Source organism: Eutrigla gurnardus, assembly GCF_963514095.1.
Source record: "Eutrigla gurnardus genome assembly, chromosome: 17".
Lineage (NCBI taxonomy): Eukaryota > Metazoa > Chordata > Actinopteri > Perciformes > Triglidae > Eutrigla > Eutrigla gurnardus.
Window position 1 is genome coordinate 5,975,336 of NC_139928.1, and position 144,179 is coordinate 6,119,514.

The 144,179-nt window shown below is 41.8% G+C and overlaps 7 protein-coding genes across 8 annotated transcripts; 5 read left to right on the forward strand and 2 right to left on the reverse strand.

Moving 5' to 3' along the window:
* Window positions 1-24,537: 24,537 nt before the first annotated feature.
* Window positions 24,538-27,107, forward strand: tbxta (T-box transcription factor Ta; the record flags this gene model as incomplete). The annotated part of the gene is made up of 8 exons (XM_084032164.1): window positions 24,538-24,742; window positions 25,078-25,342; window positions 25,650-25,784; window positions 25,880-25,941; window positions 26,030-26,091; window positions 26,181-26,354; window positions 26,445-26,568; window positions 26,849-27,107. Exons 1-8 carry the CDS (start codon window positions 24,558-24,560, stop codon window positions 27,105-27,107), a joined length of 1,266 nt encoding a protein of 421 aa, XP_083888290.1. The 5' UTR covers window positions 24,538-24,557.
* Window positions 27,108-34,484: 7,377 nt separating this feature from the next.
* Window positions 34,485-39,378, reverse strand: nudc (nudC nuclear distribution protein). Its single transcript, XM_084032322.1, has 9 exons — window positions 39,216-39,378; window positions 38,618-38,695; window positions 38,301-38,510; window positions 38,139-38,219; window positions 37,952-38,065; window positions 37,408-37,602; window positions 35,964-36,047; window positions 35,765-35,883; window positions 34,485-34,758 (listed from the first exon to the last, which is right to left on the reverse strand). The coding sequence occupies exons 1-9, from the start codon at window positions 39,288-39,290 to the stop codon at window positions 34,707-34,709; spliced, it is 1,008 nt and encodes a 335-aa protein (XP_083888448.1). The 5' UTR covers window positions 39,291-39,378; the 3' UTR covers window positions 34,485-34,706.
* Window positions 39,379-40,557: 1,179 nt separating this feature from the next.
* On the forward strand, window positions 40,558-41,618 carry LOC311027855 (nuclear receptor subfamily 0 group B member 2-like). Its single transcript, XM_084032030.1, has 2 exons — window positions 40,558-41,189; window positions 41,291-41,618. Exons 1-2 carry the CDS (start codon window positions 40,655-40,657, stop codon window positions 41,530-41,532), a joined length of 777 nt encoding a protein of 258 aa, XP_083888156.1. The 5' UTR covers window positions 40,558-40,654; the 3' UTR covers window positions 41,533-41,618.
* A 115-nt stretch (window positions 41,619-41,733) lies between these two features.
* Window positions 41,734-47,371, reverse strand: kdf1b (keratinocyte differentiation factor 1b). Of its 2 annotated transcripts, none has more exons than XM_084032529.1 (4): window positions 47,356-47,371; window positions 45,365-46,314; window positions 45,187-45,273; window positions 41,734-43,515 (listed from the first exon to the last, which is right to left on the reverse strand). In XM_084032529.1, exons 2-4 carry the CDS (start codon window positions 46,293-46,295, stop codon window positions 43,436-43,438), a joined length of 1,098 nt encoding a protein of 365 aa, XP_083888655.1. In that variant the 5' UTR covers window positions 46,296-46,314; window positions 47,356-47,371; the 3' UTR covers window positions 41,734-43,435. The 2 variants fall into 2 exon arrangements, with proteins under 2 accessions (XP_083888655.1, XP_083888654.1); XM_084032528.1 differs by lacking the exon at window positions 47,356-47,371 and adding an exon at window positions 47,199-47,346.
* A 1,554-nt stretch (window positions 47,372-48,925) lies between these two features.
* zdhhc18b (zDHHC palmitoyltransferase 18b) lies at window positions 48,926-60,505 on the forward strand. The gene is made up of 9 exons (XM_084031816.1): window positions 48,926-49,742; window positions 50,402-50,562; window positions 53,244-53,393; window positions 53,573-53,710; window positions 54,606-54,657; window positions 54,762-54,864; window positions 55,179-55,288; window positions 55,595-55,697; window positions 59,354-60,505. The coding sequence occupies exons 1-9, from the start codon at window positions 49,492-49,494 to the stop codon at window positions 59,708-59,710; spliced, it is 1,425 nt and encodes a 474-aa protein (XP_083887942.1). The 5' UTR covers window positions 48,926-49,491; the 3' UTR covers window positions 59,711-60,505.
* A 30,017-nt stretch (window positions 60,506-90,522) lies between these two features.
* Window positions 90,523-98,834, forward strand: tent5bb (terminal nucleotidyltransferase 5Bb). Its single transcript, XM_084031814.1, has 2 exons — window positions 90,523-90,919; window positions 97,155-98,834. Exons 1-2 carry the CDS (start codon window positions 90,764-90,766, stop codon window positions 98,175-98,177), a joined length of 1,179 nt encoding a protein of 392 aa, XP_083887940.1. The 5' UTR covers window positions 90,523-90,763; the 3' UTR covers window positions 98,178-98,834.
* Window positions 98,835-111,601: 12,767 nt separating this feature from the next.
* On the forward strand, window positions 111,602-131,852 carry LOC311027460 (uncharacterized protein; the record flags this gene model as incomplete). The annotated part of the gene is made up of 6 exons (XM_084031484.1): window positions 111,602-111,644; window positions 111,755-111,826; window positions 114,512-114,632; window positions 123,818-123,868; window positions 128,808-128,913; window positions 131,713-131,852. 6 exons carry the CDS (start codon window positions 111,602-111,604, stop codon window positions 131,752-131,754), a joined length of 435 nt encoding a protein of 144 aa, XP_083887610.1. The 3' UTR covers window positions 131,755-131,852.
* Window positions 131,853-144,179: the final 12,327 nt, after the last annotated feature.

Genomic DNA, 144,179 nt, shown 5'->3' on the forward strand with positions numbered 1-144,179 from the left:
TAGGCATCTGTTGTTGGGTCTATTCACGTTTATGCTTAATAGCCTTAAAGTTCAGGCTGCAAAGACGCTAACGTCATCCTAACTTTTCCCACATGACAACATGTCTGCCTGGCTGGTGCAGAGGTTGTGGGAATGGTTCATTCAGACCTGAAGAAAAAAAATAAAAAACCTCCCATTTGATTTCTGTGGGATGTTTTTGTGGACCCCTAACTGGCTAATCTTTACACAATGATGTCCCAGTTTACCGGCCAGTATCACCAGTTCCACTGTGTGTAGCTGGTGTCTGGGCTCTCACAGTTGAGACAGAGATTGTCGAGTCTAGATAGAGGTCATAGTACAGCAACCGCTCCCTCTGAAAACACAGCACTTCATTAGAGCGCACTCAGGCTGAAAACTGTCAAATGTATGAAAGTATGAGAGATTTTACCAACACAATGTGGTATAAAACAGTTTTCAAATGGAGTGAAAACACTGATGCACTTTCCTCTTTTATTTTTCCACTTTTAAAATGGGTTTTTGCCTGAGATTAAAATCAGACTCCATGCCGGGTTTTCCACGCAGCCCGAGCCTCAATTTACTGTGTGTGCTTTCAGCGCCGCACCACTCACTGGCAACCTTAAGGATCCCTCCGCGGCTCACTTGTGTGTGCGTGTATGTGACTCTTGTTTTACAGCTCAAAACGACACGTAACGCAACACGTAACGTCGCGTAAAATAAGCAATTATATTTAATTCTGGCCGTATTTTCACCGGCTAGTAGATATAATGCATCTCGACACCCGCAGGCCAGGTTTGGGGAACTTGGTGCACTATTTTGCCCCAGCTGTCCTGTCTTTCTAACGCATACAATACATTCCTGTGTTGCTCCGCGGTGTGACAAGGCCCTGCCTGCCTGCTGTTCCTGTAAACTCCCGCCTTGACTCGATGAGCGAGAGAGGCAGCGAGACATAGAGGCAGAGCCGAGAGAGAGAGTGGAAAAGCCCTATAAAACAAGCAGCAAGGCCCACAGCAGCACCCACACTGGAGTTCATATTATCCATTTTAGAGCACGCATCAAGTTTGCTGGGCATAATCAACACAGTAATCGCATAATAATACAATGACTCACACAATGTATCACAGGGGAGAAATATCCATTCACGCCACAAAGCTGCCTACATAACAAGTTATTCGGTACTCAACGTCCACCACATTAAGTTCTAACGGACAACAACAGAGTACCTGCTGCATATTCAAGCGTGTATAAACAAAACGCCTCTTTATTAGCAGGGAAATGTAACTTATCATGGCCACGTGAGGATAAAATATGATGTAATACAGCGGAAATCGAACAGAATATTATTCCAATTTCCATTTTTACAATGTCGACATGTCCTTCAACTGACATTTAAACCTAAACTGTTGCCATTTGGTGTTCAAATAATTTCATGACGGATTTGTTTGATCAATTTCACCTTTCGGCAACTATGCCCTGAATATAGTGGGTAACCTATTAAAAATAAGGCCCTCTAATAAAAAATACACTCCATTATATTCCCCATATTCCTGTAGGGCCTTTAAACTACATCTGTGCCACTCAAATGTGGGCGAGTGTCTTTGTTTTATATTTTATCACTTAAATATTCCCATAACATTGGGTTTTATAGCGAGTTTTGCCGTAATGTGAATTTGTTACGGTTTCTTCTTGGCAGCTAAAAGCAGCAGCTCCTTAAAGGCCTCGCATCTTAACCATCAATTAATTTCTGACCAGGTCTGTGAGTAGTAGCGTGATGCGGTTGCATGATGATGACCGATGCTTTCGCAGTCAAAACCAGATTCCACTGCCCCTAAGTGACAGTTTATGGTCTTTGATTTGGTTTGGCTGGAGATTGCCAGGCAACAAAACTACCCTGAGTCCTGAATGAAACAGCCATCTGTTCCATAGCCCGGTAAAACTGAATTAATTTGACACAGGGGCTAATCCTGGAATTTAGCTGTAGATTGATTTTTAGAACAGAATGACCAACCCCCCCCCCAAAATAAAACAAGGTTGCATCAGAGCATGGTGACCAGGCTGAGAGCTGATATGAATGCAGGCTGAGAGTGCTTGGTCACATCTTCACTGTACTTGTGTGTTGCAAAACAAAACACAGACTGGGAATGAAGGAAACTTTGAGATGTGGAATGAAAAACAAAAGGAGAAGCTGTTGTTTGTGGTGTAAAAGCAGGTCATAGCATACTAATCCCCTTGTCTGTGCTGAATGCTGGCCTTTCCTTGCTATTCATATAGACGTGCCTATTCAGAACCAGAAGACTCCACAAAACAATGGATTACCACACACTCAGAGGACTAATTACAGGCAAGGCTAAAAACCACACATGTGATCTATAGCTCCGGACTTGATTCAGGTGAGCAGGCTTCATGCTCCTGTCTACATATCGGTGACCTTTTTCCCCTGCAGATTTCCCCGCTGCCCTTGACCCGCAGCGCACCGAGGGCATGGCCCTTTGGCTCATTGGACGTCCCCTTCCAGTGTCCCCCCCCACCCAGCTTTATCCGTCCTGCTTCATGCCTATTAGACCTATACGGATTGTTTTACCCTCAGATCCACGGGGCCACACAATACCCATTGAGAGGGAGAGGTCAGAGGCTCACCGCTGCGACCCGAGCGCGGGGGCTTTTCTATGGAGCGGCGCTTGTATCCCATTCTCCACCCCGGCTCAAAACATGTAGCCGAGCACAAGACACACTTCTGGACTCACACTAAATCAGCTCCATAAAAGGGTGCAACGACAAAGGGGACAGAGCTGATCATCTGGCTACTGTTGTTTCCCTTCCCACGCAGTTGTAGGGTTAACTTGGATGGATCACACTTTTCCACCCCCAACCCCCTCATGATATTAAGCCCATGCTGTGGGAGCGGGGCTGACACTGACAAATCTACCAATACTGCCATGGTGTCAGACACACTTCCAGGCTATCTCTCTGTCACAGCTGGTGAAAGTGTCTGATAACCTACATGCTCCCTTTCGTCTCAGATGTTGTCAGGTGCTCACGCAGGTCACAAGGAGCAGCAGCGGCGGCCCGGTGATTATGACACCTTTGGTTTACCTGCAAAATGAAAGACAAGGACGGAGGAGGCGTCCTCGTCGTGGAGTGGGAACTACGAGTTGATCAAGCTGTTGCATTCAAATGGGGAAAACCAGCAGAGAGTGTGTTTGATTTCCTCATTTTTTCCTTTTCATTCTTCATAATAAGAACACCCTGAAGGAAAAAGTAAGAGGAAGAGGAAAGGTGCAGCTGCTGTTTTCATTGTTTACTGTAATAAGCTCCATTTTTAAATGATTAAAACGGCTATTCTTTATTTGGGCATCGGCTAAACAAGAGTGTCTGTCTCCATCAGAGGACTGGTGACGGTCCATGTTGAGCGAACAGAACAAACAGCTCCCTCTTTCAAGCCAGTAATTAAACCAGCAGTGGGTGGAAGAGTGTGGGAAAGAAGCGGAGAGGGTTGTCAGAGGCCTGGTTCAGGATTGCCACCTAGTGGTGTGCCAAGCACAATGCAGGCTAAGGCATGCAGAGTGCCCCCCCCCCTCCCACCCCCCTTTAAGTAGGAGTGTATGCTCTGAGTCGGGTGGTGCACTGATATTGTGCATGGTTGAGAGAGAGAGAGCTCCCTTTCACCTTTCCTGAACCTGACTCTCACACTTCTCTCGTATGTGGAAGCACCCGCCTGGCAGGATCTCAGGATCTATCACCTCCCCTTTACAGCACGAATGACAAAAAAGAAAATAATTGAAAAAGGATGACCCCACACTTGGCAGCTGAAGTGGAGGATGAATTCTGATCCCTGTAATAAGTCGGGCTCCACAAGCGCTGCAGGAAGCCCCGGCTCGGCTGCAGCAGGAGAATGACTGGGTCAGATTAAGGTTGAGGAGTTTAATTATGGGCAAGGAAATGAAGTTCTCCAAATCTCTGGCTCATGGGATAATTTTAGCGAGGAGACGGCTGCGGGTGTCTTGGGTCTGTCTTCTCGCTGTCTGCGCACTATAGCTGAAGCATCTTCTGCCACTTCACAATCAGGAGGCTCGAGGGATGAAAAAAGGGGGTGGGATGAGGGAGGGTGGAGGGAGGGGTGTAGAAGAAGGAGACAGGGATGAAGTGCCACTTAGGATATTGCTTCAAGGACTGCTCTCCTTGTTAAACTCATTGCTGTGGGCATAAATATAGCCAGGCGTCAGATGATTTATTGACACGCGCTCCCTCTCCTCCTCCTTCCTGCCTAACAAGCCTGTGGACAAATGAATTGTCGAACTGGAGGAATTTTGCCTTGATTTACACTCGGTTCCCAGTGCCTGTGGGACATTGTAAGGGAAGGGGCTGAGTGTCTACGTGTGTGTGTGTGTGTGTATGTGTGTGTGTGAGAGAAAGAAAGCGTGTAGCTATTTTGTTCACCACAAGCCAGATATACAAAACTTCTTAGTGTTCCCTTCTGTCAAAACTTTATACTTAAAAAAGAACTGCTTCACACGTCTTTTAGTTGTCGTGATGAGTGCTACTCGGTTGGATAATGTCCTCTCTGCCTCTGGAGGATCTTTGTCAAGCCTGAGAAAATATGTCATTAATCCAACTTGGGCATAAAGACTGCACATTGATAACAGAAAGCTCACGCAATGAACTGGGAGCGTTTATTGCGGGGGTCTTGTGAGTCCCCCAACTGTTCAGTTTGCTCATCATGTGAAGTCTTGTGACTGAATATGTGAGTGATGTGAAAAGTGTCACTTCGGGTGATGAACCCACAGAGCATTTAAGCCTCTTTAGCTCATTATGTTGACTTTTAGACGGACAAACTGCACATAAGTCCATTTGCAGAGGCTGGGTCGGCACCCACAGGTGGGTCGCACAACATCTCTACTAGGGTCGCTGGAACTAATTTAACATTTATACCTGCAGTACATCTTGGAGCCACATGAGGGAGCCTGGATGTTCGTATTGTTCTGACAATTGTAATCCACCAATAACATTAGTTATATATATGAAAGTCTCTGTTTTACTTATGAGGGTGCAAAAAACAATTAAATCTTATAAATCACAATTATCACAATTAATACATTAGGCCTATTTAGGTTTTTTATATATGTATTTATTTGGTCTAATATAAATAGTAGTTTCTTTTAAAGTTTCCACATGTGCAAATGTTTTCAATGATGCACATGAAACAAATGTAATGGCTGGTTAACTATTCAATAATACCAAAATGGCAGTAAAAATGGTCAGGAACGTTCACAAGTTCATCTTATTCATAATTAATACATAAGGCCTATTGTGAATTTGGTCCCGATTGTTTGTAATTTTTCAAAAAGTGGGACCACTCTAATAACAGCATGGCTGACATTTAGCAGCTAAATAGCCAGATCATTTTGGTGGGAGTCTAAAACAGAACTCAAAGGAGCGTGAATATGGACTTACATTTGGTAGGTGATTAAAACAGGATTCTGGGTGAACCCTTTTACTGAAAAAGCTGACACTATTCTGACTGTAGCCCATTTTTTCACAGAAATCACTTAAAAACACATTAAATGCAACCTATAGAGAATATGCTCAATTAAAGCTGCACTGGTGAACATGTTTATAAATCATCATGTGAAAAGGTGTCACTCCACAGAGACTTAACTTCCAACTCGACCATTCCCTGAGCTATACGAAGCTCTTTTGCATCTTTGAGCAAATTGTTTTGGTTTTCAGGCTCTGAAAATGTCTTTTCTAGGCTCTGCATTGTTTCTAAATTCAACCCGATGGTTTAAAATACTTGACCTTGTTTGCAGTTGGAGTTTTTTCTCATGGTGGTCTATGGCGAAAATGCTTTTCGGGCTGGGGGGGATTTTTTCGTTGCAGTATCACAAATGGCCACTGGAACAAATTATCAAGCTCTCTTTGTGCATACACCAGATATATAACTCAAGTTAGCTACTTTTATTGTATTATGTATTTGCAACAGATTGTTAACCAATTAAACCATGACACACAAAGTGTATAGCCCTATTTAAGTTAGCGATAATACCAGTAGTCTGGAGGTTGAAGTAGTTCTCTGAACGATATAACATAAGGTTATGAGGGGTCCGATGTTATAAGTTAGCCTCAAGTGGCCAAAAAATAATAAAAAAAACAAACAAACAATAAATGCTGCATTTAAGCAAAGATTTTAGATCATGCTGATAAAGTTACCGGAAAATGTTCTAGGTTTTAGCTTCCCTTTTTGCTGTGAAAAAATAGACCCTAAACATGCAAGTCTATGGGTCGCAGTCAAAGAGGGAAGTCCCCTCTTGTATACATTGTATTGGCACGGCGTTTGAGAAATTCCTCTGTGAGAAACAAAGAGAGGTCTGTACGAGAAGAGACTAATCTTGAGCAAATATTGGGGAACTGTGCTGAAAAGCGTCTGTAATGTCTGCTTGTCCAGGTATGCTGCTGTGAATCTGAACGCTGCAGCAGGCAGCAGACAACGCAAATGAACACAGACGAGGAGGAATTATTTCCTTGCCTCGACGCTGTGCTTCAACAGCTGAAGATAATAATTGTACATCTCATAAGCTGTCAGCCAGGAGCACACATGTAATTTCTTTGTCTCTCTTACTCCTCCCTCCCTCCCTTGCTCCTTCTCCTTCTTCATCCTTCCTGCCTTCCTCACAGTGACACTCCCCACCACGGCTTTGAGGGTGACACATTAGGACTGATTCGCTCTGACAATGAGCTACTCACACTAATTTACTCATTTATGGTAATATGATTGACATTTCATTTCAGCACCCTCCCCTCCCCTGCCACTGATAGCGTTGGCCGAGGCAGCCAGTAATCACTGACAGGTCCATTAAAGGGAGATTGCATGCAATTATCTCGCTAATTCAGAGGGTTCTTTTAATTTGGCAGCATAAAATTGTCAATCTTGGAAGTGTAATCGGCCCCGTTTCCCCATTTGAGGCCAGGACTAAAAATAAATAAGAGCGGGGTATGTTTCTCTTTTCTGTGGTCCAAAGACAAAAGAGATGCAGAGGCAGCCAATGAAAAGGATAGAGACCCTCATCTGTTGTTCATTTAGGCTGACAGGCATCAGAAGTGCAGGAAATTAATATTGTTTTTATTGTCATGTCCCTTTCCTCGCTGTGAGGCTGTCTAGAAAAAAAAAAGACTTCAATCATTTCATTTTGCATTGTATGTTGACACATCCATGTGCGGTATACGACCCCTGTGTTACATAAGATGACATTCAACTTAATGATCACTCAGGGAAACTGGGACGTTGCCGGGTATTGCAAAGAAAAGTAGAATATCAATCACAGCCAATTTAATCATGAACAAAAAATTAACATGTATGACCAAAAGTATGTGGACATCTGAACAGTGGGACAACCGGGGGCATGAATCTGTTGGACGGACAGCCATGGAACCTGGGTGCAGGTCTGGCTGCAGGTCTGCAGGTCTGGCTGCAGGTCTGGCTGCAGGTCTGCAGGTCTGGCTGCAGGTCTGGCTGCAGGTCTGCAGGTCTGGCTGCAGGTCTGCAGGTCTGGCTGCATGTCTGCAGGTCTGGCTGCAGGTCTGGCTCACATTCGGTGTTCCAGCTCAGCACAAAGGTGCTGGATGGGTTGAGGGTCTATATATTTGAAACTGCTCAGAGTGATATTTTGGACTTAAAGCTGGGATAGGCAGAATATTTTTGGCGCCATCGGTCAGAAATGCCAGAATAACCTTTCTGTGTATTGCAATTTAAGTGCTCTTAGAGAAAACTCCACTCCTGCCCCTCCTCTTGGCTCCGTTTTCAGCCTTTAAAGAACGGGAGACTGGCCAATCACAGGTCATTTCAGAGAGAAGGCGTTCCTTCTGGCTGTTGCGCGTACACATCCCTTCAGATGGCAAAGCCTGATTCAACAGCAGAATATCCTACAGGACATGTTGCTACGTTGGCAACAACCGCAAGGCAACACAAAAAGGACGTCAGACTTGAAAATGTTGCTCCTGCTAACCGCTAACAGCTGCAGCTAGCAGAAGGCTAAACTATTAGCATCATTTTCTCTCCATCTCTGAAACGATTCACCGATATTGTGGCTCGCAAACGGCTTCGAATCAAAGTACGTCAAACGGCTTTACGGACATACACGTCTGCAAAGAACACTGAAATGAATTGCTGCTATATAACGGCAGTGGGATGTTTGAAAATGATTGACTAGCACTCGTACAGGTTGATGATGTTTACAAATGAATGACTAGTACTTGTGCTTTTATACCATTTCTATTTGATTTGAACATCTGATTTGATGTAGATCTGAATCGCTAGCAGGGGAAATAAAGTATAAATTACATATTTTCAGGATCAGCGTGTCCTTGTCTCTGGGCTCTTCCTGCTGTGGGGAAACACGTGATTGATCATGCACTCACTTGAAAGTTGCTTGTAAGTATTATGCTTTTGCTGTAAGATGGATTCCCTGCAGGATAACCTCTTTGACATTTCTTCTTCCCCAAACCTGTGACCACTAATTTGAAAGCCCACTATATTATTTAATGTCGGTAAATGTTGTAACACGAAGCTTTGGAACTAATGCGCCCATGTAAAACAGCTTCAGATTGGAAGAGATGCGTGTCTACATACTTTTTGGCCATATACTATATGCAAATTTCAAACACAAAATATGAGCAAAGCAATATGAGAATATGATGTCTGCAAAGACAAAACATGCAAATCGGCAAAACATGAAATAGCAAGAATGAAGTGTGAAAAATGATTTCAATGTATCAAAATGTCAATGAATAACACATTAGTTGCGGCCCACAGTGAACACACGCTAGAAAAAAGTGTATTATATTCACATTAACATACAAACGCGTCTGGGCCTGTAGCTGTGTGTGTGTGTGTGTGTGTGTGTGTGTGTGTGTGTGTGTGTGTGTGTGTGTGTGTGTGTGTGTGTATGTAGCCGTTCACCTCGTCAGAAAATTAGTTAGCAACTGCAGATAACAACTTCAATCTCACCTCCACACCAATGCATTTCTCACCTCCACATTGTACAGCAGACTGTAGACTGTACCCCCCCCCCCCCCCCCACACCAATGCATTTCTCACCTCCACATTGTACAGCAGACTGTAGACTGTACACCCCCCCCTCCCTCTTCTCCGACGTTCTCAGGGTTGAGATTGGTAATTTCCCCATCAGAGGAAAGGGCCCCGAACGCAAACCCCATTCAACAGCCATCAAGCGATCTGGAGAAACAGTGGAGTGGTTGGGAAAGGCTGCAAGAAGTGGACTCTCCATGAATGAGACCAAACCCTTGGCATTCATGCGCTTGAAAATGGCTTTTCATGCCACACTCTTGCAGAAGCCAATTTGGCTGTAATGCGTAGCACGTCCCCTCTCTCTCCCTCACTGCAGGCGATTCAATTACCTCGCATGGAAATTGGCTGCTTTCATTTCTAGGAGGCAACCCTGGTAACTCATAAGGCAGCTCATTGGTAATCTGAGCAATTAGGGAGCTAATGCATCTGTTTGTCGTGGTTTTGAAGAGAGCGACAGATTCAAATTCAAAGAAGGGAAAAGGGGTCCAATGTGAACGCAGGCTCACTTCCATGAAGCCTGATGAGATGCGTTCAAAAATGTTCCTCTGAAGTCCAAATCTTCAAAGTGGGGGGTATTTTTGACTGCTGCCACTGACACCAGATTTCAAATTACATTCAGACTAATTTATACATTTTCACGCGATAACGCTAAGAACAAACGACTACACAACAATCTAATGTGTTTCCTGTTCTCGTGAATCCATTGTTCCTGTCGGCGTTCACGTTTCAGCCCAGATTTTATTGTTTATTTAACCGCTCATGAATAAAACATCCCGTAGTCATTTTTACTGCATGCTGTTGCATTGTATCAATCACTCACAAAGCCGGCGCCTGTAATTTGATTCTCAGTCTAATATTCATGGCAGCAAAAGCAGGGCTGGAAAAGTGAAACTGTGGAGACGTGCGTTTTTGTCACCTATTCTATATGATTTGTGGCTCATTCGTCGCCCATCTCGTGCATGTTGGATAAAAAAAACAACACATTGTTTGGGGTTCACATTCGGAGAAGATTAAATTATTTTATCCAACAGTTCTATGGCAGGCAGGAGAATACAACCACTGCTAGTGGTAACTATTGTGGCCACCAGAGGGTGACCATGCATTATTTAAAGACTGGCCGATATGTATGGGAAGGCAAAAAGTCAGTAGGCAGACTGATTGCAAATTAGTATTATGTCAGGAAGCAGCAACCACCAGAACATCATGTGACCTGATATATCATGCAAAACTCCCTTTAGAGTATTTTTTTGAACAAAAACACTTGCTGTGCACACCTTCGTCAGCTATGTCTCCAAGCAGACTTCCTATCCACGCCCTTCATTTGTACAGATGTTTTCCTCCTCTGCAATAAACACCAGGGGGCCATTTAGCTGGAGATCACTGCGAGGATCAATGAAAATGTCACCAAACGTCGAAAGAGTGTCGGAAGCTGGGTCTTTTAAAAAGCAGCGGAGGAGCGACAGGGGAATAGGCAACATTTATAATCGATATGATCAATATTAAACAGCTGGTTCATCCCAATGCCATCGCTTGTCTTGACCCGCCGTTTCACTGTAGCGGTTTCATCTTTTGGGTTTTGGTCACAGTCAAAATGTCGTTTTTTAAAACCCTATAATACTTCCATTGGATGTAACAGGGCGTCCTGTTTTCATGTAGAAAACAGGACATTTTCGTTTTTGTTTTTTGAAACAGTGAAAGCATGTCGGAAAGGAAGAGATGCAGGATCTAAAAATGCTAAGCTAACTAGCTTTAAGTTGTTTTCATTTTCAATAAATCTCTGACTAATAATTCCTTTTAAACACTCAATTCATTGAATATGAAACTTCATCCTTGACCTTGAAATAGTTGGAACAAAAAAATAAAAAAAACACTTTACCTTTATCTACACTTGGATGAAGTTTTCAACACTAAAGCCTCATACAGTATTTATAACATTCTAAAATTATATTTATTTATTTGCAATATATTTCGACATACTTATTGTCTGTTGAACAGTTGAACTTTATCTCAGGTTGTTGTAGATTCAGTTGTGTCTTAGATTATATTAACTGATAAAGTAAACAATCCATAAATAGATAATAACAGACATTATAAACATACGGGTGTTATGTCAACATAATGTATGCTGCTGAAATACAGACTGTAAGAAATGAATTACACATGAATATACATTGCTCATAAATGTCGTAGCTCGATTGTGTCTCGATTACATAAGAAGACGTGTGTGCCTCATGTATAATCATAACTGTAATTGTTGTGTGTGTGATGGAACGGTGGTCTTTACCAGCTCCGGAGCCTGTTAGGTGTGTGTGTCACCCACGGCGCCTCCGCTGACAACCATTACTGGCCGACTGGTAAAAAACGATTACAGTGCAATATATCATCCCGGGAACCTGCTGCCTTCAGTGTCACCTGGGATAAAACAATCTCCAAAGCAAATAAACAGGAGGCCTGCTGTGGTGATGGGAGCAGCGACTGAGCCCGCAGCCCACTCCCAGCCTCGCTGGCTCCCCCTTCAACAAAAGAGCAGACGGTGATTCCGACCTGGCTCTTTTGTCGGGGGTCCACATGGGGCCATGATTAAAACAGTTCAACGCACCGAGGGGGTCCAGTGGCCCTCCCCTTCCCTCGACAGCAGCGCTACCTGCAGCCTTCTCATGGAGGGCCTCAGGAAACCCAGGAGACGCAGTGTTTCTGCTTGAATTTTCTTCTTATCAGGTTGGAAAACATCTAAAGCCATTGACACCCACTCAAATGGTCTAGAAATCCATGTCTTACCTCCACAACGCGAACCTTTCAACAGTGTTTCAGTGGCAGCCCGCTGTGGAGGGATCAGTGGGATCCAGGTGTCCTACCAAGCCTGCGTGTGAAACAACATGTTTGACTTTGGTTGTTTGCATGTATCCGAGCTGCTCCTGATGGGATTACAGACACACGGAGGCTGTTGATCGTTCTCTCCGCATAGATGCATTCTGTTGTCGCTGCATTTAGCTTTCGTCACCTCGGAAGTTCAAAGTGAGGCGAGGAAGGCCTGTGATGAGGCACAGCGTGAAAGTGAGAGAGAGTGTGTATCCTGGCCCCCTTTACCCTCAAGTGTTGATTCCAGACATTTGTTTTATTCTTATTCATAGTCTATTTTTCTTGGCTGAACTATTCGCTGCAGTGATCCATTTACCCTAGGACATCTGGATGTTTCTTTTTGAAGACCAAATCAAGTCCACACGTTATATTTCCATTTGATGATAGTACAATCGCATAGAAAACATGGCATTTTGAATTTTTATATCAGTTACTCTGCGGGAAACGTTGACGTGTCCTCACACAGTTTAATGTGTTAAAATGAGTCCTCTGCATTTTACTGGATAGTTTACAGATTTCTCAAAATCAAAAATCATGAGCAGGAATCCATGCATTCACTCTGCAGACAAAACTGCAAAAGGAGAAGAAAATACATTTCTATTAATCAGTGTTCAAAGAAAACCACGTATCTCCAAATCTAGTGACTTAAAATGTGTTTTCCTCCAGATAAACTAAAGGATTACATGCTACTTTACAGTTTGAGAACATCTCCAACTTCTTACATAGATAGAGAGATAAACCAGATAAGCCAGTTTGTTGGTTTAGCTGGAAATTACATTGCCACAAAGCTGAAAACAAAGCTTATTATACCAACCAGTAAAAACACTGATATTTTGGAGATACATGGTTTGGAATAGCGTAAAATACAGCATGGGATTATTTCCATTAGCACACATATATACGTATAAAATGTATTCAGTAGCAGTATAGCATATACGTGTAAAAATGGGCTCATTCAAATGGCATCAGAGGAATTAAATCACACAAGAGCATCTGTGGCAACGGTGTGCATGAACCTCAAATAACAGCTTTACATCATAGAAACAACACAATGAATGCAGAAGGTTTAAAAATATAAAAACATCAGCATACATAAAAATATAAACATTCACATGATGAACTTGATCTTTTTCTTCTTGTAGTATTTTTCCAAGTTACCCAGGATGGCCGTAATACTCTGCATTGATCAGTCAGTTGGCCAAGCAGACATGTTCTCTATCTAAGGTCAGGTCAAAGGTCGGGAGAGTCTCAGGACCTCCAGTGCAAACACTGATCTGATGCTTTGGACCTTTTGGGTACTTTTGAAACTCAGTGTGACATTCGGACTTCTATTAGCGTACACAGGAATTCATTTACACAATTTCCTTCCATTTAAAAATGTACTTTAAAAAGTCCCGAAAGGAGTGTTTAAGGAACACAAAAATCCACGGTAAAATAATCTACATGCAGTCCCTGCTTCTAAATGATAAAGTGAATCAAATCTCTTTTCCAGACGGACTTCTCCGAGCCGGAGGAAAGATAGGTAGAGAGGGATTGAGTCCGAAGAAAATGGAAGGGGGGTTAAAAAAAGAAAGACGAAACACTCCAAGATGAAGGGACAGCAGAAGAAAAGGGGCAATTACTGTTCCTTTCTTATGGAAATGGTAATGAAGTGGGACATGGGGCTCGGGACAATAGAGGGCCACAGGCAGGTTGAGCGTCACCGTGTAAACTGCTTCCTGTTAGGGAGCCATTTAGCCCTCACTTTTACTGACTAACAAGCCATCTCCAGGCCAACTACAAAGAAGCTTCCCCATCAAAGCTGGAGGCTGCTGCTGTCTGTGGAGTCCAGATAGGCTTTTCCCAGGCCAGCTCACATCTAATGACGCAGCGTAGGCCTTTAAGGGTGCTGCTTTTAAAATGTGTGTGTGTGTGTGTTGCTTTCCTTTTTTTGAGTCCTGACGTCTTCTGACTGGTGCAGAAATGCTTGTGCAAATGATCCCCAGCAACTTCAGGGACCCGATTTAAATTTCAAAGTTTACATCAGAGACACTCGGTGATGTCGGCGATGTGAGGATGGGGAAGCATTAGGGGAGTTGCAGCGAGTTGCAGCGAGTTGCAGCGAGTTGCAGCGAGTTGCAGCGACCCGCTGCTCAGAGAGGAATCCTGATAAAGACTCTATTACAACTTAACTCCATACATCATTACCATAACCTGCATGTCTGTCAGACCTCTGCACTGACAGCTGGAAATGCTACTCAACTTTTACCATTGCTTTTAGATGTTTGTGCTGTATGTAGTCTAGTCATATGTCATATATATAAGGACTTGTGAAATGAGCAGCACACTATTTTACCTCAATAATTCAACTTAAACAAACATAATGCTGGATGCCTTAAATGGTAAAAAATTACCATTCAGGGACAGTTCACCCCAAAATACATATTTCCCCTCTAGAGCTGTTTATCACTCTGGATGGTTTTGGTGAGAGTTGCCCAGAGCTGTAGAGATGTCTGCCTTCTATCAGCCTTCCTGCTTGAAACAACTCACAATGAGGTCTGTGGATTATCTGGAGTAACCAGGTCATGATTTCTGCTGTTTTTTAAATGATTTTTTTTACCCTTTTGCTGCTCTGAGCACCAAAAGCTGAGTGCCATATAGTCCCATTATATTCAAGAGAAGATACGTCCAAAACTAGGTTAACTCACACCGAATTAAGGTTGATAAACAGCACAAGCCAGAGGAAAACATATGGTTTTGGGGTGAACTGTCCCTTTAAGTATTGTAGTGTGGTTGGTATAATGATACAGTAAGCTCAGATTTAATGTATAGGTCATATGTGGGCTAAACATATAAAAACACTCGTATAGCTTTAAAAGACAACATACTTTCTCTAAAAAAATATGTAACAATTGTACATTTGTTGGGGACTATTTTCACCAGCGGATTATTAGCACAACGGTGTTTGTTGGAGTCAGAACGAACGAGTGTTTGTGTTCATGGTAATAAAGAAACATTGAGTGATTATAAAAGAGGACACAACATCACCTTTGAGGTACATATAGAAATAAGCATTGTAACCAAGCATATGACCCGGACCCATTATATCTGGATTAGGGTGTTGATGGGTTCATGAGATGAACTTGATAATGGTCCTTATAATTCCCACTTCAACAGAACTAAACCTTGAGCAATAATAAACAACAACAATCTATTAATACACATTCTCTTCTTCCTTTTTTAAATTTGCAGTGACATTAATTTCACACACACATGAACATGAACATGTCTCCTGTCTGTTTATTTCTATTTATTTGTTATTTTATTGGTTTATTTGACAGGGACCATGCATATTTATGAACAAAGTATAAAAAAAACACCATGTGAATATGCCAGAATTAGTAAAAAACTACTTTTCATCTGCAGTCCCTAAGCAGGTGACATAGGACAAAACATATAGACAGCCAGCAGTCATACATACAAGATAGGAATTAAACACATACTGGTGACATATACAGTACACTGACAGAATAGACATACAAAAACAAAACAGAAATACATCATGACAAGGACAACATTCAACCACCTCTATTCAGTTCAACAGTTGTGTTTGATGAAATGTGTGGCAGTTAAAAATGGGTGCATGTCTGGTTGTCTAAAAACCACTGTTTTAAGTGGGTTTTAAAAGTGTTGAATGTAGGACACTCTCTTATTAGAAGGGTCAGGCTATTCCAAAATGTACCTCCTATTACTGACAGTACATTTTGTCCAGAAGTGGTTCGTCTGTAAGGTATCACACAGTCCCCTTTTACAGAGGCAGTGGAGGGGGGGCAAGCTTATGTAACACTTTGTATACCAAACAAGCATACTTGAAATATTTAAAATTCTCAAAACTTAAAAATGTGTGTCTGTCTAAGATATCACAATATTATGTAGTTGCCATGACGGGTCTGGAGCCTGGATGGAGCTGTGATCCTCCCCGTCCTCACCACCACACTGGGCAGTAGGGGGCAGTGTGCTGCTCAGGGGGGGATGCAGTTCAGCTTGGGGAGGGGAGATGAGGAGGAGGGCTGCATCTATTGTCTTTTAATGAGAGCCTTTGATGTGGCCCCACTGTTTGCTGTTTGTACACCTGGGTCACTGCGCCTGCATTCAGATTGGCTGTCTGCTTGTGGAGGGGCCGCCTCGGCATATTCCAGGTAACACTTTCCAGTCAGCTGCTGCTGCTGCCTGGCGTGGGAAGGCAGTAAAAGCTGCCCGGCCCCCTTTGTTTACCCCCCTCCAGTTTACGGTGCAGCAGGGGCCCCCCTCCTTCCCTATAGTCCTGCCTGGCCTCCAGACTCTGCAGGCAGACGCTGGCTGCCTCTCTGGGGCCCCCGGACACCCATAGAGGAAAGGCTGCATGCCGAGGCTCACGGGCAACGATTCATCCTTCCAGTAGAACAGGAAACGAGCGTTACCTTGCAACTGCTGGTAAACAGGCATGAGAGAGCAGCAAGGCATCAACAGATACAGAGGGAAGCAAGAAAGTCATACTTTTTTGTGGTTCGGGTGAACTGGTCCTTTAAAAAAAACTCCATTATGATCCGTCTATTTATTCAACCAGGCAGGCACGCTTTGTTTAAGTCACTAGGAATAAACAGAAAGAATAACCAATATACAGTATATGGACAAATACACAGAAATTACAAATACACAGCAACAGACAACAATAGACAATAGTTAAAGTTCCCCTCCACTCAAATAATAGGTTTTGCTTATTGGCTCTTCACTGTTCACAGTGATGTGTGCGTGTGTTCACATTCATCCCCTGAAGGAGGAAAGTTGATCTGCGTCTCACAATCGGATTTTAACAGGTGTCAGTGAACTTGTTAGGAGGCCAATCACGGTCCAGCATGCAACTTGCTGTCTTTGTCTAATTGATAGACATGCATGTATTACCTAACAGTTTTAAGTTACCATTGAGAGCATTGTGTTTCTGCTATTATTCCATCAACCAGCCTACAGGTGGAAAATAGCAATTTGCTACAACCTAGCATAATGCATCTTTTCTTGTTGTACAATCTTTTATTGCGCATTGTTCCTGTCTTGAAATAAATAAATTACATTGTTAGAGAGAATTTTTCTATTTTATTTTATACTGTTGCTAAATGTTTTATCGACAACATAAAATACTTTTTTAAATGCCATTTGCAACTTGATGAGTTCAAATGTCATCATAATTACTTCTATCTAAAGGTTTGAAGCCTGAACATATAATATAAGGCAGTGATTCACAGTTTTCTGTCCTATTCTGTTAATCATCTCATGATCCCTTGCACCCATGTGGGGATCCAACCCTTAGGTGGACAACCACAGGCTCAGATAGATGCACTTTGTTCCGTCATTGTAGCCACACTCCACAAATTCACACATCTAACACTGGCACCTGTAGTGAATGGCAAGTAAGTAACTTCAAGTGTTTATTCTTTTATCACCGACATTTCCAGGTTTCCCACGTACTGTCTATAAAGTGCTATTATTAGTCGTCCATATCATTGCTGGGTAATGTGATAAGCAAATGAGATGCTGAAAGCTCATTGGTCATGCGTCTGAAGGTGACACGGTGTTGTGTGAACATCTCATTTTAATTGTGCATTTATAGAGAGAGGAAGTGCCGCCAGAGGAAGAGGGTGATGAGCTCTGAAGTCACACGTCCTCTGACTCTGGGTAAATAATGTTCCTGGCTGCACCTATCATTAATCCTCTGTCTTTAACACTTACTGTTTGTCAGTGGAAACTGGCCTGGCTCCTTTTGATCTCCCCCCGCCTGCCCATTCAACCCTCCCACCAAGAAACTCACCCACCCAGGTCAAGGCAGAGAGAGAGCGAGAGAGAGAGAGAGAGAGAGACTGATACAAAGCAGCCAGCGGGGTCAGGTTATGATGATCCCCCCTAAAGTCATGATTAATATCTGCCAATATTTGCTCATGTCTTTTGCTGCTTCCCAGCACAGTCAAAGTCGATCCCTCTTCACGTCAGGAGGAGATAGGCTCAAGTGTGATCTCACTCGACAGGGTCTACTGTTAATACGTGTGTGTGTGTGTGTGTGTGTGTGTGTGTGGGTGGGTGGGTGGGTGGGTGCATGTGCACACAGCTGGGGCCTGCAGCACGGAGGTTTAACTGTGTTTTCTCACACACTGGTGTCTGCTGACCTCGGCTGCTCATATTTACATCAGGCAGCAACACTGATCACTGTGGAAAAAAAAAAGAGGAAACAGGCGAAAACAAACCTGAAAGGAAGAAAATGTGTGTGAAATAAAACTTTGCTATGGTGGAAAATCATAAATCAGTGGAGATATTTTTGCTTGTATGTCTGTATATAGTATAGAATGGCTGATAATCGATATGAAGTAAAATGAATAATCACTGCTTCCCTGGATATGTTCATTAATTAAAGCTACAAGGACACCCTTAGTGCAATATTGGAGCAAACCAACGTCTGTCAAAGATAAATCAGAAAAATCAAGAAAATAAATACCTATTACTTAATTTATGACTTAATTACAAAACCAGAAGACATATTTAAACGATTTTTTGTTAAATATAATATATAGTATTAAATGTGACATTCTATAATGGAGACTTGTGATTTATCATCATCATCAAAATCCACAAGAAAATGGAAAAACTTTGAGTAACAAACTAATAAATAATATTACAACAATACATTTGCAAAAAACAGCAAATGGTAATGAAAGGGTGAATGTTGAGGTCCATGTGTTTTTTTTTTTTTTTTTTTTACAGAATCAAGAATCTAAGAATTTAACTTGTATTGGTATGGACTACTACATGTTTGGTGTAAGAATATCCCTAGTATCGTTACTGGCTGTATATGTGTGTATATTCCACCACTGTGGCTTAAAAAAATTCCACTATAACAATTTCCAAGGTCAAGAATGCACTTTTTCACCAAATTATAACAAAGACAAAGCAAAAAACACCAGTGCTTATGTTATATTACAGATGAGAATGAAACTTGTGATTTTCCGGCAGAGAACTGAACTGGTTTGAATCATACCGAAAAGACTACTTTGTGTCTTCAGGTAATTACACTTCTGAGTTCCCCAAGGCTCCATTCGGGGACCTCTTCTGTTCACTATCTACATCTTCGATTGGCTCAGATTATGGAGCACAATAAAATAAGTTACCATAATTATGCAGATGATACAAATATGTACATAACCACATCACCGGGGGACTTATGATCCCATATAAGCAGTGAGTAAATGCATCGAGTAGATCAGCGAGTGGATTTGCAAGGATTTTCTTCAATTAAACTAAAACACAACGAGGTGCTTTTGAAGCCAAGAAGGAATAATTGAATCAGCGCCTGCCTTCAATGTTAAAAACCATGGACCAAGCCAGAAATCTTGGTTTAGTCATGGTCTCATTTCAAGAGCCATATTAAGACAATTGTAAAGTCAGCCTACTATCACTGAAGAATATATCACGGATTAACGGCATTACGGTGGATCAGGACGTCTTTGCATTTATCTTCAGTATACTCGACGACTATAACGCTTCTTCACAGGTCTCCCTAAAACATCTATTAGACAGCTGCTTCAGAATGCTGCTGCCTGAGTCTTCAGTCAAGTTCTGAGGTCTCTTCGCTGGTTTCTTGTCGATCTAAAAAATGATATCATGATACTATTGTTGGTTTATAAAGTACTGAATATATATCTGATCTTCTAATACATTATGAATAACTCCAGACCCCTCAGGTTGACTGGATGGGACAGCTTTTAGTCCTCGAGTCAAGACTAAACAGGAAGAAGCAGCGTTTTATGCTCCATATATCTGGAACAAACTCCAAATCAGCTGCAACTCTCACTTCTGTTACATCACGGCTGAAGACTTTTCTGTTTGCCACTGCCTTTCATTAAATCAACAATTATGTATATCTCACATTGTTTCTTTTGCATTTTGTCTCCATATGTTTGATGTTGATCACAGTTCAGCAACAAGGTGACTCAAACAGTGAACATATTAAATGATTAAATATAATAAATAATTTCCAACTCTCTCCTGCAACTGTAAAAGTACATTTTCATCAAATCCACTCAAATTTGAGTAAAGTAAGCTTTTTGTCATCTTATATGTCCAATGGAAATCATTTAGGAATTTCCTCAATGTTTTAAAGTTGAAAACATGTTTCAACCTTTGTCAGTTCACTTCAGCAAACGTCTTGTTTCATATCCCCAGCAGCTCTCCTTCTCCAGAACTCCATGTAGTGTCAAAGCTCAGACTCCTATCATTTGCATGCCAAAGGTCCCAAGGTCTACTGTAGGGCACCTAGATGAGGGGAGGTGGGGGCCGACGGGGGACAATTACTGTCCCCATTAATTCTTTTTATCCCTTTCAAAGGGACGGGTGATTAGAAGAGGAAAGTTTAGATTTCCTGAACTTGAAGTGGAAACGCAAAAGTGACAGACGCTCAATCCACATCAGGGGAGGGATGTGTCAGGGAGGGATGTGTGTGTGCGTGTGTGTGTGTGTGTGTGTGTGTGTGTGTGTGTGTGTGTTTACTGGTTAACTATATGGGATGTGAGGAGGTGGTGGCTGGTGATTGTTTGACCTGCTTATTTTGTCTGTCTTTACATGCACATGATGTGTAAATCTCTCTTTATTAAATATCTGTAGGTCAAAGGTCAGAGGCACAACATAACACCCTCCATAATCAATTACAGTACACATATACTGTACTTAAGTACAAATGGAACACTTGTACGTTTTACACCACTACATTTTATCTGCAAAGATCTGGTTAGTGAACAAAACAACACATGCAACAAAACTACAAGTGTATTTTTAGGACATCAGGCTGTTATTGGACAGCTTTAGTTCTTTACATCTTAAGATTTCACACGCAAAACACATGATAATTAAACAGAATATAATGCATTAGTATAGATTAAATTTTGTATTTGTATTTGATCCATATATTGCGATGAGATGAGAAGAAAATGGAACATAGTGGTTGCATCAACAGAAAGAAACTTTTTGGAGAGACAATCTAATTCTTTCAGATACTTCTAAAAGTAGTAAATCATCTTTGTTTAATCAACTGTAGCCACTTACATAAACGGTTTATGATTCAAATCAAAATTCAAGCTCTTAGGTGATACAGTATTCAGGGTGAATGTCTCTCTTTTTGATGATGTCCCCTCAGTGTCCCGCAGTGTGTGTGGGTCACATTGAAGCCACGGCTCTGATTGGGCCAACTCTCAGTCATTGTTACGGCCACGAGGTCAAAGAGCACAGGAGGCACATACCATAACGAAGGATACAGGTTCAAAGTGAAAATTATTTATTTAAATTTAACACACATTACCATGAACCCCAAAAATACCAACAGATCAGATGGTCTGGCTCAGAGAAACAAATAAGGGCTCAGGCCAACATGGGCCGTCGGACCGGAATCACCTGACTGCCTTACACAGGAACCTAAACTACATACAAAAAAACCAACAAAAAACAAACAAACATAAGCTAGTCTCATCCAGCCAAACCCTCATAAAGGGTAACATATAGATACACTAATCAAGTAACCCTGACGACCGACCACAGGCTGCTGCCACCAGGCTGGAAGAGAGCCGACGTTCACTGGGGCCCTATTCAACGTCGGGAGGGTCGTCAGGCCAAACGAGCTGCCGCCGGGGCCAGCCAGGAACCCACCGCAGCAATCAAGGCACCTCAGGTGCACTCAGGAAAACAAGTTCAAGAAAGGATCAGAGCCATGGTGACAGAATAGTGGGAGTGCATAACAGTCATGCAGGTGGTCACCTGAGTATTGAACGTGTTTGTGTTGCTTGCTCTGCATTGTGATGGTGATCTGATGCCTGATGAGGATCTGAGCCGATCTATCAGACACATTATCAGATGTCTTCTATCACTTTAAGCTGCTTTCACCTCTGACACTTTCTCATTGTTGGTCCTGATTGGTAAATTGAAGCTTGAGTTACTGTATTGTTTTGCTCAGTACCAGCTTATGTCATATCTCATGACAAAAAAAAGACTTTGTGGTTGTACATGTGTGTGTGTGTGGTGTGAGTGTTTTTTTTTCTCTTCCCAGGCCTGACTCATCCGCCTACTTGTGTTTACTTATTTAGGCCGGCGAAGTCCTCTGGAAAATATGCATCGTTATAACTGTCCCTTTGTGAAGCACCAGACCTCTGCAATATTTCTCACCTAGGTGAGTGTGTGCCGATGCCAGAGCGAGGCCTGCGCCGGTTAACCCTTGGCTCGCCGGGCGGCAGCGTGAGCAGAAAGGCTATGTGGGAAACCTCAGCTGGCTTTTCAAGTAAACTTCAGATTTCAGAGCAGACATTCGCTCACCGTGTGGGATTGAGATGCTCCCCCTGCACCTGAGTTTGGCCTGTCAGTCAAACTGCCGAGATGTGCTTTAATAATGCTCACCAGGCAACACCTGACAATCACAACACTCAGCGGACATCAGCCAAGAGAGTGTTTTTGTGGCTGCAGCTGCAGATGACTGATCCGAATTTGTCCAAAAAAAGGCATGATGAGTGAATTCAATGTTAAATTTGGAGTCATGAGGCAGCTTCCTGTGAGTGTGAGCCTATAGGTCTGTAGGCGGGGGTGATGTCCTGTATGCTACTGTTTTTTTAACACTCTCTGTCTCATTCTCTCAGCCTCCAAAACTTAAAAAAAAAAACAGGGGAAAAGGAAGAGACTGCTGAATGATACGGGATGGAAAGGTGTGAGAGAACTCCTTTACATTTATGGCCTCTGTAGAAGTGGAGGAAGTGGTGTAGTAAAGTGGAGTCACGCTCCAAAGCCCTCATTCCAAGTACACCGCAGACAGTGAAGTCAGAGGCGACGGGAAGAAAGCAACAAGGCTCAGATCTGAAACATAAAAACCTTCTCAGGGTCGAGGGGAGCATTGTACTCAATACTGTAAGGGATGTGACGGCTGGGAGCTCGGCGTTAATACGCAGCAGGCTGCAGTGGAGGAGAAAGTATTCTGATGTTTTACTTAAATAAAGGCATCACCACTGTGTAGAAATAATCCAGTACAACACTGTATTTATCTCTCCTGTCCAGGGAAAGCCATGCAAGTGAAAATTACGTTTTTTCATTATCACAAAAATCTTTCTGAATCCAAACCATTTACAAATATATAGCTTAGGTTGAGTTACATTACAAACTGGCAGATCTATAGTATTCAGATGTTTTACTATGTGAAAAAAGTAGTATAACAAAATCAGGTAAAATACTCCATTACAAATGTAGTTTATGTATCAGACATCAAAATGGCCCTGTTCAGTGTTATTGTTATTACTGATGCATTAAGGTGTATGCGAATGTGGATGCATCCCAAAGAGGAGCTTATTTCAACTCATTTGGGTATCTTTAATAATGTATAATAATTACCAATTTGATATATGTTTTGTTGGAAAAATCTTAATTTGCAAAGTATTCACTCACTTGATTTTGTTTTGAAATTGGTCTCAACAAAATGTTATCATCCTTATTATTTACCAAAATAATCAAATAAATGTAGTTATTTATGTGATTTGTAAAAGTTTATTTTATATTTGAACAGAAATATAATACATTATTACATTACAATACATAATACATTACAGATACAATACATTATTCAACAACTTAATTGTTTAATTGTTGAATACAATATCTGCCTCTAACATATGGTATAAAATAGGATAACATGCAAATACTGTAACTAAGCAGAAGAAGGCAGGAATCTATTAAAAAGTCACATTCAGTGGAACATTCAGAGCTGATGTCCACTGCAGCTCCACTTCCTGTCCTGAAATGTCAGCAGTACACAGACAAGTATTTCTCCTGATTGATATCAGACAGTGAGACTTTTCTGCTGTTTTTGTTTAGTAGAAATAGAAAAAAAAACGCTGCCTTTGAGCACTCAGTCTCCTGAAATATTGAATATCAGAGTCATGCGGGCCCATTATGTAAATCCAGACATCACTTGTGGGCCCGTCCATGCTTTGGCATGATAGCCTTAATGGCTCATACTCAGTCAGCACAAGCCCTCTTCCATGTGGATTTGAGACAACAAAAGATTAGCACTATTTGCAAATATACAACTGAGTTCAAAGGCACGGCTCTGTGAACCTCGCTTCCCTTCTTTTGTTTGAACGCAGAGCTTTGAATGTGAAGGGCATCAACTGCAACACTCTAATAGATCTGTAGGCATCAGCCTGTAATTCCCAAACTTCACTCCAAAAGCTACAACAAATTGAACTTCCAAAAACTTCCATTTTTCATATAGATTTTGTACGAGGGAAACAAATCTTAATTAAAAAAGGTACATTTTTTATTTATTTTTAAAAAATAAATTCTAATTATGAGTTATATTGTGGAAAGAGGATCCCCCTGGAGTGGGGGCGGCGTTTGGAGACGTTGAACCCGGTCAGAGAGGCGAGGTGTGTGCGCCCAGACCACGCCCCGCATCCCCATGAGGTCCCTGGGGCCCTTAAATGATGAGGCCTCGGGACCCAGAAAGCAGTATCACTCTGTCAGCGGCCGTCTCAGAGTCACTGAGCCCCTGCACCAAACGTCTTGGATTTAGGTCTATCTACTCCGCTTGGAAATAATGAGTTCATCCAACACTGACCAGCGTCTGGAGCATCTCCTCAGCGCCGTGGAGAGCGAGTTCCAGAAGGGCAGCGAGAAGGGAGACGCGTCCGAGAGGGATATTAAATTGACGCTGGATGACGCAGATTTATGGAACAAGTTCAAAGAGTTGACCAACGAGATGATTGTCACCAAAACTGGAAGGTAGGTCCAATGAAGCAGCTATATGGAGAGGCCGAGGTGAGGCCTGTTGCGCACAGGCCCGGCACATTTGGAGCGCTTTTACGCTTTCTTATGATGAGTCAATACGTTCTGTTATAATGTCACAAACGAATTTTAATAGTTGTAAATCCGGCTTTATTTTGATATCAAACAGGCTCCCGCATACATGCTCTATCTAATGTGCACCTCCGGAGGCCTTAGAGGCATCGGGACGTTTTTAATAGTTGACCAAACTTGCAATTCAATGTCATGTTTATAATCGTTGCGAAATGCACGTGAGTATATTCTAATACATGCTCGTGCTTGCCGTTTCCCAGGAGGATGTTCCCGGTGCTCAGGGCCAGCATCAGCGGCCTGGACCCCAACGCCATGTACTCGGTGCTGCTGGATTTCGTGGCCGCGGACAACAACCGGTGGAAATATGTGAACGGGGAGTGGGTCCCCGGCGGAAAACCGGAGCCCCAGAGCCCCAGCTGCGTTTACATCCACCCGGACTCCCCCAACTTCGGAGCGCACTGGATGAAAGCGCCCGTCTCCTTCAGCAAAGTGAAACTCTCCAATAAACTGAACGGGGGAGGCCAGGTGAGGAGACCGTTAGATATGCCATTGATGAGAACATCACACGTAACACTGACACTGCTACAGTATAACAACAAACCAAATATAACTGTATATAATAATTTAAACAGGCTATTTAATGTACAGTTATTATTTTACCATTAATCATGGAATCCATACTAGTTTCTAAAGACATAATTCAAGGACCCTGATATATGTCTCATTACTGCAATTCATTCACTTGAAGATGAAAAAAGTCTGGGATGAATAGCAGTCCTGCTCTTTATTCTAAGATGAATATCTTATGAATTGTGATCTTTATTTTCCATAGATCATGCTGAATTCTCTGCACAAGTACGAGCCGAGGATACACATTGTGAAGGTTGGAGGCATCCAGAAGATGATCAGCAGCCAGTCGTTCCCCGAAACACAGTTCATCGCAGTCACTGCTTACCAGAATGAAGAGGTCAGTTCTGCGTGGAGCACATACTCCATATGAAACCTTATTAAGAATACCTTGTCTTGAATATGGATCGAAATGCTAACAGATGTCCTCCTCAGATTACTGCTCTGAAGATAAAGCACAACCCCTTCGCCAAAGCCTTCTTGGATGCCAAAGAAAGGTAGAGACTCGAACCTCAAAGTATTTCTCAAAAGATCAAGTCAGTGTTCTGACAGCACGGTATCTAATGTTGTTGTTTTTGATTGCAGGAGCGACCATAAAGACATGCCTGACCACAGTGCAGACAGCCAACAGTCTGGCTACTCTCAGCGTGAGTTTCAATTCTTTACACTTTACTACTTTCTAAATCTCATACAGAAATCGATGATGTGTTGAATAATTTTTTGTTTGATTCCACAGTCGGAGGTTGGTTCCTCCCAGGCCAGAGTCCCATCTGCCCCAGCAGCAGCCCTCCTCAGTTCAGCGGCACAGCGGGCCACTCCTCCGGCTCCTACTGCGAGCGCTACTCCAGCCTGAGGAGCCACAGAGCGGCCCCGTATCCCAGCCACTACCCCCACCGCAGCTCCAGCACAAGTGAGACCCCGGCTCATCTTAGACTAACGTGTGGAATGAAGATAAATGGCAGAATTTGGGCTAAGTTGTGGTTGTGTATCTTATTTTCAGACAACTACATGGACAACACTTCAGGGGCTCTGCCCACTCATGACAGCTGGTCTGCTCTTCAGATCCCCAACTCCACAGGCATGGGCACTCTGTCCCACTCCACCAACTCCACATCTAACTCCAGGTAAGCCTCATGACCATGTGCAGTTCAAACAGTGCCACGCCTTTTTAGTTCTCAGTTGAATTTCATTGCTTCAAATCTTTGATTTTTTTTGTAGTTGTATCTTTGTGTTTCTTAGTTAATATGATTCAGTGTCAGTGATGGTGACCCCCTAAGTTTTCTCTCCTCTCCTTTCTCTTCTCTTGAAACATTTACGAGTGCATGTTATGGCATGGCCCAATGATCGAAGTGTGATGGAAGTAGCACCACAGTAATAGAGCCCTCTTGTCTTTCTTGTCAACAGTCAGTATCCCAGCCTATGGTCGGTAGCCGGCACCACCCTCACCCCTTCAGGCTCGGCCTCAGGGTCCATACCTGGAGGCTTGACCTCCCAGTTCCTGAGGGGCTCCTCCTACACAGGCCTGACCTCCTCGTTGCCCGTCTCCTCACCCTCCTCCATGTATGACCCCAGCCTGAGTGAGGTCGGGGTCGGGGAAGCCCAGTTCGAGAGCTCTATCGCCAGGCTGACCGCGTCCTGGGCGCCGGTGGCTCAGAGTTACTGAGCTGAAACATCTGCAGCCTGGTGCTCATCTCTGAAGGCTTTAGGAGCAGGACTAAAGACAAAAAGAAAACGTCTTGGAGAAGATGAAACGTCACATCTGCAAGGTTGTCTTCTGGCTCCTGTTGGTGAAAAAGCTTAGATTATTCATTCCAATGCCTCAAGTTTAAAAAGGTGATAAGTTAGGCTGGAGTCACGCTGAACAGTTGATATGCAAAGACTTGAAAGCCAATCATCCCCTTCCATGATGGACAATGTCACACACGAATAACAAACCTTAGAATAGCTGGTCAGAACTCCTTCTCTGCTCTTAAGTCACTCCCAACATGCTTATTATACATTTATAACATGTTTATTACACCTTTTTTAAAAAAGTCCCTTTAGCTCCACACAGCCAAGCTCAACCGAGCAATCCTTCATGTTTTTGTTTTGATTCTTAAATATATAAAAAGAAGAAAAAAATGGTTCCGCTAACATAAATGTGTATATGTATGTAAATAGAATAAATTAACGTCCATTGTTTTCCATATAAATGTGCCTTTTCTGATTGCAATACATGTGTTCCAAGACTGGACTGAGACACGAGTGCCTTCTGCCTCCTGGCAGGGTTTTTTGTCAAGAACAAAAACAAGTGTACATAACTATCTATTTGTATTTGAACTCACTGTGAGTTTTATTTATGTCATTTAATAATAAATTAAAAGTGTTTGTTTTCTCAAACTTGGGTTTCATTTCATCTGTTTGGTGAGCACTTAGTATATCATAAAGGTTTATTGGTTTTTCTTGATATAAAGCTGAAAACATCTTTTCTGTGAGGTCAAAGGTCAAACAAGGGCCATTGTGGTTTAATCAAGAAGAAAAACATCAATAACTTTTCTTATATTCTCACTTGGCAGCCACGGGTTTAGAGTTGAGGTGTCGCTCACACGTTGCCCTCGCGCATCAAACCTCAATCATCAAGCTCTTGGCCCGGCATTGTGAGTTTTCTTTAAATAACAGCGTCCGCACAGCTACGCTAAGTGAATGCGGCTTCTCTGGCATGCGATTGGAAAGATGAGCTGACGGAGAAGTGTCCAGTTTAAGAAATCTGTTGGGGTACGCTTCCATCACTGGCACCCCTTTGTTACAATCTACGTTATGGTGCGACATACGGTGAACACATTCAGATCTGCGTGTGAGGAAAGTCAAAATGTACAGAAAACAGACCCAAAATGCTCACACCTGGGATGGAATATAATAAACTAAGATATGCACATATCACACAGCTATTACTCCAAAGTCACGATGCATTATTGGCAGGAACACAGTGGAATCAAATAAAACTTTTTATTTTTACACACAAATTGAAACAGCTTGTTGAAATGTCATAATTCATTCTTTATATTATAATAAGGTGAAGAAGGAAAAAAATAATATACATAAGGTTTGAAAATGATTCATAAAAAGGAATAGATTTGTTTATAACAGCACTTCATTTACAGTTTACTTTGTTTTTGACACAAAATAATTTACTAAAATGTCAACAGACGAATCTATGTTTCTAAAATGTTTCAAAACAACACGTATCATGAATAAATGTATGTGTCTTTACAGAAGAAGAAGAAACCAAATAAATAAATAGATTAAATTAAATGATTTGGTACTGAAAATCAGCATTTGCCGTACCAAGCTCAATTGACAAGAGAGAGAGAGAAAAAACATCAGATGGCAAAAATCTCCAAAATAAATAAAGCAGAAGTATTTTAAGGCTGATGTGGCTCCGTGCGGCTCATACCTGGGGCCAGTGGCTTGGCCCTGTGCTCATGATGTCAGTGGTGTGATTTGTGTGTGTCAGGGCACGGAGGTTCGGCCCCTGAGTCGTGATGGAGTGGTCCTCACCAAGGTGCAAATGAAGACTGTAGGGTCACGGGGCCACAGGCAAACAGTAATGAAGCAGCAATGTGACCTACAGCTGGCAGAGCCGATCACGGCGGAGCAAAGGTCCCCTCGTGAAACGCCGACGTCTCTGAAAACCTCCACGTTACTGCCTTTCCAAATTTAGGAATTCATCTCTGCTAGCTTGAAGGAAATACAGTAGCTGTCTTTGTTTAAACTGCCAAATGAGATCTGGACACTTTTGAGCACTTGTGTAAAGTTAGTAGTTGGTTGAGCTGGACGTCACTCTGGATAGTTTAACGTATAAAATGGCGGCCTGTCACATTTCCATCTACAGTATTTTTTCTGTGTTTTGCAAAGTAACTTAACTTCCCCTCAGAGCTGAAATGAAGTAGCAGCATGCAGTAGCAAGACAATTAAAGTGCAAGTATAAATATAGTCCAATATTTACTCTGCTTTTAGATCAGTTTTTGGTCTCCTCCAACTCCCTTATATCTGGATCTTAATGATGCTTCACTGTGTAAACTTCATCCCTGACTGTCTTTCTGCTGGTGCTGGGCAGGTAGCACACACTTCTGTTGGTTCATCAGGGTTTCTTTGATAAAAACAACAGTCTGCTGGTGGAAACAAGGTTGACGGGAGGGAAGTGGGACGAAAACAACAACAAATCAAAGCTCCGAAAAAGAGCTAAAAGACCACGTAGAAGTGTGGAGCTATCTGCCTGTGGGTTTTGAGCTAAACACTATTATTTGCATGCTAACATGATAACAACAGTGCTAATATGGTGATGTTAAGCCAGCATCATGTTTACAATGTTCATCTGAGGCTGATGGGTATGTCATTAGTATTGCAGGTATTTGGTTTATAAACCAAAGAATAGGACTAAATGAAGATTTTAAATGTATTTGAAAGGGTGAGCAAAGTTATTAATTTCATCCTGAGGCAAACTGTCTGTACCAAATTTCACTGCAATCTATCCAATAGACCCTCGAAGTGGTGGACTGACCGACCGACCAACCAACATGAATCCTGTCAAATCTAATTAACTGCCTCAAATGACATCACTTGAATCTGCTCATCCCTGCTTGAGGCTAGAAACTACGTTAGCTACTGGACTAGCATAGCAACCCTGAATCTGACTGAACAACAGACTGTATACAGAAAGTGGATACAGTCACAGTGATGTCACCCATTGGTTTTTCCACTATCCATATTGGATAGCATATTTTTTGCTACTAGAAGTGGAGAGGGCGGAGCAACATTTATTTAAGGTGACCAAAATGTTACAATTAACTTGAATGAACTGAAAACACACCATGAAAGGGTTAAAGTTGGGAGCCAAAAACACAGAAAACATATAAATGACATCGGAAATATTTTTAATATTTGATTCATGGGACCAATGAACAACTGACATTTTGATATTAGCAAGTATTCGTGAATCGTACTGGGACATTACTATTATGTAACACTGGTGTGTTTCCAGTCTACCAGATATATAGTAGTCTATAATAGGCAGCCTATTGAGGTGCTTTCCATTATAGTTATTATTAATAGAATTGGAGTTTGAAAGAGGAAAGTCTTTATTACATTCATGAACTAACAAAAGTCACTCAGCACTTGTGTTTCTTTTCCAGTGTGTGTGTGTGTGTGTGTGTATCTGTTCGTGAGCAGTTGTCCAGACTTAGAAGGGAGGATGTTTGCTGATGGTCTTTGCTCAGTCTGGAGCGATAAACAGGTCCTGCTGGGCCCTGGTGCATCCCGGCCCTCTCACTTACAGTGTGTGTGTCGGTCTGAGGAACCCGGGCTCACTGAAGCCTTTGTTCTCGGAGATGGCTGATCCGCTCCGTACACCCCAGCCTGCAGCCTGTGTTGGCCTTCGCTAATTGACAGTTGGAGTTTGACTTTGCACACTGGCCGACTCTCCACCCCTGGAAGTGTGTGCTCCAAATACGCTTTGCAGAGTGTGCCCAGCACCCAGGTGTGGAGGACAGATGTTAGGTCGGGGCCACTGTTGTCCTAATGTGACTGTTGTTATTAGTTTCAGTTTATAGCCATAGGGGTAAATCACACCAAAACTACATTTCCCACGTGCTTAGTGACAGAATAAGAGTTTATTGACATGAAGGAAAAGCATATCAACAGTGACACTGACGGGGAATTAAATTAGACTTGTTTTTATCCAGTGAGGCGAATGTAAATTTGACGGAGGAGGAAAGATGCCAGTCTCCTGTCTCATCTTTGTCCTGGTGTCCCCTCACGTATCCCTCCTCCAACTTCCAGGAAAAAGCCACCGAGCAGCCTTATGGAAGAAGACAGAAGGGCGAAGCGGCCTCTGCAAACACCACGATTATGATGGTGAGTCACATTGTGCAAGGCCTCGCGGGTGATTTACGAGGGGCCGCTGCCAAAAAACAAGTTGTCAAGTCTGGAACAGCGAGTCAGCGCAGCGGCAGGGAGGTGTGTTTGCAGACCGCCCCCTCGTCCGCCCCAAAACCCTAACCCCGTCCCTCTGATGTCTGTGTGTCTTCGTTAATGAAGAAATTCTGGTACCTTGGTGAGACATTGCTGTCAGCTGAGCAGATTTTGCCTCCTCCGTGCCCTCAACCCCTGCACAGTCATACAGCCGCCCCACCCATCCACAATCCCATCAGGCGTTTGGCGGCTACAATGATCCCCAATCGATGGCAGAATCCCTTAATTTTGTATCTTTTGCCACCAAAATTCCAACGTTTTTAATATGCTGATAAAAGTTCTGGGAACAAAAATAGTCAGTTGTCAATGTCAATATTAGATGTATTTTGCCATGAAGATTAGTTTTACTTTGAATTCCATCGCTATCATGAATTCTACAAGATCAAATTTGAAGATAATTTCCTGCCCAACTAATATTAGTCCTAGAGTGGCCTGAAGCTGAATAAACTGCACGGTCCAATTTGAGACAGACTCAAATCTATTTTTGCTTACCGTGACGTCTTGCAGGTTAAACTGTTTAATTAATGGACAAGATTAGAAAGTCATGTAAATTGAAGCAAGTTGGCAGAAACATGAAAAAACACCAATAACACTGGTGCAATCGCTGGTCTCTAACCTGAGGATAAGGACCCTCCAAGATTAAGAAAAAACACATTTTCTTTAAAATAATACCTGGAATTTTTCCCTCTGCCAACACAGAAAACAAAACTGCTATTGGTTGAAATGCACATTTAGGCCATAACCTATGAGAGAGGGATCACAAACCAAAAGGTTTGAAATCACTAAAGTCTGTTTTACACTCACCCTTCCTGGCTCTCAAATGTGTTTCATGTTTAATCGGCCGACTACTCTAATGTCTCCCATGTAACATGTTTATGTGGTAACATTCCTAACGGCCTAAAAATCAAGCTTGAATATGGAGTCTTTCACTCTCTAATCAGCAAGTCGGCCTGTGTAAAAACACTATTGTGATGAGACAGATGTCCAAGGAGTGTTTTTGAACTACATGAGCAATTTCACACATTAGGAGGACTTGCTAGCCAGCATAAGCTAATGTATGTCTCCTCCGGTCACCACAGTGATGGTGACAGCCTCTCACCATCCTGACAGGCCAGTCCAGTTGGTGGTGGACAGTCACACAAGCAGAAAAGACTTGTAAGCAAACTGGTCCTCACTGAAGTAACATTTAGCAGAGGTGCATGATATCCAGTGTGGTCTGAGTGAGAAAGCGTGTCTTTCAGTCATTGGTGGCAGCATGCTGATTATCTCCGGGGTTCAGACCACATGTCAATCACCGCATTAACACATGGAAAGAGTTAGTCACCGTGTACTAATACTTGGGTTGAAATCAGTCCAGTAACATTCGTTGATTTTTACCAACTGATCTGACAAAAAATAATCAAAGAAAAGCACTACTTTATAACTTGGGTTTCCCGGGATGTGTTTGTTGGATATAAGTCATTTTTAAAAAAGCATGAAAAATGACTTATTGATTAAAGAAATCTTAGTCGGATAAGACCAAATTGTCCAATTAGTCAACTACTTGGCGAAGAGGGGTCAGTCCTAATAAATACTGTGACATTGTGTTTCTCAAGTGTTTTGCATGTGGTGTTCTACTACATATGAAGAAAAAGTTGCATCAAGTTTGACGAGTGAGCTCAAGTGATGTCACTCGAGTTTACGTCAGCTCGTCTGAAGTTTGAAAAATAAAATCATCTGAAGATGTGGAGTTAGAAAGTGGTGAGCTTATCAGATCTCTGTCGCCTGCGAGTGTTCACCAGTGGGTTCTCCTTACCCGAACCACTCAGAGTCAGTGCTTAAGTTCAACCAGCCACACCAAGAAGAAGAGAGGGATTCATATTTACGCATAGCTTGCTGGTCACTTGTTTCGGGCTGGCAGCTTGATCAATTTGTTATTTTTTGTGTGAGTCTGACCATGTTATTGGATTTAAAATGCTAAAATTCATCAAAATTATTTTAAGAAAGTTTTTCATCAAATCAAACCCTGTTTTTAAACTATTCATGGTTCTTTGGGCATTTTCCACATATTACTGGGAAAATGTATGTATTTTTGTTTTAAAACACTGAAGTGTAAATCCTTCCTTTGATCCCGTGAGAAGTAGAAGTCACTTTATAAATGTGTCTTCTTCTCCATTTTAGAAGTTTTTACTCCTACATTCTCATTTTAGAAATTGGCTCAATAGTAGACAAAAAATAGAGTTCACAGGCCGTCCTTGTCTTGACTTATTTGCTTAAAGCGGAAATTAAATTAACTTGAATATCCTCATGAAGGTGATTTTTTACTGTATCTCTATGGCTTCTCGTTCAGTATGAACACTAAACCATTCAAACATCACTCTTCACACTTGAAGGAAAACACTGCCCCCTTGTGGTTCAAAACGAAAAATCTTTGTCCTCGTCGAAACCCTTATTTGGTACACAAGTAATGTGAACCGCAAGTACTTAGTATTTATTTTTAGTTTACAACACTGTGCCATCTAGTATTATGCAACCTACCTGCATAGTATAAACATGTTCTCATTGTAGGCCAGCAGCCTTCGGATGTGATCCAAACAAAACACACAGCTGAGTTCAGTGACTCCAAAGGGATGGTAAAATCACTAGTCTTGGCCTTGAACTCAAGGTTGTGAACTTTCAAATGTATGGCCAGTAAAAACACATCAGCAAGATTCCACTGCTTGCAATTATTTATACATTCTGTGTTTTTTGCCAGCAGTGTAGTGAAATATCTTCCTAGAGTGAAACGAGTTGCAAAAGATGCTCAAACTCTACACCTTCATTCTGTTCCCCTCTTTTAACAACCTATTGCAAGTTTGCACCTCCATGTTTTATGTTTTAAATGAGTAATGATATGTTATTGCACTTGTTGTATTAATGTTTTAATGTCTTGGAACGGCTTGCCTGCAGTTGCTGCCACTTGCCCAGGTAGTCATTATAAATGTGAATTGATTCATCTGGTTAAATAAAGGTAACAATAAATACAACTAAAAACAATGCAGCATGGTCAGTTTTAATTATTTATTAAAAAAAATCCACGAATCTTTAAATATTGATACAACATGCAAAAGGGAGAATTTCAATCATGAACCTTATGATAACAACAGAAATATGATCCTATATGCATTTAAGACAGGTTATCAAAACCCCATCCGGTATGGAGAGAACAGATGAACAGCCCTGGTTGGCTCCGATGTGATGAACATTATTCATGATGTGGATTCTACAGCAAGTCTCAGCTGAATTTGGCTTTAGAGAAATCCATCTCTGGGTGCTGGGCCATGAACCTGTAGAGACAGAAGAGACGTGTGAGTCAGAAACAACCAAACAAGATATTTTTATCACACAACTGATCTGAGATATGGTATATTTCCAGAAAAGTCTATTTTCCTATAGGGCACAGACAGAAAACAGTTTCTCCCTTTAGCACCGCCATCTGGCCAGGGAGTGACGTTTTAAAATGTGTGAGCTGGGAAAAGAAACGTTCTACTGACTCTTAAAATGACTATCGGAGTCATGTTCTGAAACATCATGACATATTGCAGTATGTTCATGAGGTCCGAGCACCTTTTAAAGGATCAAGGAGTTGTAGAAGTATGCATTATTTAAAACAGTGGTTTTAAGTTTAATTTTAACCCCTTTACCACACATGGGATATGCCAATTTCCTTTAAGTTTACTAACCAACCCAAACCATGCGATCACTAATATAATCACGTGACCTGTGTTTGGTGATATGCAATATGGTTAGTAAGGCTTAAGATCAGAACAACACAATTAATTACAATTCACTAGAGGTTCCCAGTAATACAATCCTGTGCAAACAGGACTAATGATGTATAAAATGTCAGGTTCCCCTTTAAAAGTAGCAAGAGCCATTTGTAAAGAGTCTTTGGCAATTTGACAAAATCTTGGCAAGAAATTGTTCAATGTGATGTAAAACATATCTGAAATATATCTGAAAAACGTCCGTCTGTGCACGTCAAAGGCTGGTACGAAAACAACACAATCTATTACCTGCACTTACAGCAGCCGAGCCCGGCCTTGAGCACAAACGGGTAACACTGGGGGCAAAGCTAGAAAAGCAGCTTGCAAATTCTTTCTTCTTATAAAATCTTCACACATTGTAAAGTCCCTGTTAAACCGACCCTGAATACGCTGTCTGCTTTTGAAGTTAGCCAATAAAAACACCATGGATGTCAGCTGACAGAATAAAAAGATCTTCGAGATAAGAAAAACTGAGCCAAAAGGAACATCTGTACTATTTGGCAGTGATGCAACACTGGAAACATACTTTTTAAGAATGTCTTGTTTCTTCTGCTCTTCAGATGTAGGCAGGCCCATTGATTTCTGCCTCTGGTCATACATCATCTTCTCCACCATACCACGCGTCTCTCCATCCAGGTCTGACAGCTGCTCAGCAGGAAAAACACAGTTAGGATGGGCAGGAAGCGGTTATAGTAGATGAGCGGGAGACGGAATAGATCCTTTACCTTTGAGTTCTCCGGCGAGACTTTCTTCGTGTTAATTTCTGGATCTGTGGTTACAATCTTGTTCCACCACTCCATTTTATTAATCTGCAATCAAAGAATACGATGATGCTCAACAAGTCAGCAGTTGTTACATTCACTTTGTTACTGCTGAGACACAAATCCATCTATGAATGGTTCAAAGCTTCATTCAGCACAGTTGCAGATAACGATCAGGCTGCACCAAATTCCCTTATATTCATTTTGCAGCGGCGCACCACAATCATTACTATCCTCTGCTCGCATGTTTCACTAAAAGCGAGGCACACAAAAGATAATGTTGTCGGCTACAGTTACAAACAGGCTCGGTAGTAAACAGTATTACACTATATTTAGAAATAGATTTGATCTTGTGTGATCCAAACATTTTCAATAACTTCAGTGCACCGTAAAGTCCAAAAACAAAACTTATTGGGAACATTTTAATGACGACAGTTATTCAAAGTTTCATTTGAAAATGTCAATAGAAGCTTCAGTGTTTCCCCTACCATTGTACAGGCCTGGTGGCCCAGGAGACCTGCCGCCAGGCCAGAAAACAATAAAATAAAATAAACATGGCAAAAATAAGCCACCTATCAATTCATTCATAAATCAATAATCATTAACATTAGGAGCGCGTCCGCGCAGCACAGTGTAGACTTTCTCCGCAATACGCGTGGCCACAACAATCCTCGCCGCGTGCTCCCGCTACGTTCTTCTTCATGTACTTTACGCGCTTGATGTTGTTCTGATGCCATTCTGCCTTGTTAAACCACCACGATGTCGCTTTCTACTTTGAAAACACGGAAAGTTGACACTGTATTTTGATAAGCTGTTGCACTCTTCAGACTCGTGGTGTGAGCGGAACCGGACCGGTACATTTATAATAAAAAACCTGCAGCGCTCGCGCTGCCTGCTCGAAAAAATGGGGGGGGGGGGGTTTGATAAACTGTGGAACTCTGAGTTAACCTATTTCTACCTGAATTTCTATGAACTATTAAGCTGTTGAGTAAACCTATAACTTATATTTTACTTGATAAAATAAGACAATATATGCACTCATATGTCGTTGTAGTGTTTTACAGTATCTGTATCTATTAATGTGATGCTCATCATTTTCCAGCCATATTTTTCTGGCCCCTAATTTTGGATAATTTCCATCAACCGGCACCTTAATAAGTCACCGTCTCCTTTAATCCTTGAAAACCTTGAATACACTCTGGTTGAACAAAAATGTTGAATGCAAATACAATAATTGCAGAATTGCAGACTGCTTGCTGTGCCACCTGACTTAATCCAACTGCACCAATACACCATCCCACGGTGGGTACCACCGGGCCTGAAAAAAATTCTAGGGGAAACACTGAGCTTTAAATAATAATAGAAAAAACATTCAATATAGCCTTAATCTAGAGACACACGCTATTACCTTTTCCAAGTGGACTGTAACAACCTTTCCATCATCGATGAGCCAGGAGCTTTCTTCTACCTTCACCTCGTGGCAAAGCTGGCCTTCAATAACAGGAGGGTGACCCTTCAGGCCGACCTTGATGGAGAGTCGCTGGATATCCACCACGACATCTCTTCCCTTGATACGGAACTTCACATCGAAAGGCACAACCAGCTGTAGGAGGATGTTCACATCGTACATTGCTCGTTAGATTTGATTCTGTTCATTATCAAAACTACAATAACAACAAAAACACACACTGGACATGACATAGTACAGTAGTCAGGTAGATGCATGTCCCAGATCCATGTCTGTGAGTGGCGCAGGGCCAAGCACCTGCGCATCACAGCTGGGGTCCAGGCCAGTACACGTGGGCCTGGTATTACAGCAAAACAGTCAGGAAATCATCTGTCTTGTGACGTTACCGTCATGGGTTTTTGGTAAAAGCTGGCTGCTTGAGCAGAAAACAGAAGCATTCCATAAAAACAAGTCAAAGCATTATCCTGACATCAATGGCACTCACATCAACTTCAGACAGGGATTGTGTCCACTTGTAGTTAGGCAGATCAGCTCCGTTTCCTGCATTGGGTTTCAGTTTGTCTTTGTCCTTCTCGTCCTCCTCACCTTCTGACTCAGACTGAGGAAATGGAAATTTAGTCAAGTCATCAGAAACTAATTTTACTGCGTGCAACACCATATTATTCACTCACCCCCTTCTCTTTTTCTACTTTGTCAGATGGCTTTCCTGCCTTTGTTGTTACATTCTTCTTTTTCTCCTCTTCTTTCTTTTTCTAAAATAAATACATATATTTTAATAATCTGTGTAATAAAACAACAGTGGTTCACATGTGATAGGGCATCAAGGCTTTCACCATGTCAAGTTCAGTCTGAAGTTTCTCTGCTTCTTCATCAGTCAGTTCCTGAATTCTGGGACCGTCATTGTTTTTCTTTTTCTTCGTTTCCTCTGCTAGCTTGGCAGCTCTTTCGGCTTTCTCTTTCTTTTCCTTCTCCTGTTTCGTCTGCTTCTCTTTGTGGGACTTCAGTGCCAGCTGACTGTGGTGGGCGAGGGCATCTTTGACCAGCTGAAGGAGAGAGATGGTTGGAAATGAGGTACAAGTGGAGCTGTGCATGCCTCGGTCGTGACGTAGACCATACAGTACATAGCTGCAGACACTGTAACAATGCTCACCGTCTCTGCAGCACCTGATTCACCACCGGTGAAGAAATCTGTTTTGCGGCGAAGGAAGCTGAAAAATGTGTTTACCAACTGTTGAGAGAAACAATAAGCGGTCAAATTCTGTCCCACATATTAATTTGTAAAACTTTAGCATCGCAGGCATGACTGGACTGTATTAGAGTCCCTCTGTATTTATTTAATAGCTTCAAAGCTAGTTTACATATCATTAAATTCGTCTTCCCTTTAGCCTCCTGTCATGTATTGTTTGATTGAGCCTAGCATGTCAGGGCTGTGTTGATAATTAGGCATTGCATAATTGCATAATTTAACACTGTATAATACAATATTCTTGTGTGCTGCTTTGTTAATCACATGTATGCCGAATTCATCATGACACCCCATCGATTAAAGACGTGTGGTTATTGAATGTCCAGCTTATTAATACCGATAACGTTAAAAAAAAGCTCTAAAATAGTTGAAACCGCGTGCTTTGCCCCGAATACGGATGCTTAACGTTACATGCGAGGTGTGCCTACTAGCTTACAAGCTAACTATATTAGCTTCAACGTTGGCATGGTAGCTTTAACATGTTAGCGACACACCAAGTTACCTCCTGTATCCCTCCTTCGTGCTGCTGCGCCATGACAAGCAACATGCCGTCATACTTTTCTTCATCGTCTCCCATGTTGGTGAACTTAGAAACAGTTGAATGAAATATTAGCTGAGCGGATGACAAGCACGAAGTTGAGTTAGCAGTAATGTCGGGCCCCTAGTCAGACCGCTCACTTCCTGGAAACAAACCCCGCCCATGCTAGATTTGTCCAATGGGAAGAAAGGATTTAAAATGGCAATCGAGATATCCAATAAACGGGTTCAGGGGAGGGACTGAGGCGCCCAGGAAGAATATTCTAGAGAAGAAACAGAAAATAAATCACAAAAATCAAATCACTTTTATATACAATGTATGTAAGTTCACAGTGGAAAATAATAGTAGCCTATATTCGAAGAAAACCAAAATATTTAGAGGCATTTACAGCTTAAAATAAAAACATAGCACACACACACACACACACACGCACACGCACACACACACACACACACACACACACACGCACACACACACACACACACACACACACACACACACACACACACACACACACACACGCTTGAGGGCTTCTCCAAAGGCTACACAAGTCATAAGAGAATGTTGCACATTCATATTTTGTATTAATTAGTTAATTATTAATTATAATTACGGATGCAATGGTGGCTGGAAAGTTGATAACAGTTTAACACTTACGACAAAGAATATGCCATGTTACCCTTAAACACATCACAAGCATTATTAGAATTGTGTGTTAAAATCACACAAAAAGTATCTTCACTGATGATTAATTCATTTAGTGCTACCGCAGACCACAGATCATATTAGAACGTGATACTGGATGAAAGTTCCCGGCTCTGCCTGCGGCCCAGATTATAAACAGTATCTAAATTAATTTACATGGACTCCACCTTAATTATGCATGCTATGTGTTTTTAGGAATTATCAAATGGTAAGTTGTGAGCCAGGGAATTCAATTACAGACAAATCAAGTCATTTATCAAACTGGTTGTAATCCTCGAGACCAACATAGTCTTTTTATGCGGTTCCAAGTGTTAACTGGGACACAGGTCAGGTGGCATCCTGTGCATTGACCCCGTCAGGCCTTGATAGACTGGTACAGGCTGAGTTAATGACTGAGGTAAACATGATAAATGTCATTCACCCCAGCCGCTTCTGTATTTTCCTTCCCTGTGCAGCAGCGTTTGACTAGCCTTATCGCCGCCACGTGGAGGGCACCTAGATCCGTCTGCATGGGAAGTCCAGGGTCATTTTCCCCCACAAATGCAGGAGCTTTAAAAAGAAGGGTCAAGGCTGAGTTTGCCACAAGCAGGTGACATCCTGAATAAATACTGTAGGGCCTGAGCTTGTGGAGTTCACTGGAACGACACAGTTCATGATTTCTGGAGCTTACTGGCATCCTGCGGATACTTTTTTCCATCATGATGTTTTCCCTGCAAGAGATTACAGGCAGCACTTGCTCTGGTTCCCGGGATCAGCATCCTCACACTATCCTTTATAACATCTTGAGCGGGAGCAAGAGTGGCCACCTCAACAACAAACTGATTCATAACGACTGCCGCTGTGAGCAGAGGAGGACAGTTTGCCTTAAAGATCCAAAGGTCACCTGCCAAGTAGCCTCCAGCGTGCTGGTCAAAACCATCTGCTTTGTGAGAAGTTTGCCTTCCTTCAGTCAGCTACCATCAGGAGATCAGTCATCATTGTTAAAGCGCTGCTGGGTCCCATTGTTTGTTCTGGGACTTGCCCAAGAAAAGATAGTCTTTGAAGTGATTGACGTACCAACTCTGAGTATCCTTAGACAGATTCTGCTCGGACCAGGAATCAATGAAGAGGAGGCTGACCAACCAACGCTTGCTGGAGTCCACAACTTGAGAACTTGCTTGCATCAGCTGTGGAATCTGGATCTCAGTCCAAAGGAATATGCTTATCTAAAGGGTGCTTTGTTGTTTAACCCAGGTAAAAACTTATTTCTATTAGTTGTGCAATGCTCATTTATCTTTTTTTTGGATGTGTGTTATGAGCTTAAACAAAAACGTCTCTCTCTCTCTCGGCCACAGCTGTTCAGGGATTGAGCGCCTTGTTGTTCATCAAAGGCCTCCAACAGGAAGCTCAGAGAGCTCTCCAAGAAGTCATCCTCCTCCTGCACTCAAAGGACACCGCTCGCTTCAGCCACATCCGCCTAGCTGCCTCCACCATTCAGACTGTCAGCCACAGCCTGGTCACGGAGCTCTTCTTCAAGCCGGTTATTGGCAACACAAATATGTTCAATTTATTAACAGAGATGTTGTTTGCGCAATGACATCCCAGTGAGAAAGCCTTATATGAGTAACAGTTATGTAATATGAGTGAACCTAGGTTGAAAATCACATTAAATAAACTTTTTAATACAGTCTGCAGCTTGGTTAGTTGTAGTTTGGCCCGTCCTTAAAACACAAGATTTGTACTTTGACTCCCTCGTGTGGCAATGTGTGGCAAATGAAAAGCAAACAATTTCTTCTTCTTGTTTCACTTCATTTATTTTATTGCTTTTACAATGAGACATCGGTTAAAATATGGGTTACAGTCAATACAAGAACCTGCTGAAAATACAAAGTGTCAAACCTGGGTGAGAGGCCCAAGCATTCAACTTTGGAATTTAAGAAACCTGAGAAAATGTAATGTGCGAATGAAAACAAAATGATGAGCATGAGCAGACGATCCGACCACTTAAAAGTGAATAGGATGCATGTTATGATGATTACCAATTATATGACACAGACAAATGAATCACGTCAGTATAGTTGCCAGTTCAGCTTACCAGGGCAACCAGTTTTACATCATTTCATTATAACCACCCTGATGCTGCAGGCTAATTCCTGACAAACTAAAAATACACTGAGGTTGACAGTTATTTAAATTATCTCTGTCACAAACACACTTTAGTCTTTGTGCTCAAGAATTGAAACGGGGCTCAAGAACGTAGATCCTGGGACGGTTAAACAATGTGGATTAGCTGCCCGTGTGTGTTAACTGAAGGCGCTACGATAGGGTCCATGAGCTAACGCTGATAAGAAGGGACACATAGCTGAATAAATTCCACTGAGTCAGCTGGCCAAATTCCCATCAGCACCTGGGAGCAAACACAGCAAGCATGGCTGGGGTAAGAAAACTGGGGTAAGATATTCCCTTCTTGAGTCAGCTTGGGATAAAATTCACTTAGAAATTATAGTGATATAACACTAGCTGCAGTGCACAACATATTTTTATGACATTTTACCATTTGTGAATTGAGATGGCCACAAACTGCATCAAACAGTGATTTGCTTAATATGGGCTTCATATTATTACACTAATAATAATAATAATAATAATAAATAACATTTTGAAAACATTTTCCCCACAACTGGTTTCTGTTATCTTTCTGACATCAAGAGACTAAAGACAAAGCTGTGACTCTGCAAGAAAGATAATAAGCGTATTTCCCCAAAAATGTCAAGCTGTTTCTTTTCCATTGTCTAGTGCACTACCAGTCACACAAACAACAAACTCCACCCAGTATTAGAATGACAGGATAAGCCATAATATAAAACCACAAATATTACTTCATCCTTTCACACTGTTTCCCCCTGTGTGCCTTACATTAATATAAAATATGGAAAATTAGAGAATTTCTGATCATTCATCCGGAATCAATGACTGTAAAGACATAACCATTGGACTTAAAACATTTACATACAGTGTAAAATACAATCTAAAATGTCAAGATGATGAAATGTGCCAGAAAAATATATACAACTTCCAAAACGTAGTCCTTTGTATGACGGCAGCAGACTAATCTGAGCAGCCGAAATGAGTCAGGTTTCATGAACATAACTCCGTTCTCCTTCAAGGACAAGGGGATGGTCCGTAGTGGTACAATGATAAAGAGCTGCCGCTGATATCTGCCTGCAGGACAAGCTCTCAATGAAGCAAACCTTCAAACATGCACATAATAAACATAAAGCATAGACATCGACACACCTGAGTTCACTGAAGTCCTTCAGACAATGAAAATAATCACATCTTATTTTTTCCACAGCAAAGCCATGGTCTGTACAAAAAGAGGTTTGGCTCAGCCAGAGACTCCTGTGCGAGCGGTGTCACCTTTCAATGTCCCATATGCGACCTTGTGGACACGGCGTGACCAATAATTCAAGCAACAGATTGCCAGTATGGAGCAGGATTCATGTTCTCACTGAGGTGTGAATTAGTGGGACACCTGAAGAATTAGTCTCTCCGTGAGAGGACGACCCAGAAGGATGACCTATAGAAACCATAAACGGACAGAAAAACATGGTAACAATACGTTGAAATAATAATGAAGAAATAGAGTGAGCAGTCGGTAAAAAAGGTCCAGACTTAGGGAAAAAATAAATGCTCGCCCATGTGGATTGCATTATATTGCACAGCAATTCCAATCAGCAAGAGAAGATTAACTGATTGATGAATTGTCCGTGAACTGGAGCAACATCTGTTCTAATCAGATTCATAATATTTAGCCTAACCACTCGTATGAACAGACTTGTTCTTAAGTGGCAGATACAAGTGATTTAGAGAACTTCTTTTTCTCGTATTTGGGAAAAAATGTCCCAAGTGGTCCTGGCCTGTTGTACGCCCTCTTTACAGATATGAAGTTCAAAATGTACTTTTCTGCTTTCAGGCCAAGGTGACCAATAACGTAATGTAAGTAACGTAAAAATAAGTGACAGTTATTACGTTTGGGATAATAATAGTCACATGTTGTTTAATTCTGTAGCAGTATGATCAGTCTTCTTCAGGCCGGTCCATCTCAAAACCACGTTCCTCAGTCTTGTCTTCCGCTAGGAATTCTGGGTTTTTACGAGTAAACCGAGTCATGTCGCACGAGCAGGTGAACAGGTTACGTTCATCAAGTTGAAACAAGCCGTTTGCTACAAGTTTGTACAGTTAAGAGTTTGATCATTTGTACGACGGAGTCGCACGGAAAATGTAAGAACACTAAAATGTTCTTGCAAGACGCATTTGGTTGTTTTCTCATATCCTCATCTTTCATTCAACATTAAAAGTTCAAAATCTTACACTTGAAATTTGGAAAGTTGAGCCTAGCACTACATTGTCCAGTCTGAACAGCAGCATGTCCACCCGGCAGCTTTGGCTCACTTCACTGATAAAAACCATTTACGGCTTTTGTTAGTCACTGATGCAGCCCTGTGAATAGTTCTGTTTGGGCTGTTTGCTGTACTAGAGATGGTGGACCCACTAAACATGAACAAAATACACAACGGTCAACATGGAAGACCAAAACTATATATATATTTTTTTTTTTCAGGCTTCTTTGTGTAGTTAATTTGTTCTCACTAAAGGAAAAACTGTACATTAATCTTCAAATTAAACATACATTTATATGGCATATTTCTATTTTCTACAAAGATGCATTAAAATGTGTAGTAAAAATGTCATTGAAGAGTAAGTTGTAATCACAAAAAAAGCAAACAGTTAATAGCACCAGCAGTCAAACACCAGTAAAGACCCATAAAGGACACAGAGGTCATGTCCTCCGGGGGATGGCGGGCATCAGGCGTGCATTTTTGCACAATGAGTAAGACGAAGCCGATCTTTCTCTCAAGTTCAAGAGCGATTTGGACAGTGTAATTTGATCCATGGCTTTTTTGCTTTACTGCCATGAAAACCACTGACTTTAATTTTGGATCATAGAGGTTACAGAAATGTTTAACTGAAATGAATGGCACTGTTGGCAGCTGCGTGTCAGACCTCCCCAGTTATGACAGCCGAGTCATGGGGAAAAAACATCATGCAAATTATTCAGAGCCACTAGCCAAACCATACTGGAAATAACATGAGAGAGTGGCACGCTATTCAAGCTACACTGCATTTCCATTTAAAACAGTATGAAGTGGTATACCATGAATGTAATAACGTAATAAAGATTTCTTACCTCCATTGTTTCTCCACATCTCTCTGGCACACTTGTCGGAGGATGTGAGTTCTGATATTTGGATGTTTGGATTTGATTTGTAATCATCTTGAGGAAACAAGAGTAAAAGAAAGAGATGGTGATTTGACGGCAGATCACATTTTATTTTTGCGTTAAGATGAGAACAACTATAACCTACTGTTGTTGCTGAATGTCGAGGCTTCGCTCTCCTTCATTGTCTCATTCCCGCTGTCAGAGAGCGTCCTCTCCATCCTGGAGATGTGCGGCCTCCTCTTTGTGCTTTTCCGAGTGCTGATGCGTATGATGCCGCGTACCAGCCGACACTCTGCCTCCTGCTCATCCAACTTGTGCTCCTCTGCCAGTGAATTGATGAGCTGGTTGATGGCCTTGCTCTTCTTCAGAAACACAGAGTCTGAGGTGCACCTGGCCAACTCTTCGATCTGATATTCAGAGTAGAGCTCCAGCAGCTTCTTAGTAATCAGGGAGTCCACGTCCTCATCGCCATCTTCCCAGTCATCGAACCTCATAGAGTCATGCAGCGACGGGTGGCTGGGCTGTGTTTGACCAACAGGTGGAGGCACATATGATGGAGATTTGGGTTCAACATCTAAATACTCTCTTGGACCGTCAACTTTGACTCCAGCAATGCGGACGTCCCCTAGCCAGTCGGTGCCATCGTCTTCTTTGTCGTCTCCTGGGTTTACAGAGCGGATGCTGACCTTCTCTGGCTCATCCGGGGAACTCTCGTTTGGCGCCAGGCACGGTGCAAAGCTGGATCGCTGGCAGACCCTATACAGGCCACAGGTGAGCACGCTGCACACAAAGGCCCTACAGCCCCTTGGAGGAGCGCAGGGATTGCACGTTTGTGTCGTGGAGACGGGGTCAGCTGAGCCAGGAATGAAGCCAATGGTCTCAGACTCCTTTGCATTAGCATCTTTTAAGTGAGCTTTATGGACTGACTTTGGCTCTGGGGTCGGGAGCCTGTCTTCCACTGGGTCCACACAGCGTTCCTCATAGGACGAACCCTTACTGTTGCTCCGGCTAGGTCCATGCATATAGCTGCTAGGCCCTGAGCTGTGTCTCAGACTGCCAGCGCTGCCAACGGACATGACTTATTGCCTCCAAGATCTGGACGAGCGTGAGAGAAAACACAGGTCAATTGAGGTGTAACTAAATGGTGCTAAACAGGCATAATTAAACAAGTTATCGAATCTCACAAATCCTAACATTACTTGAAATGACCGTAGGGCATCGCTCTTCAAAACAAATGTGAAACTACTATCCGCAGGTGGCAGGTAAAGTAGCCCAACTGGTTCTCTGGAGGATGTGTGAGCACACTGACAGAACATCAACTATTCATTGTATAGCATGGGGATTTCTAAAATGGAAATACAACGTTACATTGAAACTTTTAAAAGAAGGCAAAATTATTATATGGGTAAAAAAAAATCAAAATAAATCAAATGTATGACAAGAGAAGTGCTGCATGCAAACACATCTCCTGTGTTTACACTGTGACGCTGAATCTTCACAATCACACCAAATTCTATTATGTTTTGGGGGAATTTAATAACACCCTTATTTACCTGATGCAAGCAATTTGCAGCATACTTTTGTAAAACAGTGTCTTTGTTGGAGTAAGAATGCACCTGCTTGAAGGTTGCGCAGACGCCGAGTTCAAAAAGGTAAAGTTATGTTTTACATATTCAATAAAAAAAGTGCGTTTTAAATAGACATTTCTCAAATCATGTCTGGCGTCCCGTGTTGGGGCGAATGTTTACAGTGCGCGTTACCGTGTAGCTATTAGCCGATAGCTAATGAACAAACAGGTGAAATGAAAATAACATATTACCGTTTTGCCACATGTATTCCCACTATCATTACTTAGACGTTACCGTTTAACACGCTTTTAGCCAAAGGCACATTCATGGATACTTTTCACTTTCATGGCGACCTGTCATCGCGACTCGCTCTTTCCTCCATTATAGACTCGCTCACTAAAGACTACTCACAGTACACACGGCGTGTCCACCAACTGACTCCCGACTTAATGTCGTCTTCGCCTCCTCACATTAAGTATTTCTATTTTAAATCCATTTTGAACGTCCCACGCATCCACTCCGCTGATAAAATATCAGTTTTGGTAAAAGTTTTCGACCAAATCCGTACCTGAGCGTCAAGGTGGAGGAAAAGCACCAGGTAGCTAGGTAGCGAGAGGCTGGACTTCCGGTTATGACTAAATAAAGTCAAATAAATAAAACGCAAGATGATGACGATACATCGAAAATGTATGTAAATAGTCATAATAGTTAATAACAATAATAACAAATTATAAAGCATTTTATATGGAGGTTTAATAACCATAGTGTATTATAATACCCATAGTTGTACACACATTATCATTTTTATTTTAATGCATTATAATCACTGTTATCAGACAATAAACTGAAATAAGGGACCCCAATTTGACACAACTCAAAGATGGACAGTTACATTTCACACACGAATACATCATTAAATACTTTTTGTTTATCTGGATAAGGCTTCAATGTTGTGTTCCTGCGAACTTCATATCTTTGTTCAGAAATAAGCGTAGAAGTAGAGCTGCAGACAACACAACACAACACAGTTCCTCCCCGGCGCTTCAGTCCATTATTATATTAGGTGATGCGGAGGTTAAACTCTGTATGTAAATGACTATTAAAATAACCTGTTTGAAAAACTTTGCTTAATTCTTTGTCAAGCTGCTGCATTGATGTGAGAATTTCATAACAATCTTCTTGGCTAAAATAACTGGGGGTGCATTTCTCGGCAGCTTGGAAATTAGTTCTTTCAAATTGTGCATCCAGCTGAGTTTGTACCCACGTAGGAATCAAATGCGGTTGGCAGCCTGTATATTGCCAGTACCTTACCAAATAACTTCATTTGATCCATAAATGTGACTCAGCTTCAAACAGTATGCAATAGCAAAACAGCACACAGCATGGCTGGAGCAGCCATTGTTTCAAAGGATGGACTTTCTTCAAAAAGGCACCTTGTTTACAAATAAAATAAGTTTTGGCTCATCTGATTGTAAAAACACAACTAACTTCAACATAGTTGGACAGTTTAAATAATAATTGGCAAATACTCTAAGCCATTATGCTTACATCCTTATTCAAACAAAATACAATACTCGTTTCCCAAGTGATTAAAGCTGGAAGGATGCAATTAAAGTCTCAGATTCCTCTGGTTACAATATCCAACCCTTTGAAAAAAAAAAAAAAAAAAGGCTACATAGATCATATCGTAGTCTATCATTGATGAATCTCAATATTCATAAACTATCTACTTCATTTATCACAAAGAACATTACTAATGAAGACTATATCATTGTAAATAAACGTTTCCTTATAAATCATGACAATGTCTGGAAGTTTTCGTTTTAGCTGTGCGCGCTCCCGTAGCCTGTGGAGTTCCCCACGGAGAGGCGGAACTCGGGCCCGTTATCCTGTTGATAACCGCGGCTTTCCCTCACCCACAGTGGCCGACTGGCCGTTGGTCTACCGGATGTTGATCGTTTGACAACAGTTGAAATTCATGGAGAAAAATATGATAACGAAAGTTCGAGAAGTATTCAGTGTATTACGCGGCCATTCATTTTGAACAAGTTTAATCGTCGTAGGAAATACATTTATTTTGAAAGGCATTTAACCGGAAATGCACCTTTTATTTATAATAAGCGCTTGACATCGGCTAGTTGACCGGGCGACTCGTTTAATGACAGCGTAGCTAACCAATACTAGTCACGAATGTGTCAGGGCTCTTTGTGGGAGATAAATCATCATACAATTACGAAGTTTAAGCGCTCCTATTGATTGACACGTACAGGAGCTCCGGATATACGGTTTGCTGAAATGTACAAGACGAGCGAGCTAACAAGCTAGCAGTCGTAACGGTGTTTTGGGTTTACTGATGTTAAATAGTCCGCAGCTGGCTGGTTTGGCTAGTGTGAGCGGCTCAGCTACAACAAGCTAACGATGATGATCAGTGGGTCAACCCTTGCATTTAGGACAGGACTTTCTGGAGACACATGCATGGAATAAGTGAAGAGGCATGGAAAGTAACGGGAATGTAACATTTATTTCGAGCGGTGACTCTTAATAGTTATTTACAACTGGATATCCATAGATTATACGCTTGTGAAATGACGACATTTGCACCGCTCAGTTGCCTCGAGCACGGGCGTCGGTGATGCTGTCGACCGTTGGCCAAATGCCCCGGTTCTACGAATTGGGACAGAGCAACCCAACTTCATTATAAATCATGAAAAACTGCGAGTATCAACAAATCGACCCCCAGGCACTTCCGACGCCAACCCCGACCCCTCCGCCTCACCATGCACACGACGGTGACAAGAGAGAGGAGCCGAGACGACCGAGGAGAAAGTGGCACGTTTTCCCCGGAAAGAACCGTTTCTACTGCGATGGACGGATCATAGTTGCCCGAGAGATTGGGGTCTTGCCCCTCACCCTGGGTCTTATTCTCATCACAAGTGGATTATTCTTTATATTTGAGTGAGTTCGTGTTTCATTTTAGTTTTCACGATTCTGTCATATAGAAACTGTGATTTCAGTCGTTGTCCTAGTGAATAAAAAATGACGAAATATCTATGCATCTCGGCTTCCACATCAGTATGACAATATGAGGCAAACCAGCTCTATCTTTCTTTGTTTAATTGAATTGACTCCTGTCTGGAGGTATTAGACCTACGCCGAACCGTAGCACACGTTCTATTGATTCATGAGCAGTTCCTTATTTTTGTTTCACCAGATGTATTTGCTAATACGCAAATATGTTTTAAAAAGGTCAGATTTCACAATGGAGTCTGGCACGGTTTGACAGTGTAGATATCACCAGTCATGGTTGTTCGTAAACATTTAATTAAACCTTGGAGCCGTTAAAAGACATGCTGTGATAGGAATAGTGCTTAAAAGTAGTGTTATTTCTATCACAGTCTAGTGAAAAGTGTGTACTGCCTCCATGGATTTCAGATGGTGATTAAAGGCGCCGAGTGTGAATTAAATCCAGATCCCCTGGTGGGTGGGGAAAAAAAGAAAAAATGTAGGCTCAGTTATTAGAGACAGGGCTTTGTCTCTATTCTTTCTTAGCTTTTTATTTGCCCTGTATGTTTTAGTAATTCATCCTCTCTATCTGTGGCTGCCCCATATCACAGCTGTCCATTCCTGGTCAAACACCTGACCAGCTGCATACCTGTTATTGGAGGAGGCCTCTTTGTATTTGTGGTCATCACCTTGCTTCAGACCAGCTTCACTGACCCCGGCATCCTGCCCAGAGCAACGCCAGATGAGGCTGCAGACATTGAAAAACAGATTGGTAAGGGCCAAACCCAGCCGTAAGTGGGTTCAGAACTAAAGTTTCAAGTGCTTTTTACTTTAATATCATAATAATAATAATAAAAAAAACATTTACAGTTTTTAAGTGTTCACTATTTTCCCCAATAGTGGTATTGCTGCCAGTTTATGGCACTGGGTTTAGACCACCATTGGCTCTAGAACTAAAGGAAAAGCTCTAACTGCTGATCTTTTAGTTATACTCTGCTCAGCGGCATTTATTATGTCAAACTTCAATGACACACTTGTTTGTCACTGTAATAAGAACTTTCAGTTTGTTATATTATATTATTAGCACAATTCACAGTTGTGATTGAAGGCATTGTTCTATTGTCGGCTTCTGTACTCTGAATAGCCATTCATTTTTCCGCCTATTCATTTTAAGTAGAGTCCTAAGTAGAACTTATTACTAATTTTCCATGACTTGGTGTAATGACCTTGGTGTACACCCCGGTTCTTTTTAAAAGCAGTCCACTAGTTATATTTACCGTCAGGTTGTAAGTCATGCCAACCGCATCTTTATTTTCATATATGCTTCAATATAATGACCTTCGTGTCTAGAGTTGGCTCATGTGCACCCTGTTAACTCCCACTCATGACCAGAGTTTAGCAGCGGTGATGTAAGATGTTCATATTACCCAACTGCACTGCTGTTGTTCCAGCTATTTTTGAAACTCTGACATATGTTTTTGATATTTACCTACTTATCTTTAAGGAAACGCCTTGGACAGTGTGTTTAACAAAGTATTCTCTCAGTCTTCGGCTCAATAGAATTGCTCATCCCATTAAAAGTTCTAGGGCTTTGTCCCGATTCCATACTAACTCTAAGCAGGCTTTGTGTATGTGTGTTCACAAAAGGAATGTGACAAAATAAAGTGTAATCAAATAAGTAGAATGCTATTACAGTTTCTAAATCAAGGGCCTTCTTTGTCAAAAATCTATACACAGAACCCAGAATGTTTACTCAACATACCTTACATCTCTTGCAAAAGCTTAACGTAAAACTATATAAACTTATAAAATAATATTTTTGCATCACAACTTCACACACAAACACTAAATAAGTAGCTATTTACACATGCTAACTGTACACTGATGTGCTATCTATATCAACAATATCTAGCAGCTTTGATATTTTCATTTGTAGGATGCTGTTATTATAGACTTTGAACATAGATGCAATGGAGGAACACAAACATGTTACTTTATTTCTCAATACTCACTCATAATAACGGTTACTTTAAGTGACGAGTTACTGTACTGCACTGTAAACACATAACATTGTAATCATAGTTCTCCAACTCAACACAATTGGCCTCCATTGGCATGTAAACCAAAGAGCAAACCTGAATCCTATTTATTCAGGCTCTGATTACTAATTGATCTAATTAGGTTACTGGTGTTTTGAAAGGTGCATTCTGGGTGCAGGTGATTTATACGTGTGGTTCTGTGGCAGTGTTTAATAACAACACGCACAGGCTTTTAGATTTGAATGATGTCTCTTTGCAGAAAGTGTGTTTTAGAATTTCAAACTGTGTAAAGCAGACAATGTGCTTATAGTTAACATATCTGGTCAATCGCTAGGCTACACAAGTTAATGGTGTCAATAACTGTTTGTGTGCCACCAGTGTGACTGGTGGTAAAACAGATCCAGTATCAGCTCAGGCAACTTTCCAAAGTAGCAGTTAGATTGACATATGTTGGTTTCTGTCATTTCCTGTTAGAATTGTGACTGTATAAACCTTTTTTTTTACATAAGTTGTTAATCAAATTGATGTAATAACGGGTTAATGACGGGTGTATTCAGGTCAGATAAGCCTGTTCTGCGGTGCTGGTATTGCGAGAGGTGTATTGATATTGCAAAATAATCATAAGCTTCGTCACCAGGACTGTTTAACTATCATCTGAAATTCATAATGTGCAAAAAAACAAATGCATCAGAGCCTTCTTATGCATATGCATAAAATAATAATGTCATGCTTAGGTTGACTTTGGGCGGAGCTATGGGAATTACGCATGCTGCACCAATAAGAATGGAGGGGAAAAGTGCAAGTTGTTGTTTCATAGTGGTGTGAGACCCGATTTCACCGAGCAAAATATACAAGTGTGCTGTGGAAGAAAGCAAGTGGGAAAGGAAAATGCCATAGGTTGTGAGGATTAACTGATTGAGCTAGCGTGGTTAGCAAGCTAACAACAGTATGCTATTAATTATTATATTTTCCTAGTTAATGCACTGTTATCAAGCAGCATCTCTCCTTCTTGCAGCTTGTATTATTTCACTGTGCAGTTATATAACCGAGGCTCAGTGTTTCTCCACCTTCCTCCCCTTTCTCATAGTGACTGGACATTGGTGAGCGCTGCGATTTCATGTCTCAAAGTTCAGTCAGATGCTGCAAGATGCTAATTAGAGTGGGTCAATTCACAACTGGCAGGGAATGTGTCTCGCCCCGTTTCTCATAGAGTTGAACAAGGAGAGAGCCTGATGCAACCGCACTTTAATGTGTGTAACCAAGCAAATTGCACACGCTCACACGGCCCTGTGAAGAGGTCTGATGGGCAACATAAAGAGGAACACCTGTGCGTTGCATAGCAGCACGTGTAGTACATGTTAAATGGAAAGTGTTTAGGTCTCATAATTTCTTTTCACGGTCATCTCCTGTGCAGACAACACTGGAAACACCAGCTATCGGCCTCCACCGCGCACCAAGGAAGTCCTCATCAACCAGCAGGTGGTGAAGCTCAAGTATTGCTTCACTTGCAAGATGTTCCGGCCTCCACGCACGTCCCACTGCAGCATGTGTGACAACTGTGTGGGTGAGCTGTGGACACACACTTACACCAACTAAATCATGAGTAGAGGCTTCATAGGGCCACGGTGAACTTCATCCCATGACTTTACTTCAGGCTGGATCGACATATTGCCGTGTTTTCCAATATTAAGTATTATTAATATAAAAATGTGGGTGACAAATTTTGGTTCGTTTCCCCTTCAGAGCGATTTGACCATCACTGCCCTTGGGTGGGGAACTGCGTGGGAAAACGCAACTACCGTTTCTTCTACACCTTCATCGTATCGCTCTCGTTCCTGACGGCCTTCATCTTCGGCTGTGTGACCACACATCTCGCACTGAGTAGGTGTTGCTGCTCTGTTGTTGCTCTGATTCTCGTGTGTGTTTTTATGGTTGAAAAACAGCCGACATCTTCCTGATAAATACTACACCTGGCTCAAACAGCACCTGCCAGTAACAGGTAGTGTTTGTTTTGTCTCGCTTGGCTGATAAGTGGGGATTACCACATCAGAGCAGGTTTTGTGTCCGATAAGAAACATTATTAGGGCCCGAGCGCCGACAACGTCGGGCAGAGAAGCCCTATTGTAACTGCTCCGTTTTATTATTATTATTCTGCAGAGTAACTGCCTTTTTGGGGGCCTTAACATATTCAAAAGTTGAAAAAAAATTCTGAGCTCATGAGGACTGGTGAAAATTTTTATATTTTTAAGGTTTCATAGTTGGCCACACAAAAGTGGCTCTCTAGCGCCACCCAACGCCTTTTAGGCCACGCCCCTCACACCGTAACTCCAATTGACACAAAATGTGGCACACATGTGCAGGCAAGTGTGCTCTACAAAATTACTAAAGTCCGCCTACCAACATTTTCTGCCATTTTGAATATTGTGAAAAACATGTTTTTTGCCAACTTTTCCTAAACCGTAGATCCCATCCTCACCAAAATTGCTGTGGATCATCACTAGACCAATGTGATCAAGTGATATTTTTTTTTTTTTTTTTTTTTTGCTTTATTGTGACTGTCTGACATTATCTGGCCCATTTGGCCACTTGTCGTACATAGTATTCAAATTGCATTTCATCCAATAGCCATGCTTGCTAACGGATCAGAATAAAATTTGGCACATGAAGAAAATAAACTGCAACTGTTGGTTTGAGGAACACTTTCCCCCCTCTTTCTTTAGAAACACACTTTGTGTGACACAGCCTTGTGTCAGAGTTATATTTTCCTCTCTTTCAGGGGCTCAAGGTGGAAAAGGCCTGGTGTTTGCTCTACAAGAGAGTCCAGGCAGATATCCTTTAATCACAAATGCCTTTTTAAGATTTCTGTCATTGAGTATATTTGATTTTTTTTCTCTCCCAATATTCTGATGTTCTCCTTAACTCAACCTTCCACTGCAGTGGAGCTGGTGATTTGTTTCTTCTCAGTCTGGTCCATCTTGGGCCTCTCGGGCTTCCATACCTACCTGGTTGCTTCCAACCTGACCACAAATGAAGATGTGAGTTACGCCTCAAGTTCAATTTGTTACACTAAGTCACTATTGTCGCACAAACCTAAGACCATTTGGAATATTTGTAAAATACAATATTACTTAAATGACATTGATATTGCACCATTATCATATTTGAATAGGATTGCAGGAAATGCATTGCTTTGTGCTCACTAAGATTTTGTAACATTCTGTAGGGTTAATGAATGCTTCTAAATCAGATCACCTTGCAGAGATTCTCAATCAAAAATCCAATTAAATGTCATGTTATAAAACAGTGAAATGCTGCACAGTGAATGGGTTTTATATCTCGTCTGTTCAAGATTAAAGGGTCCTGGTCAGGGAAGAGTGGAGAAGATGTCACCAACCCATACAGTCATAAAAACATCTGTATCAACTTTTGTTCTGTGCTCTGTGGACCCATACCACCCAGGTTAGTCCTAAATCACACAAACTGGTTGAGTACGAAAATCTACACAATTAGTCAGTTCTCATTCAGGTACAGACTTCATTTGGTTTTATTTATTTATTTTTAAATATATATTTTTAATGTTTTCTCTCACTTTTATTGTAAGAAACCATGTTTCAATGCTACCATTCAACATAAATATATACATCTTCACCTTGAAAGAAGCAGACTTTCTTTGCATGTTAAATCATGTCATACTTTTTATGTTTAAATGCTTTATCATTAGTTGCTCCATCAACTATTTTTAAGACTCAGATTTGTTCTTTTCAGCTTGATCGACAGGCGAGGCTTCCTTCCCGAAGATGAGTCTGTCCAGACGGCCGGGGCTGACATCGAGCTGCCCACTCTGGCCACTAAGAGCGAGAGAAACGTGGTAGGAGGATCGTCCCAGCTGGCTTTTGGCTAACAAGAATGCCTCTCTCGTGTGCCTGCACCCCCTCCTCCCACCAAAACTCTTCCTCAGCCTGATAGAAGCCTTGTTGCCTGCTGCAGCTCAACCCCAGCATCTGTCTGCTGCCTGCTGCTGTTTGGGTTAATCCCTACATACACTGTTTTCACACTACAGTCTGTATTGCTTTCCTCCGTGCAAACAAGACCTGTAAAAGCATGTAAGCAGTTAACTGGGTGTACGAGTTTGAATTTGTTTTAGTCAAATTGAAAAAAGCAGGTCAAAAGAATAACTTTTGGGGAAATTAGCTTTTTTTTCCAGAGTGAGATCGATATACAGCATGTCTATGTGTTGAAGCTGGGCTGTTAACTTTTGCTGAACAGTGTAATTTGCCGTAATGGGAAATGTTAAAACAGTGCAACAGTAGGGCAAATAGAGACAAGGCAAAACAGTCAGCAAACTGACTCAGCAATGTCAGTTAAGCAGCAAAATCCCTTTAGGATTGCTTACATTAGCCACTCCAAGCTACTGGTTTTAGCAGACTAAGTAAGGCCGTAGCAGCAAAATCCAGTGTTCAAAACTGTGTGTTGATTTGAGCTGCAGTGCATTATATGCTTAATATTTAAAATGATTTTGCATGTATTTTCTCCCCGTTTCCAGTCTTTGTGCTAAGCTAAGCTAAGCGGCTGCTGTCAGTAGCCCATATTTAGCATACAGACACAAAAGACAATCCTTTCATCTCACTTCGGGGATAAAAGCAAATAAGCCTGTTTTATAAAAAGTTGCACTGTTGTCTTCTGATAGTCTGATGCGTTCAGACAGCTGCTCCGGGCGTTTCATGCTTCTGAACAGCTCAGTCCTCATGGAAATGAACCAAGCAGGTTTAGGGAAATTTTTTTTTTTTGTGAAGTGGGCAGCAGGGATTCACTCTTCATATTTCTTTGCTATTGTTTCACCTTTTTAATCCACAACTCAGTGTTTTGTCCTGTGCAGTACGTGTCGACTCAGGGTGTTTTATGAGGGAGGAGAGCTGGAGTTGTAAGACGTGAAGACTCCTCTACTCTTGATCTCTGACAGAAGGGATATAAAAGGATACCTGGAGAGTTGTACAGCAACTTTTGTTTACAAGACGTTGACAGAAAGAGTTTTGTTTCCAGCGAAAAACAAATATAAAGCCTTTTTGTTTAGTTGTATTTACCTGTGTGCACAAAGCCAGTTGAAGCTGTGGTGTTTCTTGGCTGAAATTCAGTTTGTTGTTTGGTTTGGTGCTTGTGCAAAATAGTCTTTTAAATTCAGTTGGTAAACGGATGAAGCTGTGAGGGAAGTTCCTGGTTTGTAATCTGTGTTGGTTCACTTTCTGCAGTCGGCTGTTAACATATATTTGTCTGCATCTAAAAGTCAAAGTGCCAAATGATTTGTGATGCATCAACTCATTGTTTCCCTTCATGCCTTTATCTCATGTTTACGTCGTCCATTCTATTTTTATACATAGTTCTATTTTGTCAGTGTCTGAAATGTAAATAAATAAAATCATGTGTTTTTGTCCATGCCGTTCATCATCAGTGTGTACTCATTTTTCATTGTTTGACCACCCCTCCCAATTTGCATTTTGGAGTACAAAAGTATGTTCCAAGGGAAGAAAAGCGTCTATTCACCCAGTCCTAACCTGCTGCTGTGTGTGTGGTCTGCCTGTGCCTCCTCCTGCCACCAAGGAGGTGAAATGTCTGGACGTTGCGGTGCTCTGCCCCGGCTGATTAGCCACCGTTAGTGCAGGAAAGCAGATGCTTGAGTGTGGTTAGCCCGTTGAGAGAAAGGGAAAGCGAGTGCAGAGTCTGCATGTCCTCTCGGCTGGCCGCTGATGCTCCTGCATGGCTCTATTCATACGCTGTTCGGTACATTTCTGAGTGCATGGTTTACCGCGATACAGTGTGTACTGTATGTCAAAATGATTTGCATTATACAGGTGTGTAGATATGGCAGAAAAAAATTGTATATTTGTGAACGCAGAAAAATAAGTGACATGAAACGGATGTATTAACTGTAGGAGGAAGCTGAAATTGAAGCATCTTTGTCCGATGGAGTGTTTTACACAGCGACTAGTGAACTGGCAGTTTTTAGAATTTGAATAAAAAATGACCCCCAAGGCTTTATGCTCTTGAAGGTCATCCATTATTCACACTTTAAGTGCATTCAAACTTCAAGGCTGGGGACATTTTAAACTTAAAAATCAGGCAAAGAGGAGTGCTAAAAAGCGGCGCCATTCAATACCTTTATGTTAAAATCACACATTTGCGAAGCGAAGCTATGGACCAAATCTTTGACGTTACTCACTGTTCTCACATCAGCTTTGTTTCCAGCAGCAGCAGACAGCTGTTTTCAGAGAGAAACCTCTGATTAACACGTTACACCATTAACCCGGCACCAAGCAGCTGTAAGACAAAGTTAGCGACTAGCTAGTGGAGCATTTCAAGAGCTGAAAGGAACAAATATTAGACTTAAATTCATCAATTTTCCAGAAACAAGATTATAAATGTCAGTTCTTTTAAATCAGGGCTTGAGACTTTGTTTGCCACTGCATTTTATTAACAAAATTATTTTAAATCCTATTTATGTGCATCTCTTTGACATAGTCTTGAGCTTCTTTTAATATCTTAATTAACTTTGAATTCATTTATTACTACAAGGTGCTATAAAATATGAATGCTTTGCCTTACAAATTTAGAATCAATGTCTATGTATGGAGCTCACAGTCACTCTATTATATAAGTTATTGTAGGGATTATGAAGCAGGATACACCCGGCTCATACAACACATAATGCACGTCTAGCATTGCAGGGGGAAAAAAGCTGTCATCACAAATTGGGGACTTACAGTTTGAAGGACGTGAACATTCAGGTACATTCTAGCAACATAGATGAGAAAGCTCTCATTCATTCACATATCTTTGTTCCAGCTTCTGCTCAGCTGACTCTGGGCTCCCTCCAAGTTAAACCACCCACATTTTGGCACAATCTCTGTAGGCCAATAATATCGTTGCCATCAAACTTTAAATATAAGACTATTCTTCTCTCTGTTAGCCCATTCACCTCCAGTCTTCATCACATCAGTGCCCAAGGCTCCTTCATTCACATCTTCAGCCAACTCTCTTTACCTCTCCACCACCACCATCAGTGTCTATTCTCCATCAGGGGGAATATTCATCACTAGTTCCTCTAAATATGACTTTGCCTTGATAGGGTCTAAATCGCCAAACACAACCCTCCACAACTTCCCTGTGCACCATGTGATAAATGCATTTGCAGTCTAAATTAATCTCTCCGGACTAAAATATTATAAGGCATAAAAGTCAGGATGTTTCTGCATCGAGTGCTTCAACTTTGACCGATGCTCTTGTGTGTTCCCTGGGCTAGACATCTCTCAAATATGATGCTATATCTATGGCATGAAACATTTTCAAGCTCCTGGTTCGGCCCACTCGCGTGGCCTGCTTGCACACCCGACTTGCCTGCGATTCATCTTGCACAGCTGTTGCAAGCGTTCACTCAAGTGATTTAACAGCCTGCTGTTCCCCCTGTTAACTTCAGTGGCTCGTCTCATCAGCTCTCGTCTTTTTCCCCCTTCCTTTCTCATGCTTCCCCAGTGCACACAGGGAACTAAAGGTCTGCTGGAGTCGGCCACTCTCCCTCCACTCCTGTCCGCCTCGTGTCCTCAGGGGAAACCTCACACAGCTCATACCTGCCCAGACAACAGCCCTGCAGTGAACTCTGACCCGTCACCGGAGCTCTCCAGGAGCTGCGGGGCCCGCCACACCGCTAGCTCCCAAGGCGACGCCTCTCCGCCGCGCCACACCAAGACTCGCTCAAAGAAATGCAAACGAGCCGCTTTGCATATTCCCAACCCTTCCTTCGACATCCCCGTTTCCCCGGCCCCTCCAGACGCTGGCCCCAGCTCCAAAGCCAAGGGCCACATAGGTGCCAGCTTCGCCTCTTTGCACTGACTGGCTTTCTCAAGTTTGTTTGAAGCTTGCATGCTGTAACACAGTCAGATACAAGTGGTGTGAACTCAGAAAAGTCTTTATTATTTGTTGGTTCCCTGACTGCTCTGGGTCTAGTCATTGTGGATGAGAATGACAATCACAAAGATGAGTGTTTGAGTGTTCAATTTGTCGCAGAAATAGGATCACTAGAGTTGATTGGATGTATTCTGGCTGCGACTTAGCCTTTAGTGTAGACGGACAAGCACATGAAAAGATGACATTTGTAAGATGGAGGAACTTGTGTACTGATAGCGCCATATGCCTTTCTGATGATTCTCATGTAAAACATGAACTTTACCAGCATGTCAGATCCATCAAATATTGTAAAATAGTGGCTTTGATGTAAAAAAAAAAAAAAAAAGACAAAAGCTTCGTATGGTATTTAAAAAAGGGAAAATCCATCCCAAATATAGAAGTCACATGTCATTTCCATAACATTGTGAAGCTCAGTTATTAGTGTGATCGTATACCAGTTTCTCCTTAAGTTGAGGAGCAGACAGAGAGTTTGTGCCGATGATGTCATCGTGAGACATATAGGCATTAAGTCATTTAACAGGTCACTCCGACAGCAGCCACGGACTGTTTGCAAGGATATAAATGGACATTTGGTCATCTAGTCAAATCGGAAAGCTCGGTGTTCAAATCAAACTTAATTGGATGTACAGATAAAACCTTAAAGCCAGCTCATGTTTGTCCTGGACTCCTTTAGGAGGTTTCTCAGGCTCTGAGTAGAAGGCTCGTTCAGTTTTATTGGTTTATTGTCATTGTTCAATTAAGACAAACCAGTCGCCAGGAAAACAAAATGTCAGCATTGTTGTTCCTGCAAACCACGGATACGTTGATTATTTTTTTGCATTCGGCCAGAGCAAGAGAAGTAGTATATTGATGTACCATTATTGAAAGTTGTGTGGCATAATAATAATAATAATAATAGTAACAATGAGCTGGGATCGGCTCCAGCCCCCCCGCGACCCTGAATACAGGATAAGCGGTAAACAATGGATGGATGGATAATAATAACAACAATAATAATAATAATAATAATAATAATAATAATAATAATAATAATAGTAATCACAATTAAGAAAGCCCAGGCTGGTGGATGGGTCACACAAATACAGGACTTTCACCCAGGAGATCGCTGTTTGTTTTCATTGTGAAATTGAAAGTGAATGTTGAATGTTGAAGTAATTATTTTTTTGCATATATGATAACCAAGTAGCAGTGTGTTTCTGCAAGTGTGATACAAGGCTGATATGATTCCTGGCAACTGGGTCATCCATTGAGTTCAGTAAGTTAGTGTCAATAGGCCAACCCCACATATGGTCATGCCATTATCACAGCTTTCTTGGTTCAAAACAAAATAATAAAAAAAAACAAATAAAAAAGGTGTTAATATAACCATTCAACATTTAGAAACTGCACATGCAAATTCTGATTTTGTGTGGATTTTCCCTTTCACTCTGCACATACAGCACAGTGTGTATCTGTATCGATGTGTACTGTTGTTCAGATTTGTGTGGTGTATATGGCAGTGAATACAACTGCATGATAATGACTAAAGATACTTTTTTTTGGTTTTGTTCAATTACATCCATTCAAAAACATGACCGTATACAGCCGACAGATCCTGTACCACTTTTTGTAGGAAAGCTGTGGTTTGGACGTAGTCATACTGGAGCCGAAGCAGTGCCGTTTATTGCCCGTGTGCCGCACCTCCTCCTGCTTGTGCTACATTTGATACCCCATGATGGTGTAAAGCCGACACGCCCTGCTCATATTCTGCATCTGCACTACAATACCTGTTCTCTCCTCCTTAAACGTTGTTTTACACTGTGCGCTTTGACAAATCCAAGAAGGAGCGTGAGATTGGTTCTCAGGTGGAAAATCTGTAGCGGGTCACCTTCAATATGCAAGTTTTATGTGACATATATCATGTTGATCCACATTGTACCCTGATGGCAAATGCAATGATCCAAACACTCCCCACACACTTAAACGTAGGCATGCACATACACATGACTACAGAGTGTTACACTTCATGTGCAGTTTTTTGCTGTGTCATTAGTCATCCTAACACATTCTAGATCACACACAAGTAATGCATTTCTGAGGGGAAAAACATTGTAATATATTTGTATGAATTTAAAGGTTGTTTGAGACAACGCAAAGTAAAGGAAAAGAAAAATAAAGTTCAGCAAAATAAATTGGCTCAGATTGTATTTATTAAAAAGCCTTTTTCATAAAGGTATAAGCCACGCTCATCAAAAAAAAAAAAATTGTGCTACATAAAAAAAAAAAAGAATCCAACCAAGGTGGGAACAAAACAAAAGAGCCCAGCAAGTTCAACCCTACAACAATTCAATCCAACAGCCAAAAAAAAAAAAAAAAAAAGCAGAGCAAGCAATATATGGACACAAACAGGTGATTGTGATCTGCATGATTGAGAGTTGGTCCAATCAGAGCAGAGCTGAACAAGCTGTCTGATACTCCCACACCTCTGATTGGGCCAACCTGAGTGTGGCTCTCAATCATGCCGATCACAATCACGTGATGAATGTGTCTGTTCTTTGCTAATGGCTGACGACCATCTCTGTGTGATCAAAATGTTGCACAATTAAAACAGCTGGGAGCTTTTAATACCTGTACAGATCTTTTGATTTTAATGATGTTCCACAGTCAGCCACTAGATGGCAGTGATGATCCATAAACATGGAGCTGCTGTCAACCAAATTATTCACAATCAGCCTAAACACTGTGCACACATTGACACTTTTTTTTTTCTTTTAGCACTTTCCCCTTCTCAAGCAGCCTCTTCTCTTATCAGGTCACTTCAGTTTGTCTAAGGCTCTTCCTTTGTAATGACTTCATCAAATACAGTATATACAATGAAACTTCCATGGCATCAGATCCTGAGTCTGATTGGGTATTGCTGAATCCAGAATGGTCAACGGAAATTTGTGCAAATCTGTCCAACATTAAAAACACACACACAAGGCTTTAACACAATAACAGACCATCACTCAGTCAAAGGTACAGGTTGATGTTTTCACCTTGCGAGTCTGTATATGTGTTCCATTTTTACCTTTTTATTTTCATGTGTTTTATTTTTATATTATTATATACACACACGGACGTCACAGCAGATCATGATATCATCACAAATCCAGTGATTCGTGTACAGATCTGTGACCATGCAGAGCTAGTGACATAGGGCCCTAGTTTCGTGGCGCAGCGCAGGGCGGCGCAGGGTGGCGGAGCCGGCGCAATGCAAGTTTCGACCCGCGCAGCCTTGCGCACCGTCAGTTTGGCAGTTTGGTAGATCGCCTGCGCCAAGATGGGTTTGGCGGCGCAGCAGTGGGAGGCGTCACAGATTCAGCTTGGCGTAGCGGAAGTTTCGTAGCAAAAAGCCTCGCTGAGACTGAGCTGAAAGCTCGCCAGCTCCTACCTGGTCTACTTTCGGCGCAAGGCGTAAATAAAGTCCATTCATTCAAGGCGAATCACAGCTGGCGGAGTGGAAGTTTGGCTGACTGCGCGCAGTGCGCACACGTCACTGATGGTGCGTGTCCACAGGCAGCGGTGTTTCCCCGCGTCCCATTCATTGGTGTCTATGTGAAAAGCTGTGCAATGCATTCTGGTAGCGTCGCGGCGAATGTCGAGAGACGGCGCGCGAGTTGGCCGCTCCTCATTTGCCTAAAGTTGAAGTCGAATCTACTTTATGCTAATCAGAGGCGCCGGGCTCGACTCGCCGCCTCGGGAACGCTCGCGAACGCTCGCAAAAATGTGTTGTTTAAAGGAGAGCGCCTGTCAATCATCCTCTAGTGGCAGCCCACCAAGCGTGCAATACTGGGAAGCGGCGCGTCCACACGCGTTTAAAATCGCCCCTGTGGACACGCACCTTTACGCCTTCTTCTCCTCCCTCTTTCCCACTTGCGCCGGTGGGCGAGACGGGAGGTGTGCCTGCGCGAGCCTGCGCGGTGCACGAAACTTGCAAAGTCCAGGCGGACACACCCTGTCGGCGCGGCGCAGGTGCGCTGAAAGGTCTACGAAACTAGGGCCCATAGTTTTAAATGTTGAGAAAGTTCACCTATGGAGGGCGGGTCGGGAGGTGGACGGGTCTGAGACCGCATATCCCAAAACTTTGTTATTAAGTGACGTGTTTGTGGCGGTTTTCCTAATCCTAAGTGGTTTTCTTGCATATGCAACTGTTTTGTTAAACTAAGCATATCTACATATTTAAGCCTAACAATGTTTGTTGTTCTGTTGCCTTAACCTAACGTTCCTTTTGTTTTTTAATTATTAATTAATAATTAGAAAAAACGTGGCACAGACACAATCCATTCTGGAAAATTTGAGCAACACAGAAAAAATGTTGATAAAATTTGGTTGATTGACGAACATCACAGGTGTGTAGTTAAGATCCGAGGCCAGGCAATTTCTTTAGGTATATTGCAATGTTTTGTTATTTCCTTATCCACATGTTGCGTGTAAAGAGCACATCATACTCATGTAATTGCACACCACATTTCACAGATTTGCATATTAACTCTGAAAGAATGTTGATTAGCAAGATGAAAGTAACGTGTCATCCCACAGGTTTCCCTGCTGGCTTGCTGTTTCTGGGCAGTGACTATTGACAACATGAGAAGACAATGTCACAGCTTCAGAGAACACATTTTGTCCCCATCGTTTATTTCTTCTTCTTTTTCTTATACGATCAAAGTTTTCACATCAGTTTTTATCACCAATACTTTTTATAAAACCAACGGATCGTATTTGCAATGTGAAAGGTGTCACTTGTGGTGATGTTGAGAGAATTATCGCCCAACTCTGGAGTAGGCTACTCAACAAAAATTAAAGCTAATGCTGCTGCATGTTTGTCCGATATTGAAAGGCAACTCTATGTTAACATGTTAGCAATAACAGATGTGGTGTTTAAAGCCTGCTATGCTAACACCAAGTGACCAAAAAATAAATAAAAAATGAATGCAGCTTTAAAGGGAAATTTCACTGCATAGTTTTTAATGGTTAATCTTACATTGTTTTGGCAATTGGCACATATACATAATGTTGATCAATGTGCTTTGTCTCTGAAAATAAATAGATGCCATCTGAGCTCTGGTAATGTCTGCGTCTGAATCTGGCTAAAATCGTTATTATTATTTAGTCACTGATATAAAAAGCAACTAGGCCCTGTGATAGACTGGCGTCCTGTCCAGGGTGTACCCTGCCTTCGCCCAATGACAGCTGGGATCGGCTCCAGCCCCCCCGTGACCCTGAATACAGGATAAGCGGTAGACAATGGATGGATGGATGGATATAAAAAGCAACCTGCGACATTAAAATGTGTTTCACTCAGAGGCTCTACTGTAAACCACACTACAGATAATCTTTCACTATTTAAACAAACACAATCTAAGCCAACATGATGTTTGCCGTTTCAAACATTGACCTCCTATGAAGTCATGTATTATCACTTTTGTTCGTCTAATCTGCCTATGACTGAAACATGTGGGATTATCATATGTAAATAAACCAACCTGGAAACCGCCAAAGCGCCATGCTTCTTCTTGTTCTTGTGGAATGTCAAGACAAATTAAATTGCTCCAGGCCAAAAGAGTCTGCCATGTTTAATGAGTTCCTCGGTATAACAAATAAGCATTTCTGGAGAACCGCCGCTTAACACCACTGATCTCCCCGCCGTGGTCTGCCGTGTATGGCTGGGTCATGAAAACACAGTGCTGTTGCCAAGGAGATCCCCCTTCTTTGCTTAATCAGTGGGGTCTTTGTCTGCGCCTCAGACTTCAGGTGAAACACTTTCATCACCCTTTACTATGCATTTACTTCTTGGCGCCGATAACATCTCATCAGACGCCGTGGCTGACTCTTATTTAGAAGTGTCGTTCTTCTGCAGCAGACGGTGCCAACGTCAAGATGAAACGGCAGGAATGGGAATGTTTCCAAAACTTTATCATATCCTCATTAGCAAAGTTCAACTCACATGGTTTTTAAAAGGCTTACTGCTGATGCCTACAATGCTTATAGCGTATAATTCACTTTATAGCCTTTATTTCTTTTTGTATTATCGGCTATAATGCTTTACACCTTATAAACTTTATAAGTGAATCTGTATAACCATTGCAGGTGCAAAAGAAAACAAATCAACCTCATATACAAATTCCCATGTCAATGTCAACGATGACGACGTCAAGGCAATTAAATCTCTGCTATCCCTGTTAATTCATTAACTCATTTCAATCACATATTCGTTGAGTCAAAAATACGAGTGAGTGGACACAATGAAGTTTATGACATTTTGTATTTATGTTTTTGACCATGAAATGATCTGGAAATGATGTTAAACAATATGTTCAACCCCTGGGTTTGAGTCGATGTTTGGGAAGTGACCAGAAGAACGAGACTGTGAATACAAGCAACTTAAAATGAATCTCCTTCACAGGTGCCAAGGCTCACCTTTGGGAAGCAGGTGAAGGGCCTGGACATCCGGAGGGAGCTTAGAGTGCTGCTCCTTCATGTGGAAAGGAACCAATTCAGGTGGTTCAAGAATGTGACTATTAGGATGCCAACTGGCTGCTCGTAGAGGTAGTTCCAGCACATCCATCTGGACAGAGTCCCCCAGGCAGAGCCAGAGCAAGCTTTGAGGGTTATGGCCTCAGAAAGAGCTGGAATAAGTAGTAGGGGAGCTAATTTGCTGAGCCTGCTTCCACCATGACGCTAAACTGGATGGAACAACAAAATGGAAAGATGGGCTGTAAAATCACACTGCTTCATCCGGTCTGTCAAAGTCACTTTTCAAGCAAATAGGGAACAGTTCATACTCGTTTTTAAGATTTTAGCATTCCTTTAAAATCCCTGAAGAATCCTTTAAATCCACCCACAGCTGAATGAAGCACCCTTCTTTAAGGTCTAGGGGATAAAGACAAGGACAAGCTTCGGAACGACCGTCCTGCTCTTCGGCAAGAAAAGTTCAAATACAAATCAGAATCTAAAATACATTATTGATTTATATGCTATAGAACAAATATAATAAGACATATCAATTATTTATACTTTAACAGTGAAAATAATGATGCCGAAAAGGGATATATGATTATGTGTAAACCAGAGTGTTGCAAAGTATTGATTTAATTGGTTAGGTATGGCACTTAATAATGCAAATGGAAACAGTGTGCCATCCTCACAGACCCCCATGTTAAAATGACCAATGATGAGCTGTTCAGAGGTCATGGTTATTTAAGTGATCAGGCTGTCTTTAATAGGGTGATCAATAAGGAAAAAGCCAAGGATAAAAGTGGAGAGCTAATTGGTCCCAAGGTCCCCAGTGGTCTCACTGAAATATAATCTAGAGAGGAATGGTAGAGAAAGTCTGAAGATCACAAGGCTGAACCGGAAGATCTGGATTGCAGAGCAGGGATCAGGGATGAGAATACCTTCAAGTCTGAGGCCATTATTCTACAGTTTTACAGCAAATCACTTAACAATTTGTGGCAGAACAAAGACATAGAATGCAGTATGGAAAAGGAGCCAACAATAGCAGTTGCTGGTGTCCGACTCACATTTCCACTGTGTGCCAAATCACAACGGAAATAACATTAAAAAATTCACTTCAGATACTCCATGTCTCTTTGTTAAACCCCAGCAGACCCAGCTGCACCTCCTGTTTGGCCAGGTGTTTGAACTGATCATTTCATTCAAACCTAAAAGCACTGATTAGACCGTATTTTAGTCAACACCTCTAGCAGATGCTCTGCATGTTCTGTTTTTACATTCATTATCCAGACAGGTTCAATCCAGATCTGACATTCCTCCAGCCAGCGCTGACTTCTTCAAAAGGAAGGGACTGATTTGTCACTTGTCCAATGCATCAAAGCAGATGCCGGAGACATTCTCCTGCTTTGAGAAAAATCATTAGCAGTTTCAGTTCACAAAGCCCATGTTATCTTTTATTCTTTCAATCCGTGAATGCAATGTTTGGTCTTGCTGTCATTTTTTTTGCCGCATGTGTTGCTATTCAGAGGTAGGCTGTGTTACCACTGGCACATGGAAATGGAGCACCTGGAGGCCACATGTAGACCGGATATAGGAGCTGGAATGAGTCAAGCTGCTCTCATACACTGTTTGGAGGTATACCTACCAAAACCAATGCTCTGTCATTGCTATATATCCCGCAAAATTAATCTGGATGTTATCCAAATCCATTTAATCATGATCCAGGAAATATAAAAGCTGACAAACATTGCATATGGAGGAGGGTGAGGGTGAGTTTTGTTGCCTGAAAGGTAACCAAGTTGTTTCCTGTCAAGATGGAAGTTTATTTTGAAAAGACTGTATCCATGTGATAAGTGGAAATTGACATGTGTCTGAATGTTCGTAAGAGAGCACACATAAAATAAAGAATAATTCAAAATGTATCAAACGAACCATGGATACGCTGAAAGAGTATTTGTTGAAGATCCTGTATCTGCTAAGGAATAGATGGGAAGAAAAATCCTTTCTCAATTTAAATTTCAGATCCAGGTGCGACTGGATAACCTCGATATTCATTTTCTTCAACGTTCAGATTCCTGCCTCCTCCATACACTGTGACAGAATCCTCATGTCAGGTTTTTTGCGGTACACTTAATATAAACTGTAGGTTGTTTTGTAGTGTGGGCTGGCATTGCTTCTGCCTCCTCACCACCAACTGTTTAGCCTCTAATACTGTGTGGGGTCCGCCAGCATGAAACCACGCTCAACAAAGTGGAGGTGAGAAATCGCATGCAGCCGCTTGACTTGAGCAGAAATTTAATTGATTTTGCTTCACAGGGGAGAAGTGAGAGGTTGCTTGCAGTTTCCCAGAACCGCAAAACAACAAAACAGCTAACACTGTTAAAACCAGTTCAGTTTTTGAATCTTGACACAATTTAGATGTAGAATAAAACATCACTACTGCTATATTACTGCAACCTTAACAAAATGTATCATACTGATCTAGTATCACCATGAAAAGGTAGCTTCCAATCATGGGACACCACCTGAACTGAAGAATAGAATAGAGGAGGAATAGATCAAGGAGGTTTTGTTATTTGTAATTTATGGAGAATGGCCAGTGCCATACCATTGTTCTGCTTGCCCATTATTCCAAAAGTCCAATGGTCTGTAAATGTCCCATCGGACTGAAAGTCCATTTGTCTGACAGCCTGTTATCCCTAAAACAAACGACCATCGTTCCGAAGGCCCATTACTCCAAAAAACACTCTCAAATGCAATGTGCTGAAGCAAATTGCTAATTGTTGCCCAATGTTTTTTTCCTACCATTGTGAAGGAATGACATGCCCCCAATTGTAGTGTTTCTGGTTGGTTATCCTGATAAGACTAAACTCATCTCACTCATCATACCAACTAAACCAAACTAAACTCATCTCACTCATCATACCAACTAAACCAACGAAAGCCAAATACCTTGCAGGTCATGCCTTTGCCAGTAGGACGCCACTGGCATGATGAGTATGATCTGGTTACGATAATCTACTAATTTTAAGTCCTGTGATGTTTTTCCTTACCCAAACTTAGCAGTTTTGTAGCCTGCCCTGAACCATTCATGATGTTTTGGATGATAAAGTTGAATTTGAATATTTCCTCAGCTTCTTTCGGGTTATTGACTTAAGATGAAAGGTGGTCAAATTGTAGTAAATGTAGAGTTGAGCACTTTTCAATTCTGTCACATTTTGCCTTTTTTGGAGGGTATTTTTACACATTCATATAAATACACACCAAAGAGTACTTGCTACAACCAAGAACCAGAAAATAAGATTCCTAAAATAAAGCAAAGGGCTGCAGTCCTGTCAATGAGCCGCGTTGTGCAAGTAAAAATAATCCAGTGGGAAAATATCAAAGGGCTCGCCATGGCTTATACATATTTGACTCTATTAAAGTAAAGTTTAAGTTAAGCAACTTTGATACACAGCATTCACAATACTATTAGGAGAGAACACACAGTTGACATAATATAGGAAAAGGGGAAATTGTTTCAAGCCAAGCAGAGAGGGAAAGAAAAGTTACTGCGAGGGACCACAGTTATAACAATAAATACATTTATTGTACATCTATTAAATTCTGCCATTTAACTCTAAAAAATTGTAAAATAAAAACAGATAAATAAATAAAATAATTCTCAAAAAATCTGAAAATCCGATTTTCCTCCATAGAGGGGACAATGTGTTAGAGTTTTGTCAAGGCAGTCTACCCAGCAAGACAGAAAGTACAGTAAGAGTGTTGTGGTTCAGATGGACTGGCAGACACAATGGCCTTTAATTCACGACTTTTATTGAGAACACACGGTAAGTCAAGCTTTTAATTCATACGTAGGTTTTGTTGTTTCACCAGAACCAAAGCCACTCCCTAGCCTTAGCCAAACTTGTTTTAGTTAGACCTAAGCATAACCATAGCCTCGCCCAAGCCATAAATATAGTTGTTGTAGTTGCCCAAACCTAAACCCAAACTTTAACCAGAGTTATTTTTACTTGTCTGGATTTAAGGTAAAATAAATAGGCATTCTACTTGGGTCCCATAAATGTTCAATATTGAATGAATAAATAATGTGAAAATATAAAATTGATAAGTAATAAGACAGTAATAAGAAAAAATCTCCAATGTGTTGATTAAACAATCATTTTCACAAAACATTTGGTAGGTGTTAATTTACATACATCTTAAATAATGTCACATTTCATCCTGGCACTTTTCATTTCAAGGTCCAGAAAATCCTGTGACATCTGCCTCTTAAGCGGGCAGGCTGGTGCCTGTTTGCTTGGTTTCTTCTCTCTTTCTTTGCACAGGAACTGATCTACCATGTACCAAAACAATTGACCCTTTGGCCGCCCGCGTACTGGCCAATCATAACACACACATTGGCCAGCTCTGACCAGGGTTTGACAACTGTCCGACTTGGCTCCATAAACTCTCATGCAATCTTACAGATTTTCTTCATTTCCAGGGTGTTTTTTTTCCCATTTATTTTAAGCTAGTCATGGTTAGTTTTGGTTGGGACTCTTAATGATACTCGTTACCCGGACAGGTGGTATATGGTTTATCTATGGGAGATATATGGTATATCTATGGGAGATATATGGTTTATCTATGGGAGATATATGGTATATCTATGGGAGATATATGGTATATCTATGGGATATGGTATATCTATGGGAGATATTTGGTATATCTATGGGAGATATATGGTTTATCTATGGGAGATATATGGTTTATCTATGGGAGATATATGGTATATCTATGGGAGATATATGGTATATCTATGGGATATATATGGTATATCTATGGGAGATATATGGTATATCTATGGGAGATATATGGTTTATCTATGGGAGATATATGGTTTATCTATGGGAGATATATGGTATATCTATGGGATATATATGGTATATCTATGGGAGATATATGGTATATCTATGGGAGATATATGGTTTATCTATGGGAGATATATGGTTTATCTATGGGAGATATATGGTATATCTATGGGAGATATATGGTATATCTATGGGATATATATGATATATCTATGGGAGATATATGGTTTATCTATGGGAGATATATGGTTTATCTATGGGAGATATATGGTATAGCTACAGAAGGCGATATATTCTCTTAAACATTCAACATTCTTTCTATGTAAAAACCTGTGGTGCTAACATTAGCAGCATATGCTTCTATGCTACGAATGTACACACTTGCTGCTTTTCTTTCATTATTGAAACAGTGAATAGAGATCTACTAGGTTTTGCAGGAACAGTGTTTTTTCTTAATGTCATTGTCTTCCATCTTGATCGCCAAGAGTTGTGGTTAACTTTAACACCGTGATCTGTTGGCTTTAGCTTCTGTCTTTATCCTTTTGAACCGTTTTTGCTGCTGAATCAGGTTGACATCCTGGATATATCCTTCAAATGCATATTGTGGACCCATCTATCTCTCTGAAATCACTTTTTTGTTTAGCCAAAATTTTTATATTTCTTCATGGAGTGCAGTTAGTGACAGTGTGGGATCTATGCTAGCTTGAATCTACAATAGCTCTGGCAAGTGTAAAGCTGATACGCCGCTCACCTGGTGATCTGTAGTGGGTCTTTAATCACTATAACAATCATTGTCCAACAAATGGGAAGACATTCAGTATTTTGTGCAAAAGACATGACGTGCTAACGTAATCTGCTATGTTTAAGTGTGTCGAGGCTGGATAAGTGGTTGGAAGAGATGAACAATATAGAGGAGGAAGTGAAAAAAGAAAGGAGATACTTGTGTGTTGACCTTATTCTACCTCAGTGACTTGCATGTGTTGCTATTTAAGGTTTATTTTTGATAATTGTTCGCATGAAATCCAGTCATTACACATAATGTTGGCAGTGTATCAATGACTGATGAGATCAGCAACATAAATGTGGTTGCTCCCATTAACATGAAAGTAGAGCTGCCGATAGCTAACGTTACGATGGTTCCGGAGATCTAGATATGTAATTTCCAGTGAAACACCCCTGTACCAGCAAAGATGACGCGTCATGCCCAGGGTGGGAATTTCACGACGGCCATGGCGGCGACTGCACATATTTCTAGTCAACACGAGCGGAGCTGAGCGAGCAAGTGGTCACAAGTGGGCAGCAAATTTTCCAGAGAGAAGCATTTTAATTATAAAAGTACCGGTCCAGTTCTGCTCCGGTCCCACTCACACCACGAGTCTGAAGCCCAAGCCCGACCCAGAATCCCGCTGTGTCCAACACAGTCATCAACAGTTTGTTCAGTCATAAAAAGGCTCCATAGCGGGGAGATCCGAGTTGAACACTGAGCGATAATGAGAGGGACTGCCTATCGATTAAAGTCTACGTCATGTCCACATTGCCTATCCGTGTATGTGCTCCTGCATCTTATATATCTATATCTATATATAAAGATTTCATACAGAATATGTTTTATTGCTTTCAAGTAGTAATTCCTTTGTAAGATGTTATTTAAAAAAAATCCAATGTAACATTGGTATTAAAAATATTTTAATGCATAATTCATGTTTTGTTATGAATAAGGATGTTATGGTATTAATCTGAAAGGTAAAACCATCTCATTTTACTCAATGGCCTTTGTGCCCTGTCATGTGGTCTTGGTGACCCTAAAATTGACTAGTTAGGTTGATTACACCTGGTACAACCGGTATCAACCTGTAATTACAGCTCACTTCAGTGATTGACGCATCTTGATTACATGCTAGGGTTGGGTTATTTCCATGGACATCCACCTGCCAACATGAAATTACAAGTGTGCCAACACTTCCTCTGCACCATATGCACAACGTGGCCTTGTGCCCTGTTTCTTTTTTACACAAAGGCCAAAAGAAGGTCGAGCCTGTGAGATGTCATGAGAGAAAAATGTTTTTACATTAATTAGTAATTAGTGGTCTTGACCTGAGCAGAGTCAAAGACGAATTCAGGTCAAAACCTGATCATGCGATGTTTGTGAGTCACAAAATTACACAGTAACCTTGGGGATAACAACATAGATATTTAAAAAATCAAGACCAAATGCCATTTTGCTCCAGTCTCCAGTTTAATGTTATATGCCAGTTGGTGGGGGCAGATTACTCTGATTAGATTGTTCACCAAAACAGACCCTTTGGTCAAGTCACACATGTCTGATCTACCCATTTCCTTGCATGACTCATTAGTTATAAATTAATTTAATATGTAGGGATTCAAGGCCGATCAGTGTGAGTTTTCAATAGTGTCATGGGTGTCCTTGTTTTGCTTACCTACTTGTTGCCACTAGCTTGGCTTCTTCATCCTTGAGGTGGATGAGAAGTCCACGCCTTTACTCAGTTAACCAACTTTTTTTTACATAAGCTCTTTGTCAATCCATTTTATTTATCTTTTTAATATCATATACTGTTATATGTGAAGGAATGAATACAGAAACACAGCTGCTAGTACTCTGGGTGTTCTCCCAAACTGACAACAATCCGTAACTTTAGTTCCCACTGCTACAGTCATTTGTTTAACAACACCAATTACTGATTTGTTGGCCTATATTAAGTAATTCAAATGGAACTGATTTTGGTGCACAATTAACTCCCCCCCACAACACCTGCTGGGCTCTGTAAGAAGTGCCCCAATCTTTTTTTCCAAAGCGCTCTCTATCCACTGAATGCAGCACGGCGCGAGGTTTGTGAGAGAGTGTACTGAATCTGTATCAAGTCCTAATGAGGGAAGACCACCTCTGAAAGACCTATATTAAACCACACAAAAGGTGTATTGTTGTCGTGATTACCCAAGGATCTGCTCGTTCCCAGATTCTCTGATTAAACACATTTATCAAAAGTGTATTTTCATGGCTCATGAATTTTCCACGGCTGAATACGTTACTTAACAGTGCACACATGTAAAGGTACATTTATTTGCATTAAGGGAAATGTCTCTTTGTAAGCACACAGGTGTTGAGTTGCAACATTTCCTCATCTCATCTTCGACTGCTCATCCGGTGTCGGGTCACGGGAGCAGCTTTCACAGGGGACCCCAAACTTCCCTTTCCCTAACATTTCCTAATTGGGGTAAATTAAGTTTGTTGAGCGTGTTTCTCTGCATGGACTTGTGGGGGGATGTGATTTTGGTGGGTCAAAATACCTGGATTAACACTGTTGGACTTCAAAGACCTATACTTTGTCAATCCTGTGACGTATACTGCTCTCTACTAACATCAAACGATTGGACTCTGATGAATTTATAAGGCTGTAAAAGAGGGTTTGGGGCTGAGCGTAAACGGCTTCACATCTGTGCTCAATCTTCAGTGTGGCGTGTAATGAGGATCACAGGGCCTTTGTTCTCTGCTAGAGGAGGGAGCCAATGTGGGGGCCTGAAGCTCAGGTGAGCCTGTATATGTGCTGAAGCTGTAACCTATAGCTAATGGAAAACACTAGTGGAGGCCTATGAAGAATAACTTGGGGGTCTTACTGGCGACCCTTTAACCCGTGTGGCTGGACCATCAAATCTCGTCTCTGGCCAAAGGTTTGGAATCTCCCACGGAGGCTGAGTCTGGTGTATTTTCATGTATAGACTATGCAACAAGGTCAGTCTTGAGTCTTCCTCCGACATAGAGATGGGCCACAGACAGATTGGAAGAAACACCAAGTCCAAGATATTAAACATCCAAGATTTGACATTCCAGCAGGTCATATTAAAAATGTAAATTTTTGTTTTTAAATATCTTAACACAAAGGGCCCTAGTTTCATAGACCAGGCGCAGTCAGCTCTCAGCGCACCTGCGCCACGCCGACGGGGTGTGTCCGCCTGGACTTTGCAAGTTTCGTGCACCGCGCAGCCTAGTGCAGGCACACCTCCCGTCTCGCCCACCCGCAGTGGGAAAGAGGGAGGAGAAGAAGGTGTGAAGGTGCATGTCCACAGGCAGCGGTGTTTCCCCGCGTCCCATTCATTGTCTATGTGAAAAGCCGTGCAATGCATTCTGGTAGCGTTGCGGTGAATGTCGAGAGACGGCGCGCGAGTTGGCCGCTCCTCATTTGCACAAAGTTGAAGTCGAATCTACTTTATGCTAATCAGAGGCGCCGGGCTCGACTCGCCGCCTTGGGAACGCTCGCGAAAATCTTCTAAACTGAATGTTGTCGATCTAAAATAAAGACAGATTCAGCAACTGCATAGCTTATTTCTCGCTTAAAATGTTTTCAGAAACACCTTTCGGTGAACTATTTTCGTAGAATAAGAGAAAGTTTCCAAACGAGCCGCCATGTTGGTCTGCGTGAACTCCGGAGCAGACAGGACAGCTGTGAAAGCATTCGTCCAATCAGGTGCAGCCATGAACTGTGCGCGTGGTTGTTTGAAGGAGAGCGCCTGTCAATCATCCTCTAGTGGCAGCTAACCAAGCGTGCAATACTGGGAAGCGGCGCGTCCACTCGCGTTTTAAATCGCCCCTGTGGACACGTACCTTAACACAGCCGATTCAGATCTTCACAAATCAAATGAGCTCCTCTCCTCACCTTTAATGCGTTAGGGGAGGTTCAGTGCAAGTTCCGTCACTTGACAACCCGATCACAGAATCAGCGCCGCCGCTCCAACCACGCGCATCACGCATAATAATAACAATGCCGATATTATAAAAAAACAGGAGAGAGAGAGGGAGATGTTTTGGTCCGAGAGGCTGAGTTTCCGTTACGCGTGACATCCGCCTTTGATCTGACGTCAGATGTGACGGGACAATCTATATAGATATAAATTCACGTGTTGATTCAATTAGTTGCATTAAATAGTGTTTGTTGTGATTGTTTATTGCATTTAAATGTGCCTGGAACTGTGGAAACCTGCCTGTGAGGTCTCGGTGACGTGTGCGCACTGTGCGCCGTCAGCCAAACTTCCACTCCGCCAGCTGTGATTCGCCTTGAATGAATGGACTTTATTTGCGCCTTGCGCCGAGAGTAGACCAGGTTGGAGCTGGCGGGCTTTCAGCGCAGTCTCAGCGAGGCTTTTTGCCACGAAACTTCCGCTACGCCAAGCTGAATCTGTGACGCCTCCCCCTGCTGCGCCGCCACACCCATCTTGGTGCAGGCGATCCACCAAACTGCCAAACTGAAGGTGCGTGTCCACAGGGGCGATTTTAAACGCGTGTGGACGCACCTTCAAGGTGCGTGTCCACAGGCAGCGGTGTTTCCCCGCGTCCCATTCATTGTCTATGGCTGTATTTGAAACCGCATACTACCGTACTGCCTACTACATACTGCGTTTGTATATACTGTATACTGCGTACTGAATGTGGAATTCAGTATGCTACTTCAGCAGACCGACGCCGTCCACACCGCAGTATGCAGTATGCAAGTTTCCCAGAATGCATTTCGTGGCGACCGGCAGTGGTAGTTGTAAAACAGGCACAAAGCTGTTTTATTTCCCGCTGTAGCGCTGTTATTATGTCACTTTATTAATTTTTTTTATTTTTTCATGCGAGAAAGTAACCGTTTAGATCCCCAATGTGCGGTTAGTTTACCCAAATGACGGCTCTTTAGTAATTTGCCTCGATGTTTTCGGAGAAGTGAAGCTCCGGAAGGAGCGGGTCGTCTCAGAGGCAGCAGCCCGTCTCCAGAGGTGTTCCGCCGGCCAACATGCGTCGTCGTCCCGGGGGAGACAGCAAGCCAATTATCTTAACCGCTGTTTGTAGTGGACAGTATACAGTATAGCGCTGTCTCGGGAGCTCTGCATGTACAGAAATCACCAAATATTAATAAAAAAAAGTTTGAATTAACAGAGTACTTTTTTTCATTTCATATGTACAACAGCCTGGATTTCTATTGTAGCTTTCGTCACAATAATCAAGTAGCCTATGCACTGTACTTATGTAAACAAATATAACAAATATAAACGCCGTACTGCTCCGGCGTTTTTTTTTTTTTTTCGTCCCAGCTCCGGCGTTTGTATTCCCCTGGAAACGCTCTCTTGCTCCGCCATTACTCGATTTATCCAGGCTCCAGCGCATTGCATTGTGTGAAACAGTAGGCAGAGTAGACTGGTCGGATGCATACTGGAAATATTCTCCGAATCAGTACGACATCCGGGAACTTTTCGCATACTGCAGATTTTGCTTTTGTTTGCATACTGCATACTGCATACTACATTTTGGCCAAATCAGTACGTACTAGCAGTATAGTATGTGGTTTCGAATACAGCCTATGTGAAAAGCTGTGCAATGCATTCTGGTTGCGTCGCGGCGAATGTCAAGAGACGGCGCGCGAGTTGGCCACTCCTCATTTGCCTAAAGTTGAAGTCGAATCTACTTTATGCTAATCAGAGGCGCCGGGCTCGACTCGCCGCCTCGGGAATGCTTGCGAAAATCTTCTAAACTGAATGTTGTCGATCTAAAATAAAGACAGATTCAGCAACTGCATAGCTTATTTCTCGCTTAAAATGTTTTCAGAAACACCTTTCGGTGAACTATTTTCGTAGAATAAGAGAAAGTTTCCAAACGAGCCGCCATGTTGGTCTGCGTGAACTCCAGAGCAGACAGGACAGCTGTGAAAGCGATCGTCCAATCAGGTGCAGCCATGAACTGTGCGCGTGGTTGTTTGAAGGAGAGCGCCTGTCAATCATCCTCTCATGGCAGCCTGCCAAGCGTGCAATACTGGGAAGCGGCGCGTCCACTCGCGTTTAAAATCGCCCCTGTGGACACGCACCTTGACCGCGCGCAAGGCTGCGCGGGTCGAAACTTGCATTACGCCGGCTCCGCCACCCTCCGCCGCCCTGTGCTGCGCCACGAAACTAGGGCCCAATGCCTTCATTAAAAATGACAAAGTTATCACATTTAGAAACATTAAAGAAAGTAGCTTTCTTGAATTTGAGTTTAAACGTAAGCGCTATTCTTCTTCTCATACACTTCTAACTTGAATCGTCGTATTTCTCAAACTAGTCTTTAAAGATTCACTGTGGTCATATATTGTTTTTTCATGTCTGGCTGCTCTTGGTTATTGTGACCTAGTTATTTCAAAATTAAGTTCATGTGGTGTTTTTCGTGTTATGTCGTCCACCCATCCCAGAGGATCTCATTATGCAGCAACAGCCTTTAAAAACAGCTGTTTGCATAAATATAAGATGCCTTTGCTACACCTTTTCACCAAAGGGCACTCAACACTTGGTAGGGTTGTTGGTTAGGTGTCTAGATAGTGAAGGCATCTGCATATATATTGATTTTGAAGAACCTCATAATTCCAAGTGCATAGGTCAACAAATATTCTGCACATAAACCCATATAAGCTCGTCATCTTTTCACTTTTTGTAAAAAGTGTTTTCTATAACTTAAGCATCATATTTACCTAACAGATGTGACATTAGTATGATTCTTCTAATGTTCTTAGATGACGAGTCATCTACGTATTTAGTGCCATGGACAACACCAATCTTCTTGACCTTCATTTAATTGAAACGATAAGTTTAATTTCATTATTGGCGAGCTGAAAAACTCCACTGAACTGGTTGCATTTAAGGGACAATGGCCATCCAAAGTAAGCACACAAATATGTGCTCTTTGATTCCCGAATCCTCTCATAAGTCAATTTTTACCGCTGTTTTTATGATCCTAAATGAAAAACACATTTGTTGCAACAAGCGTCTGAATAGGGGTCAAATTATAGTTGGAAAATAGACTTTCGAAGCGCTGATTGGTTAATTGTATCTCTAACGGAGGGAAACAGCCCTCAATGGCCACAACATGAGACACATTTTAACTGCTGAACAATTCTGAGATGTGGCTGATGACTCAGAAGTCTGGAGACAGGTTTGGATGGGGCCTAAAATCATACAATGCATAAAAGAAGTGGACATGGTCACCATCGGTTTGTTGACTTTGCCGTTTTGAAGCCTCCAGTTTAGCATTTTTGCCGTTGCCATTTTGGTATTTTTGCAAGGCAAAGCAAGGCAATTTTGTTTATATAGTACATTTCAGAAACAAGGCAATTCAAAGTGCTTTGCATAAAACATCAAAAGACAATGTGCAAATGAAACACATTATAAAAAGGACATTTAAATACAAATAAAAACAGTAATTTCAGAGCCAAGCACATAGAAAACAAAAACGAGCTAAAATAGAAGAAGACAGGTATAAAATACAAGAATAAAAATTACAGTGCAGTGTAAGAAAGTCTTTCGCCTTTTTTTAAAAGAAGTCGGATTCGTAGCTGAACTGCACTTTTCTGGGAGCTTATTAAAAACGGAACGCTGCTTCTCGGTGTTTAGTTTGGATTCTGAGGACAGAAAGCAGACCTGGCCCAGATGACCTAAGAGGTCTGGATGGCTCTTAATGTAGCAGATTAGAACTGTATTTTGACCCTAAACCATTCAGTGCTCTATAAAGCATCAATATCATTTTGAAATGTATAACGACAACAAAACAGTGTTCAAACATGGAGTGATGCAATCCACTTTTCTTAGTGAGGGCTCCAGGAGCAGCGTTCTGACAACAACCAACCAGAAATGACACAAGAGGGTAGAGTTAACACCCAATAAGACATTTCTAGGTGACCAAAAAGGTTACAATTAACTTGGGGACAATGCTGTGGCAGCAACCTATCAATTACGAGGTAACCCCGCCCCAAAGCAAACGCTGCTTTATTGCCTGTTTTACTCTAAATGGGACCTAAAAATGAATATCCTGCTTTTTTGAAGACTTGAAATTAACAATTAAACAAAAGGTTTACTGAGATCGAATCAAGTAAGAAGATCATTTTCTCTTTTGAGAGTGTGTGTGTGTTATTAGTGCGTGTGTAGTTATTTTTAGATTATGTAGGTTAAGGAAAGGACTATTTTTATTGAGGACACACACAAATGGCATTGCCTTGCAGCTAATGGAAAACATTAGTGGAAGAATGGAGATCAAGGGCCCTAGTTTCGTAGACTAGGCGCAGGGGCGCAGCACACCTGCGCCACGCCGACGGGGTGTGTCCGCCTGGCAAGTTTCGTGCACCGCGCAGGCTAGCGCAGGCACTCCTCCCGTCACTCCCACCCGCGCAAGTGGGAAAGAGGGAGGAGAAGAAGGCGTGGAGTGGGATTAAAGGTCCGGAGTTCACGCAGACCAACATGGCGGCTCGTTTGGAAACTTTCTCTTATTCTACGAAAATAGTACCGAAAGGTGTTTCTGAAAAGATTTTAAGCGAGAAATAAGCTATGCAGTTGCTGACTCTGTCTTTATTTTAGATCGACAACATTCAGTTTAGAAGATTTTCGCAAGCGTTCTCTCGAGCCCGGCGCCTCTGATTAGCATAAAGTAGATTCGACTTCAACTTTATGCAAATGAGAAGCGGCCAACTTGCGCGCCGTCTCTCGACATTCGCCGCGACGCTACCAGAATGCATTGCACAGCTTTTCACATAGACAATGAATGGGACGCGGGGAAACACCGCTGCCTGTGGACACGCACCTTTACACTCCGATCCCCGTTAACGAGGGGGGCGGGGCAGGCAGGTAACTTGTCCGTTCATTCATTCAGATTACAGGTTATACTAGGGTATAAGTAGGCCAGTGGGTAGGACTATCCCCCCTTTCGCCTTCTGCATCTGGGTTTCACGCAGGAGGCTATCGCCAGGTATGCTGCGATTCCACTGTATTGTTCAGGTTAATTCATGCCTAGCCTTAATACTCCTTTTCCACCTGTAGCTCTGCGCCCCCCTAACTCTGCCAGTGCCGTAGGGAATCTAACCTCACCGTAGTACTATTTCTCTCCCTCGAGGTATGCGGTTTTAAGGCTTTATCCCCCCTTAGTCGTTGCACAGAGTTTTAATTGTCATCTTTACTTATGTATATCTGCAGCTGATCATGATTACGGCCGGGCTCCTGTTTAGCCTCCCCTAATCAGCGACTACGAGCGTCGGCCCTGTTTGGTATGTATGAAACCTGATTGTTACTGTAGTCGTTGCCATGATCCCTCCTGTATAGCTAAATGTTTGCTATCTACGTTGCAGGTAGCATGGCTTAGTCCAGCTCGCCTGTCTAGTGTGGTCACGCTGCTGTCTTGTCCATAGTTGTAACGTTCCATTCTGGCTCACTCCCAATTGTTTTATTTTAGCTTAGCGTACCGCTGCCCGTCTGCGTCGCGGTGGGTGTTTGTTTGTTTGTTTTGTTTGCCCGCCGGCTGTTGGCTTTTCTTTGCGCATGTGCTTTGTCCGGTTTATTTGCGTGCAGCGCTTGCCCCGCATATCCGAATGCATGCGGCTAGTTTGCTGTGTGTGTAGTCAGTGTTGGGCAAGTTACTTCAAAAGCGTAATGCATTATTTATTACTTGTTACTGTCATTTCAAAGTAATTAGTTACATTAAAATATTACTGTCTTTGAATTGTAAGGCATTACACTACTTTTACATTACTTTTGCATTACTTTTCGCCAAAATAAAAGGAAATATGGATTTTTTGTTCTCAATAGATCTTCTTGTGTTCAATGCAGCTCATTACACAGCAGGATGTGATGTTTTTCGCTTCAAAATAAAAGAACGAGAAACGGAAAACGACTCATAAACTGATATTAGATATTGTGTTCATGAATGGGATTCGGGGATGAAATAACAGTGACATTTTTCATTCCAGATTTGCCGTTCGTCTTTTTTAATGACCTAGAAGGCGCTTATGCTGCGAAATTACCTGAAAGCCTACCTGAGACATTTAGGGGGAACTCTAAAACACTGTTCATAAACTAGTCACCTGGTGGTGGGCTTGTAAACGTCACCTTGGAGTGTTTAGGTAGAGCGCTGGTGGTGGTTTTCTGTGACAGGGGGTGACACCTTTCTGCAGTGAGCGTGCACGTGTGGACACCTCTTCCAGATAGTCTGCTTCCCCCCTCCAGGTAAGCCCCGCCTGCCGGTTTCTTCCTTGCCCTTGACTATTGTATATTCCAGCTGATGCGTATTATAATTATTTAATCATGTGGTATAAGAAAAGATTATAATAAAACATATTTTTTATATTTTTCTAACTCACGCCAGTCTTCTTTCAGCGAAGTTTCCCCATTATCTCTTAAACCAGTCCCTTCAATAAACGTACATTTGTTTTTACTGGAATTCACAGTTTTTTTTATAATATCGGCATTGTTATTATTATGATACGCACGCACAGCGCGTGATGAGCGTGGTGGGAGCGGCGGCGCTGCTTCTGTCATCGGGTTGTCAAGTGACGGAACTTGCACTGAACCTCCCCTAACGCATTAAAGGTGAGGAGAGGAGCTCATTTGATTGGTGTTGGATTAATCCCAGTCCACGGCTCGTCTCCTCCTCGTCTCCCACTCACGCCTTCTCCTCCCTCTTTCCCACTGCGGGTGGGCGAGACGGGAGGTGTGCCTGCGCTAGCCTGCGCAGTGCAAGAAACTTGCAAGTCCAGGCGGACACACCCCGTCGGCGTGGCGCAGGTGCGCTGAGAGCTGACTGCGCCTGGTCTACGAAACTAGGGCCCAATGGGTTATATGACTGTATGTAATATGAAAGGAATCACTCACAGGTCCTTTCAGCTCGGTGTTTTTTGTTTTAAGGCCTTTAACTCCGATATTATGATTTACTCTTATTGCTGTCATTGACGTTCCCAGCAGCAGTATACAGCTGTTTTTAGAAGAAAAAAAACTTAGTTAGTGACTAGATGCTTACTCTAAGGAGCTTTTTGGCCTTATTTATCTAATTGTTTTGGTTTTCTTGACCACAAAAAATGCTCCTTCCACAGTCGACAGCTGTGGTCTGCGATAAAGTTCTGATAAAACCACTAGCACTAAATGACACACTGAAATGAAATTTCTTGCATTTCTCAGGAGTTGATGGATTTAATATATAGAGCCCCTCTGTAAGTCGATGACATATATAACTGTGGAATTCACAACATAGACTGTACATATCAAGTGGATGTAGTTACCATGACATTGGCCATTGTTTTGTGTACTACAATCTTGTTTTTCTGGAACCAAAAGGAGACACGAGGGGGTGGAGCTTAACACGACCGAGCGCTGAGAATAGGAAATTTAACCAAAAAGGTAAGACTTAACTTTCATGAACTGAAAACTGTGAATGGATTATGTCCGAATCAGAGACTGTCGTTGATTTATCATTTATTTCAAATCGGACCACGCTTTATGAAATGAACATCATGTTGTGTTTAAAAATACTTGAAATTAGTGATTGAGACAATAAACTCATGTTTACAACGTTTACTGAGTTAATAAATGTGATAATGTTCTCATAGACTTCTCATATGACTTGTTTTTGCATCCCATTTTTTTTAATAAAATACAACAGAGATGAAACTTTATCAGTCCGTCTGTTGATGTTGAGTTATGAAATTAAAATTTTAAGGCTAATTTTAATGTTCAAAACACCACTCTGTCATGTTATTACAATTCATGTTCCCATTTTACCTGATGTGAGATATAGGGCTAAAAGGGTGCCGGAAGCATCACAGTTGGAACTGTTTGTTTTTTCCTTTTTCCTCAAGCTCATAGTAGACACAGATATCTTCAGGCTAGGGAATGTTCCATTTCAAAAGATCCAGCATCATCTGTGTTATCTTTCTAACAAACACAATTGACGTTCAAAGAAACTATTTTAGATGGCTAAATGGCTGAGTTTTTTATAGACAAATAAAAATAATTCTACAATGTTAATGAACAATTGCAGCCGAAATCTGGTAATGATTGCATTGCTCCACATGCCACTTTACAACTAATTATTTGTAAGAGGTGTTATCTGATAGAACGCTCACAAAGCCTGTGGCTGGGGAGTTGCAGGAATCCAAACGTCACAGGTGGATTCAATATGGAACCCTACGAGGTGTTTGTTGTTATAGGGTGGAAATCCCGACACAAGCCATATCTTATCCCCTGGAGATGCAAGATGCAGCAGAGTGCTACTGCTGCTTCAAAGGCCCAGGCATCAGCCTCCAGCATCAGCTACTCAACGCTGGGGCGGAGGTGGAGCTGTGATAGGTCTTAACTAGACCTGTTCATTGTTTTTGCCATAGAGAAAAATTACTAGCCCTGAATGGAGCATTCATTAGTTTTTACTGCTACTACACCTCATAAAGCATGTTTTGATCTCTACTGATCATGTGGTGTGAATTACAAGCAAAGGGTTCCCCGTGTGTACTTTTTCAATAAATCAGATTTTATACTGTGCATCTTAAAATGCAATTTAATGGACCAGGTTATGTTTTTCTGTGATAAGATTCTCAAAAGCTCCATCTACAGTTAACGAAGTATAATCACTTACCTCACAACAAAGGATGGAATGTTCTTGACTGACAAGCCATCATTAGCTTTAAAAACAACAAGGGACATGCTTAATTTGTTACTTCCCTTTGGAACAGTTTGATTTGGCATGTCACAATATTGCATTTATTTTAACTTCTAGTAACTCACCAACTTAGTATCTGGTTTCTCTTACAATTTGTACAGCTGGGTCGATCTCAGGGGAATGGCTGTCAATGGGCACAATCCCAGACAGGAAGCTGTTGTGCTGCTGCTGCAGTAGAATGCTGCACGTCTGTTCCTCCAAATGATGGTGAATATGTTTTGGTCAATACAACTTATCTAGGACTTGCCCCAGGCTGTTTACTCAGCTAACATTAACACTGTTCCTGGTTCTGATGGCAGAGTCTTTTGTCCGTATTTACCCAGCACTTCATGTTCATTCCACTGAATCAGATGATAATAATCATAAACCAGGGAGTATAAAGAGCAACACGGTCGGTAGAGATTGATCTAAAAACAGCAGACTTTCACCCAGGAGATCACTGCTCGTGTCCCGTGTGAAACCAGACATCAACGTTGATTTGTCACATTACCTCTGTATGAAGTTAATGCCACTTCCAGAGTTATTTTAACAATAATACTACTATGTGGAGGTGAAAAAAATACATAATTTCACAATCTTGATTTTAGTTCTTTTCAGATTCTATTTTTGGTTAAGGAAAGCACTAATGAGTTTGGCTGTGACTTGATCACATGACTGTCACTATATTTACTCACTTGTGTGGCTGTAGCCAATTAGTGTGCCAGTTAGTCCTGGAGAAATAAAAAATGGTGGTAAAAGAGAAAGAACTAAGACAGAAAAAGGTCAAATGTTAAGAATGTTAAGTTAAACGGTTCACTGATGTCTTGCCTCTGGATTTCCTGTATGCATAAAAGACAAGTTTATTAACAAGGTTATTTATGAGTGTGTGGTCTGAAAGGTAACAGACATAATCAAGAACCAAAGTACATACAATTAGGTATTCAGAGGACAAAACATTCAAGGTTAGTGGTATTAGACCATACCTTTTTTGCTGTTTAAGTTTCAGGATTTTTTGGTTTTGCCGCGGGGTGACAGACGTGAGCATTTTCCCTTTAATCCAGGTCTGACTCCTTTGACATGTCAGCAACACTGACATGTCATCACGCATTGTATTCTCATATGAGCAATCAGTGAGCCTGTGCAAGGCCCGAAGATGTTTAGGCAACACAAATAATTGTACAGTTTTGGGGAACAGAACTACTTGATTAAGTTTTGTATAGTATTTTGGTTTGGGTCCAAATAAGTCTGTTATGGTGAATAAATACATAATGTTACATAGGTTACGTGGTGGTCTTAGTTAAATATGTCACTTACTGCACAAGATTAAGGTAAAATAAGTGTGAGTTTTGGTTTCTCATGGGACATGAACAGCAGTTAAACCCATTCATCCAGCCTGCCCTCTTCCATACATAGACTGTGATGCTCTTAATGCTACGTGTTCGGACTTCCTTAGAGGCAGCCCTGCATGAACTGGCCCATAAAAGCCTGTGTCATGTGAAACCATAGGAAAGAAGAACATATCAATGCAATTCAGATGTAATCTATAACAGTTGATACAGCACACTTGTTTTGAACCAGGTGTTTGACAGATTAAAGCAGATATGGAGCAACATTAGCATTCATTGGGACTTTGGTGTTCCTAACCACCTGGCGATTGTATGTCAAATATTCTTTTAGCTCCATTTTTGGTCTCCACCAACCCTGGAAACAAAAATGGTTGGCTCTTTAGCTTCTAAATAATCTAGTAACTTGCTGGTTGATAACTTTGTATGTCTGTCCAAAAATTACACCTTTGGAGCAGTTAAAGTGAAAAAAAACCCCGTTAAAGTCAAACACAGACTATCAGCAGCATAACAGCTGTGACAGGTAAATCATTCTTTGTGGGTTCCTTACTATGAGCAACGCCCTTTCACGGTAAATGCAGTCATTGCCCCTAGGGAGCAAAATTCCAATGCTTGATATATAGGACAGCATTCTTCTTTAATGAACCAGCATCCGGGATGTCACGTTTCCCATCATACTCGAAGCACAACCGCCCTCGTCATGGAAATCTCCCTCATGACACGCGGCCGATTTAGCACCGTTGTTGCCACTAAGTATGTTGGAACAGGGCACATACAATGCACTTTCCCGCAACAGCAGCTAGAGTAAATGTAGTATTTTGAAGAGTGAGTACATTAGTGGGGCCGCCCTATAGTTTCTATGCTGACATAAACACACACACCATAAACAAGTTAGTTAATGTAAATAGCAGAGGAGCAGTTGAGTGTCTCAAGAACAACCGTGACGCTGAGTGAAACTCATCACTTCAACACTTCATTATATCATGAAGACCAGCAATTTTCTAGCTGGTATGCACTTTGAGGAGACATAAGTTAAATTGTTCTGTGTTATTGTGGTAATTGACTCCTTATCATGGTCATTTGGTCATTTAAATTGTGATTGGCAGGCGAGTGGAAATGCAATTGCTAATAGAATTGTTGTGTGGTAAATCACGCTGAATGTCAAACTGTTAATAACTGGAATCAGTCTGACGAGATAAGTCGATCTGTTGCAATTTGCATTCATCGCATTGAACAAAAGGCTAGCTTGAAATGTCATGGTTTAACCTGTCAACACGGCTATTCTCCAGGAGTCCAGGAGCATGAATGTGTGTGTGTGTGTGTGTGTGTGTGTGTGTGTGTGTCGGAGACATTAACGCATTCTTTGCTTCCAGGGGAGAAAGGTCACTTCAGTCGCAAGTGGAAGAGAGGAGGCAGACCAGACCCTATAGAGTTACATAAGCATGACGTGCTTGCGTGCAGACACTATTGTTGGTGTTGTTAAACTGTTGAAGTGCAGATTATACACAACTGCATGCAGAGTAATCCCCATTTGAATGTGCGTACATGTCATCTTTCAGCAGGGTTTTCTCACAGCCACGAACGCTGGTTTCATATGTCATCAAAGCAAGATATTATCATATCATGAAACAATTAAAATAGCATTACAAACTTGCCTTGTTGGTGTTAAAGTTTCTGCCACACCCGCTTTGGGAACTTTTGGATCAGTTTTGTGGTTTTAATGTTTTAGCTGTTCTGTTGTCATTAATGGCCACACCTCTGTACAACATGTATCCTTCCACTTAACCCAAAGCTACCTTAATTAAAATGTACGTAGCTCTTTTAATGTTGGCATAGTTCAGAAGTGTTCCATCATGGGAAATGCCAGCGCATTGTCTGCTTCTCATTATGGCAGTTTTAGCGTGAATACAAACCAACGCAGGTCTAATCAAGGTCCTCTAGCGTTTGTAACTTAAGGCCCACTTCTGATTGTTCATTTCTTTCCCCCTTTCCCAAACAAATGAGAACAAAATCAATAAACTGGGCTGTAAATATGTGTTGTACCACTGTCTGCTGTACTGACCACAATACATATTCTTCTTATGAATCCAATTTGAATTTATTGAGGGTAATATCTACTTAACTTGGACGTGCTTCAAACTTGTTCTCATGAAATCCTTACTGTACTGATAGTGATATACTGTTGCACTTTCTTCCGACAAATGTACTTATTGTAAGTGACTTTGGATAAAAGCGTTTGCTAAATGCCCGAAATGTAAATGTAAAAGTGAACGCTATGTCACATGCTTTACATTCAGGCTCTGGGGCCGGAATGTTTAAATGATCATAAAACATCAATGGCAAGCCTCTGACCTTTAGTTACACTGACAGGTGAGTCACTGCTGAGTGAGGTACAACATTGTTCAGCACAATTGTCAACATGTTTTTTCATTTTGTTATTTGCTTCGAGCCACTTTCAGCTGAGAAGCACACATTGAATGATGCAGTGTGACCATCAGGTATATTTAACCACAACATACAGGAAGGTATGGTGACCTTTTTGTTGTACATTAAAATATCAACAAGTTAATAACATGCTTACAAAATTGACTAATCAGGCCTTTAAAGGTTCTTTCCATTCCTCCTGTGATTTTGTACTCTAACTTAGCTTTGGTAGATGGAAGTGATTATGGACATCTGATGAGCATATTTTTTATGCAATGCAGAATTTCTCATAATTGTCTAGATGTTTGCATGGAAACTTCAAAGATTTTTTACTTTACCAGTCACATGCAAAAACACTTTCCAGTCAATGTGGTTTGACATTATGTCGAAACAGATGTCAGCTTCATCTCTGGGGACAAAGTGGGCGGATGACAGTCAGAGTACCTCGTTTTTGCTACAAAGTTGCTCTGTCGACTCGTTGGACTTCTGTGGAATTTTGTACAGATATTCATGTTCCCAAGAGAACGAATCCCCAATGACTTTGTTAAGCCCCTGAATTCTCATATAATGCCACCATTTGCACAAAACAAACCATGGACCTTAATTTCATCCATCAAATAATAGTAATTTAATAATAACAATAATCATAATACCAAGTCCTCCAACTAAAACAAAATACTTAATTTGTCCGTTCATCATAGAATGACACAAATTAGAGTTCTGATTTGACACATCTATCATCTATCTTGACGATATAATATTGTGCACCTTTCAAAACTGTTACACTGTTGAAAAATAACTCTCATTTATATCTATATACAGGGCCGGCTCTTGGCATAGGCGATATTTAAAAAAAAAAAAAAAAAAAAAAAATGTAAAACAATGAAAATAAAAATGATTTTCTATTCCCAGTCGCCCTCATTTTTTGCTGTTTGCTGTTGTTGTTCAAATTAAACATGTGTGATTGTTCATTTGGCTGGTGTAATTCGTTTGTGTGTGTGTGTGTGTGTGGGGGGGGGGGGGGGGGGCACCGGAGAGCAATCTCGCCTAGGGCACAAAATTAGGTAGAGCCGGCCCTGTCTATATCTGGTTAGGTTTAGGCACACATACGGCCATGTTAGGTTTAGGGAAAGACCATGGTTTGGGTTAAAATAAGCATTGTTAATATACTGTATTATATATTAAAATAACCCAGTTGTTGCCTATGTTAAAACCCAATACTTTGTGTCACTCTGTAACAGTATCAGCTTACTTCCTCCCGCTGACTTCTATGGTACATGAAGGTAAACAGACTTAGTGAAATGATTGATAGTTCTTGGTAAGAACAGTTTGACAAACTGGTTTTCTTAACAATCAGTAATTGTACATTTAAAAACCCAGAGGACATTTAGCATCTATCAGGTTTTCAAGTGACAGTGATGAGGTCAAATTTTTTGGTAAAGTTGGAAGTCACATCATGAGAGATTTCTGTATTCTGTATTTTTTTCTTCTCTTTTTCTTCTTCTTTTGCCACACAAAAATCAGAATTCAGCAATGACGCCGATGATGGTTGTGATTGTTTGCTCATGTCCTGAGCTGTGTCAAATCAAATCTGATCAGGCCACACTCACACAGCCCTCAAGGAGCACATTTCCTGAGGTTTGGAGTGTTAAAATGGGCATGATATATATTTTTTTATTGAATCACAAATAGATTTTATTCCTGAGATGCTGAGTGTGTTTGTATTACATAGAAATAGGTGTATACCTTTTGACATTTGTTATTTATTTAACTTTTGGAACACTCCTGCCTTTTAAAAGAATAATAAAATATTTATTATAAGTGCTATTAATGATCATTTGATACTTTGTTCTGCAGTAGCCTGCATTGTGTATTCGACTACAACTCTGTAGTCTACAACATACTAAAGCACATAAATGCCATGAATGCAAAATGACACATTGTTAAAGAGAAGCGCGTCTTAACTACTAATTACCGTATTTCCTACACTCCTTAAATCTATCATGTGACGCATGGGAAGTAAGTGGGTGCGTAGATGTGTGTGTGCCTGCGCGCGCGCGTGTCGGCTGATTGCAGTCTTCTGTATGTTGGAGCCATAAATCTCTGTCCAGCCAATAGGGAGGCACCGCTTAATCCCAGCTCGCTAAAAAGCCGGTGTGAGCGCAGATCAGAGGAGACGCAGTGCAGACGGAGAGGCAGAGAGCGACTGGAAGTTTCTGTTTTGGAACACACAACTTTCTCATCACTTTGTTGCATCTCGGAGGTTTGTGAAACCCAGAGGAACGACCGCTGTCTTGTTTTTTTCAATCCCCTTCCCCACCACAGTTATCCAAACGTCACCGGCTCTTCTGGGGGAGATTGCGACGCGCTGCTGTTCTCATTAAAGCTTATACACTGCTCGGACATCCCGTTCATTCCGGTCGTCATGTCCTCCGGTGATGTGTCGGAGCAGAGTCGGCGGGTCAGCGTGCTGTCTTGGGATCAGGTGCAGCGTTTGGACTCCATCCTGGGAGAGAGCGTCCCGATCCACGGCCGCGGAAACTTCCCCACGCTATCCGTGCAGCCCAGGCAGATCGTCCAGGTGAGACCACGGTCTATCCGACTGTTTGAGCGCACCTCCAATGTGAAGTCTCGTGGCACTGGTGGTGGAGTAGGGGAAATCAAACTGAATAAACTTTTTAAAAAAATAATAAGTTATAAGACATTTTTATAGTAATGCAACTAGTTTTACTTACTTTAAATTAACCACACAAGGCAGGCAAATATCATGCATAACTTATTTTATCATACTTCCTTAGCTGAGATGCATTTTTGACATACTGTAGGGTTTCTATGGATTCAGCAGAAGGACACAGCTGTGTGTGAATGTGTCATTTCGATTAAAAGTTGTCAACAATGTAAAAAGAAAAAGATCTTTGCTTCTCTCTCCTGTGTTGACACATCCTGTGCCACCACTTTTACACATTTGTGCAGCTTTGTGGCTCAACTCATTATGCATAAAAAGACACTTGATCATACGCATGTTTAATACAGACATAAGAGATGATCTAACGCTGTGACTGCAATTTTCCACTAGCTCACTCATGCTCCTGCTCCCGAAGATTTTTTTTTATTCGCAGCTCTTGTGAAAATGTGGACAGATAATGACTGAGCTGCAGTATACACTAGGAACGAAACGTACTGTATAAAATGTCTGGTTTGCAGTTTTCCTGGACACCATTTAAGTGTCTTTGCCTGTAATCCAGGTTCATATTTCACTTGAGTGATTCATATTTTCTGTGGTGGTCCTGTGGGGAAGAAAGAGATCCTCACACACAAAACATTTCAAGGGCCTCTATAATCAAGGAGGCCCCTATCAGTCTACACTGAATGCCCCCACTAGGCCAACGTATTTCCTCCATTACACAACAAGGACCCCCAAAATGTCTCTTTCATTTTTGAAGGACCTTTCAGAGACCAGCTTTCTGTCCTGTTTGAGTGGTAAGCTGTTGGCGTGTTGGACGTAGCATTACTATAAGTACAAAGATACATATTTTGGTGCAGAGCTTGTTTTTTGTCTATAGTCCAGGAAGTCATAGCCTAAGAAAACACGTATCTTGTTGGTCAAGTTTGACGTGCAAAAAACTTGTTATCTTATGATAACAAAAGAAGCTGAGCCTGCAAAGTCTAGGAAAAACAATATTTATGGATATAGTTCTGTGTGTTATATGTATTTAAAATCAAATCCCATTTTGTCAGTTTTAGGAGGAAGCTACAGCATCTGATTAAAATAATCTCAATGTCTCAAGTAGACCACTGTATTGTGCCTGTGCTAATTATTTATGACTAATAATTTAATTTATGTTGCATCTGTAATTATAAACTGGTTTGAAATGCCTGCACTGCATCAGTATGCAATGATGACATTGTTTTGACAAACATAAAAGCCCACGCCGTGTTTGCTGTCACGGAATATGCCAGGCAGGTTTCAAGTCTCTGCAAGTTGATTTTCATACCATATGGCCACAATGGGGAAACCAATGGCAGCCTGGAAGGAAGGAAAACCACACTCTGGGATCTAAACCACTATATGTTTTGGAAAATGGTTGAAAGTAATGTAAGGTATTCGTGATTCACGGTGAAGGGGGCTAAAACATGCAAAACCACCAGTCTGCTCCTTTTCTTTTTTTTAAAATGCCATTTATTTTTAGCAGACGCACCAGACAGAGCTGTCTACCTGAGACGGCTCCTGTCGTCACACACTGGCTCAGGTGACCGAAAGGGATCGCAGTGTGGGATCTCAATGGTGGGTTTGTCTGAGGTCCACATTTAAATAACATCTGCTCGTGGTATGGTTGTGAGCGAGCCACGGGAACAGTGAAGGAAGACTTTTACCGTTACTGACACCTCTGTACTCTCCAACTACTGTGACAGTCGTCAGCTCACTGTCAGAATATGTGCTGCAGGCTAAAATCAACAGAGACCCTGTGTGTCCGCCTAGTAGCACCCTACTCCATGATGGTAAATGCAGACATCTGATGTGTGTGCCATATGTTACGTCATTTTTTAAGTGGGTTTATGTGCGGGGGCGGAGCTATGGAGGCCACTGTGCTTCTGTCGGCCACCGAGAGCCCCGTCTCGTATTTCAGCTCTGCAGGCCTATCATATTTAAACTAAAGTAGTTTAACTACTGGACGTCTTAGAAGAGAGTGGCCTGGATTTGAAGCACCATGTGAATGGATTAGTGCCCGGAATAACACTAGGCTTGTGGGCTAGGCTCGACATCGTATCACTGTGGTAAGTGAAGACCAGTCGCCTGACTCCACTGCGGCCCCCGCCAGACTGTAAACCAACTCCTCACTAGTCTTTTGTTGGGAATGAGGAACACGAAGACACCACATGCTCCCAGCACTCCCTAGAGGAGTTTAGGCAGTTCTTTAACATTATTTTTATTTTGCTTTCAATTTCTGGCTTTCAGTCCAACATTTTGCACACCTTTGCGCTTCACACCGATCAAACAGCTGATTGCATCCCTTTGGCTGGTTTCTCCATCGATGAAGTTTGAGTTTTTTAATACCGAAGTAGCCAATGCCGCTCATACCGACTTTGCAACAGAGCATTCCATCACTTTCTGTGTGCCCATGTGCCACAGTTACAGCTTTCCAGAACTTTCACTCCCACCAGTTTTATCTTACATGGCTGTCTAAGAAAAAAACATTTAATACAACTAATTAAAAGGTCATTCAAATATCTGTGAACCCCTGAAGCAGATCCTCCATTGAAAACATCCATCTGGTAGAGGAGTCACAGCATCAGGTTTCAGTCAATGTGATCTGAGCATGCAGGTGAAATGACCACCTGCACAGCACGCATAGGAAATTCAAGGAAGCTTTTCAAACCAGAGGAAAAAACGTAATCAGCCCCCGCTGTCTGCGAGGCTACTGTACGACTGACTGGCCAGGTTGGTTTGGAGTGAATGCAAAAAGGTCAGGGACTCATTCCTCCGCATTCACGTTTGCCATATCTGACTCACTGCCCAAAGCTCTCATCGGCATCCAGGGGACTATGGGCTGGTAAACGACTTGGTCATTTCAAGCTGCCATCATAAAAACACATTCAGGCCACAGCCTAAATGAAACACTTAAGGGAACTATTGAGACTGGTCTTGAGATGGAAAGTGGAGAGACTGCTGTGTGTCGCCAAGGCGTTGTCAACACCAGACAGTCTGGTGTGTTTGTGGCTCATTTTACAAGGCTTTTTTTTTGCCCCAACGTCGGCGGAAGTGTCTCCCTTCACTCGGCTCCACCAGGTGCTGGTGCGTCATGTGGGAAATGTGCTAGCCTGTTTTATGAGTACTGAAGGACGGGGGGTCAGAGCTGTGTTTCCTCAAACGCTGCTTTTCGGGACCCCATGACAGGCAGATTATGACGTGTTGTTAACTCGGACCAACTGTTTAAAGTGCGAGGTCAGAGCAAATACTGCTGTGGGTTTCCCTTGTTGGAAAGTTGAACAAATCCACTTCTCTTCAGCGCTGTCCAGAGCTCAGTGAATGTTTCACTTAACAAAGCAGCTTGCCTTTCCCATTGGATTGTGGAGTTATATGGTGCCTTTGCTTTGTACTAGCTTCCTGTCAATATTCTTGAAGTGTTTTGAGAAAGCTAGATGTGGTCGACGTATGTTTTTCAAAGTTTGAGTTGAAATATGATGCTTTATCCATCATGACCTTTAGTTTTAAAGGAATATTTTGAATATTTTGGGAAATGAGAAGTGACAAGGTTGATGCCTGTGTTAAGTCAGACTGGAATCAGCCTAATTAAGCATAAACAATGGAGACAGGGTGAAGCAGTTAATATAACTGTGTTTAAATAAAGAAAATACACTTGGCTTGACAACGCCTTGGTTTATTTAAACATTGTCTTTCTCTTGTTTAATCCCTATACAAACAGAAGTGTCAGTTTGTGATTTTAGGTTGGAGTTGTTATTTCAGTAATAATTCTGTGTAGCATCTCCAGCATGCTAGCAAACAGTGAAACAGATTTCTCACAGGTTTCTTTGCAGGCAGGAGTTCCAGCATACAACCAAGTCCAAATCCGCATTTCTTTTTGTGCATGCATTAAACAACCAGGGCATGTTAACTTGAGCTTCGGAGATGTGTTGTGTATTTCTCTAACTTTGAAGAGCACAAGGCTAGCTGACCCTAGCTAAACATGCTAGATTACAGCTTCCTATTTAATAAGGTTACATAAAATCAGTTTTGTCATTGCATTCTTGGAAAAAAAGCCCATTCATTAGGGCTGGGTATTGTTTAGAATCTCACGATTCGATTCGATTTCGATTCGTTGGGTCACGATTCGATTCAATATCGATTCGATTCGATATTGATTGAAATGCTTTGATATCGATTCAGTTTCAAGTAGAAATACACAAGTAAGAGTACCAGATCATTTTTTCAAATAATTTATTTAGTTTCATGCCTTATGAACAGCCGTGGTATAACTCATAGCATGATAAAACAGGACACTACTTAAACACTGAACTACAGTGCATGTAACCGCCGCGGAAGCTATGGTAGTAGACAGTAGTAGTGCAGATATACCGTTGAAATGCACATATTTGTTTATCTACTCTTCACTCATTTATTAAATGTATTTTCTCTTCCTGTTTCCCAGTGCGAGTTGAGATACACAACTATGATCGCATTTGTCAATCGCGGTATTTTATTTTGAAAATTGCTTTTATTTTGAAAATTGGCCAGATTGTCTCGTGTTTCTTTAGCTGTGGCTGCAGACCCTGAATTGGGACACAGCTACTGTGTGATTTACTGCCAGAACTGACGCGTTCGCTCGCAGGACGCGCAAAAAATAGAGCAGACGCCGGAACGATCGCTTCACGGCGCGGGACGGCCGCGCCTATTCGCGGCGCTCCGTGTCTGGTGTGAACGACACCATAGCTTAACAGGGGCGCCGAAAGGAAGCGGGCTCCGCTACGCGCCTATTCGCGGCGCTTCCACGGCCGGTGTGTACTCACTCCGGTCGCCATATTGTAATGGTTTGGTCTAGTGCGGCCCCCGTCCGTACAGCGCGAATCACACGAGGGTGTCGGTCACAGCGCCCCCACTGGCCAGGGGCTTGAATCGATTCAGAAGATTGCTGAATCGATATTGAATTGCGGGGGAAAGAATCGCAATGCATTGCTGAATCGATATTTTTACCCACCCCTACCATTCATGTTGAACCTTCTTTACCATCAATATATATTTGAATGGAATGGAGACACTTGGCTCTTACCCAGTGTGGTTTGTTAGAAGGAGAAAGCTGTAGAGATTACTGTACAGCAGAGCCAGATGGAGGGAAAAGTAATTGCAACATAAACATACCCGTCTGACGCTTGTGTTTTCCGTAGCTTAATTACTGGAAAACAATCTTAGAATTGTATAGAAAGAAATCATCTTCTGCATCACAAATTAGCACATGCCCTTCATAACAGCCAAGTACTGGAGGATTATTAAGGGTCTGAGGGTCTAAAGTCTAAAATCAATTCAAATAGGATTACCTGGCTGGATAGATGTCCGTCTGCATAGATTTATAGCTGGTAGGACAAGAGAGAGAGAGAGAGAGAGAGTGAGAGTGAGAGAGAGATTTCTAGCAGACAGCTGCACTTCGGATTTCTTCATTTTTGGCCTTGTTTGGATGTGTGATTCGAGCAATGCAACAGGATGCAGAAAAATCTCAGCTGTCTGTAGCTCATAAGTTTTGCCAAGCATCCCAGCAGTGCAGCACAATGTGTGTTCCAATTACCAGATAAACCTTTGCCAAAGAGCGTTTGTGTGAGAGAAAAGGGTTAATGTTTTTCTCAATGTGGTCATACGGCCTCAGTTTGAAAGTTCACAGCTTTTTTTTATGTCTCATACATTAGACAAGCGCCAACTTGTCATTTTCCTGCAGCTTATCTCTGTTGTGCTGCTTTCACTCCTAGATACGTGTTAAATCAGGTATGCAACTCATTCAACGCATACACAGTGTGCAGGGTCATCCTCGTCACCCTCACGCAACAGGTTGGGCTAATTGTTAATGACACCACTCTCTTAGTGGAGGATCACAGCCTCCAAGCAGCATTTTTGTTCTCAAGCAGCCTGTCTGCTTCAGGAATCTGCCAGCGGCTTTCCCTGACAATGCATGCCCCCCCCCCCTTGAGATCCTTTTTATTTTGAGCAGTGAGGAGAAAGCATCTCCCTTTTTTCATGTACATACTTGTAGTTACTGTCAGCCTCTTGTGATTGTTATCGTTTTGTGGATACCCATGATTCAGTTTTTCGTCCCTGTCTGTGTACCTCTCAGGTGGTCAGGGCTCGACTGGAGGAGCGGGGCGTGGTGGTATCTGACGTCAAGCTGAACGGCTCCGCAGCCAGCCACGTGCTTCACCAGGACAATGGCCTTGGCTACAAAGACCTGGACCTGATCTTTGGCCTGAGTCGGACTGATGACAAAACCTTCCGGGTGGTAAAAGACGTGGTGCTGGACTGCCTGGTAGACTTCTTGCCTGAAGGGGTGTGCAGGGATCGAATCACTTCTCTTGCCCTGAAGGAAGCGTACGTGCAGAAACTGGTGAAAGTTTGCAACGAGACGGACCGTTGGAGCCTCATCTCGCTGTCCAACAACACCGGCAAGAACGTGGAGCTGAAGTTTGTGGACTCCCTGAGAAGGCAGTTTGAGTTCAGTGTCGACTCCTTCCAGATCACACTGGACTCGCTGCTTCTCTTCGACCGCTGCTCGGAGACGGCCATGTCTGAGACCTTCCATCCTACAGTACAGGGGGAGAGCATGTACGGAGACTTTGAGGAAGCTCTGGGTCACCTCCGTTCCAGGACTATTGCCACTCGCAACCCAGAAGAGATCCGGGGCGGCGGGCTGCTCAAGTACTGCCACCTGCTGGTGCGCGGTTTCCGGCCGGCCTCCGAGACTCAAATGAAACAGATGCAGCGCTACATGTGCTCGCGCTTCTTCATAGACTTCCCCGACATAAGCGTGCAGCACAGGAAGCTGGAGGGGTATCTGCAGAACCACTTTGTGGGCATGGAGCACAAGCGCTATGAGTGCCTGGTGACGCTGAGGCGAGTGGTGGACGAGAGCACTGTTTGCTTGATGGGCCACGAGCGCAGACAAACGCTGGCACTTATTTCCGCCCTGGCACTGCGCGTGCTGGCCGAGCAGAATGCTATCCCTGCTCTGTCCAACATCACCTGCTACTACCAGCCCGCTCCCTATGTCAGGGACGTCAACTTCAGCAATTATTACGTGGCGCAAGTTCAGTCACACATGGCTACGTGCAACTCTTACCAGACGTGGCTGCCTTGCAGTTGAGCAATGACTTTAAGACATGAGGCGAGCTTTTCCCATGTTAACTTTACATAGATGTAAGCTGTTGGCTCTCAGTGCTCGGTGCCTCTGTAGCAATGTGGCTTTTTTTGGTTTGGGGCCCATCATGGACAAAAAGAAGCTAATGTATCTTGTTTTTTTTTTTGTTTTTTTTTGCCAAAACGTATATAAAAAACATTCCACTAAGTTATATTGATTAATACTGCTGTAAAAGAAAAAAAAAATAATTCGAGCCATTACAAAATATACCTTTTTTTTCTGTTGTCGTTTTATAACTAATGTGGACATGTATGGGAAAATATGAAGGGTTGATATGTGACGGAGGAACTTTGCCAGGTCTGTGTCTTGTCTGATGGAGGCTTGCATTGGGTCTTTAATGAAATGTAAATACTTTGTACGAAACCAGTTTTTTTGTTCAGTCTGTGGTTTCAGCTGACCTGATTGGGAGGGAATAAGGACCAAAGAAATACTTTCTTGTGTAGCATGACCAACAAAGACTGTATGCAGTTCCAAGTGCCTGAAACAGACCAACTTGTCTTTATAGTATGTGCTCTGTCAAAAATGTTTTTGAAATTGTTTTTTTCCATCCAGGTTACTTTACATTTCTATATGCAGGGTCAGGGTATTTGTTTTTAAATCATTAAAAAAAAGTTGAAAAAAAATAGAAAGATGTAGTCGTTCTTCACGTTTTCTGAAAAGTTCACAGAGGAAAGATAAGGACAAACTGTTTTAATATGCTCCAGTTGACTCAAAGTAGTCTGGGGATGTGCGTCATGAATGCTCTATCTCCATTCTCCGTCTCTCACTGTCTCAGTTTCTGTGTCTCTAAAGATCTCCCTCCGTCTATCTTTCGCTATCCGTCTTGATCACACACAAACTCCTCAGTGTGTTGTCTGTGCTCCATCATCCAGACACTGACTGGCCCAACACAAACACGTACTTGTTCAAGCTGTGTGCACAGTATCCCCTGAGCCCTGGCCTATACATTAGCCGTTTCCTTCCACTTTTGTATCCGATAAGGGGTTTCCGTGGCCTCAATCAGAAAGAGGGAGATTTCTGTTGCTTGTCTTAGATGGGTTGAGCTCTGAGGGGGCAGCTGAGGACCAGGTGGTGAAATAGGATTGCTGGCATTTCAGCAAATGTAATGATGCATTCCAGCACTTCACTTCCTGGATGATCAAAACAGTTCAGTATTTCATCCTCACTCGGAACCAACATTTCTCCGGCCAAGACATTTCATCCTAATTACTTTTGCATGGGGCATGACTTGAGATTTAGTAGAGCGTGATATGGCACGTAGATAGGACACACCTGCTCACTATTGCTTCCAGTGCTAGAACATTTTAGTGAAGCGCACACTGATTTCTTTATAAAAGTTAGTTTGGAAGGAAAGCGTCTTTCAGAGGGATTAAGGGGGGGATATGAATGCGACAAGGGAAATTTCCCTCCCTGGGTTAGCTGTCAGACTTGTCTCCAAACTGCTACAGAAACATTTGAGGAAACACAAGACACCCCTGGAGAGAAAAGGCATTAAAGTCATGACTGAGATAAAGCTAGTTGTACCTTTAACAACCCAGTGATTTCTGCGCCTGGTGGCCAGACCTCAAGATTTACCCAGAGAACCATGAACATCTCTATGTAATATTAATTAAGTTAATTAACGACAGCAACTTGTTCATTGTTTTGACGGTTAGAAGATTGATTGCCAATGAAACTTTGCTTGAAATGTTGAGCCCTGCTAGCGTCACGGCTCTATGGGCGATAATGTCAGTCTGCTAGTTGTTCTGGACCATTTTGGTACATACATACTGGATGGATTGCCATGACACTTTGTACAGACATTCATTGTCTCACAAGGATGAACCGTAATGACTGATTTTTCGTCTACAAAAACACATCAAAATGTCTCTTCATCTCAATTACTTTTTCTCTAGTACCATCATGAGGTTGACATCGTTTTGAGTGAAATGTGCTGATGGTTTGCCATGATATCATTCATCATCAGACATTCATGCCCACCAATTAATGAAACATTTTGATTAATGACCAAATTCCTGCAAAACTACTGTATTAACATTCCCATCAGCCCTTCAGCCTAGCTAAAGTTAGCATGGTAGCATTCTCAAATAAGTGGACATGCATTTCTGCTATTTTAAAGATTAAACCATTTAACATTTATCGACTTTGTGAGCATGCTAGCGTTACCATTTAGCTTGTTTGCTTAAGTACAGCTTCACTGAGTGGCTAGTGTGGCTAGTGTGGCTCTTAGTCTTGCTTTTACATTAAATATTTCAAAAAATGAATTTATCGCTCTGATTGTAGAGCAAAAACATTAATGTAGGCTTCTTGCCATGAAGGTTAATTTTTTTCAGCACTTATACAGTTCCTCCGGTAGCAGCTGAGGGGTTTTCTAAGTCGTGCACCTTATACTTGGGGGTTGCCACAGTTTTGGTGTTGCAGAAGAAATACCAGAGATAAATCTGACACTGTGGTAAGCATTATGGTTTATAGTGTTCTACATCACATCATAGTGCTCTCAGTAGCTTGGCCTTCCCGCCCCCATCTACCGCAGTCTGCGTGGGTGGGCCCTTCTCGGTTCAACTCCCTCCACAGTCTTTGGAGCTTAAAAGGTCCCGTTATCATTTTTCTCCCTACGTTCTGTGTCCGTCTGTCGTGAAGAGTAATCTCTGACAATCTTGGCGTGCATGTTTTTCCAGGGATATGCTAGGTTTGCACACTGGCTGATTAGATTATGAGAATGTCTTCTTCAGCTGTGACAGATACCACCTGGGGGATGATGGGAAGGGTCAGCATTAGTGTGGAGCTAGAGTAGTCTCGAGTGTCTCCAGTGTAACAAACAGTTCACTTTTGTCAGCTCCCAGCTCCCTGTCTGGTATACTGGCTGCCTGGGGAGATCATAGAAAAACAACATTGTCCTTCAATGAGATGCTTCTTGGGCGGTTGAATCTCAGTGTTGAACTCTAAAGAGCACGTTCAAAGGAAGTAGATATTTGTCATGGTAGGTGGAGTTTCGGATAAATTAGAGGGAAAGTGAACAAATCAAAAGACATACTATATCAGAGAAAGTGGTGAGAACTATGCTTTCCCAGTTTGAGTTGCCACTGTTCGAATTAAATTCCATAAAAGTGCCACAATCTGCGATAAAGACATAATAAAAAGAAATACATTCTTTTATCCGAGAACAATTGTATCAGATTGATACTTTCAATCTTTACAGCAGAAGAACGAAGGAAGTGGTGCTGAAGTTTTTCCCCATAAAGCTGTTTTACTGGACAGGGTGGCACTGCTCCATCCATCATCATGTCGTTAGCAAGCGATTCCCAGGAACTTGCAGGATTTCTATTTGTAGGATCTGAGGATATTCAGAGTGGCTTCACCATGGTGATGTTTATTTGTTGCCCCGAAATGTAAGGAGGCTGCCTGTGACATACAGTGGAAGAAAAAAATACACTAGCCACCTTGGGCCTTTCTGTGCCACAAAATGAGTTACCCCCCCAACATGTATTGGGGGATTTCCCTTAAAAAAGGTGAACATTCATGACATTTGTGTGTAAGTGTAAAATTAAAATTCCTAAAGCTAATCCGTTAAGGGCTGCACGATGGTGTAGTGGGTAGCACTCTCGCCTCACAGCAAGAGGGTCCCGGGTTCAATTCCCGGGTCGGCCCGGGTTCCTTCTGTGTGGAGTTTGCATGTTCTCCCTGTGTAAGCGTGGGTTCTCTCCGGGTTCTCCGGCTTCCTCCCACAGTCCAAAGACATGCAGGATGGGGATAGGTTAATTGGTGACTCTAAATTGCCCGTAGGTGTGAGCGTGAATGGTTGTTTGTCTCTACATGTTAGCCCTGTGATAGACTGGCGTCCTGTCCAGGGTGAACCCTGCCTTCGCCCAATGATAGCTGGGATTGGCTCCAGCCCCCCCGCGACCCTGAATACAGGATAAGCGGTAGACAATGGATGGATGGATGGATAATCCGTTAAGCATATTCACTTTTTCCTCACTTGGGCTAGAAGCTCCTATGTGAGTCATAGATTGAGTAGTTTTTAATTGGTCAAAATCTGAGGTTGACAGTTATTCTTGATCTTGAAAACCGCAGCTTATAACCTTGCCTCAAGGGCTATTAAGCAGCTGCTATAGAGCTTTCAATCAATCCCATGAGCTTCATCAACAAATTACATTTCTTCTCTATACAATGTATAAAGAATAAAAGAATGAATGAAGTCCCAGAGTTCCGATCTAAAAGACACTTTTCTTAGAAACTGAGGGCAGAAAACTTGCTTAGAGCAGCTGCACTTACAGAAACACAAAATATGGGAGTGGTAATACATGAAATGGGTCTAGCAGAATAAGTGTCTTGGAGGTTGTGTTGTATATGGTGAGATTGATAAAAAAAATATAACTTTCAAGTGCTCAGAAAAACTGAACAGGTTTGATACCATCAAAAGAATCCATAGTTATTAAATGGACCTTGTGGTAAGATGGCTTGTTAACATTGGGACCGCCTGCATTCTAGCACCTCTTACAGCGGCCATTATGGTCAGACCATCAGAGCATGGAGTAGGATCGGTAAGCTTATCAATATCCGAGACCAATTTACAATGTTTGTATGTGTGTACACACACTAGGGGCCCTAGTTTCGTAGACCGGCGCAGGGTGGCGCAGCCGGCGCAGTGCAAGTTTCGACCCGCGCAGCCTTGCGCACCGTCAGTTTGGCAGTTTGGTGGATCGCCTGCGCCAACATGGGTGTGGCGGCGCAGCAGGGGGAGGCGTCAGAGATTCAGCTTGGCGTAGCGGAAGTTTCGTGGCAAAAAGCCTCGCCGAGACTGCGCTGAAAGCTCGCCAGCTCCGACCTGGTCTACTTTCGGCGCAAGGCGTAAGGCGTAAATAAAGTCCATTCATTCAATGCGAATCACAGCTGGCGCAATGGAAGTTTGGCTGACGGCGCGCAGTGCGCACACGTCACCGAGACCTCACAGGCAGGTTTCCACAGTTCCAGGCACATTTAAATGCAATAAATAATCACAACAAACACTATTTAATGCAACTAACTGAATCAACACGTGAATTTATATCGACATAGATTGTCCCGTCACATCTGACGTCAGATCAAAGGCGGATGGCACGCGTAACGGAAACTCAGCCTCTCGGACCAAAACATCTCCCTCTCTCTCTCCTGTTTTTTATAATATCGGCATTGTTATTATTATGATACGCACGCACAGCGGCGGCGCTGCTTCTGTCATCGGGTTGTCAAGTGACGGAACTTGCACTGAACCTCCCCTAACGCATTAAAGGAGAGGAGAGGAGCTCATTTGATTGGTGAAGATCTGAATCGGCTGTGTTTATCCCAGTCCACGCCTCGTCTCCTCCTCGTCTCCCACTCACGCCTTCTTCTCCTCCCTCTTTCCCACTTGCGCCGGTGGGCGAGACGGGAGGTGTGCCTGCGCCGGCCTGCGCGGTGCACGAAACTTGCAAAGTCCAGGCGGACACACCCCCTCGGCGCGGCGCAGGTGCGCTGAAAGCTGACTGCGCCTGGTCTACGAAACTAGGGCCCTAGGGGTGTAACGATTCATTTTAACAACGATTCGATTCGTATCACAATTCGTGGTTGCCGATACGATTCAAGGACAATCTTGGTTCATTTAGAACGATACGATCCGATACGATTCAGTGACTTGAAATCGATTCAGTAACTTTTTAGCCAAAAATCCAACCAGTGTGACTGTGAAATAAATACCTGGATACTGGACAGTGCAGGTGAAGTTTCCTAGATCCCTGTTGTTTCTTGTAAGGGAATCAGGTTTAAATTAATTATGGATATAAACGAGTAAACAACAATTAATGGCAAATGTATTAACCTTTTATTTTAATGTACAACCAGGAGGTTAACCTTTTCTGCTGTTGTTTTCAACATAAAAAGAGTACAATAGTATTACCAAAAACAAAGTGCAACCAACATTTCTTCAGGTTGAAGGTTTACCTGCTACTTCTGCTTAATAAACAAACAGCAGTGCACTAATATTTAACAAAAGATCAAGTTTAACCAACTACTCTTCAATGACTCTACAGATTTGTTTTCAAAAATATCAACTGATCCACATGATCTGGCCGCAGAACACTTCTCTGTGCGTTCACTATATCGCCAGCAGTACTAAAAACTCGCTCTGCTGGCACACTGGTGCCTGGGATACAGAGGTACCGTTTAGCAAGGGTTGAAAGTAGTGGTAGCTCCTTCTCCTGTGATCTCCACCACTTCATGGCATTTTTCAGTCAAAGGCAACGCGTCTTTTCTTGCTCGCCGTCTTCTCTGCTATCCGGCATGCTGCATTGTTGTCGTTCTGAGATTCGCGCTGCTGCCGGCGCGTGATGATGACGTCACAGACAGGTAGACTGAATCGAGTAACGTTTAACGTGTCTTTATCGTTAAAAGTGCTAAAAAAACACACATCCATAAAGTTTGCCATGCTTAAATCCAATGTGCAATTTCCTAGTATCGATACAATCGATTCTTTACCATTTCAAACGATATTTAATCGATATTATGTCGCCCGGAAGGCCAACTTGCCGAGCACAGATCGATGTAGTTGGATCGTAGGAATATAAATCGATTCATCGTTGTAGTGGATGAATCGTTACACCCCTAACACACACACATACACCGTAAATTCGATTCTTACCTAAATTTCAGTGGATCATCATCAGACCAAGCTGATCAATAGTTGTGAAAGGCTTTGTAAAATATTGTTGCATTGACAGGTTATTAGCCAATGAACATCAGAGGGGCGGGGCTCTGGAAATCAATACCTATAACTCCATAACCTTTGGGTAAATCATCACGAAGCTTGCAGGATATGTTGACATATCTACCTGAAACATACCTTTAAAGTTTCATTAAAATCAACCACTCTTGGGCGCTACAGGAAATCAGCCATTTTCGTCAATTTCAGGGTTTGTATTTCAATGGAATTATAATTATACAATGGTGTAATTATCAAAAGGTCTTACATAAGTCAAAGGGCATGGCCAGGCCAGCAACATGACCGTGAACAAATTTCATCCTTCACCACAAAACTTGAAGCTGTTATAACTTCAGTGTACATTGTCCGATCTGTTCTAACCTTCATGTGTTTGATGAGTCCCACCCTGAACACTAGTTCAGAGCGTCCCCTACTGGCGACATGACATGTCATTCTTTTATGCATGTGTTGACCTGATCCACCTCAAATTTGGTCAGAAAAGCCTCAAGACATTGCTATTGATTACAATCTAAGATTGGGAGAACGCCTTCAATGCCCATACCTTGGCAATGCTTTTTCACCATATAAGAGGAAGTGATATTTCCAGTGGGTTGCTACAGTCCCAATGTCATGAAACTTTGTACACCAGTCAAACATGATGACTGTAAATGTCTGATATGGTTATGAACAGATGAAAATTCAGACGTAGGACGTCCAGCAACGGGGCGGTGGCCGGTAGGCGGCCGCAGCACTGGCAGACAGTCGTAGCACTGCCAACTTGTGTGTATGTGCGAGGTCCTCTCTTGTGTGTATGTGCGAGGTCCTCTGCATCACTGCTCGCAATTTAATTCATATTAGGAGCCATTATTACTGTCTATTCTGCCCTATAATACCAGAACATAATGTAAAACACTTTCCAGTTCCTGAGGCCATCTGATGAAGTGGACAGAAAAAATGAACAGAATTGAAATCTCACCAAGCTCATGAAGACCAAACCTTATAATACCTTCAGTAGCTGAATTTATGTTTCCAAAACAAGCAGAACAGAAATGTTCTCATAATGCGTCCATTGCTCCCACCGCTTTATTTAAACAAATTAGTGAGCAACCTACAATTTACAGACAACATCACAGACGCTGAAGAGAGGCCTCAGCCTGTGTTTTCATGACAAATAAAGGGCTGGAAAACAGACGGCTGAGCACCAAATTCTGTTGAGTCGCGCCCCACACTGAAAATAATGAACAGTATTTTTAAGAGAGTCCCAGACCACTGAGGGTGTAGACTATAAACAAAAAGAGACACAGTGTGAGCGCAAGGACACAGTTTTGGGGAAATATTTGCTAAATGGAAATGTCCTGTCTTGAAATGGTGCAGAGGGTGATTTCAACTCACAGCCTTCCACACATCTGCTGCAGTCGATGTGAGAGCTTCATCCAAAGGCAAAAAAACAATGGTATCATACCAACATCTGCTCAGGCCAAACACCAGCCTGCTTTCATTTGGTTTTTAGGAAGATGGGCAGGGGGGCTTCCTGACAAACAGTGTGACCTCTGAAAGGTCACACTGTTTGTCACCCTTGGGCCCCTGCGAGGAGCTCTCCACTCATAAATATTAATGGGCACTGTACCGAATGGGGCCACTGACTGTTAACGAGGGGTGTGGAAGGTGGAAGGTAGGGCTGGTCCTTTTAAAAGGGCTCCTCCTCTGCGTGGCCATGTTAAAACAGAGAGGCGAACCTGGGAAAGTTTGGCCCCTGCTCCTGACATATGGATCTTCTTAGCCCAAAGTGACTGAGGCTCTGATCCCGCATGGCTTTGATTGCCTGGCTCTCAGTTTGGCTCTGAGAGTAAAATAAGCGCTAGCCGACGGTTTCACTGCCAACCACATCGGTTCTCCACTTGAATAACCAACGGCTGTAAATTCTCCTCACATGATTGATGACCCTCCAGTCACTATAACCCTTCAATGCTCCCAGCTGGTGGGACTTGTTTATCAGTTGGCCTCAGACAGATTATATAACAGTGTTATACAATAAGCGGAGCACCAGAGACTAGGTATACCATACTTTCCCCATGATCTCCTCACAACCCCCCCCCCAAAAAAAGCAGTAAAACTAAAAAGCACCAGCACATATGGTTGTCCGCTGATTTCAACCACAGCAAAATGATATGCATGCAGCAGCCAGGATGAGCAAGAATAAACTTTGTTTTGGCCTAAGACAACCATCAGTCTGCAAACTGGGGATAAAAATTGGGAACATTTTGGGGGGACGTTTGCTTGATTTGCACTTTGAAAAAATCCCAGTCTTTTATTACTTGACATTCCTGAGCATGAAATATGCTTCCTATGAAATCCCAAAGAAAATCACTCAGGCAAATTTGTATGTGTAAGATTACACATTTTGCTTGAAAGGGTCCTAATAGAGTTTGGAAGGTAAGAACTGTAAGTCGGCTCCCATAAAACATCAGGTTGAAAAAGGGTATTATTTTAAGCATACTGCATAAGCCTCCTGCCTGCTATCCCCGGGGCTCGTTTGCCCTCCCGATTGAATTTCCCAGAGTCACACACTGTATATCAAGTCCTGCACTGAAAAGCAACATTTCACTGGCAGTGTTGATGTTTCCTCCTGAAATACAGCTCAGCAGGCAATGGCATCACTGCTCCATGGTGAACAGGAGGCAGGGAGGGTGATGGACGAGCTACGATGCAGGAGGGGCTTCAGTTTGAGTTGCTGTAAGCAGGGGGGAATGACATCTGATCAGCCCGTGTGGGGAAGGACAGGCCTGCTTCTGTTTTCATCAAAACCTCTGTGGGTTCTGGAGGTGCCCGGGGGGGAAATGTAAATCACACCGTAACCCTTCTGGTCACGTGTCAGATAAGCTTCAGATCGCCTGCGTATGTCAGTTTTCATGAGCGTCATGAACTGACTACTTTATCAGGGATATCTAACTTTGCGATACAGTCACAGTGGATTCCTATGATACACCATGGCCAGGAATAAAGTCATAAACGAAAAGTGAGGCAACTTAAACTCCAGTTGGTGAAGATCGTAATGGTAAACAGCAAATTATGCAATAAACTGTGCTTCCAGAAACACACTGAAGCATTTCCATACGCATAATGTTTTGCTGCTCTCTTGGGCCAACTGAAATATAGCAGCGAGTCATGAAAGCATTTCCATTTGCTCTCCTCCGTTCACGAGACTTCAATGGCTGAAGAGATGAAAATCAAATCTGCCCAATGTCATCCTGATGGATCGGTGATCTCGTTCTGTTTTTTAGTGATTGCGTGTGTAAACATTTAAAAGGGATGTTGGCCAAAGAGTCCACCAAAATCAACCTGTCAATGACATTTTGTAACAATACGCGTATTTGCTATCTTGCAGTTAGCGGAGTTAGATTGATATCTCTCTCACATGGGTGATGAGACTAGCTTGGCATTAGGAGGGGTAACATGAGGAAATATCTACCAACATCTTTAATGTTCAATTTTATTATGAATACTGAGTCAATGCAGTCACTCCAGAAAGCTAGCATTAAACAAATGAGATAGAAAACGATATTTAAAGATTGAGCTTTAGAGGTGTTACGTTGTTGTATTTTTTTAAAACTTTGGACAGATTCACCCTCCTACTAGTCTTTATGCTAAGCTAAACTGATTTAAAAAGCAATTTAATTTCATGTCATTATTTTATCGTTTTTGTGTTTTATTTTGATACACATCTCCTGGTATTTCAGTTCTTGTCCTATCTCCTTGATTGTCTAAACCTGGCCTGAATTACTCACCTGCCCCTGATTTTGCCATTAGTCTACCCCGTTTATAGACTCCCATGTTTTCCCCATTTCCATGCCCCATGCGCTCATCGTCTCTTAGTAATTCTCCAGTGGAGGTTTTATATGTTTTTTGGACTTTGCCTTGTTTCCTGGTTTTTACATTTTGATTTGTTTGCTCTCTTTGGCCTGACCATCTGTCTATGATTTTCACGAAAAGGACCTAGACTTTTTGAATTTACCCTGTGTCCCGTGTCTGCAAACAAGTCTCTGGTCAATCCTTACGGATCATTACGTCTGCAGACTAAACAGTCCAACAAAATCTCATGTGCTGTAGCTGTTGGTGAACAACAGGGAGGTGCAGGAACTTCCCGTTGTTGTTTTCACAGCGAGGTTGCCACCCCATCAGCAAAGACGTACAGAAGTTCTGGGCAGGTAGAGTAACTGCTGTTTTGCTGAAACAGTTCCAGCACTTAATATAGCCCACAAAGGTTTACATTTCCAGGGATAAGGATGAAACAACCAAGTCTTTGTGCTAAACTAAAATAATCTAGCTTCAGCTCCAAACTGTATGTGGATTCCAGTTATAACATGTTACATTGTTAATCTGCAGATCAAGTCATAAAAAGTAACTCAATCCATTCTTCTATCCATCCAAGAAAAGAAGACCTGTGATTGACTCATGCATCGGTTGCCAACAATACTATACGCTGATAAGTGTTAATTTAGCTTCAGCCTACTTAAGTGTAATAAGTCATCACAATTACATATAATCCACAGGTAGAGGAGGCGTGTCCTTAATTGGAGGGTGGCTGGCATGTGGATGATTTATGCGTAGGCTACACGCGGATTCTGATCTTGTCAGTGAATCCACGCATATCTATGTTCGTTCAAATACAGCCCAATGCAGACCATTGACCACCGGCCATTTCCAGTAAGAAAGCAAGCTAACAGTTAAGTTAAAGGTCAAGTAATGACTACCAGTTAAGGTCTCAGTTGGCTATGGATAAAGGGGAAATGTTATTTGTAATCAAATTGCTGCATTTTTCAAGTTGTGCCTACTTCACACTCTGTGGGATAATTTCGTCATGCACAACACATTGTCTTCCCCACCTTTACAGATACTATACGCTCATTTTACAGAATAAACAACCCGGGCTCACGGTGAAACGTTAAAGTCAGAAGAATTTAATTCATGGGTCTGTTTGGTGAACAGAAGAGGCACGTTAACATCCGTAGGTGTAACATCCGTAGGTGTAACATCCTGTGCGTCAGCTCTGGTACAATGACACCTTTAGACTAGCTGAGTCATATTCAATGATGTCTGTCCAACATGATTGACCTATTTACAGCTAACACAAACACACGGATCATTGTTGTTGTAGCGTTTATGGTTTATGTTATTAGAAGTGGTTAGAACATGTTTCGACTGTCCGAGGTGTGTCTGAAACCAGGCTGTACTCCAGTAGTGTGACCCAGGTTTCAGATGCAGATTATGTTATGCTTCAGTGTACACTGGGACACCAGTCAGTGACCTCCAACATGATGATGGAGAGATGCATATTATTGACACAATAACATATCTCTTCAGAGGGGACTGTGTATGAAGAATTCCCCCCAAAATAAGTAGTTTAACATCTTTAGTTGCACACTGTTAAAATGAATTTGTAACATAACTATACAAACACTAATATTTTAAAATGGAACATTTTCTGTTATTTGATGGTACAATTCTGTCATCTTCTAAGTTTTTGATAAGAAGTGAAGCAAAAGTGTTGTTGTTTTTTTCTTGGAGCATTGAGAGCAAAGATCCACAGGGTTAAAACAAAGAGAAGAAGTTAATAACTTGGACATAAAGACAACAACGACATTTTCAGTTTTCAACCACATCTCACAGCTTTCATTAGTTGAGTGTGAGTTCATTCTTGAGCTTGGAAATAGTTTGACATACTAAGCTAAATAAATCTTAATCTCTATTTACTTGCTTTTTATGGAGCTTTTAACCACCTCTCATTGCCTTGTTCAGTGGCTTGGGTGTGGTCACATGAATTAATTACGAAATTATCCAACAACAATGTGACAACTGCTGATCCATCTTCATGACTGGGGAAACACCATATATTTCTTTGTCAAGCTGCTATTTGTAAAAGGTCAAGAAGAAACTTCCATGCTCTAGCGTCATTTCAAAAACTGGACTTCTATGTCAGCTTAGTACCTGAATTCTTGTCACATACTGTAAGTCACATCCCACATACTGTATGTTGTTGGAACTATTTTTCAAAACTGCTAATGCTGTGATGCTTTTTTCTAATGTATACCAACATCAATCATCATATTCTCAGATCTCTGTGTTTGTTTTATTATCAACCACGTTACATTTTAAGAAACTCTTTCTTTCAATATTTCATTGTACTTCATGTACAATTTGGTCTCTTATTGCTTGCTGCACTAATGACCACTTAAGCTGTATTTTGGCTTCAAAGGTATACTTCATACAATGGTGGCTCCTTTCATCTGCAGCCATCCCTGCCTCCCTCCTCTCCTCTCTCTCCTCCACCACCTCTGCACATTCATCCTCTTTCTGGCCTTTCTCAGATTGATCAAATATTTGCTCTTCTCGGGCCCCGGGCTGTTTATTTTCTGGAGTGTGTTTTCAGCAGCGGTCAGGTCTGTGCGGTGGCTCAACAGTGCCGCCTCAGACATGTCGGTGTTTGGCTTAGCGGCCGGGTTGGAGGCTGGGCCGGGTCCGGGGCTCTGAGTACGCCGGCAACGTTGGCCGCGCTCCCTTTGCTGGGTACACTGGACCTGCGAGTCTCACACACTGTGGCCATTCACTCTCCCAGCACACACAGGATAGAGTATGGATTGTTTGGAGGCCAGTGGCAATGCCAGGAATGCTGAGCCCAAGTTCCTCTCTGGGAAAAAATGGTATTTGGTTCTCTGTCTCTCTCTTTCCCTGCCCACCTTTGAAAGGTTGCAGCAGTCTGATGAGAGGGATCACTAGGGGCATTAGCTGACCTGCTTCCTCTTGCCTGCAGATTCCAGCCTGGCCAGTCAGACAGGGCCTCCCAGCCAGAGGAATCCTAAAGAGAGCCACTGCCTTCACATCGGTATTTCCTGACCCAGTCCCCACATCCCCAGTGGCTCATTCACAGTTATAGCAATGGAAAACAGTAAGCTATATGGGGGAATGTATGAATGAAATATCCATATTGAACATTGGTAACAAACTTCCATTTAGAGTTTAAATGCAAACAAAGAACTGCCAATGTTGACAGAGGCTGACTTCCATCATTTATATTTTTTAACAATTTTTAAAACCTACATTTGTATTTTATATCTGAAAACAGAATACAGAATACAGTCACATAACCAGCTGTTCATTGGCTCAGAGCACTTACGTTTTTGCTCCTAACCCGGTCTGTGATGAGGTTGCATAAGTGCATGTGATCATTTTCACTTTAGTGTGAATTCAGAATTCCAATGATCCTTTAGGACATAACAGTTTGGCCATGTGTCACAACCGTAATCTTCATAATCGACCCTGCAGATAGGGTTCATTTAATCGGAGTTGTGCATGTGTCCACGCAACAACGTGCGCCACTGTACTCTGCAAAAGTGATAAAAGCTCAGGGGTCAGAGGAGATATAAAACATACTCTGAAAGTATTCAGAGGAGGGATTGTAATGCTGGCGATGTTGAAAAACAGAAGGAGTGAATATTTATGTATTAACACTGCAGAGACACTCCGGGGTACAAGTGATATCAGGTGGTAAAAGGATTTTCATACAGTTGAGCGATTCTTTTGGGTCCCAGAAGATTGGGCATTAACGTCCATTCCAGTTTAGTAAACAACAAAACAGAGCAAGTTACAGATGTACAGGATTAACAGAATGTTGAAATAAAAGCAGGCATCAAGGGGCCAAATGGAGAAGTCAGAAGGAAACTGTTGCTGTATCCCAAACCCCTTTGGTCTATCAGATTAATCTTTCTGCGAATAAAGCTTTCCAAAAAAGGGGATAATATCGTGGACAATGGTTCAAGGAAACACATTTCTATTGGGCGAAGCAATTCCTCCTGGGCTGTTGTCAACCTCTTGTGAAATTCTGCTTTCTGTGTGTCTACACATGCCAGAGGAGATCCTCAGGGTGAAATCGCATCCCTTCCTCCTACCAAGATCCTGTACAGTCCTCTGAGAAAAGTCTTTCAAAGAGCAGATACCTTCCATATATCTGTAATAAATATAGTTCTCTAACAGGTAATACATCAATGAAACATCTAGGGAGGTCAGAGAAGCCACCTCCCTGGCACTCCTCAACAATCGGTGGATTGGGTTGTACTAAACATGAGCAGCATCAACGCTGCCTGGGTTCATCTGATGGAATGCCGAATGTAACCCTACTTCCAGCTAGTTGTTTTTGGTATCACGACCCACAACTTCCCTGGTTTGGTTCAGTCTCATTTCTCTTCAGAAATGATTATCTCTGATTATTTAATAGACCGTCTAAGGGAACACATGGTTGGTGGAAGATCGGGATATAGGAACAGTTTTCAACAATGAGGGAACATATGGCTGACTTATGGCTGAGTATTGGGCGGACCCAGTTAAATCCAGCATTTCCCACTACAATGCAACATGCCAGATTTGGTAGATTTAGTTTAGAGAGCACAGGTGTTTTGCCTTTGGCATGATGGTACCAAAACTGGAAACCTAACTTTGACAAGACTTTGGGTTGATGCAGCTGTTGTCTAGAAAAATAAACACTTTTTCCAATTCATATGTCCAATGCCTGTTATTTTTTTGGCAAGTGAAAACTGTAAAAGAAAAAAAAACGAAAAAAGAAACGCAACTGGATTTTGTTTTAAGGTCTTGAAACCTCCCCTTTCGTCAAAGAAACACATTCTGACAGTTAACCAGTCTTTTGCACAAATTCCTCTATAAATGTACACCATTCTGAATAAACTGTCCACACACTAACCAACAAAGTAACTATTAGCAGGAATCATGACCCTATATTTTCTGTGTATGGTCTTGGAGGTAAGACTAGATCTCGTGTTCTAGCTCTAAACGCCGAATGTCACAGTATGGAGCCTTTCCACTGTGATATAAAACGCACACAGTTTTCTCAGATATGCTGTCATTACACTCAAAAGTGATACTTAGCAAAGTCGGATGAGGCGTTCACGTGCCAGCAGAGGGGAAGAGGAGAACATTCCTCCATGTGTTTGGCTTTAAGAAAGAACAGATTGTCTCATCAGCTCAAAGAAGATCCACTTTTGTTTAACTCTATATAGATCACACATTTAGAAGCATGCTGTTTCTACTGGTTACAAAAACGACATAAATAAAAATATGTCCAGTCAGTCAGAGAGTCACACACACATGCACACACACACACACACACACACACACACACACACACACACACACACGAGAGAAAAATCAATCAATTTTATGATTAGGGTGATTATGGCCAACCCTGCATTATTCTATTATGAGTTAGCATATAGCTATGCTATACAACCAACATTGTAAATGAAAGGAAAGGAAGGACACTTTTGACTTCACCGCTCCATCACACAACCTCCACGCCCTCCACCACCACCACTCCATCCATCGTCCCTCCCTCAAAGCTTGACCCCCTCACAGACTGCCCCCCACAGTGACACATTAACTACATTAATTTCCTTCTCACAAACTTGAATTAGTTGCTGTGTTACGACCTCAGCCGGTACCTGCCCCTTCTGACCAGCCCTTTCCAGTGTTTTGGCTTGCCTGAGTGCAATTGGTCCAGATGCAAGACCACGCCCATCCCGCTTCCTGTTTGGTGCACTGAATACCCGATTGGCGAAGGGACCGAGTCATGCTGTCCAGTACAGAGGATGTCATTTCGTCAAACAAGCTGTATATTGTCAGTCAGTCAGTCGGCCGGCGCTGCGTGAGATTTGTGTGCATTTGATAAGGTGGAGTAGGGCAGTGTGGATAGTTGAGATTGTTTCAACCCAATGTGTGATTGTGGTTTGGTTGTATTTATTTATTTAATTTCAAGCTTCAGCACCTTTTCCTTTGAACGCTTCCTCCTTTTTAGTGCTTAGTAACCTTAAATTAATCCAGGCAATAAATAACAGGATTTCCCTTAAAATCCATCTGGTTCTATGTTGCTTCCCGTTTCTCTGGCGCGGGATCATACCTCTTGTCATCTAACCTAAGCTTGTCCCACCTAGAGGGCAAATCAGGTGCCGATGGGGAACCGTCCAGAGCTCTCTGGCTTTTCTCTCAGGACGAGTAGCCAACAATAACTGTCCTCCCGCAGTCATGAATATGAAAGAAATAGCCAGCGCTGACACTGTTTCATATATCATTGCTGACTTCCAGGAGATATTTTGTGATGATGTGTATTTTACCTTTTGGATTTCCAGCCTCCTTCATCGACGTATCTTCCAGTTTGTGATTCCCTACATTTGAAAACAAAACCACTTGTGCTTCAGACACACTTACATTGTTATGGCTGCAATATATTATGAAAATGTTTCATACATTTTGACCGTGGTTGTTAAAAAAGCCTTGGGGAAAAAACTGTGGTAGTGGTAACATATTTACTAGAGTACTGTACTTGCATAGCCTACCATTTTCTGCTTATAAGTACTTTGTAGTTTTACTCCTGACTGACTGACTTTCTAGTCAGTTAGTTTCAGTTCATTGGTTAGCTGCAATGTTACTAACCGGATTCACCTGCACCGCTCTCATGGCGTGATTTCTGGTTACTGGTTTTGGTGAAGAAGCTGTTAAAAGCCACTGTACAATATCTCTTAGCATCTAGCTGGTGAAAATAGTGGTGCATGCAGCTAAAGAGCCAGATTTTTACCATTAGGAGATGGTTGAGACCAAAACAGAGCTAAAAGAGAGTATTGGACTTGCATGCGTCAGGTTGATTCAAACACTATCCAAGAGGAATGATGGTTTTCTGCCATAACTGGTGTGTGAAAAAGCAACAATTTGCGAACAACTTTACCGTATCAATTTATTTAATTTAAAAGGTTATGAATTCAGCATTTTCACAACTCTGCATCCAAGCAACAGTTTTTGCAGGTGACATTAAAATGCTGCTTATATGCTAAAGTAGTTATTTTAGGAAGAACACTTTCTACCTAAGAAGGAAATCTTTCTTTCCGAGTTAGAGGAAAATTGATACAACTGTCTCGTAAAAACATAATCACACCATTTTATGTGCAGAAGATAAGAATGTCTTGGCGTAGCCAATAACCTCCAGGTGGCTCTGGTTGCCTGGCAAATATCTACACAAACATGAGAATCATAACAATCTACAGCAAGAACGAAATAAGCATTTTTTTCCAAAAGAAATCATTCCATGAATCAGAAATAATATTTCAATAGCATAATAAATAATAACACAACATTAATTGTGCCTATCAAGTACTCTTAAAACTTCAGGTATTTTTATATTGTGGTATTGCTACTTATTACCTATGAAGCAAAGATACACATTTGCATTTGTGTCTGTGGGAAAGAGAACTTGACGGATTCCCCTCATGCCAAAGTATAAAAAGAGCAATAAAGAAGGTCCACAACTTGAACCTTTGTACTAGATGGATCCCTTTAACAGAAGTTTGCCATTGCTTTATTAAGAATGTTGCCTGTTTAGCAACAAAACAAGAAAATACTACATAACCTGTTTTCACAGCTTTCTAGTACAACTTTGGCAAAAAATTAAACTGCATAAAATCATAGTAGATGCAAAGTTTCACAGCACTCTGTACTCTGTAGAGCTCACACAAATGGCAGGTCCTTGGCAGGAAGTAGACTGGAGGGTTAAGTAAGGGTGGCGGCTGGCACTGCTACTCATTTCCATGGGTTTGGAGGAAAACTTACTGGCTTTTTATAGCACAGTGGCCGGGCGGGGTCACAGGGTATGTGTGGCTCACAGCATTCACTGTGTGGGAGTGTGGCACTCGTTCAGATGGAGCTGAAAGAGAGACATAAGGAGAGAAAGAAAAGGAGACTGAGAGGTGGTGGTGATGGGAAGGAAAGACAGCCAAGACTGACATTGAGAATCAACAAAGAAGACAAATGCTAATGCGTAAGGCATTTTACTTAATCTGCCCAGAAATCTCTTCTCTTCTATTTCTGGAAAGGTGTCATGAGCCATAGAAAAGAAAAGTGCGTATCGGAATTCATTAAATGGACTGAGACAAAAAGGGACAGATAGCTGCCAAGAAGTGAAAAGCCAGGCCACTCCTCCATCATAGCCTCAGGAAGTATCCCTGTGTCAGCCCCAGATACGCAATCACCCAACTTGTCTAGTCTCATGCATATGTGTGTGTGTGTGTGCACGTTTGTTATCTTCAGTTAAGTCGAACTGAGTCATTTACACTGGAGCAGAGTTTAGCTTGCGGCAGTGCAAGTGACTGTTTTTTTCTCATGCCAATATCAGCAGTATCACAGATGACAGTGTTGTACAGCCAAGTGTGAGCATCACTGTGTCATACCAGGGATTCCTCTCTGCTCAGCAGCTGGATGATGTGGGAGGACCAGAGCACCAGGCACGCCTTGTCATCCAGACAATATATATATATATACAGTGTTTCCCCTAGAATTTTTTCCAGGCCCGGTGGTACCCACCGAAAAAACCCTAAGCAGACGAGACGCGTGGGATGGTGTATTGATGCAGTTGGATTAAGTCAGGTGGCACAACAAGCAGTCTGCAATTCTGCAATTATTATATTTGCATTCAACATTTTTGTTCAACCAGAGTGTATTCAAGGTTTTCAAGGATTCAAGGAGAGAGTGACTTATTAAGGTGCCGGTTGATGGAAATGATCCAAAATTAGGGTCCGGAAAAATATGGCTGGAAAATGAGGAGCATCACATTAATAGCTACAGATATTGTTCCACAGCTTATCAAAAAACAATCCTTATTTTATTAACATAGGCTGCCTAAGGGTGCGATCAGTAGCGTGCCTCGGCACGATTGCCCCAGGGGGGTCCCCCGCGGCTTTGCATTCACACTGCTCCAGCCCAAACGGGCTTTGGCCCGTTAGTCGGTTGTACATACGTCATCACGTCCTAATACTACACACGCATGGCTTGATGTTGCTTTTAAGGAGCGCCGTCTCTGCATACATTTCTCGACAACACTCGACCTGCATCAGCGAATGTGCGCACGAGCAGATCTGTGCGAGCAGGCAGCGCGAGGAAAGTGGATTTTGGACGGAGACACAAAGCGGCATTTTTCTTATAAATGCACCGGTCCGGTTCCGGTACCGGTCCGGTTCCGCTCACACCACGAGTCTGAAGAGTGCAACAGCTTATCAAAATAAAGTGTCAACTTTCCGTGTTTTCAAAGTAGAAAGCGACATCGTGGTGGTTTAACGAGGCAGAGCGGCATCAGAACAACATCAAACGTGCAAAGTACACGAAGAAGAACGTAGCGGGAGCGCGTGGCGACGATTGTTGCGGCTGCGCGTCTTCCGGAGCAAGTCTACTGTGCTGCGCGGAGGCGCTCCTAATGTAAATGATTATTGATTTATGAATGAATTGATAGGTGTCTTTTTTTGGCCTGTACAATGGTAGGGGAAACAAAATATTACCTTAGGGGTCATAGTTGGTTAGCAAAGCTGTTAGAGAACTTTCTACTCAAGAGAAAATTATTGGCTGGTTATGATGATGTCGTAAAACTAGAATAACTTCTGAGAGCTGGGAATGAAGCAACATCACTATAAGAAAATTGGGGCAAAAAACACGAGCAGTTGGATGATTAGAGAGGTTGTAAGCAAGCTAAAAGACAGAAAACATTATAACAAAATTATCCCTGACTCGTTTACTCTGTAAAATGTCAGATAACGGAGAAACGCTCTCCGCTATTTCCCAAAAGCTGACACTCAAGATTACAACTTCAAGTGACTTATTTCACCTTCTAACCCTAACCCTAACCCTAAAACCAATGATGTAAATCAGAGAAAGGAAGCAAATCCTTAAAAATGACACCAGCTGGGATCATTTTTGCTGAGTGTTTCACCAGAATCTCTTTAGAAACACTAGGAGCCCCTGCTGGAGTATGAGTTTCTGGTGAACCTGCATGATTTCGCCTGATTTTCTGTTGAATCATGTGACTTTATAGGCTGGGTGAACCCTGCCTGAACTTCCGGGAAATTTGGATTTCGCTCGGCAGTTTAGGCTGGACACCCTCAGGCTTACTTTCGCTGTTACATTGCCAGAATCTTTGGCTCCAATCAGAAACGGCCATTCTCTCCTGGCACGCTATTGGCCGGTGACGTGACGATGACGAAACACAATGGGCATCGTTCATTTGAACGATGCCCATTGATCCCGCCTCTTGAGCAGTAGAAACAAAGCGCAGCTTCCCCAGACTAATGTTCAATCTTAAAAGATTGACCTTAGTATGGTGAAAACCAGACTAGTGACTTTATCTTTTGAGCACTAAAAAACTATAGGGAAACTTTGGTAGTGTCACCTTGTCTCTTTTAGATAAGCAGGGAATATAGAACAGTGAATTGCATTGCAATACACTATCTCCGTTTAAACCATGCACACTGGGTGTACCACAAGGGTCAATCCTGGGGCCATTACTTTTTAACCCAACTCATTGACCATTACCTAGGTCCCCTCTCCAGCAAAACATCCCAGCAATTTAAAAGACACATACCACTTCCTGGAAACTATCATACCCATGACTGTCCATATCCAAGCCCATCAGTTTACAATAGATATTGGGGGTATCTATACTAACATGAGTATGGAATTAGGAATTAAGGCAGTTTAATCAACCCTCAACAGACACCCAGAAACTTCTCACCATATGCTTAAATAACAATTACTTTTTCTCCAGGTGAACGGGACAGCCATAGGTCAAATATATGCACCATCATACACAAACATAAATGAGTTTTTGGCCAAGTGTGACTTATTACCAACATTTTACTTACGGTATCTGTACGACATTATCAGGGCAATTCCTAAAGATTTCTTATCAGACTGAAATGTGACCTAATTGTGAAAAAAAGACAGAAGTTGTAATACTTCACACACTTATCCTTCCAATATGACGTAGTTTTATTGTTCAGCTGCTCCAATAACTCATTGTTACATGATGAGCTTAGACAGTTGTGTGGTGTTGATTCCCTTGAGTTATTTTTCGATGAAGGGAGACCTGTATGAGCGAACACATGGAAAGAGGCACGATCGAGTTGAAGCGCCTTTGATCTGACAATCAAAAAAAACTGTCTGTAAACTCTGCAAAACCATGATTCATTCTCTTTTTTGGCAAAAGAAGAAACACTTTTACACATCTAAATGCGCTAAACTGTCAAGCGCCTCCATAAAGCTGCATATTGTCAGCCATGTCCAGGCAAACCACTGAGAAAAAGCTGTGTCCTGATTTTACCCTGCACAGGCGCAGCTAGATCATACAGTACTCTTAGTGGCAAGGCTCATCTACATTATAGGGTACCATAATGACAAAAACAAGGCAGTCACTTGGGAGCAGCTCTAGAGTAGCAGTGGCTGCCTATACTGCATTTCATTTCCCAGGCTTCTCCATTGTCCCACCTATTCAGTCAGAGTGACCGGGAAACAAGGTCCTTTATGGCCCCGTGGCTCACAGGTCACCACAGAACACCACACCAGCCACCCAAAGCAGTTACAGTTAGAAAACAAGGTGTAATCCCCACCTGAATGCAGAGTGCAGAGGAGTAAATCAGGATGCCGCTGCATTACCTCCAAAGGCAGGAAGGAGGCTCACATCAGGCCAGGACAGGCTGGATTCGTTTGTGAATGGGCCATTTTGCTGGAATCTTTGGTGGATTTTAAACATGTTGATACTAGCGCATTCCTTGGCAGCCTGTCGAGTACAGATTACAAATATAGACGGCCGTTTGAGTGGTTCCAGTGTTCCACTCTTTGAATCCGTGTCCCTGTGTTCAAAAGGAACCTTTTAATTTTGAGTGAGATACAATCTAAATTAAACAAACTTCCTCTCATTATCGAGAAAACTCTGAAAGCAGTTTGGAGTACAATATTGACATTAATATCCGGGCCCCTTAACATGTTTTTGTCACATTGACAGCTTTGCGGTTGGAAAAATCAGGTAAAACCCCAGGCGGGTCTCACACCTGTCATATTGCAGGTGCACCTCAGCCATCAAATCCACCAAGACATTATTTGAGTTTGATTGCATCTTTAAGATTATATTTAAGTTTTTATTTTTCTGATTGCCAACACATCAAACAAAAAGACCACCCCCAACAATGCGTTCGTCAGTCTCTCAGTATTTCCCAAAGTTCTTAGCCTGTTGGTTCCTACAGTATGATGTATGTTTATGTTTTAAAATGTTCAGTTGCGGATTAATACACATTGAGGAGTATTATTGAGTATACTAGCATAGTATTGTGTCCTTTTGGTGACATATTTGAGTCAAAAGGGAATTTTTGGATTCATCTATTTCCAATCGATTCTTCCCTAATTCAGAAAATAGTTTATAAAAAACATGAACACTATAATACAAAGCACTGTGTAAAAACCTTCAGAATATACATAGGAATGAAACTGGAAAGTTTGGTGTGATGTAAGTCAGCTTAAGTGGAGATCTCATTTTCTTATATTTTTTTGACATTTTTGACACAGGTGAATAGGGTAAGACAATTAGGTAGTATCATACTGAGACTTCAGCAGTTGATTGCTTACATTAAAACAGTTATTTTTTGTGTTACGCGTTTTGTGAAATGTTTGGTTAAATATGCAAATCATGTTTTATCTAATGCCAACGTTTGGTACATTTTGCAGAAATCTAGATGCAAATGGACAAAGTAGCCTCCTAAAATAACCTCCTCAATGTACTTTGGATGAAGGAAGACATGCATGTAATGGAAGCACAATCTAAAATCATTGCCTGTGATGTCTCACCATAAGCTATTCCAGCTTTTGGCACTCACACTAGGGCCATTAGATCCGTACCGTGCCTCGGCACGATTGCCCCTCTTATACATAATGTCATTACGTAATAATACGACACACGCATGGCTTGACATTGTTTTCAAGAAGCACCATCTCAAAGTCATCAACAAGAGTGAACAACACAGAGAACATGACTGAAACTTTACTGACAAGTTGCATCTGCACATATATCGAGTTAACACTTGGCCTCTGGATCTGCATATGTGACCGCGAGCGAGCGGCCGGCGAGCGGAGCTGACCGAGGGGGAGCCGGTACCGCTCACACCACAAGTCTGAAGCCCCAAATCGGTATCTGTTCATGTGCTCGTGCATGAACCGTACCATACTCAAATCCACCTCGTCCAATCGTGCCGAGGCCGAGGAAGCGTTCTTTAGTACAGAATGGAGCCACACTGGCCAAACAATCCGGACTTTAGGCTCCATCGTGCCTGGGCGCGGTGCGGTTGGTGTAGCGTTAGTGCGCCCTAAATACTTGTGAGTAGAATCACTTCTTGTGACATTTGTTGACACCAAGAGATGTGTAAACTCTCAAACTCTGTGTAATTCTTTAGTTTTCAGCCATTTGTAAAATGATGGGAGATAGCAGTGAGAACACACGACGCAGCTGGTTCAATGCCGGGGACATTTGTTACCATCCCGCTCACTCTTTCTCCATGTTTCCTGTCACAATTTAGTAAGTAAGCAAACTAGCTGACTGTACAGACCTGTAGCCTACTCCATGTGCTTCACACTGCAAAGGAAACTGCTGAGAGTGATTAACACGCCAGTTCAAACATTATTTTTGCTTTGTCAGTCCCAAAGGCTATTTAACTTGGCTCCTTTAAAAAAAGAAAGAATAAGCCAAACATTCAAGCAGCATCACACATTGAGACTGTAGTCCAACATCAAGGAGCTCCCATCCCTACCAAATTATAACTGTGAATATTGTTGTTCCGCATGTTTGCCCTCCAGCACTGAAATCGTCATTTGTCTCGCACACTTTTGATCATTTTTCCCTCTCCCATGTGAGGTGCTGCATCTGATGCTTTTCTTTGGGAAAATCAAGACCACACTTTGTTGCAAATTTTAAAGTCGTAATGTTTGATAAAAACTAACAAAATAAGTTCCAAATCAGTTTTAATATCCCAAAGGAAATGTATTTCCACATTAATTTCCTGTGGGACAAAGAAAATGTCCCATGCAATAATAGTCAAGGGTTTCAAAATGGGTCAAGATGGTCCTACATATCCCATAATGCAACCCTCAGCATTTTGTTTTTGGACTTGAAATTCTATTCAATTTTGTCACCTCCAGTTTCTAAGTTTCCAAATTTTCTTAAAAAATGTAGTTTTGTCCAAGCCCAAATCAAAATCTGCAAAAATAACCCTGATGACATCATCTGCAGTCACAAAAGACATGATACAACTGCACTGCTCATGTTGTGTAAACTGACCCCAACCCGCACAATGGCTGTGGAAAGGCTTTAGCTTTAGAAAAGACAAAACTAATGGTGTATTTCTGATCCTCTGACTAGTCACACAACAATCACTTGTAACCTCAAAGGATAAAACAATACACGGATGGTTTATGGGCCACTGCATTTAATCTGATAAGTCAAATAAAACTTGAAGCTAATATGCAACTTCAGCAGTCAATGTATATCAAATATGTATCTTTTAAAGTTACAGCATTTTGTGCATGAATTATCATGATCAAAGCTCATCCTGGAAAAACATTGATTTTGTATTAAAAAAATATATATTTTCTTAACTTGCAATGCATTGCATTGCACTTGAAATATTGCGTTGAGACAAAATATTTTCAAAATATTCCCTTCTTTTTTAAAAGTCAGAGGATCACACAAAGTTGGTTTTGATTATCATTGTGTTTCCATTGAAATCCAGTCATTTGTAGAAAGGCATAACCTCAGATGGTGGATTTTATTATTAATAATATTATTATATTGAAGCCTCTTTGATACAGTTATTCCACAAGAAGTTATTTTTAATCAACTTCTCTGTCAATAATCCATTTAGGTCTAACTGAAAGGTTTTGAATGGAGTAGTGTGGAAGGTTTTGAAAACTGAGTGACCCTCCTGGATTTTCTATTTCCATGCACCTTATCCCACAGCGGAGCTGCTTCGGGATGCGGTCGATCCAAGAAGAGGAATGGAAAGAACAGGTGAGCCACCCGTCTCTGAGATTCACTGTGGCGGCACTTGAAAAGACAATTAGCCCTCTCAAACAATGAGGCCTTTGTGACGCTGCCTCCGTTTCTTCCAAGCTCTTTTTTTTCAAGCACATTTCAGACTCCATGTGAAAAAACAGCAGACGTCAGAGCGAAGGAGGTGTTTCCGTGTGCCATCACGGCAGGCTGGATTTAGTGAGACAGAAGGGCAGAAAGATGCTGACAGAAGGCTAAGGATAACACATGTCTCAGAGCAATGAAAGAATTACCACAGTGGAGGGAATTCATCACCCTGGACAAAGTTAAAGACCTCCTCTATGGCTTGTGCGAGTGTAGATCGCTGCTACTGCTGCCTGAAAGACTTGTGCACATACTGGAGAATAAAGACATATGGAAATGATTGACAAAAGACCTTGATTTCTTTTACCTTTTGAGGAAAAAAAAAATAAGGTTAATTGACATGACAGGGTTTTTTTTTTTTTTTTAAAGCAGACGAGATTGTGAGAATAGCCAGCTGACATTAGTATGTTTGGGAAATTGTTCAGTGTAATCACGCACAGACCTTTAGGCAGTAATATGATTACATTATAGAGACTTAGGGGCTTTACTCGTGGAAAAAGTCGATTAAAGCACCAGCCTCGCATTTAGCATGGTTTGTTATTGAAGCTTACGCATGGAGGAAGTGTGCTCATGTCTATATACAGGACAGCATGTACAGTACAGTAGGCCTCTTTGTATAATCTCAATCGCCAACCCCTGTTGTTCATATAAGTCTTGTGATATAGCTTCTAGTCTGAGCAAACATGGGGAGCTATTGTGGAGGGGAGAATTTTGTCAACATGCACTTTTTGGGCCTCCCTGCCAGGCTGACAGCTACCCTGAGTTCCGAGCACTCACCAGGAGGGAGATGTTATAATGGCCATGTGGGACAATTTTATATGAAACACCTCTTTGCCTTCCAGGCCTGTGGCTGTTAAATCCCCCTTCTTACCCAATCCTACCAGCGGTGTTCAATGCACCCTACTGGGGTCAGTGACTGAGGGTCGGAAGGCTCTGGGGGAAACCAGCGACTGCTATAGCGCACGAAGGGGGACGTACAGCTGTGGATCCAGCTGTATAGGATCTTTTTTTCTCTGTCTTCAAAGAGTTTGCAGAGCAAGGGGCCATGAGTGGGACGAGTTGCTTGAGGCCTGAGGGGGGAAGTGAAAGTGGTAATTACCCAGTACCTTTAGGGAATGGTGCTTAATAGTCACTTTATCTGAAGTTTAATTTAAAAGTGTTGAGTGAGCATGCCCTGCATGCTGCGACGTGCTTTTGAAGTGTGTATTAGAAATATTTCCCCTCATTTTGCACTTAAAAGCTGCAACTTGCTCAATATAAAACAATAACCAGTTTGTTTCAACTTTCATTAACACCGTAGCCCTTGGTGTTTTTTTGTCAGAGTTTAATAATCTGTTTTGAGAGTGATAATGGCCGATTAACACCCTAATCTATGTTTCATGGATAAGTTTGCCAAAGGCTTTACGACAGGCTTTTTTCTCATTAAAAGCGAGCCTTCTGTAAATTCCATGCTGGGACCTGTGCGCTTTGCAATCCCAGCAACAACAAAGAGCTTTAGGACATTTTAACATTACTGCTGCTTATCTTCTTTCCTTGCAGCCAGGCTTTTGGGGGGTAGTATTTACACTGGAAAATAGTTTCTGCTGTAATTGCTTAACCTAACTGGGGGTTTAAGCTGGCTGTCCTCAACTCATAAAAACAGCAAAGTATAGTGAGCATATACATTTTGACAGGGCTGCTACACAAAACTGCCCCGGGGTTCAAATGGAGGGAAAAAAGCATGTGGTTGTCGTCGGTGTTAATGCTGACACATACACTTTGCAGTTTAAGGTAACCTGACATAAGTGAGGGGGCGGATTTGTGCTGTCAAAGACAGGAACTAATGTCTTGAAATTTAAACCAAGTACCATATAAAGGGTCTACCGAGCTTTTCATTAATGGATATCTCTGTGATGCAAGACAAATGACCTGAAATGATGATAGCAATACTAAATAAGGATTACAACAATATTGCTGGTTAGTTTAGTCGAGAATAAGGATTGAAAATGGGGACACAGCAAGCCTGGTTCTGTCTAAAAGTAACGAAATCCACTTATCCACATTCAAAAGCTAACTCATAGTAAGTAATTGTAGCTCTTCGACCTTAAACCAAAAGCGTCATCAATGACAGCAACAAATCAATTATTTGTCTGAACAATCAAAGCACTAAATATTAATTGTTTCAGGGTCACAGGGTCTTAATAAAAAATCATTATGTTGACACAATCTGTATTTTCAACAGAACAGTTGCTATTCCTCCCATCCCCTTTTCCACCTTGAGGATTGGCACCACTTCATAAGAAAACAGCCACTTAAGAACGCCTCATGATGGGCAGATGTGTTTGCTTCATGCCTACCACCTGGAAACATTCATTTTTATCGGAGTTGCCAGAATCTGAGGGGCTCTGGCTCGTGATCGTGCGGCCTCGTTGGAGAATCGGCCTCGTCTTCCTGTCTGTTATGGAGGTTAGCTGGCCCACTCTGTTACTGTTGGTATGGTTGTCGGTGGTAGAACACTTTCCTGTCAAGGAAACCAGAGTCTTTAATAGCTCACACATGTCAGTCATTACATTTAAGATTGATGAGCCCCTGATGATCTTCTGTGTTTTCCTTCTATGCCTTTTTATGTTTCTTCCCCCTATTGCATCCCCAGATACAATAGTCACACTCACCAATCACATGAAAAGTATCTGGTTTGACCACCAGTGTTTTGCATTTGGCACTCGTCATGGCTGAGATGACTGTAAATCTACAAAGATCAAGCTTAAAGTGTTTATGTTAAAGAGGGGTTTTTTTTAAAAGAAGAAACAACCTTATCTTCTTTTTTCAATTGAAACATTTAACTCATAAGCAATACAATGCAACCATATTAAATTCAATAGCTAATGGTGGCTCTTATCTTGCATATGCTTTGCCTTGATAACAATTTGGGTCTTATTTCATTGTTTTGACCTTATTTCATTGCTTCGAACACAGCTTCCCTTTTTCATTCCTCCAACCACCTTCTTGAAGAGTTTGAATTTGTGATAATCTAAAAACCAGTTGAAATCCAAGTCCTTCATAATTCTTAAAAGAAGGTCGGTTTCCCCTTGGATCAGAGCACTTGCAAACGAATGGCTAGTTGGTTTGTGAACAACGCACAGAGCTGCAACAGGCAAGAGGCCACATGTTGCAAAGTACTGTAAAAACTTCAGTTGAGACGCATATTCTGAATGCCATGTACATTGAAAGAATGCTTCTGAAACACAAATAATATCGGCATATCAGACAGTTTCAAAGTTAATTTTAAAGCAATGAAAATCAAAATCTTAACATGAGGTTGAGGTTGCATATCAGGCCAATGTGTTCTCTTTTGCACTTTTTATTGATCATTCAACTAAAGCCTGCTTGAACGTGATTGGTCAATACTACTCAGATTGCAAACACAAACCAGAACTCTTCCATTGCTAAAATCGTGTCCAGTTGCCTACAAATTCTACATGTGAATGCGGGATCTGTTTATGAAGCTTCTACTCTGCATTGCATGTCAATTTGATCTCAGACAAAAAAAGAAGTGTGGGGGGACAGAGGGAGGCGACGATAAGCAACTTGAAAACTTTTAAACAAGAAACAGTGAAGACTAGTCGTGACTCATTTATAAGAAGAAACATCACCAGTGTGTTAAATTCTTTCAGCACCAGTAGTGATCTGCAGGGAGATCTGGGAGAACAACATCCCTCCTGTTCAATACCATCCCTAAGATCTGCCACTGTTTACCTTTCTGATCCATTAATCACACAGCGGCTGCAGCAGTTTACCACGTGACCCAACGCTCACCTCAGCACACATGTCGGTACACATTCACACAGTGGTGCAGTAATGTAGCAAGTTGAAAACTAAACAACTACAAGTCTGTATTAATGTAACTGTAATACAGATATATTCCCTGTTGAAAATGTGATAAATGTAACTGTTGATTTCATATAAGTGGTTAGCTCATCAAAGGGCATCAAAATCCATTGGTCTTGTTCACTAAAATTTGATTAGTTATACGATAAAAATAAATCCCATCTTTGAGTCACATCTGTCTGTAATAGAGTAATTAAAACCTTTTTTTTCTTAAAAATGTATTTTCTCAAAATCTTACTTAAAAAAAATATATAAGGATTTTAGATAGAATTTACTTGCTAAGAAGGTGATTTAAAAATAGATATAATTTGGGAGGATGACACATTTCTACGACGGCATATAAGGGCCACTGTAGGGGGGGGGGGGGGGGGGGGCAACTGAGCCAAGAGAGGTGGGCAAATTTGCTTCTTAACTAAATTGATCCTAATTAGACATTAAATGTCAGTTTATCCAAATGACCAAAGAAATTGTCTCACTGATCTATAATGACATGACAGCAATTGTTATGTCATTATAGATCAGTGAGACAATTTTTCAATTTCATTGGACGTCTCACACCACCATTTTGGATATTTGATTTCTCTCATTTGTCAACTTGTATCTCAGACAGTCCAAAATCCCACATTGTAAAGGAGCCTTCAAGTGTCCATTAGGCTCACACTGTTGGAAAAGTCAATTAAAACAGCAACATCTCCTTTCAGAATCACAGAACCAAAGCTGTATTGTAAATTGGGACCAAAGCAGGCCCTAATAGCACCAGGTTCACTGTGTGGCATGGTTTTATAAGAGTTTCCACATCAATAAATCCCTGAAACTGTGAGATTTTCAGTAGAATTGTCATGTGTTACACTGCTGATCAGCTCACCATATCATGCTTGTCCTGCGTGCCTCTCTGGACACTTTGTTTGTTCTTCTGCTCTGTGCTGATTCCTAATTCGTACTGTAGGTCTTTTAACAGGGTCACTGTTTCCCAGCAACAGCTCGTTCTGCATCCTGAACCGGCAGCGAGTCCGACAGGAAGGCGGTGCCGACTAATGAGACTGGATGCATGGGTGAGCATCACCTGGGGCCAGCCAAGTTAATAATTTCCATTCAGGGCAGCCAGGGGCTTGTTGCTTTGTACACAGGTGACGGCTGATAAACGGTTACTCTAGGAGCCAGTCTTTAGGGGAAGGGACAAAGAGATCCAGAGGGCTGTCACTGTCCCATCTGAGGTCATCTTCCGAATTGGTCAAATATTGACCTGACATACTGACAAACAAGACAGAGCCATCCACTAGTCACTTAATCAGGTTTATACAGCCCAGATATGGATCAACAACTTGCAAGAAAATGTCGACTTGTTTCTCTCCTCCCGGGTGCCCCGGCCGCTCTCGAGATGTGGATGGGCCTGCACTTTCCCAAAGACTTTTCCCCATCGTACCCCTAATTATGAAGGAACTTTCCGTGCTCATAAACGCCAATGCGACCATCAAAAGGAGGAATGCTCGGAAACAGAAGACTAAAGCTCCAGGAATCACAATCTTCAGGCTGAAGGAGCCTTGCAGATTACTATTTACAGTGTCAAAGGCCTGGGAAGCCAGGGAAGAATGGAAAAAATGAAATGAGTTTGGTGCGATGGAATATCTCGTAGAATGTCTGGCCAGACCGCCGATGGGTGGTGACATACAACAGCTGAAACACTGCATTATTATATAACTTTTCATATTGGGGCTTTCTGGACTTATATGTGGATACTATTTTGTTCTCTTGTTTTGTAATTTCTTGTTTTGTCACAAATAAAAAGTATATAAAAGGATACACAAAGGAAAAGGGAAGCTTTCAAGCTTTCCTTCAGCTAGGCTACCAATGTTGACATGTTGATGTCATAAATGCTTGTATTATCAGGTCAACACATTTTTATAAATGCTTGTATTATCAGGTTAACAAGTGTTGACAAGTGTTGACCTGATAATACAAGCATTTATAAAAATTCAGCGAAACGTTTTCATACTCTCGCGTGAAACTCGCGTCACAGCATCGGCTGGGTAAACACGGATGTAGCGTCTACGCTGCGGTAGCGTTAGTTAGCATTAGTAGCCGAGGATAGAAGCTATCAGGCAAGTGTTATTTAAATAAACTCCTGGTGTACTTACAAACTTTGAAATGCCTGGTTTTGTGAGTACAGACCCTATGTGTACTACTGCAGAAGTTTGGTAACATTCCATGCATTATTAGTGGGGTAATTTACGAGATAATGAAGATGTACCATCGCGCTAGTACTAAGCCATTCGGCTGATAGCCCTATCTTGACCAATGCTGACCATCGCTAAAAATTCTTCCGAGGGGGTATTTGGCTGGATGTCTTTGTGGAAATGACCTAGGGTGCATTTCACTCCGAACCATCACTTTAATGGCAGCAAATCTTTGCAGGTATTTGGTCGAAAACTAAAGCATTGTACAGACTGACCTGATGATGGTACTAGATGAACATTCGGGGTAATTCATCGTGAGGAGAATATGAATGTCTGCACCTATTTTCATGGTAGTCAAAGCAAGTTGCTGAGACATTTCAGTGAAACCACAACCTCATGGTGGTTGTGCTGGTTGTGATAGAGGAACCATCTAGAGGAAGATCAAAGACTTTAGAAGTCATCATTTGGGAACCATTAATTCCTCAATGTGTTTATTATAATGAATTATGACTTTTCATCTTGTCAAGAAGACTGTTTGGTAAACATGGAGTCTACAGTACAAACATTAAGTTATTATGATTTACTTTTTCCGGCACAAATTTAATATTTCAATGCTGACATATATATTGGGCAAATAACTTGTATGTCTTATTTAAGAATATAAGGTGGCATACATTGTATACAGAAAAAAAATAATACCAAAACGCACTATAAAAGGAGCAATTACTTTGGCCTTTAACATTGATGATAAATATCCTTTTGGAAAAATGAGAAACACCAAATCCATTGCGAGTGGAAGTGTAATGTTTTTTTGCAGCCGGGCAAGAATAAAATAAATGTGGTGCTGGCATTAAATTCAATAGTTCTAGTGACAAATTGAAGCAGCATAACTTCTTGTTTCCAGGTGGAATGTAGGCTAGCCAAAAGTATGGATTAGCAGAAATCCAAAAAGTCAGTGTAATTAATAAAACCTGTTACCCTTTTACAGGATACATTTTGACTGTCTGTCTTTAATTGTATTCACATTAATGGACAGTGTTGAAGAGAAACTTGAGTGAGAAATGTATACATGTATATATATTAAAGGCATTTAACAAAAAGTTTGACATTTTGGAGAATGCGTTTCCTTTCACAAATTAACATAGATAGGCGGGCAGCATGTCTATGAGTTAGGTACCGAGTACTTATAAGTTAAAGATAGGAGGCTGTTAGCCTAGCGTATCTTAACTTAGCTCAGCTTAGTTTTTTATCCATACACACAAGTGAAAATGTGCAGTTAAATATTAGCCGTGTCCATCCTGTGTACTGTCCGTTGATCGAGAGCGAGGAGTCGGGGCACTCACCTGTGGTTCAAGCTAACGGTTAACAGCTAACTGATCTTACCAACTGAAACTTAAAACTTATAAGGACACTTCTCTTAAACCCCCCTTATTTTCTCTCTCTCATTTCTAAAACGTGCTCACATTCTTCTTGTGAATTAGCCAGCTCATCTAGCTAGTGTTGCTGGTAACTGCAATTTTACTTTCTTAAATGCTTGTTTCTAAGTAGGGCATTAGAACAGATTAGCCTTCCAGCTCCTGTATATAGGTAGTCTACATCTCTTCGCTAGCCATAGGCCTATGTATGTACATTCACTATAATCTGTGTTAACCTCATTAACCTACTGTCCCTTTGCAGGTGGGGATGGAGCCTTCTCTGAGAACACGGTGGCCCATGTGAGGCTGCGGTTTTTACAGAATATATAAATGTTGGAAATGCATTCTAAATATCACACTCATATGCAAGATTTTATCTTGGATTATGTATTAAATGATAATTTGTCCCTTCAAACCCCCTTAGTTGATGGTCTGTGTGCTGTTTGACTACTTCATAATCACATCTTGATCTCATATACATCTTCTGACATGATTCATCTCTCGATATACACTCAGTTCTCTTTCATTGTCTCTCTCTCCCCCACACACACGTTTGCAGATAGTGTTCTTACTTTTTTTAACGTTTATTGCTTTTACTGACTTTTTTCGGCGAAGCAGAGCAAATAGAACTATGTATAGCCAAATGATGCACAGGGGTTATGTCATAGCACAGCAGGGGCCCGTTTCACAAAGCAGGTTCAACAAACTCTGAACCTAACCCTGAACTCTGAGTTGACCAACTCTGAGATGGGCAACTCTGAGTTTTCGGTTTCAGAACAGCGGTTTTGAATTAGTTCAGTCAACTCTGAGTATGTAAACTCTGAGTTACGCGTGTGCCTGCCGACTCTATAAAGCCATCATCGATGGAGCTCCGATACTACGATTCACCATGGCAACAGGGAGAGAATAATTAGATATTACCGAGTGTTTATGTAGAAAATGAGCATATCCTGAGAAAGCGGAGAAACAAAACTGCAGCAAAGTAGCGATAGTTGGCGTGGCAGACATTTACTGCCCGATCTAATGTGTATAACTGAATGAAACAGTCGATTGATCTAAAGGTAATAAATATTCATTTTCAGCTTAGCAGAGCGACACTGTGGTGTAACGGTTAGCAAAGCTGCCTATGGTGCAGGGGACAGCGGTTCAATTCCTGTAGTTCACAAAGTAGTGCAATGAATAAATTATCATTTTCATTGGGTGTAATCCCCCCAGGCACAGAAAGAAAGTAGCTTCAGTTGAAAATTAAGCATAAGAATATTGCGCAAATACGTTGACTAAGGCATATGATTTTAATCATATTTCACATATTAAACAGTAAATATAAGCAGGTATTTCAACACAGGAATGTACTGAAACATTTCATAAATCTCCCGTTCGCAAAAAAGCTAGCTCCGCAAAGAATCTGGTTGTGGAGTATGTCCGCGATATGAAATGTTGAAAATGTCGGAGAATATTGTTTAGATAATATCTAATGTGATTGAAAGGAAAGGTAATCAAAATTGTCTCCCAACGCAAAGCTGCTAGAATCACTTTTATTTCCGTATCGATTAGGTTGACGATGAAAGGATGGCACAGTTTTTCAGAGTTGGTTCAGATTCCGGAAAAAGACGGAGACATGTAGGGAGAAACTCAGGGTTTGTTGAAGCAAACCTGCTAGTGAGCAGGTTAGGTTCACGGAGTTACCCGGGTAACTGACTCAGATTTATGCTGAACTGGCTTTGTGAAACCGAAAAACCAGAGTTTCCCTCATCTCAGGGTTAACTAACTCAAGGTTTTTACTAAACCTGCTTTGTGAAACGGACCCCAAGTCATAGCCTGCACAGCGTTTCATGGCTGCATGAAGGTGAATTTATTTCTCCATCTGTTTACATTCTGAATAATATTTTAATATTCTTGCTGTCAATCATGTGATCCAGAAATGGGCCCAAGGGACACGCTAAACTAAAATAAGCAACACACACAAAAACATCATGGTGTGCAACCTTTCAAATATATCACTTGACCTTACTTTAACATCTCACCGTTTCCGTCATTTTTTTTAGCATTTCCCCGTTCGCCTCCATTCAGCAGCCCTTTCATTAACATTCCTTGGATTTTTCGATGTGAGCCAAAGTTGGGAGCGTTCGTTCAAGCTCAGGAGGAACACATACCTATGGCTGACATGAGGAGTAGAGGAGCAGACGTGATTTACTGAGGTCCCACTCCCTCCACTTAGCGACGCTTTATTTCAATTCATGTCTTCTCATACGTCTGTGCCCCCCTCTTGTCATTACCAATTACAGAACTCTACTTTGAGATGCTGCAGGTGTGAAAAGAACTGCTAGACAGATGTGACCTCATCTGAAGGAGACATTTTGCCACAGCGGTGGAAACAGTGGCAACAGTGGCACTGTCACACTCCATGTCCATGAAGAGGAAAATGAATAACATAGGGCGGCAGATCTGTAGGGACTCTTAAATGTGTCTCCCTCTCTTGCAGCTGTAGAGCTGATCTGATGACATGATTTATAACAGAGTCAAGTCTCTGGCAGAGGATGACTGCACTAGTCACGTTGCACAAATATGCACTGTGCGTTATCATTTATTGCTCCCTGCTGCCAGTCTGCTTACTATTACAGGGTGAAATGACTGACAGACTATAAAGGATCAGTTCACCTAAAAATCACAAAAACACATATTTTCCCCTCCTATTCCTACTGTAATGGTATGAAGATTGCTTTGGCAGGTTGTAAGATATCCACAGAGATTTCTGGCACCTACCCAATACTGCAGGGGAATGGGGTTAGCAGTGCTCAAAACCATGGTTTCTCAGGATAACACGCAGTCCTCACTCTCAACACGTTTTATGTTGTTTTACAGTCGAAAAAAATATATAGTTTGGTAGATTTTATTTACAGTGGCCAAAATCACAAATTTGCCTCAAATGGATTTCCAATATGTACAAGATATGACGATCTCTACTCTTGAACACTCTGTTCTAGTCCAAATGAAAAATATTAGTGGGTCTGTGTAATATCTTGGAAAATAAGTTTCTGGAAACATGGAAACATAATGCTGTGGGCAGCTTGTATTGATGCTACCGTGCACAATCAAGAGAATTAATACTAAAATTACTCAAATAAATGTATTTTTGTATTCCGATTACTTCCTCTGTCACCTTTTATATCATTTATTAAAAACAAATAAACACACATTTATGGCTTTGACATATGTTGTCTTGCTTTTTAAATGTTTTCTCCAATGTCCAAACACTGCTTTAGTTTTATGTAATCTATAAACTGTATTGATGATTTTGTTGACAGTCAAACCCAATATCTATATTATCACCTTATAAATTGATATGGCAAACTGAAAACTTAATATGGAAAACTGAATTTTGTATTGATATTCATATTATATTTACATTAACATTATTATTACTATATTGCTTGGGTCAAACTACTTTTTGATTAGTGGTGCATAGCGCAGCATCTCTAGCCTATCAGAACAACTTTGAAAACACAAAATATATAATATAATATGAACGAGACAACTCTCCAGAGTACTATAAGGCTTGAATTTTGTGCCAAATCACCAACACTCAATATCACTCTGCCAACTATAAGGTAGTTTAATTAATACATTGTTGTTTACACATGTACACTTTCTGCTGAAGGGCATTTAGAAAATCACAGATTTCAATCTCAATTTCACTCATGTTACACCGTACCATGAGGATAAGCCTGGCAGATTTTTCTTCTTACCCTTCTCGTTCGGTGGGTTAGCTGAGAAGATTTTCTTGTATTTTTTCCTTGATGGGGCAGGGCTTGCTGAGCATGAGCCAACACAGGATGGTGGCATGTTGATAGGCATGTTTTTTCCTCAACAGTGGACCTAAAGCTATAACTTGGGAAGGACAGAGCATAAGTGTTGACAGATGATAAAAGTATTCGACTCATGGCACACAGTCTCATGTACTTTTTAAAGAAGTTATTTTCAGGTTCATGTTACACACAAGCATGAAATCACGCTGCTCATATAATGCCAACCCATGAATGCCCACAAAAAGACATGGTTGCAGCCCGAGTCCTTTTATTTACTGCTTTGGCACCACACGACAGGGACATGGGATACATTATGGTGGAAAATTCCTGGTCCTGGTTTCCTGGATTAATACGGACCGAAATATAAAGTGTCAGCTTCGATTTGCGCAGTTTCGTGAAAGTGAAAAGGGGAATTCATTCACAAGTGTTGAATCAGAGAACAGAAACAGCACGATACGCTCATGAAATGAGTTGGGGTTTTTTTGCCCTCACTGGCTGCCCTCACAAAAACAAAAAAAATGACATGACAGGGTTCTACCTACAGCAAGTACAGGGTAATGGTCGATATTGTCTTTTAACACTTAATTAATTATATATTTCTGGTTTGTTAAGCACAAAGAAGAACAGAGTAGCGCTGCCATTTGCAATGACTGATCAGCAATGGTGGACGGTAACGGAGTAAATTTACTTAAGTACTGTACTTAAGTACATATCCAGAGGATTTGTACTTTACTTGAGTGTTAGATTTCTTTGGTACTTATTACTCTTACTTGAATACATTTCCAAGACAAATACTTTTACTTTTACTCAAGTTAATTTCTAGAAAGGCTGAAAAGTACTTGTTACTTTCAGGTCTGGTCTTTTTTTTAAGTACTATTGGACACAAGCTGTGTTTGTCAAAGAAGGAAACCTATCACAGTGCACGCTCTCCACTGGGATCTACGTAAAAGCGGAAATACGTAATCCCTCCCCATAAGGATACATGGGAAGAAAGAGTTTGTTGTGCTACTATATTGTCCTTCCTGTAAAGACAAGTGACCTCAATATTGAGTTATTGAAAGCAGAGATGTAGGTTTTTGTAAAACAGTGATTCTCAACCAGTGGTGTGGGGACAACATTGGTCTTTGAGGGGGTTCCAGTTCCCAATGATAGAGAGTTAGTTGGACGGTGCAGGTTCATTTGGTTACAATTTCAATGATTGTTAATAAACATCTGCATCTGCAACATCTGCTGTAGTCCTGTGATCCCATTCATTTTATTTGAAATTTACTCTTACTCTTACTTTTACTTAAAGTAAATTTAAAAGCATGTACTTTTGGATACTTAAGTACCTTTAAAAGCAAGTACTTTTTTACTCTTACTCGAGTACCATGTCGACTGAGCTACTTTTACTTGTAACGGAGTAAATTTTGACCAGTAGTATTTGTACTCAGTGTAACAGTGTTGGGCAAGTTACTTCAAAAGCGTAATGCATTATTTATTACTTGTTACTGTCATTTCAAAGTAATTAGTTACATTACAATATTATTGTCTTTGAATTGTAAGGCATTACACTACTTTTACATTACTTTTGCATTACTTTTCGCCAAAATAAAAGGAAATATGGATTTTTTGTTCTCAATAGATCTTCTTGTGTTCAATGCAGCTCATTACACAGCAGGATGTGATGTTTTTCGCTTCAAAATAAAAGAACGAAAAACGGAAAATGACTCGTATCCCGTTATTTGTTTTTAAAACGGAAAACGAGAAACGGAAAACGACTTGTTAACTGATATTAGATATTGTGTTCATGAATGGGATTCGGGGATGAAATAACAGGGCCATTTTTCATTTCAGATTTGCCGTTCATCTTTTTTAATGACCTTGAAGGCACTGTATGCTGCGAAATTACCTGAAAGCCTACCTGAGACATTTAGGGGAGCTCTAAAACACTGTCCAAAACCGACAGAGAGAATCGGAGCCTCCGCCTCGCCGCCGCCCCTCAGCTGTTGATCCTCGGTGTGCCGGGTCGGCTGCGCTCTGACCGACCGGGAGCCGCTCCGTGAGTCGGTGTCCAGCTCATGGAGCCTGCTAACAACAGCGCTTAATTAACATAGGGTAGAGTTACACGGACCGGCTTTCACACTTTTCCAAAAGTGGAGCGTATGCCCATCTCGCGATCGCAAATGTAGACTCAATTGATTTCGGGTTTAAAATGCATTGTAACGCGCGTTACTGAGATTTGTACCGAGTAAAATATTACCAGTTTTTTTTTTGTAATGCCTTACATTACCGCGTTACAGCAAAACGTAATGCATTACAGTAATGCATTACTTTTGTAACGCGTTACTCCCAACACTGTTACTCAAGTACTGGGGTCGAGTACTCTGTCCATCTCTGCTGATCAGATCAAAGTCCTTAAAAAAAAGCACCATGCGTGATGTAATAGCTGTGTTTTTGAATACAGTAAATGGCATGGATTTATGATGCAATGGCATAAGTTGTACTGTATGGGTGTACGTGACCAAAAATTATGCCATTTGCATCAATTGAGTTTTGTACTGAAGCACCACAGTGTGCCAAGGCTTAAAATACTTAACATAAAGTAGTGAAGACTAAGTCGTCAAAACAACTTATTTGTGCTATTGAATTAATCATTTCTGTTGAAATATAACCATGTGCTACGAGGGTACTAAAACACCACAGTTTTCTATCGTACATAAGTAGAATAAGTATCACATGCAATATTATCCATGGGTAAAAAGTTATCAATTTTAATTTGATCAATCAAATCACAACACAAAACCAAATAAACAAGCTAATTACAACTAACTCATTGCATGTATGTTTTGCACATTTCATAGAAATATGTATATGAAATATTTGATGTGATTTTGTTCTGGTAGTGCAATCAGTGAATTAAGCAGATCCACCCACCCAGGTTCTTGTTGTATTATTTCACCAGAGCAGAGCAGGGGACTCTGGTTCTCATCTTATGCTTGCGATCCCACCTGTCAGCCAACCTTGACTGGGTTGGCTCTAGTATAACTACTCAAAGGTCACTTAGCGGTTAGCATACCACTTCACAATGTGAAAGTTGGTTTCTCCAACTATGTCCATCCTCTCTTCAAAAGATCCACTTCCTGCTCCCTTCAGCTCAGCATCGCACTTCAACTTGACACCTTGTGGTCTGTTGCCAATGAACTTCTTATTCTTAAAGAGTTGGTTCCGAATACGAGTGAGGAACAAATGGCAGCCCTTTGGGAGCAGCCAAGAGCACTCCAGGCTGAAAATTAACTTTTAAAACATGGTGCCAGTAACCCCCCTGCTCCTTTCTCCTCTGCTCCAGCCACAAAAGTTGACAGAACTGTTTATGCCCCTGGGGAAAGGAGGTGCCCAAAATGTAATGCCGATCGAGACCCGGCCAACAGCATTGGCTTGGAGGACTGGATTGAAGAAGTTGAAGCTTGTCTTGAGGGGTGTAATTTCTCTAACAGAGAAAAGGCTATTTTTCTCTTTGATCATCTAGGGGGCAAACCAAGAAGTGAGATCAACCACAGACCTTGCAGTGAAAAGTAAAACCCTTAGAAGATTATCGAAAACCTTGTTTGGTGGTGTCACTGATGGCTTCTGTTCTTAACAATGACCCAGATGCAGTCCCAAATTCAGAGACTGTACAAAGGGACCAGTTTGTGGAACACATTTGGGATGGATTGCTAGGACGTCACTTGAAAGAGGTGGTGAGAGGTAAACCAACTATGATTGAAATTCGAGAGGAAGCTGATGGGGTGATGACTTTGATAGAGGGAACAGATTCCATCCCTCTCAGTGCAATGCTTCTTGAGCTAATGTAACCCCCATATCAGGGCAGAAGCCAAAACAGTCTCCAGAGCTCCTGGCCATCACAGAATTGTTAAAGGTGCAACAGACTCAAATCTCCTCTTTAACCCAGAATTTTCAGTCCCTGCAGTCAATGTTCGAGCAGTCCACAGCCAAACGGACAAAAGAATGGAGGGGTGGAGTGAAGCCTGATGGCTCACCTGCTGCCAATCAGCCTATTTAATAGTTTCTTTGCTGATTGGCCAGGAACTTGTGCATGGTCCTAGTGGCCCCTGCACATGGATATAGAATTATGAACATTCTGAACCTGTTCAGTGATTGAAATGATTCGAAGGCTGCCATAAACAGTCCCACTGAACCGCAACTTTTGTCACCGCCTCCTCCTTCCAACTGATCTCGTCTACTTTCCTAGCGAGGCAGTTCTAATTGAAGAGGCCTATTAATGCAGCCATCAGTGAAGTACTCAAGATTGGTCTTACAACAAACAAAAGGAAAATTCCATGCATGAAATTCACCTCTGCATTGCCTTTTGATTATTTTATCAATACCTTTCTCATTATAGACTTATACCTAATACATACAGACGCAGTATATATTGATATGGCAATACGATGGGGGAATGAAATAGAATCTTCATTTGTTTTCTGTGGGTGTTTGATGGGACTGTGGAATTAATTACAGGGGTGCCTCTGTTCTGCTTGTTCCCCCATTTGATCGTAAGTGAGACATGCAGTGTGGGACTCTTACTGGTCTGGTCTTGACTTGGTCTTGACCCTTGAAAGTCTTGTCTCGGTTTGACTACAGCAGCGATACAGTGCAGCCATTATAACCTGACATTTCTGCCAAATGATGTTTGCTGCAGCGACTTCATCACTCACCAAAGTCCTTGTGTGTGTGTGTGTGTGTTTTGTATTGTTAATTTAACTAGGGTGCGTTTTCTTTTTTATTATTCTGGGGATAACTTCTTCCAGCTGACTCCTTGTTCTTTCATCATCCTGTTTATGACGTTTGAAGGACACCCTGGGACCTGTGGTGATGTATTTTGGTCCTTTTAGTCATCTAAGCTACATGTCCCATTCATACAACAGCCAGAGACATTATCCTTGGCATGCAGTGAGGGGAAATGGCAATCCCTCACCTAATCTGTATCTGTTTTTCACTGCTGTGTCACTGTGTCAGATTGTTCTCCTCCTCCATCCTGCTTTAATATCCACGAGTCTTCTCAAAAGGAGATGCAAACACGAGTGCAAACAGGTCATGATGATGATTCAATCTCAGGTACTTATTACTCTTGTTATCAGTAAATTATCAATATCTGGAATTCATTAGGAACAAAACTGTAGACAAGAGTCTTGGGGCAAGCAGGAGAAAGTGATGACAAGTATGTGACAAACTGGTTCCAAACGGCCTGCTAAGTGGATCAGGGTCCGTTTCCCCCCCAGGGCAAGATTAGTCATCTTGGGAAATTAGCACAAGTCGGTATTAGCACAGTGACACAGCTCCATCTCCTCTTCCCTTGCAAACACAAAACACTGGCTGGATGAAGCACACACACTCCCTGGATTAAGTCAATTTGAAATGTGCTGTGATAACGGAGTAACTTTTATGCCACAGGAAGACCAAATGGGATTTTGGGATGATTGCGTCACCATGCTACCTTTTGACCTTTTTCACTTCTGTTTCCAACATTGTTGTATTAAATATTCAGGTAGTAGTTCAGTTTCATCACTTTGTAATGTCCAGTGGTGTAGTGGTCATTGATGAAGTGGGTGTGCTACTATAGGTGGGTAGGATACCGAGGATTCTTAAAGTTAAAGAATAAGGTCAATACTTCTGTCATTTATATAGTATATGTCAATATATGTGTTGTTTTCCAAATCTGTGAGAACCATCTGTGAATTGGCCCATAAATTGAGCTGAAGAACCATCCATGATACAGCCAAGTCTTGGTGATACTGCACAGATGTATTAGGTTTCCATTTGCTTCTATTATTGTGAATTTACCAATATTCACAAGGTGTAAACATGTTGTGTGCAACTTAAAAAAAACAAAACAGCTCAAGCTAGCATGAATATGATGGATGGTTGGAAAATGAGACTGTCAGTGTTTATGGCTGTTTAATGAATTACGTAAACATTTGTCCAGATCTATGATCTACCTATACTTAAGTGATCAGTTTGATGTGCATTTAGAGTTTGACTGTGGGATTGGTAACAGTTGACAGCTGTGGATGCAGATGGCTTTGGATGGAAAACCCATCGGGTTGTTATGCCTATACTTTTTCAGAGAAATACTTGTTGAATCCTGTATTTACACAAGTTGATATGAGTAAAGCTTTGCCTGTATACATTGGAGTCATCCCATGCGTGTGTGGTATATTTTCACACACGCTGATGTTACAGGGAAACCTGTGTATACAACATATGTTTAACATCTTGAAAGATTTCCAGTTTTTGAAACGAGTAGTAGATATATGTTTAGTTTAGCATGAACTAACCATCCACAACAAATGGCTTTACTACTTGTGTTTTTCAAGTGTAAAGCTACAGTCTGCACATAATGTGCATGAGAGAATTACCTCAGGTTCACAAGTGACACACTTGATACAACTGCAAATTGATACCCAGCCAAGCCTGGATCAGAGCTAAAGGCATGACAGCAGCTTAACTTTTTTTTGGCATCCAGTAAAATATTCAAAACACTTTACACTATTTTCAGATGAAAGGGAAACAAGGCTGTTCACAAACAAATACACAACAGAGCAAAAAAGATGCTTCTCATTTCTAGAGATGAGTCGACAAATACAAACTCTGTGCTCAAGCTAGAAAGATCTTTTCATCCGAAAACAGCAGGCAGCAACCTTGGATTCTAAAAAGTGAAGCCAAGGCCAAAGTGCTTAAAACATTATTTCCTATGGGCATCGGGGGGCGACAAACAGTCTGATTGCATAGGAGTCTATGAGAAAATGACCCTAGTTCTGGCTTGATTTCACTTATTTTTCACAAAACTTTTTAAATATGAGACAACATTTATTGTCTCAATCGCTAGTTTTAATTCTTCTTCAAATCTAGCATGATGTGCATTTTGTAAGTTTAGGTCCCATTTAGAGTCAAATAGACGATAAACAGGATGTGCTTTAGGGGGGTGACCAACTTGTGATTGACAGCTCGCTACCATGGCGTCATAAATCACCTGGCTTGCATGCACGTGTGTGTGTGTGTGTGTGTGTGTGTGTGTGTGTGTGTGTGTGTTTACGTAGATGTACTCTTCAGTCCATTTATACACTGCACCTCTCACACACACAGAAGAGCTGTCTTTTGCCTTAACAGCAAACACACAGATCCTATGTGAGGCTCTCTTTTTTAACATCCCATATAGTGGAACTACAAACACATGCAGTATTTTAAGTTTGGCACCGGTTCGCGCAATATGGAAGTTAAGGAGCATAAGAGGGCCATGCATGATGCCAGGGAAGAGAGGTGCTCTTCACCAGCATTTGACACTAAATGTTTGAGGGGGGGCTCTTGTGAATATGATCAAGGAGTCTTTTGTTGCCTGAAACTGGAAGGCCCTTGTCCCTTCGCTTATCCTCAGCTCACAGCACGTGTCAATGTAGCGCTACCAGTGTGAGGGAAATGCACAGAGAAGGTCAAATAGGCAGCTTGCAAAGAACCACAGGAGTTTGTTCACAGACAGCCTACAGAAAAGATTCCACATCAGCGACCATATGTAATTAACTGTTTTAGGTAGGTAGCAATAAAACTGTATTTGTCCGTTTTCTTGAATTCCTGCCTCCAGCCACTGAGACTGTCTCTATCATGCGGGCTTGACCGAAAGGTTGCCAATTTGTGTTTGTGTCTTTGTCTGCCGCTCTAGTACAGGCGTGTGGTTTTGGCGAGGAAAGCAAGAGGAGGACAGAGTCGCGGAGACGCAGGGGGACGGAGCTGGACGTGGAGGAGAGACAGGACAAAGAAGAGGAGAGGATGATGTATTTCAGCCTTCACGAGTCATGAAAGGAGCTGAGGTGAAGAGTGCACGCCACGGGAAGGAAGTGTATATAATTTCATGTTCAGAAGTATAGCAATATGCTACAATAGAGCTGGCAACAGTGAAATAAACAAAGCTCTCCTCTACTGTGGGATTGTAACTGAGTTTTATACTGTATGTCCACGAAAAGAAAGTCAGAGTCATAACTCGCTAATTGTCCAGTGCATGATTTACATTTTCCCCCCTTTCATTTAATGCACTTATGCCTCATTTGAAATGACATCTATCACCAAAGCTTCTTTGAGCCCACTTTACCCCGGTACCACGCTTATTTCACAGTCTGTCATTGTGCCTCGGGCAGGCCTTTCTCACTGCCATCCCCCGAGAGACCAAATAAAGTCAGCCAATTTCTGGTTGCTGATGTCATCTCCACCATTTAAATGATTGCCCTATAATCAGTCCCGTCTTGCTCTGTGATTGGAGCGGCCGGTCTAATCTGCCCTCGCCAACTGTGGGACCGATGGCAGAAAGGATGAAGGAACATATGGCATCCTTTCAAGTCAAACTCTCTATGCACTTATTGGCACCAACGGTTTGGACTTTTTTTTCTAAATAAAACTCCTGAAATCAAATTAAAAAAGAAAAACAATTTCACTCATTCTCTTCAAGTCATGATGCTAATTCGGGAGCCTGTTAAATTTTTAGGTCAACAGTTCCTGTTATGTTAAACTTACTACAAAGTTGTACTCTGAAACATTTTCATCTATTTAATTGTTTTTTAAGTTACTATCTATCAAAGAGTGAGTGATGGTGATTGATCATGTGAACCACTAATGAAAGTGCTTGTACTTGCTGCTTTGCCCAGACATAGGATCTCCGTTTCTGTGGCGACATTCCCACGCAACATTCAAAATTAGTGACACTTTTTCCGTCAGTCAGCAGCAGTCGGTCTGCCCAGGTGGAGCTACTCTACTACTACTAGGCTACTTACTTGTAATCGGAAATCGGCAACTTCCAACTGCTGAGTCAGGCTCCCTCTAGTCTAAAGTGTTTGACCGACACAGCCAGGTACATTTCATTACTGCTGACTCACAATGGAGGATCAACAGGCAGAGA

Excerpts from the sequence above, each read along its gene's own strand:
- nudc (XM_084032322.1), bottom strand. The coding sequence starts at position 39,290 with ATGGGAGACGATGAAGAAAAGTATGACGGCATGTTGCTTGTCATGGCG. Across the intron at positions 38,066-38,138 it reads AAGTAGAAAAAGAGAAGGGG|TCTGAGTCAGAAGGTGAGGA; the intron begins GTGAGTGAATAA and ends CCATTTCCTCAG. Across the intron at positions 36,048-37,407 it reads TTACAGTCCACTTGGAAAAG|ATTAATAAAATGGAGTGGTG; the intron begins GTAATAGCGTGT and ends CTTTGATTGCAG.
- LOC311027855 (XM_084032030.1), top strand. The coding sequence starts at position 40,655 with ATGATGTTTTCCCTGCAAGAGATTACAGGCAGCACTTGCTCTGGTTCC. Across the intron at positions 41,190-41,290 it reads TGCTTTGTTGTTTAACCCAG|CTGTTCAGGGATTGAGCGCC; the intron begins GTAAAAACTTAT and ends TCTCGGCCACAG.
- kdf1b (XM_084032529.1), bottom strand. The coding sequence starts at position 46,295 with ATGTCCGTTGGCAGCGCTGGCAGTCTGAGACACAGCTCAGGGCCTAGC. Across the intron at positions 45,274-45,364 it reads CTCGACATTCAGCAACAACA|ATGATTACAAATCAAATCCA; the intron begins GTAGGTTATAGT and ends TGTTTCCTCAAG. Across the intron at positions 43,516-45,186 it reads GATGTGGAGAAACAATGGAG|GTCATCCTTCTGGGTCGTCC; the intron begins GTAAGAAATCTT and ends TGGTTTCTATAG.
- zdhhc18b (XM_084031816.1), top strand. The coding sequence starts at position 49,492 with ATGAAAAACTGCGAGTATCAACAAATCGACCCCCAGGCACTTCCGACG. Across the intron at positions 53,394-53,572 it reads CATGTGTGACAACTGTGTGG|AGCGATTTGACCATCACTGC; the intron begins GTGAGCTGTGGA and ends TTTCCCCTTCAG. Across the intron at positions 55,289-55,594 it reads TGTGGACCCATACCACCCAG|CTTGATCGACAGGCGAGGCT; the intron begins GTTAGTCCTAAA and ends TGTTCTTTTCAG.
- tent5bb (XM_084031814.1), top strand. The coding sequence starts at position 90,764 with ATGTCCTCCGGTGATGTGTCGGAGCAGAGTCGGCGGGTCAGCGTGCTG. Across the intron at positions 90,920-97,154 it reads AGCCCAGGCAGATCGTCCAG|GTGGTCAGGGCTCGACTGGA; the intron begins GTGAGACCACGG and ends TGTACCTCTCAG.